General features: G+C 35.1%; 2 protein-coding genes across 3 annotated transcripts; one reads left to right on the top strand and one right to left on the bottom strand.

Moving 5' to 3' along the window:
- Nucleotides 1–32,093: 32,093 nt before the first annotated feature.
- LOC149794738 (UV-stimulated scaffold protein A-like) lies at nt 32,094–104,327 on the bottom strand. 2 transcript variants are annotated; one of them, XM_089964355.1, is made up of 14 exons: nt 104,260–104,327; nt 100,303–100,442; nt 94,183–94,358; nt 91,229–91,383; nt 85,569–85,689; nt 80,012–81,039; nt 74,072–74,213; nt 71,950–72,027; nt 65,710–65,908; nt 64,140–64,403; nt 58,659–58,839; nt 53,755–53,857; nt 51,238–51,445; nt 32,094–35,592 (listed from the first exon to the last, which is right to left on the bottom strand). In XM_089964355.1, the coding sequence occupies exons 2-14, from the start codon at nt 100,431–100,433 to the stop codon at nt 35,493–35,495; spliced, it is 2,886 nt and encodes a 961-aa protein (XP_089820481.1). In that variant the 5' UTR covers nt 100,434–100,442; nt 104,260–104,327; the 3' UTR covers nt 32,094–35,492. The 2 variants fall into 2 exon arrangements, with proteins under 2 accessions (XP_089820481.1, XP_089820482.1); XM_089964356.1 differs by having other exon boundaries at nt 100,303–100,438; nt 104,260–104,321.
- Nucleotides 104,328–116,180: 11,853 nt separating this feature from the next.
- Nucleotides 116,181–139,979, top strand: LOC149794737 (uncharacterized). The gene is made up of 7 exons (XM_089964354.1): nt 116,181–116,248; nt 120,227–120,396; nt 122,855–122,991; nt 127,960–128,137; nt 128,617–128,697; nt 135,912–136,034; nt 136,791–139,979. Exons 2-7 carry the CDS (start codon nt 120,244–120,246, stop codon nt 137,469–137,471), a joined length of 1,353 nt encoding a protein of 450 aa, XP_089820480.1. The 5' UTR covers nt 116,181–116,248; nt 120,227–120,243; the 3' UTR covers nt 137,472–139,979.
- The last annotated feature ends 4,200 nt before the right edge of the window (nt 139,980–144,179 follow it).

Below are 144,179 nucleotides of genomic sequence, written 5' to 3'. Positions count from 1 at the left end.
ATCTTACGCAATAAGTGTAAGGTATGCGGATTTGCATAATCTTAGGCAATAAGTGTAAAGTATGAGGATTATTGTACTCTTAGTCAATTAGTGTAAAGCGAGGGGATTAATACAAACTTAGGCTATACATTCGAAGTATGGAAATTATCATAATATTAGGCAATAAGTACAAGTATGAAGACTGGCATAACTTCAGGCAATATATATCAAGTATGGGGCTCGTATAATCTTAGGCAATAACTAAAAAGTATAGATTAGTATAACGTTAGGCAATAATTGTTATTATGGAAATTAGCATAAACTTAGGTTATACTGTAGTATACTAATGTTAGGCAATAATTGTTATTATGGAAATTAGCATCAACTTAGGTTATACGTGTGAAGTATTGGGGATTAGCTTTTCAATCTGAAGTTGAACTGTTTGCATCTTTATCAGCAACATTCGTGTATTCCACCGATCTTACACTCTTAGGCAAAAAATGTAGATTTTAAAAGGGCATCAAATCTACATCGTTCTACTTATAATGGTTGTATTTAAGTCGTGACTCGAGTTGTTGAGTTGTCATGAAACATTCATCCAACTAATATGATAGTTGCAAAAATTATGAATGAGTCACGTTTAACAACAGTTAAACCTTATGCAACGCTGATTCAATCACATTTGATAAAGAAAAAAAAAATATTCATATCTTTAATTTCCCTTTATGATTTTTATTTGTAGACATTTTCTGCACTTATATAACCAGAGCAGATGAATCTTTGATGAAGTAAATATGCAAGCATCTGCACGCAGCACCAGTACGAAACATATTACTTTAACTGGACGCTAAATTAACGGACTCCATAATGTAAAGTAATCTTGTTCAGTGATAGCACAAACGGCATTTGTCAAGATTCAAGAGTTTTGGGAGAATATCCTTCTGAATCAAGCACATATATTAGGTACGTATTATTACGACTCTATGGACTTAAACTATGCAATAGAAAAGAGCGAAAACCAACAAGTTTGGTAAAAAATTTTAAAAAATGCATTTGCCTAGAACACAAACTGAAAATTTAGAAAGAACTTACGGTATTGCGAATTAAATCCCAAATAGTCCAAAAAGTTATATCGCCAGTCCTAATGAATAAAGTTTTAATTAAATTCCACTGGTGTTCAAAATAAGAACCAGCACTCAATGCGTAAATGTTCATGTGGTCTTGAATGTACTAATGTATCAGTAGCCTCAAGTGTGATGATGCAGTAACAGTCTTCCCATCAATCACAATACTATAATCCAAGATGTCGTTGTCTGAATTCACTATAATTCCAAATTAGAGCACTTTTTGCATTTCCAGTAAATAATAATACGAATAAATAATTTCACTCAAATCAAATAATGAACACAACACAAAGACTAACTCCGCCTAAACCTGTTAAAGCAAGAATGAATAATTTTTCAAGTAAACAAGATTATTAAAAAAAAAAACTAAGACACAAAGGAAGAACCAGTATGTAGAACAAAAGTTAATTTCTAGAACAATCTAAGTTGTAAATAGGAAAGATCTGTAACTAATATCATATTAGTGAATGTATTCAACATCAGGCAGACCTGGTTTATCCATACTGAATATCAATGTCCTTGACTCAGACCCAAATAAACTTGTTTATCTTTATTGATAATCGTCTTAATATTTAACCCATACCTTTAGGGATATATTAACTATGTGTCATTTGTTTGCAAAATGACGGGCTGTAGCTAGGTACACAATTAACTTGACTTTGGACAAGATGAAGTCCAAAATACAATTATATGTACCATATAATCGTGGTGAAAAATAACAGCAATACAAATTAAACATACATGACACTAAATCAGGTTAAAGGTAACTATGTCAGTGGGTACATATACCAGATTAAATTAATTATATCTGTATATACTTATACCAGATTAAATTAATTATGTCAGCGGATATGTATACCATATTAAATTAATGCTGTCAGTTGGTAAATATACCAGATTAAGTTAATTCCGTCAGTGGGTACTTATGCAAGATTAAATCAATTATATCACTTGGTACGTATATCAGATTAAATTAATTCTGTCGTTGGGTACGTATACCAGATTAAATTAATTAAGAAAAGAGAACAGAGTAATAAAAGTTCGGAACATTACAATCTAACGATCTCATGTGAACATTATCTTTTAAACAGTCTTTGAATGTTAAAGGAAACACATAATAACTACGTAGCATTTACCTATTGTGTAGCTACAACACAAATATACGCACGCACATGCACTCACACACACATACAAACATACAAACAAACAAACATACATACATACATACATACATACATACATACATACATACATACATACATACATACATACATGCATGCATGCATGCATGCATGCATACATACATACATACGTACGTACGTACGTACGTACCTACATACATACATACATACATACATACATACATACATACATTATTTCTTATTTACATACGTAAATACGGTATCCAAATTAGAATCATGTATAAGTTAAAAACATTTTAAAATCAATCTCATAACAATTAGTGTGCAGGTTTCGAATTGCTTTGCCATACTTCTTCAGACAATATTTCTAAAATTGAACATAAAACTTTGAACGTTAACTTTTGTTCGTTAATTGTATATCATTCCAATTAAGTCTAATTCACTGGACTAATTGATGCTTCATACGACATCATTTTCCTTTTTAGAGATTAATAGTTTAATTTAGAATAAACGAAACTTCATTCATTGTCATTTGTCCTAGATGTGCTCAGATTCAATGATCTAGAAAAATTACAACCTGTGATGATTTCTAAAATTCTGTTCAGTTTTCCCATACTATGTATTGTAGTGTTGTTTGGTTACATACTGGTTTGTGCTCATGTTTTCACAATCTATCAAAGAAGCAGGGCCGTTGAGAGCGATCACAGGCCCTTGGGCAAGAAATACCCGGGCCTCTCCCTAGTTCCTGTTTAAACAAACGTTTTCTTTTATAAAACTAAAAAGTATTCTTAGGCCTGGACCCCCTTACGGGCCCGAGTCCTGAGGATATATCCCCGGTTGCCCCCACACACACACACACACACTTCTTGTCGGCCCTGCAAAGAAGTAACATTATTGAAGCCGTATCGATCATATAAGTAACCGTATCGATGCTGGTAACCATATCCATTCTAAAATGAATCACTGTAACAACTTTCATATATTTTGTATGTACTATACAAACTTTAAGTAATTTCCATTATTTTTGTTGTTTCCCTTTTATGATAAAGTATTATACTATTTTATTGATACCATGAAGTAGTAAACTATCTCATAATAAAAAGTAGTATACGGACTCATATTATAATGTAATGTACTCTCTTATAGTCATGTAGCAGTATGCAGTATGATGTGGTATGCTATCATATAGTATGATGTAGTATGATATCATATAGTATGATGTCGAATGCTATCATATATGATGCAGTATGCTATCATATAGTATGATTTAGTATGCTATCATATAGTATGATGTAGTATGCTATCATATAGTATGATGTCGTATGCTATCATATATGATGTAGTATGCTATCATATAGTATGATGTCGTATGCTTTCATATATGATGTAGTATGCTATCATATAGTATGATGTAGTATGCTATCATATAGTATGATGTCGTATGCTTTCATATAGTATGATGTCGTATGCTATCATATATGATGTAGTATGCTATCATATAGTATGATGTAGTATGCTATCATATAGTATGATGTAGTATGATATCATATAGTATGATGTCGTATGCTATCATATAGTATGATGTAGTATGCTATCATATAGTATGATGTCGTATGCTATCATATAGTATGATGTCGTATGCTATCATATAGTATGATGTAGTATGCTATCATATAGTATGATGTCGTATGCTATCATATATGATGCAGTATGCTATCATATAGTATGATGTCGTATGCTATCATATATGATGTAGTATGCTATCATATAGTATGATGTCGTATGCTATCATATATGATGTAGTATGCTATCATATAGTATGATGTAGTATGCTATCATATAGTATGATGTAGTATGATATCATATAGTATGATGTCGTATGCTATCATATAGTATGATGTAGTATGCTATCATATAGTATGATGTCGTATGCTATCATATAGTATGATGTCGTATGCTATCATATAGTATGATGTAGTATGCTATCATATAGTATGATGTCGTATGCTATCATATATGATGCAGTATGCTATCATATAGTATGATGTCGTATGCTATCATATATGATGTAGTATGATATCATATAGTATGATGTCGTATGCTATCATATATGATGCAGTATGCTATCATATAGTATGATGTAGTATGCTATCATATAGTATGATTTTGTATGCTATCATATATGATGTAGTATGCTATCATATAGTATGATGTCGTATGCTATCATATATGATGTAGTATGCTATCATATAGTATGATGTTGTATGCTATCATATAGTATGATGTCGTATGCTATCATATATGATGCAGTATGCTATCATATAGTATGATGTAGTATGCTATCATATAGTATGATGTAGTATGCTATCATATATGATGTAGTATGCTATCATATATGATGATGTCGTATGCTATCATATATGATGTAGTATGCTATCATATATGATGCAGTATGCTATCATATATGATGTAGTATGCTATCATATTGTATGATGTAGCATGAAATCATATAGTATGATGTAGTATGATATCATATAGTATGATGCAGTATGCTATCATATAGTATGATGTTGTATGCTATCATATAGTATGATGTCGTATGCTATCATATATGATGTAGTATGCTATCATATATGATGCAGTATGCTATCATATATGATGTAGTATGCTATCATATTGTATCATGTAGTATGAAATCATATAGTATGATGTAGTATGATATCATATAGTATGATGCAGTATGCTATCATATAGTATGATGTTGTATGCTATCATATAGTATGATGTCGTATGCTATCATATATGATGTAGTATGCTATCATATAGTATGATGTAGTATGCTATCATATAGTATGATGTAGTATGCTATCATATAGTATGATGTCGTATGCTATCATATATGATGTAGTATGCTATCATATAGTATGATATAGTATGCTATCATATAGTATGATGTCGTATGCTATCATATATGATGTAGTATGCTATCATATAGTATGATGTAGTATGCTATCATATAGTATGATGTAGTATGCTTTCATATAGTATGATGTCGTATGCTATCATATATGATGCAGTATGCTATCATATAGTATGATGTCGTATGCTATCATATATGATGTAGTATGCTATCATATAGTATGATGTAGTATGTTATCATATAGTATGATGTAGTATGTTATTATATAGCATGATGTAGTGTGTTATTATATAGTATGATGTCGTATGTTATCTTATAGCATGATGTAGTGTGTTTTCATATAGTATAATGTAGTATGATATTATATAGTATGATGTAGTATGCTATCATATAGTACGATGTCGAATGCTATCATATAGTATGATGTAGTACGCTATCATATGGCATGATGTAGTATGGTATCATATAGTATGATGTAGTACGCTATCATATGGCATGATGTAGTATGCTATCATATAGTATGACGTAGTCTGCTTACATATAATATGATGTAGTGTGCTTTCATATAGTATGATGTAGCATGTTTTCATATAGTATGATGCAATATGCTTTCATATGGAATTATGTCGTATGCTATTATATAGTATGATCTCGTATGCTATCATATGTTATGATGTATGATATCATATAGTGCGATATAGTATGCTATCATACAGTATAATGTAGTGTGCCATCATACAGTATGATGTAGTGTGCTTTCATATATGATACAGTATGTTTTCATATAGTATGATGTCATATGTTATCATATAGTATGATGCGGTATGTTATCATATAGTATGGTATCATATAGTATGATGTAATTTGCTTTCATTTATGATGTACTATGTTTTCATCTAGTATGATGTAGCGAGCTTTCATATAATATGATGCATTATAGTATCATATAGTATGATGTAGTATTTTATCATACAGTATGATGTACTATACTATAATATAGTACGATATAGCATGCTATCATATAGTATGATGTAGTATGCTATCATATAGCATGATGTAGTATACTTTCATATAGTATGATTATGATGTATGTTATCATACAGTATGATGTAGTATGTTATCATATAGTATGACTGAGTATGCTATATTATAGTATGGTGCTAGTATGCAATGGTATAGTATGATACAGTATGTTTTCATATCATATGATGCAGTATGTGTGTGTGTGATTTGGATTTTTTTACGTAGCATGAACAATTTTTCAGTCATATCGCTACGATGCCTGCAGTGTGGCAGTTTATAGTGATGCCTAGCACTGGGGCCTAGCACTGGGGCATCATGTCGCAGACATGAAGCATGATGTCCCACCCAGTCACATTATCCTGACACCAGGCAGACCAGTCCTAACACTAACTTCGTAATGCTAAGCGCCAAGCGAGGCAGCTATTTGTACCATTTTTGTACGTCTTTGGTATGACTCGGCCGGGGATCGAATCCACAACCTCCCGCATCCGAGACTGACGCTCCACCACTAGGCCACGGGAGCGGTCTATGATGTAGCATGCTATCATATAGTATGATTTAGTATGTTATGGTATATTATAATGCAGTATGCTATCATAAAGTATAATGTAGTATGCTATCAAACAGTATGATGTAATATGCTATCATATAACATGATATCAAACAGTATGATGTAGTATGATATCATATAGTATAATGTATGCTATGATCTAGTATGGTATAGCATGATATCATATAGTATAATGTAGTATGCTATCATATAGTATGATGTAGTATGATATCATATAGTATAATGTAGTATGTTATCAAAGAGTATGATGTAGTATGCTATCATATAACATGATATCAAACAGTATGATGTAGTATGATATCATATAGTATGATGTATGCTATGATCTAGTATGGTATAGCATGATATCATATAGTATGATGTAGTATGATATCATATAGTATGATGTATGCTATGATCTAGTATGGTATAGCATGATATCATATAGTATAATGTATGCTATGATCTAGTATGGTATAGCATGATATCATATAGTATACGTTGTAAGATGGCGGACAAGGTGGACGTAGTGTATTCAAGCTCTGGTGAATTATGGACGCCGTAAGATAAAAGAGAAGTGCTTTTCATCCAGTGTTGAAATTCTGCTGTGTGAACACTTTGACAACAGAATGGCATGTGTATAATGTGTATAATAGTTTTATATAAACTAAGCTCCAAGGAAATTCGATGAAATTCAATTTTCCTTTCATACTTCTTTTCGCGCCATTTTCATGTATCAGGCTATGAAATTGTGTCGTGTATTTTCTGGTGAATCTTATGTGGTGTTGGAAATATGTTGAGAGACATGTGTTGTTGGAGACATGTTGTGAAGATACATAAATTCCGCTTGTTGCTACTGTGGCATAAATAATATTTATTTTAATAAATAATCGCATTCTCATGATTTTGTGACTCAAGTACTCGATTCCGTGATCAGTGCATTTTGATTAACTTGCACACAGTTTTGTTTAACTTTGCTGTGCATAACTGATGTGAATTATATGTGAATAATATTTATATTCTGGACTAAATTTATATTTTATATTTTATATTTTGTGGATTTCAATTTCTTGGATTATTCTGAAAGATCTTCTTGGATCAATGGACACAGTGGGTGAGTGTGACACTCCATTTAATCATGAAACGTGTAAAAAAAAAATAGAATGCATATTTGTCTTGGTCGTCAACAATGTGCAAAGGGATGAAAAGCTGAGCATAGTATTCTAGTTTTCATGTGTAATATATGATGTTATAAATGGCAGAGATATCCTGATAGATGTATATATATACACTTAGTGCTCTTTAATGTTGTGTGTGACTGTTATTGCGAAAAAAGGAGTTGAAATTCGTACACGATCTGTGATTCGTACAGATTCTGATTTAATACTATATATGACGATATGCCATATACATGTCAGAGATTTGCCATCTACAGTCAGATTCTAGATAAGATCTAAATTCACATTGGGGCATTCGGATCATGATGTTGGAAACATGATGTGTGGGTATGTCAAATACATTAAGTTTCGTTGTTAAATACTTTATGTATTTTGTGAGATGCTTTTGTGAACTGTTGTTCACGTTAACTCATTCCAGTGTAAATGTGTACTCAGTCCTAGTGCCAGTAGTTATTTCCTTATATGTGTTATATATTTAGTTTTTTAGTGAGTTGTTGTTGTTGTCGTGGGGTTTAACGCCATTTTTCAGCACACGATAGGCTATGCATGGCGGCCAGTATTAATGGTGGAGGAAGAACCCGGGAAAACCCCGGGAAGAACCACCGACCCACGAGAAGCTACTGGCATGCTTTCTCACATATCCACATTTGCAGAATCCTGGACTCGAACCAACGCAGACAGAGGTGAGATGGCAGTGATCCGTAACGGAGAGCGCTTTAGACCACTCGGCCACTCGGGGCCCCCTTTAGTGAGTAGATAGTGAGTAGATAGTGAGCAAATCACATATGTACGAATTCAAAATATTATGGTAGCGGATGCGTTAGCTTTGGTACCGTTACCATGTGTTAATTCTGAGCTAAGTTCTGAGTTAGACCAAATATCATTCATCATTCGAACAATGAGAACAATTTCAGTTAAGTGATGCACGAGAGGTAACAGAACATACAACTGTTACATATCTGTCCTAGCAGAAGAGGGCTCACATTCGTTAGTGCAAGTGCGAGCGATATATAACAGGTATTAACCTATTTATCAATTGTATACGGACATCACTATAAACCGTTGAACATGAATGACAACCTAGAAATAGATGAGCGTTACAGTGGTGATGAAAGGTCCGGTTTAGAAGAAGACTTAATAGCAACCCAGACCGAAAAAAATATATACCTTCAAATTGATTCGAAATTTGGAACTCTGGACAGAGATGAATTTAAAAAGAAGATGTGTTTGGAATTGGATGTACAGAGTTTAAAAGATATAAGACTATCACTTCACGACCTGGCTAAATTGGAAAATGTCAATTACCCTGTGACTCGTATAGTTGAGAGAACAGTAAGATGTGATAGTGCTCCACTAGAGGAGAGATTAGCTGAGGATATATTTATTCTATACCATTTCTTAACAGGAGATAACAACTTATCTGAAGTGAAAAGCCTTGCGTCGAGACAGAAGCCGAGCACGGGCACGATTGATAACAGTACATGCGTGAGTCAAGCATCTAAAAGAAAAGGATCTAACAAACAGTCTCAGCGATTTGAACCAAAACCAGAACAGGTGATAACGTTATCAGATCACAATTCAGTATCTTCACTATCAAATGATACAAATGACAGTTCAATAACAACAGAGAATTTATACAAGATAATAGACCTAAAACATTTTATACAAAGCAGTATTCAACAAATGAAAGATGACATTAGAAATGAATTGAAAACTGAGTTTGACAAGATACGTAAAGAACTGCTCAGTAGAGATGTTAACTCGACTAGGTTACAATCAGAATTAGGAAGATGCAAAGAGGAAGAGAAGAAGCTAACACAAGACAACCTGGCCTTGAGAATCTCACTCAGGGAGAAGAATAACCAACTGGAAACTATAAATGCTCACCAGCTGTTTCTACACCAATTGCTCGGTGATAAAGTATATAACAAGGCTAAAGAAAATGTAACTTCAAAATGTGAGGCAGAAACTCAGACATTACTAGCTGATATAGTGCGTATGGGCAATCATTCAAATGAAACACAAACGGAAAAGAGGGCTAAAGCGATAAATGCTCTGGACTCTGATTATATTAAACGGCGGAAGCATTTATCGGATCAAACTGAATATACGGCCAAGTCAACTGACTCAAGGGAAGGAGTGACGTTGACACTGTCCACCATACTCAATACCTCCAACGAAGAACCTACATTAGTTAAAGATAACGGTGTACGTGATTATCACCAAGATCAGAAATACTCGGCACGAGTACACACAAGGAACAACGATAGGGAGAGAAGGTCACCACTAGCAAACAATCCGGGCACCTCATTGAAGGACACTGATAAAGTAAACAAACCGATTGAAGTTATCACAACCAACAGAAACTACAGACCACATAAACGAATGAGGGACTCTTATGAACGTCGAGTTCTAATGTCAAGAATACCAGTTGATAGAACAAGAGAGGAGATAAGAACCTGTATTAAAAAACACGCTAAAATTAAAGGGGTAGAAGTAATTGACTCTCAAATATTAAAGCATTGGCGAGTAAAAGGAGGAAAGGACACTTTTACTGTTTTAATCACGGTAGATAAGTTAGACTTTGAGAAAGTTTTAGAGGAAGGTTTTTGGCCAAATTTTGTATGGGCAAGAGAATGGTATGAGGATTATAGTGATAAGGACACCCAGCAGTACTGGCGTAAATAAATAAAGGAGTAGTAAGTAAAATACATATATTATGGTAAATTGCTATATAGTCTTTGCAATACTTGTGTTGAAAATCTATTTTTCGTTAAGTCAACTAATGTCTAGTCATACATTTCGTTTGTTGACGTGGAACGTAAAAGGAGTCATGTACGGGTCACCTTACTTGTATTCTTTGCTAAATGAGGTAGATGTTGCTGTACTTACTGAGCATTGGCTTCTCCCGGAGCAGCTCAATTTCCTAGATAATATACATCCAGATTTTAAATCATTCGCACGCTCTGACAAAAGACTAGCAGTAAATTTCGAAGAAAGGCTAAGGCATACGGGGTTCGGGGGAATAGCAATCCTTTATAGGAAATCACTCCGCGTTAATCCCTTGTCGAGCGCTAGCAGTGACAGAGTTTTAGGGATAGAGGTAAAATGTAATGATAGACTGAAATATTTTATATTCGGGGCACTTTTGCCATCAACTAATTTTCCTATTGCAAGTTACTCCAAAACAATAGAAGAACTAAAGGATCAGTTTGATATTTTCTGCAAAGAAGGCATTCCCGTACTTGCCGGAGACTTCAATGGTCAGCTAAGTTCACTGTTTAGCTCCAAAGCAAATTGTTTAACATCAAACGCTAGAGGCACTATTCTGGAAAAGTTTCTGAGCGATAGACATTTAATATCTGTTAATAGTCAATCAATTTGTGAAGGACCAGATTTTACTTTTTTCTCAACCGATGGCAAATCAAAATCTTTGATAGACCATATACTATTGCAAAAAAGTAAATTCGATTTAGTGGTTAAGGCAGAAATAATAGATGATCATCCTTTGAACATTTCAGATCATCTTCCTGTAAAAATAGAGTTGGTCACACCTTTAGTACATAAGGCAACAATGGCTGACGAGCATATCATTCATTCCATAAACTGGAAGAAAGCCTCAGCAGAACAAATAAATAGATATAAGGAAGCAACACGCAATGAATTGTTAGCGCAAATGCATAAAGCAGAACTAGCGACGAATGTCGATATTGAAATTATTATTCAAGACACAGTAAAGATTTTACATGAAGCAGCTTCTAGGTTTCTCCCCATAAAGAGGTTTTGCCCATACGCTAACCCCTATTGGAAACTATTAAACGTAAAAAAGTTTCACACGGAAATGCGGCTGAAACGCAGGGTATGGATTTCTAATGGTAGGCCAAGAGGCTGGGAATATATATCATATGCGAACTATAAGAAAGCGAAGAAATTGTTTGCAAAAGAATTATTGAAAGCTAAAGAAATATATGATAGAGAACAATTTAGTGAGCTTGAAAAGGCTGCAGAGCTCGATATTTCTACTTTCTATAAGTTTATACGGAATAAAAGAAATAAACGCGATTACATTCACGAAATCGAATCAAACGGAAAAATTGAACGCGATCACGACTCTGTTAGAGAGTTATGGGCAAATCATTTCTCCAGTTTATCACTGCCTGACAATACTTATCTGTACGATGAAAATCATTACCAGATGGTCTTAGATGAGGTCAGAAAACAAACTAAAGAAACCTATTCACACTTTGATGAACTTGTTGATAAAATCCCCACTAGAGACGAAATCAGTAGTGCAATTAGCTCTCTCAATAAAGATAAGGCATGTGGCCACGACGGTATTGTTGCTGAGCATTTACTGTTTGCGGACCCTCCAAGCAGTGTACAATTACTTGAAATTATATTCACAAAAGTGTACGAGGCCGAGAAGTACCCGTGCCACTTTAAACAAGGTTTGGTTATACCAGTATTCAAAGGAGGGGGAAAGAACAAATTAGATATGAATAATTACCGCGATATAACTATAATTCCAGTGCTTCAGAAAGTTCTAGAACAAATTATATATAGTAGACTACTTATATTTTCTAAGCAGATTTCTTTTCCAAATTCGTTGCAACAGGGTTTTAGAAATATTTGCGGTAGTATCACTGCAGCGTTCTGTATCAAAGAATCTATATGCTACTATTTGGATAAAAATACTCCTGTCTATGCTACATTTCTTGATAATGCTAAAGCCTTCAACACAGTTTGGCATAACGGGTTATTCTACAAGTTGTACAGACTTGGCATCAAAGGGAAGACCTGGCGCATCATGAAAGATTCGTTTGAGAGAGTAACAAGCTCTGTTTTATATGCGGGCAAGCTGTCCAAACGCTTCGATATTAGACAGGGTGTAGGACAGGGCCTTATCTTGTCTGCCTGGTTCTTTCTTGTAATGATAGATGATTTGATCACGGAACTAGATCACACTTTGCGAGGTCTAAATCTTGTTGATCTCCACCTGCCTTGTGTCTTATTAGCAGATGACACAACTGTAATGTCTAACTCGCATCATTCAATGCAACAGCTGCTTGATACAATTTCCGACTATGCGAAAAGGTGGAGATTAAGATATAATGCAGATAAAAGTTGCACCATCTTGTTTACTAACAAAAGAACGACTGGTATACCTTCTTTTATGCTCGACAAATCTCCAATTCCGGCAGTCAAAAGTAAGAAGTATGCCGGCATACCTCTAAAATACAACTTAAAACCAAACGACGCGATAAAGGAAGCATGTGATAAAGGCAAACACTTGTTAAACTCTTTATATTTTATTGGTATCAGAGATGGAGGAATGAACCCTCTAACAAGTCTGAAGATTTGGAAAAGAATTATTCTACCCTCGGTCCTATATGGATGTGAACTATGGTCAGGTATCACAAACTCAAATATAGAAGAACTTGAGTTATGCCAGAGATATGCAGCGCGACGTATGCAAGCTTTCGATAAATATTCACCTACGGAGGCAACGAGTAGTACCTTAGGACTCTGGTCAATGGAAGCATACATAGATAGGATGAAATTGCTCTTTTTCAACCGATTGTGTAAGGGCGATTGGACTTTTATCTGGAAAAAGATTTTCATTATGCGCCTATGTCAGTATCTGAACAACCCGCTAAAACAGACGGGATTTATACCTGATATTGACAAAATAACTAAGAAATATGGTATGGGAAGTGTTCTTTTAGACTATGCAGAAAGAGTACAAACTGAAGAAAAACTCATCTGGAATCGACATATTATTGATATTATCCAAAACCATGAAGAAACTACCTGGAGAGCAAATATGGAACTAAGGGATGATTTAATTCACTTCAGAAACATTCATTTGGACTTAAAACCAAGTAATATATGGTTTCTAGGGCGTAAATTTCCATCCATGTTATGGCCTCTCTCTGAAGTAATGAAACTATATATCATGCCTGTTGGTAAAGTTATGGTATGCAAACTCTGTGGAAAAGAGACTGACGACAGAGCGAAACATCTTATTTTAGGTTGCGAAATGCTGCTTGAGGAACGAAACGTTTTCTTTGAGAGAGTGATTGACTCTTTAGAAGTGAGAGACGGGGTTAACTTATTCAATCAAGAAGACGATATATTGTTGGAGACACTTCTTGGAAGCAGGGTTGACTGCATGTCGTCTATTGACGATGACGTATCAGATACGCTCATGTTGGTGACCGCAAACAGCATAACTTCATTCTACAATAAAATGTGTGCCCTGCTATCAACTAACATGCCCTAACATGATATTAAAAGTAAGTAGTAAATTAACATTAAATATAAACAATTAAAGGCCAAAGTCTTCTTGTCAAATCCGCAAATTTTGTTGTATGACAGCTGTTTGTGTGTGTGTTTATGTATTTGTTTATGTATTTGTTTATGTTTATTTCCAAGAGATTTCTATATGGTTTTCTGTATTTATATATCTCATTTTGTAAACACATTAGTTGACGATGTATATATCATGCTTGCGTTCTCGTCTATGATGTGTCTCATAATCCTATGATATGTATAATATGTATCTTAGCAACCTGATATAATCTTTGTTGTAGAGGTAACTAAGTCATTTAGACAGTCAGTTATAGATAAATGCATGCACGCACGCATACGCGCAAACAAGTATATATATGCATAAATACATGCGTCATATGAAGAAAAAAAACTACATATAGAATTACACTGTTAAAAGTTTTTCATTTCATTTTCGTTACTATCTCGAACTTAATGTTAAGCACATAACACTATAGACGTATTAACTTTTCGAAATATTATCATCATCAAGCAACTGTTAAAAGATTAGTGCCTTGCTCCGCCAAATGACTGCAGATTTGCATAATTGCAGGCAGTGAGATATTTCGCATTGTCAATACGGTAGCTGACACAGTATTACTATTGTATTTTTTGTCAATTTTCTGTTTTATTTTATGATCTTGTATTATCATGAATTTGTTTATTCTGATGTAATCTCTTTTTAAAGAGGAAATAAAGTCAGTCAGTCAGTCAGTCAGTCAGTCATTACTTCTTATTTACATACGTAAATACGGTATCCAAATTAGAATCATGTATAAGTTAAAAACATTTTAAAATCAATCTCATAACAATTAGTGTGCAGGTTTCGAATTGCTTTGCCATACTTCTTCAGACAATATTTCTAAAATTGAACATAAAACTTTGAACGTTAACTTTTGTTCGTTAATTGTATATCATTCCAATTAAGTCTAATTCACTGGACTAATTGATGCTTCATACGACATCATTTTCCTTTTTAGAGATTAATAGTTTAATTTAGAATAAACGAAACTTCATTCATTGTCATTTGTCCTAGATGTGCTCAGATTCAATGATCTAGAAAAATTACAACCTGTGATGATTTCTAAAATTCTGTTCAGTTTTCCCATACTATGTATTGTAGTGTTGTTTGGTTACATACTGGTTTGTGCTCATGTTTTCACAATCTATCAAAGAAGCAGGGCCGTTGAGAGCGATCACAGGCCCTTGGGCAAGAAATACCCGGGCCTCTCCCTAGTTCCTGTTTAAACAAACGTTTTCTTTTATAAAACTAAAAAGTATTCTTAGGCCTGGACCCCCTTACGGGCCCGAGTCCTGAGGATATATCCCCGGTTGCCCCCCCCCACACACACACACTTCTTGTCGGCCCTGCAAAGAAGTAACATTATTGAAGCCGTATCGATCATATAAGTAACCGTATCGATGCTGGTAACCATATCCATTCTAAAATGAATCACTGTAACAACTTTCATATATTTTGTATGTACTATACAAACTTTAAGTAATTTCCATTATTTTTGTTGTTTCCCTTTCATGATAAAGTATTATACTATTTTATTGATACCATGAAGTAGTAAACTATCTCATAATAAAAAGTAGTATACGGACTCATATTATAATGTAATGTACTCTCTTACAGTCATGTAGCAGTATGCAGTATGTTTTATATAGTATGATGTAGCATGCTATAATATAGTATGATGTAGTATGCTATCATATAGTATGATGTAGTATGCTTTCATATAGTATGATGTAGTATGATATCATATAGTATGATGTCGTATGCTATCATATAGTATGATGTAGTTTGCTATCATATATGATGTAGTATGCTATCATATATGATGCAGTATGCTATCATATATGATGTAGTATGCTATCATATAGTATGATGTAGTATGCTATCATATAGTATGATGTAGTATGCTATCATATAGTATGATGTAGTATGCTATCATATAGTATGATGTAGTATACTTTCATATAGTATGATGTCGTATGCTGTCATATATGATGTAGTATGCTATCATATAGTATGATGTAGTATGCTATCATATAGTATGATGTAGTATACTTTCATATAGTATGATGTCGTATGCTGTCATATATAATGTAGTATGCTATCATATAGTATGATGTAGTATGCTATCATATAGTATGATGTAGTATGCTATCATATAGTATGATGTAGTATACTTTCATATAGTATGATGTATACTATGATCTAGTATGGTATAGCATGATATCATATAGTATGATGTAGCATGCTATCATATAGTATGATGTAGTATGCTTTCATATAGTATGATGTCGTATGCTGTCATATATGATGTAGTATGCTATCATAGTATGATGTAGTATGCTATCATATAGTATGATGTATACTATGATCTAGTATGGTATAGCATGATATCATATAGTATGATGTAGCATGCTATCATATAGTATGATGTAGTATGCTTTCATATAGTATGATGTATACTATGATCTAGTATGGTATAGCATGATATCATATAGTATGATGTAGCATGCTATCATATAGTATGATGTAGTATGCTTTCATATAGTATGATGTCGTATGCTATCATATATGATGTAGTGTGCTATCATATAGTATGATGTAGCATGTTATTATATAGTATGATGTCGTATGCTCTCATATAGTATGATGTAGTATGCTATCATATGGCATGATGTAGTATGGTATCATATAGTATGATGTAGTATGTTATTATATAGCATGATGTAGTATGTTATTATATAGTATGATGTCGTATGTTATCTTATAGCATGATGTAGTGTGTTTTCATATAGTATAATGTAGTATGATATTATATAGTATGATGTAGTATGCTATCATATAGTACGATGTCGTATGCTATCATATGGCATGATGTAGTATGGTATCATATAGTACGATGTCGTATGCTATCATATGGCATGATGTAGTATGGTATCATATAGTATGATGTAGTACGCTATCATATGGCATGATGTAGTATGCTATCATATAGTATGACGTAGTCTGCTTACATATAATATGATGTAGTGTGCTTTCATATAGTATGATGTAGTATGTTTTCATATAGTATGATGCAATATGCTTTCATATGGAATTATGTCGTATGCTATTATATAGTATGATCTCGTATGCTATCATATGTTATGATGTATGATATCATATAGTACGATATAGTATGCTATCATACAGTATAATGTAGTGTGCCATCATACAGTATGATGTAGTGTGCTTTCATATATGATACAGTATGTTTTCATATAGTATGATGTCATATGTTATCATATAGTATGATGCGGTATGTTATCATATAGTATGGTATCATATAGTATGATGTAATTTGCTTTCATTTATGATGTACTATGTTTTCATCTAGTATGATGTAGCGAGCTTTCATATAATATGATGCATTATAGTATCATATAGTATGATGTAGTATTTTATCATACAGTATGATGTACTATACTATAATATAGTACGATATAGCATGCTATCATATAGTATGATGTAGTATGCTATCATATAGCATGATGTAGTATACTTTCATATAGTATGATTATGATGTATGTTATCATACAGTATGATGTAGTATGTTATCATATAGTATGACTGAGTATGCTATATTATAGTATGGTGCTAGTATGCAATGGTATAGTATGATACAGTATGTTTTCATATCATATGATGCAGTATGTGTGTGTGTGATTTGGATTTTTTTACGTAGCATGAACAATTTTTCAGTCATATCGCTACGATGCCTGCAGTGTGGCAGTTTATAGTGATGCCTAGCACTGGGGCCTAGCACTGGGGCATCATGTCGCAGACATGAAGCATGATGTCCCACCCAGTCACATTATCCTGACACCAGGCAGACCAGTCCTAACACTAACTTCGTAATGCTGAGCGCCAAGCGAGGCAGCTGTTTGTACCATTTTTATACGTCTTTGGTATGACTCGGCCGGGGATCGAATCCACAACCTCCCGCATCCGAGACTGACGCTCTAACCACTAGGCCACGGGAGCGGTCTATGATGTAGCATGCTATCATATAGTATGATTTAGTATGTTATGGTATATTATAATGCAGTATGCTATCATAAAGTATAATGTAGTATGCTATCAAACAGTATGATGTAATATGCTATCATATAACATGATATCAAACAGTATGATGTAGCATGATATCATATAGTATAATGTATGCTATGATCTAGTATGGTATAGCATGATATCATATAGTATAATGTAGTATGCTATCATATAGTATGATGTAGTATGCTATCAAACAGTATGATGTAGTATGATATCATATAGTATAATGCAGTATGCTATCATATAGTATGATGTAGTATGCTATCATATAGTATAATGTAGTATGTTATCAAAGAGTATGATGTAGTATGCTATCATATAACATGATATCAAACAGTATGATGCAGTATGATATCATATAGTATGATGTATGCTATGATCTAGTATGGTATAGCATGATATCATATAGTATGATGTACTATGATATCATATAGTATGATGTATGCTATGATCTAGTATGGTATAGCATGATATCATATAGTATAATGTAGTATGCTATCAAATAGTATGATGTAGTATGCTATCAACCAGTATGATGTTGTATGATATATAGTATGATGCAGTATGCTGTCATATAGTATGCTATTATATATATATATGATGTATGCTATGATACAGTATGATGTAGTATGCTATCATATAGTATGATGCAGTATTTCATAGTAGAAAATGGACTTGAACATGTACTCTTTAACTTGTTTCCAATTTACATTTTTATCGATGCGTTTGTTATTTGCCATGCTTAAAAGTAATATACTTTAAACCGATTTTTTTTTCCAGGACAATTCAACATGAACAGAGTTTCTGTTCTAATGGTCGTCTCGCTGCTTTTAACCATGACAAGTACTCTCACTCCGAAAAAATCGTTGTTAGAAGCTCTTCTTCTGAATCAGTTACAAATCAACAGGCTTCTGAATCAACTCTTGCAGAGTGACGCATCAACTTTTTTTTCTCTGAAGTTCCTTGATATGCCATTCAAAGAGCTGGGTACTATCGTAAATGATACTGGAATACTAATTTCTAATGAGCAACAGAAGGAAACTATATCGAATAAACTAAACAAAACACAAGGTGTAGCTGATTCGCCATCATCAGGATTGACTTCCACAGAAGAACCAGACAAAAAAATGCATGAAAGCAGGATGCTGACAAACTTATTTAATCCTGGAGACATGAATTTGCATGATATCAGAGATAAAAATATGTTCCAGCTTAAGTCGGCATTAGGAACATTCATCCCATATTAAAAGCAGCAATCCATTTTACAGAATTCAGTTATGAAACAATCTTATGGCGCGAGTAACATTTTGCATCCTTCTGAAATTGCGAACAAAACTCTGTTAAAAGTTCAGAATGCCGTCCTACCTCTTCCAAAACTACCCGGAGTTCCTTCAGTCACTACTGAAATGTTAAATTCAAATTGGTATGCTCCACATTTAGAAAATCTATTCCAGAATTTTACTGATGATCGTATGCATAAAACTTCTGGCTTCCATAGTAATACAACTGCTACAAATAGGGTTTATTTCAACACCCTAAACCCTTAGGAATACAAGAAATGGATTTATCTAATTCCAGCTCACCGCCGATCCATTTTTTCGAAACTCCCTTGACAAGGAAGTCCTCTATTTTCCAAAACAATCAGAGAGAACCAAAAATAAATGATAACTCAACAACTGTTATACAGGGTAGAGTTATATCTGTTTCCATTCCTTTAACGGATATCTACCATTTTACCAACTTGCAAGAAAACGGCAATAGTGACAGAGTGTTAAATTCACAATTGATTCTTCCGACCGAAAATAGACTGCATCAACATATAAGCAGTCCATCTAATATAGCTTGGAGTATTGGAGAGATTTTCACTTCCACGAAATATTCTCAATGGTCTACAGGAGTGCAAAAAAATAATTCCCAAGATAATCAGAAGCCACACAATTCGCAAAATAACAAGATCACTGAAAATGTAAATAACGAGCCCAGTGTAACTGTATTAGTTTCAAACAATTCTTCGGATCCGAAAGATAATAACAGCAGAATTACTAGTACAATTGCAGGAAACAGTAAACAATATGCAGACAAAAGCAACAGAAACAATTTTCAGGTAAACCATATGCGACAAACCAATAATCATTTAACGACGACAGTGCAAACTAATGAGAATGAGATACTTCAACAATATCCAATGGAAACGCAGGGAACTAACAAGAACACGAAAAATAAGGTTACTAAAATGCCTCCTGCTGAGGCTGAGGTCGAAGAACCTGAGGTGGAGAGTGTTTGATGATGTAATGGATCAATATTCTCATCATCTTTAAGGACAAATAATTCTGACATCTGCTGTTGTCGACTTCTTTGTTAATCCTTTTTAATTTGAGAAGATTCCTGCCACATATAGGTCTTAACATCATTTTTAATTCCGATTTTTTCAAATACACAATTCTCTAATGTTATTACATAGTATTTTTAAATTGTATCCATTTCTGTTTATAAATGCTGTCACTGAGTACACTGAATACGTAAAATGATCACATAATTATATATAAATTACATTGAAGTTGCATACTGTTTGACAGGAATACAAGAAATAAATTTCAAAATCGTGTTTGAAATGACATTGATGATTCATTTCTCTTCTATCTCATAACGTGCATAAATGTCAAATTTAACACCGTGTGAAAACAATTACATTTCCTTGAACTATATTTCATGTCAATTCAACAAATCTAACGCTACGTTAGGCTGTCAATTTAAAAAAAAAAATAATAATAAGGAAATTTTAACCCATTTATTTTTCCTCTGATATTTTTACATTTTCTGACTACAGTGATAGAAAATTTTGAAGGCCTTTGAACAAACTGAAGACCTCTAGTGATACCAGCTTCTCAGGGAGCAAATTTTGTTCAGCGTACCCATATTTGAATAGTACTTCACTAAGCTCCATCCCCAATGCCACAGACTTGGACAACGTCTATGCGATTTACTCACAGAATATGGTCTTGTTTGGTATTATAGTCACCCTCTCCGTGAGAAATCTCCTTCAAGGGTATATCCAGCTTTAGAGAAGCATGTGGATATACGCAGACTATCCAATCCGTGCGAATGGTGCAATAGTTTTATCTCAAAACCGAATAAGACTGGCTCAGATTATGTGAACTTCCGGATGTAAATCAGCTTCTTGCTTTGCGGTACACCAGCACGTGACTACTGAGGACAAAATTGAAAAGGGTCAAGCTCTCCATTAAAATTTACTACCTTCTAGAACTGTACTTCCTGGATGACCAAAACATGCTTTACCGGCGCACAAAAAGAGTCTGCTGAAGTCATAATATTGCACTGCTAGTTCAAAAAGACATCGAATCAGCTGATAATCTACTCTCCTAAAAAGATTTTCATGGCCCTTTCCTGTGACTTTAATGTCCCTTGGGTGTGAAGAAATAAAATTGTCATCTGCAGTCAAGTTTGGTAATATGCCAGTATTGACGGGGTGTAAAAAGAGGAACCTCACAAATCACAAATAAGTGATTGCATCATTCATTTTAAATTCTGACATTAATTTGAATTATCTCCTTCTTCGTTTGATGATGACATCATATGTACAGACATGCACATTAGATTTCATGCAAATATTTATTATTGTATGAATCTCCATGGTTTCCTTTTGCAGAGTGACGTTATTTTGTGCAGCAAAAAGCTATAATATTTTATTGAATTTATTATTATATACTTTTAAGTGACTTCATTAAGGTCTTAAATAGACAAACCTCATAGTTTTTGTTGCTATTATTTCATTGAAATGCAAAGTAATTTCAGTAATGTAAATTCGTTATATAGTTTGTTAGTGGTCGTATACGAGATTTATGGGGTTTGTGTGAAATTCGTATCGTGTAACTAATATTATCTCTAGCTACAACTTAAAATCTTGTAATTACGATTTAGTGTCTCGTAATTACGACATAAGTATTTAAAGTAAACATCATCAACACTTAAATTGGTGACTGGCGTCTTGCTTCTTCAGAATCAAATAATTTTTTACTACGTTAAACCCTTATGGGTTATAAAAGATTAACACTATAAACAAAAAGAAACGTTCTGGCTGCAATTGTATACAATGTCTCAATATATAGCGAGATAATTTAAATCACCCCAACCCATACAATAAAATATGCCCTTTGGAGTTACCAATACTGGGTATATATCACTACAAATGACATATTAGTTATCATGTGTGGTTTTCTCATTATATTTCACGCTAGCCATGTTACACCTATGGACGTTTTTAACACTACAATTCACGTTAAATGTCATAGAGATCTGTAAAGTTAAACCCGATGTAACATTACACTTTAGGTGGAGACTATAGGTGTCTTTCTTCTTCTCTGCACCTGTTTTATATGCACACTGTTTAGGATAATGGACTGACAAATATCCCCAAGAGGCAATTTTGATTTTTTTTAGTGATGACTTATAATTAACAGCTTACCAGTACAGAGACAATCAAGGAAAACATACTAAATGCAGACTAAATGGACTGAACCTTGTGTCCATCTATGGATCTCATTCACAGATTCACAAATCATAGACTCATCGAAAATCACAAGTCATATCATGCTGTGCGTTTAAAGTGATTTTGCCTGACTACTGTAATTTTGTCAGTCGACTCAAGAAACTGAAAGGAAAATGACCAAGATATCTGGAAGGACCTTGTCCAAAATCTTTAGGCAAGGCAGTTTTTTATACTTGGGATGAGGAGGCCAAGCACAGTGTTGTAGTTGTGGTGTGATAATCTGAACGGATAATAAGATTCAGCCAATCTTGAACATGCCAGATGGTCTATTGCTATCACTACCTTCATTTGGCGGATCCAGAATATGTTTATGGTTTGGAAGAGAGTATTCGTACTTTACCTTTGGAGTTGCAAGAACGCATTTACGAGAGTTCGCACAGATTCAAGTTAAACGCAAACGACACATGATTTCATCTTTGTTCTAATACTGATATCTGAACAGAACAAGAAAGCTGATACTTGGGAAAGACCACGACAAACACAAAACTCTACCCGGATCGAAGGCTCTCGATGCCACGACTTCCGCCATCAGTGTGCTCCCAAATTACATTTGTGTAAATGGACAGTTTAGAAGAGCGCATAAGTGGAAAAAGTAAAGGGATGGAATTTCAAAAGCAGTAGAAGTAACATAATCCATTCCAGCAAGGAAATTCAAGGCAATCTGAAGATACAGAAGAAGAATCCATTCCAGCAAGGAAATTCAAGGCAATCTGAAGATACAGAAGAAGAATCCATGCCAGCAAGGAAATTCAAGGCAACACAATCTGCAGATACAGAAGAAGAATCCATGCCAGCAAGGAAATTCAAGGCAAGACAATCTGAAGATACAGAAGAAGAATCCATGCCAATGAAGAAATTGAATAAGTCAGCAAAAAAGAAAACTATGTGTTTGTGTGTGTGTGTGTGTGTGTGTGTGTGTGTGTGTGTGTGTGTGTGTGTTTGGATTTTTAACGTAGCTTTGACAAATTTTCAGTCATATCGCTACCATGTCTGCAGAGTGGCAGTTTATAGTGACGTCTAATAAAGGCATTTGTTTGGGTTCTTTTTTGTTGTTGTTTAATTTGAACATTCTTTGAGTAGTATGTCTTCTCCGAGAGATCTGGGTGGACCGTGCGAATGATCTTGTTTAGGTTTTGAAAGAATTATTGACTCTGTCCGTCTTTCACTCTCAGGTCAGAAATGTACTAAGTCATTTGAAAAGCCCTTGCCATAAATTAACTTAGCTTCATGACCAGGTGAGTTGACAAGAACAAGAGGCCCAATTGCGCATGATATCGCTCATCTGGGTAGTTTGCATATATCACCTTTTGAACGTAAAACAAAATGCTGTCTATTACTGTTTACTATTTATCTTCTTTTCTATGCCATACACAGGATCACTTTATTGGCATCAAATGACAAATCATTTATACAACCAGCATTGTCCCCTGGATTTCTCCATGGATCTGGGTAATTGGACCTAAATTATAACTTAGAAACTGTTCCAAATCCCATCACTGAATTATATACACTTTAATTGGCATTACAAGTGCAGATAATATGTGCAGTCAGCATGGGTTCGTAGTTCTATCCATATCCATGTCATACTTTGTAAACTACTGATATCTGCATCCATGAAAGCTGCATTGGCTCAGTGGCAAAGGCATAAGACATGTGACCATAACATTCCAGGTTCAAGTTCCACAATCTGAAAGCCTGGATCAATTACTGAATGTTAAACTTTCCTATTTTTAGTATTGGTGGCCATATTTTGATGGTGGTTTGGCATTATATAAACAAAATCTACAGTCATCTACGTCAGGATAATTGCTGTCAAATGTTTGTTCAGCAGGTTTTAATAATTTTTTAAAGGTTTTTACATCCTTATTAATGGAAACCGTATTGGAAAGGTGGATCTGCATCATTTAAGAAATTTAAAAGGCTGTCATGCTATCAAATTTGGTCAAATTCTGTCGAGCAGATTTTGATAAGTCATTTCAGGTTTTTCTACTTTTAGTAATGGTGTACAGATTGATGCTTTATGTAAAATTTGGTCATATTTTGTTGACCGGTTTTTCAGAAGTAATTTAAAAGTTTTTTTGTTGTTAGTAACTATGGTAATATTTGACAATGGATCAGCATCATTGAACAGATTTGAAAGGGCCTCATGCTGGGATGCTTCCTGTCAAATTAAGTCAAATTCTATTGCTTTTTCAAAAAGTCCTTTAAAAGTTTTCTCTTTTTATTAATGGTTGCTATTATTTGATGGCAGATCTGAATCATTGAAAAATACATGAACGGCCTTTATTCCAGAATGTTTTTCATCAAATTTGGTCACAATCTGTTGAGCAGTTTTGAGGAGTCGTCTCAACGTGTTTCTGTTTTAAGTAATGGCAGCCATATTTGATGATTGAGCCAATATGAAAAAGAGTCAGGCAGGATGCTTTCCATTAAAAAGTTTCATATTCTGTTAAATGGTTTTTAGAAAATGCAATTGAAAGGTTTTCCTGCTCCCAGTAATTGTGATTCAGATCATTTGAACAAATTTTAAGGGCTTCATGACTGGATGTTTTTTTTCCAAACTTGGTCAATATCTATCAATTCTATTTTGTACACGTTGAAAATTGCAACTGTGAATGATGATGCATTATGCACGAGATGTCACATGATGGCTGAAGGACCATATCACAGACTATGCATGAGAGACAACACATAACGGCCAACGGACAATATCAGACTGTGCATCAGAGATGACAGATGATGGCCGAATAACAAAATCATAAGCTCATTTGGCCTTACAGCCAGATAAAATAATAAAACCCAAGATACCACGAGCACTGTGCTTATCAATATATTACATTACCCTCAACTCGCTCATATCAACCCTTCCCCCATGAAGGAGACGAGTCTTCAGTTTAAAAAAGTGCATTGCACTTCTGAATAGTGTCAGAAGAATGATTAGGTTGCATACATATATTGTGATGATGACCGTAATATGCTTTTAAAGATTCATAGTAATTCACTTGAAAGTGAACGAGTAGCTGCATTCCTAAAATTCTGTCATATACTACATCCAACTCTAAATTTAAAAAAGGCAATAACTCTTACACATTTGCACAACGATTTGTTCAGATCAGCTATAAGTCAAAGAGGGAAATGACTCTTACAAAAATCAGATTAGGACAATGATTTGTCCACATCAGCTGTAGGTCAAAGAGTGCAATAACTCGTAAAAATTACATTAGCACAACGATTTGTCCCCATTTGCACCTTGATGAACATAATATTACCAAATATAACAGCAATCAATAAAAACTGCAAGACAAGTTGCATTCACAAGATTCTGTCATACCACTGAATTAAGCTGCATGACAAATAGGGCAATAACACTAACATGTACTGCTGGAGGAGAGTAATTTGTCGATATACGCATCTTCAAGTGATGACCACAACATTACAAAGTTACATGAAAATCCACAGCAATTTATGACAATCTGCATTATTAAGATTCTGTCCTACTTTTACATCAGGCTCAAAGTCAAAAAGAGCAACAACTCAAAGAAAAGTGCAGAGTTGAATGATTTGTCATTATGCATATCTTCAGAGGATTATAACATTTAATAAATTTCATGGTGATCCATTTAAATCTGTAAAACTAGCTGCATCTACAAGATTCTGTTCCACACCACATCCAGCAGCAAGCCAAGATGGGCAATACCTGGAAGCCAAGATGGGCAATACCTGGAAGCCAAGATGGGCAATACCTGGAAGCCAAGTTGAGCAATACCTGGAAGCCAAGATGGGCAATACCTCTAAGCCAAGATGGGCAATTCCTGGAAGCCAAGATGGGCAATACCTCTAAGCCAAGATGGGCAACATCTGGAAGCTAAGGTGGGCAATACCTGGAAGCCAAGATGGGCAATACCCGGAAGCCAAGATGGGCAATACCTCTAAGCCAAGATGGGCAATTCTTGGAAGCCAAGATGGGCAATACCTGGAAGCCAAGATGGGCAATACCTGGAAGCCAAGATGGGCAATACCTGGAAGCCAAGATGGGCATTACCTCTAAGCCAAGATGGGCAATTCTTGGAAGCCAAGATGGGCAATACCTGGAAGCCAAGATGGGCAATACCTGGAAGCCAAGATGGGCATTACCTCTAAGCCAAGATGGGCAATTCTTGGAAGCCAAGATGGGCAATACCCGGAAGCCAAGATGGGCAATACCTCTAAGCCAAGATGGGCAATTCTTGGAAGCCAAGATGGGCAATACCTGGAAGCCAAGATGGGCAATACCTGGAAGCCAAGATGGGCAATACCTGGAAGCCAAGATGGGCATTACCTCTAAGCCAAGATGGGCAATTCTTGGAAGCCAAGATGGGCAATACCTGGAAGCCAAGATGGGCAATACCTGGAAGCCAAGATGGGCAATACCTGGAAGCCAAGTTGAGCAATACCTGGAAGCCAAGATGGGCAATACCTCTAAGCCAAGATGGGCAATTCCTGGAAGCCAAGATGGGCAATACCTGGACGCCAAGATGGGCAACATCTGGAAGCTAAGGTGGGCAATACCTGGAAGCCAAGATGGGCAATACCCGGAAGCCAAGATGGGCAATACCTCTAAGCCAAGATGGGCAATTCTTGGAAGCCAAGATGGGCAATACCTGGAAGCCAAGATGGGCAATACCTGGAAGCCAAGATGGGCAATACCTGGAAGCCAAGATGGGCATTACCTCTAAGCCAAGATGGGCAATTCTTGGAAGCCAAGATGGGCAATACCTGGAAGCCAAGATGGGCAATACCTGGAAGCCAAGATGGGCATTACCTCTAAGCCAAGATGGGCAATTCTTGGAAGCCAAGATGGGCAATACCCGGAAGCCAAGATGGGCAATACCTCTAAGCCAAGATGGGCAATTCTTGGAAGCCAAGATGGGCAATACCTGGAAGCCAAGATGGGCAATACCTGGAAGCCAAGATGGGCAATACCTGGAAGCCAAGATGGGCATTACCTCTAAGCCAAGATGGGCAATTCTTGGAAGCCAAGATGGGCAATACCTGGAAGCCAAGATGGGCAATACCTGGAAGCCAAGTTGAGCAATACCTGGAAGCCAAGATGGGCAATACCTCTAAGCCAAGATGGGCAATTCCTGGAAGCCAAGATGGGCAATACCTGGACGCCAAGATGGGCAACATCTGGAAGCTAAGGTGGGCAATACCTGGAAGCCAAGATGGGCAATACCCGGAAGCCAAGATGGGCAATACCTCTAAGCCAAGATGGGCAATTCTTGGAAGCCAAGATGGGCAATACCTCTAAGCCAAGATGGGCAATACCTGGAAGCCAAGATGGGCAATACCTGGAAGCCAAGATGGGCATTACCTCTAAGCCAAGATGGGCAATTCTTGGAAGCCAAGATGGGCAATACCTGGAAGCCAAGATGGGCAATACCTGGAAGCCAAGATGGGCATTACCTCTAAGCCAAGATGGGCAATTCTTGGAAGCCAAGATGGGCAATACCCGGAAGCCAAGATGGGCAATACCTCTAAGCCAAGATGGGCAATTCTTGGAAGCCAAGATGGGCAATACCTGGAAGCCAAGATGGGCAATACCTGGAAGCCAAGATGGGCAATACCTGGAAGCCAAGATGGGCATTACCTCTAAGCCAAGATGGGCAATTCTTGGAAGCCAAGATGGGCAATACCTGGAAGCCAAGATGGGCAATACCTGGAAGCCAAGATGGGCATTACCTCTAAGCCAAGATGGGCAATTCTTGGAAGCCAAGATGGGCAATACCCGGAAGCCAAGATGGGCAATACCTCTAAGCCAAGATGGGCAATTCTTGGAAGCCAAGATGGGCAATACCTGGAAGCCAAGATGGGCAATACCTGGAAGCCAAGATGGGCATTACCTCTAAGCCAAGATGGGCAATACCTGGAAGCCAAGGATCATAAGGACACTTCCAAAAATAATCGGCGATGGAGGTGGGGGTGGGGGTTGAAAGGTACTTTTAATATCACCCACTTGGAACAAAATATAACAATAATCACCCACCTGCCCCCATGGATGAAATATATATTTATATACGATCCACCAAATCTGAAATTTGATACACTCACAGTCTGTATATATCAGATATATATAAACAGGAATTCATATCTGATGTGTTCTGAACAGAATTTTATATTCTGAGTGACTGCATAAAGCAAACATATGACGGAGGAGTGTATGTGTGTGTGTGTGTGATTTGGATTTTCAACATAGTTTTAAAAAAAAATTCAGTCACATCGCTACGGTGTCTTCAGTGTGGCAGTTTACAGCAACGTCTAGCACTGGGACATCATGCTGCAGATATGTAGCATCATGTCCCACCCAGTCACATTATCCTGACACCAGGTCGACTAGTCCTAACACTAACCTCTTATTGCTGAGTGGCAAGCAAGGCAGCTGTTAGTACCATTTTTATAAGTCTTTGGTGTGACTTGGCCAGGGTTTGAACTCGCGACCTTCTGCATCCGAGGCAGACACTATGAACGAGGAAATTTTATACATGTCATAAGGGTGACAGAATTAACAAATCCTTGATTTTGTATCCTTATTTCAGATTCACAGTGACTTATATTGTCCCATTATTTGCCTTGGGTTTTCGTGTAGTAATGCATGAATTTTTAACAGGGATGCATAAAAGTTTTATCAGTAGATAAACAAAAGCTTGCTTGATGAAATCTATTTAAACAAAAGAAAAACAATATACTGATGCATATTAAGCCATCTTTTATTTTCAATCAATGAATGAACACATTCATATAAAAACATAAATGAATTTACTGCTTTAAAACATTTAAAATTATTTCATTAACTGTCTATCCAATAACATTATCACATTTCAACAAAACGCAATCTGATTATGCTAAATTCAGACCAGGAAAAATACGGTAAAATGCCCCAAGCAAAACTGGAATTAAAATAAACAGTGTACAGATGAACCAGACTTACACTGAACTCACCTTACACAGAAATATCTATTAAAACACTATTCAGAATGAACAATCAGAATTACACTGAACTCACCTTACACAGAAATATATAACACTATTCAGAATGAACCAGAATTACACTGAACTCACCTTACAAAGAAGTATCTATTAAAACACTATTCAGAATGAACAATCAGAATTACACTGAACTCACCTTACACAGAAATATATAACACTATTCAGAATGAACCAGAATTACACTGAACTCACCTTGCACAGAAATATCTATTATAACACTATTCAGAATGAACAACCAGAATTACACTGAACTCACCTTGCACAGAAATGTATATTGTAACACTATTCAGAATGAACAACCAGAATTACACTGAGCCCACCTTACACAGAAATGTATATTGTAACACTATTCAGAATGAACAACCAGAATTACACTGAACTCACCTTGAACAGAAGTATCTATTATAACACTATTAAGAATTTTCAACCAGAATTACACTGAACTCACCTTACACAGAAATGTATATTGTTACACTATTCAGAATGAACAACCAGAATTACACTGAGCCCACCTTGAACAGAAATATCTATTATAACACTATTCAGAATGAACAACCAGAATTACACTGAACTCACCTTGAACAGAAGTATCTATTATAACACTATTAAGAATTTTCAACCAGAATTGCACTGAACTCACCTTACACAGAAATATCTATTATAACACTATTCAGAATGAACACTAATACTTGGATTCTTGTTCCTTCATCTCACAGTCTCAGCTTTTGGAATCCACATTCACAGGGCACAAATTATGTGGCAATAATAACCTTGAATGAAATATTTTAAAGACCAAAGTCTGGTGTAAAACCAGACAGAATTTAACTATGACTGATTTATAACCATGTGAAGTTCAAAAATTCATGGAACCGAGAACATTCTAAAGCAAAACTGGACTCAACTTGTCACGTTAGCTGTTGTGACTATTAAATGCCAGACACTGTGACTTTTTTTGGTTGTAATTTACCCATCAACACTTCAATCACAATTACAGTAGAACCTTCAAAATTGTGTCAAGAGATTGTCATGCAAGAGATTATCATGCAAGAGATTATCATGCAAGGATTGTCTACCTTATAACATATTTATGCATGGGTATGTTGCACATTCACAAATAGAAATCTGAGCCATTTTCAAAACTATAAATATGTAAAACAAAAGGAAAATGTTGGGTTGCTATTTCTGAAATTTAATGAACTAACGATGTGACCTCATCTTGAAATTTAAGTGCTGTCTGTCATCTTTCATGATCATTTCCTATGTTTAAATATCACTTACATCTTACCAAAAATCCTTGTACCAACCCATATATATCCCTTAGGCCCAGACAGGCAGTCAATTCTGACAGTTGGATTTCAATTGTTCTTTTTGTTATTGCACTCTGCTATTTTGGTTATGAGAAGTCGTCTGCATGTATGCATCAGAAAGCAAAGTCACTCTGATAACTGGCCATGACACAGAATGAAACAGACCTCTCAACATGTGTATTAAATGAAAGAAAATAAATTGTGGTCACACATGTTGGTTTATTTTCATCACGTTTTTCATGTTGAAATAACAAAAATCACCATCAGGCATAAACTGACTATAATTATTGACCCCATGATGCATATTTTGTACATTGAAAAAAAAAAGACCCACCAGGTATAATATCTTAAATGTAGTGCCAACTGAAAATGCCATACCATCGTTTCTGAAATAGCCTAAATGATTTGTTAATATTTATATTTCCACCATACCATACCATCATTACTGGAATTGCCCCAAGTGATTTATTACTATGTACATCTTCATACCATACCATCATTACTAGAACTGCCCCAAGTGATTTATCACTATTTACATCTTCAGACAATAACCACAATAAGTACCAAGATTCACACTGATCCATTAAAATCTGAGACTACTGGCATTCAAACGATTCTGTGATATACACTCACCTACCAAACAAAAAAGGCGATAGCTAAATGCAGGGGAAAACTGATTTGTTGATATGGAACTTGTCAGATAAATGACAACAGAACTTGGCAAGTTTCACGGCAATCAATTAAAAAAAGGTGACACATCAAAAGAATTTTGTACAATTGAAAATTTAAAAGCTTTTTCAGAAAATGCTTCAGTGACAAAAAATAACAAAAATATATGCAAAACTCTATCTTTTATTGACTTTGGTTAAGAACATGAAAGGTCATTAACAATTATACATCAATAATTATGGCAAATAAACTGCATAATAAATATATTCACAAATTGTCATTTTACAAAAATGATTTATTGACTGAATTACTAACATATAAATAGTGAATAACTAATTTATAAATAAAGTTCTTCAAACCTTAAATATAAAGTAATCTAAAGCAATTTTCTTAATAATGGAAAACCAGGCATATGTCTTAGGCATGAACATCTGACGATTAGAACTGACAATTCATTCTCTTTCATTTACAATGCAAATAGATTTGCTAAATAGTACTGTTAGCTGCTATGAAAACAGACTTGCTAAATAGTACTGGATGCTACTATGCAAACAAGCATCCTAAATAATACTGGATGTAGCTATGCAAACAAACTTGCTAAATAATATTGGATGTTGCTATGCAAACAAACTTGCTAAATAATATTGGATGTTGCTATGCAAACAAACTTGCTAAATAATATTGGATGTTGCTATGCAAACAAACCTGCTAAATAATATTGGATATTGCTATGCACACAGACTTGATAAAAATTATTGGATGATGCTATGCAAACAGACTTGCTAAATAGTATTGGATGTTGCTATGCAAACAGATTTGCTAAATAATATTGGATGTTGCTATGAAAACAAACTTGGTTAAATAATATTGGATGTTGCTATGCAAACAAACCTGCTAAATAATATTGGATATTGCTATGCACACAGACTTGATAAATAGTATTGGATGCTGCTATGCAAACAGACTTGCAAAAATTGGATGTTGCTATGCAAACAGACTTGCTAAATAATATTGGATGTTGCTATGAAAACAAACTTGGTTAAATAATATTGGATGTTGCTATGCAAACAAACCTGCTAAATAATATTGGATATTGCTATGCACACAGACTTGATAAATAGTATTGGATGCTGCTATGCAAACAGACTTGCTAAATAGTATTGGATGTTGCTATGCAAACAGACTTGCTAAATAATATTGGATGTTGCTATGAAAACAAACTTGGCTAAATAATATTGGATGTTGCTATGCAAACAAACCTGCTAAATAATATTGTCTGTTGTTATGCAAACAGACTTGATAAATAGTATTGGATGCTGCTATGCAAACAGACTTGCTAAATAGTATTGGATGTTGCTATGCAAACAGACTTGCTAAATAACATTGGATGTTGCTATGAAAACAAACTTGCTAAATAATATTGGAAGTTGCTATGCAATCAGACTTGCTAAATAATATTGGATGTAGCATATACTTTTTTCATCAGTAAAAGGTTAATTGTTATCCAGCAGTGGAACTGTTAACATTTTGTACATATTTTAAATATATATATAAAAGATAGAAAAGCGCTTACTTTGTATGTTAAATAAATGATGTCTTTTCTCAGTAAATATTTTATTTATTTACAAAGTACCTTTATTTTACAACCATGGAAGGTAGTATTAGACCTTTAAAAGTATTTTAATTTTGAATGTAATAAACACTTTCATTTTGTTCCTTTTGCTTAAAGCAAAATTTATAATAGGATTCCCAAACACATTTAACTCTGGAACAATCTCATTTAAATGCAGCTACCAGACACAGATCTATGCTTTCAAAAATATTGGTAAAACCTAAGATTAAGCAGAAACACTGTTTCTGATTAGATATAACATCAGAAAAACACTGAATCTTTTCAAGACCGAATGAAAATTTTGATTTTGAGGTTTTTAAATTTTTTTAATAAAGGTTTTCAATTTTCGTCAATGTAACTACATGTACATATTTTTAATAGCTGCTTTAATTATAAACCTTCTTTCAAACTGATATTGTACATTTTTTTGAATTTGGTTTAAATGCACCTAATTGTGTTTCTTTTCACATTTTTATTGTAAATGTGTTTGAATTCAGTTTCAGTACATCTAAATGTGCTTCTATAAAAAAAAATATTTCTGTTTTACATTTTTATGATAATTGTTGATGTGCATGGATGGTCACAGTCTCTAAAAAAGTTTATGTTTTATGCATTTCAGTTTATCATCAAAAGTAAGGCCTTTGTATCTGGTTAACAAAAAAAATTTAAAAACAAAAAATTGTTTGTGAAAAGCTGACACAAAATCTTAAAAAAATTAAGGCCCTTGTGAATGGATGGCACAAAATTAAAAAAAGTAAAATTCTTTGTGACTGGTTGGAACAATATCTCGTAAAGTAAAACCCTTTGTGACTGCTCGACACAAAATCTCACCAATTAAAGCCCTTTGTGACTGGTTGACACAATATCTCAAAAAGTAACGCCCTTGTGACTGGTTGACACAAAATCTAAAAAAGTAAAGCCCTTTTGATTGGTCAACTTAAAATCTCAAAAAGTAAAGCCCTTTGTGACTGCTCGACACAAAATCACACAAATTAAAGCCCTTTGTGACTAGTTGATACAATACCTCAAAACGTTCAGTCCGCTGTGACTGGTTGACACAAAGAATCTCACAAAGTTCAGCCCTGTGAGTGGTTGACAAACAATCTCAAAAGTAAAGCCTTTATTGACTGGTTGACAAAAAATCTCAAAAAATAAAGTCATGTGTGACTGGTTAAGAAAATATCTCAACAAGTAAGGCAGTGCGTGAATGGCTAAAATAAAATCTAAAAAGTTAAGTCCTATGGGCCTGACTGGTTGACAAAAAATTTTAAGAACAAATACAAAGTTTTATGATTTCCAAAACTGGTTAGCTAGAGCACCTGCTGTGTCATACAAATTTCAAAATCTGATAGCAGCCTGTGCTAAGCTACTAGGAAAAGAACCTGGAAGCCCATTTAAAAAAAAGACAAAGAAGATATGGAACTGCTAGCTTTAAGACTGTCCATATACCATCTCATGTGACATTTACAGTTATTACCCACTATCAAGTATTTTGTAGGTGATGTATGTTTTCCCAGCACCGAAAATGAGAACATACATGTCAAGTGGTAGCCCATCATGGCTATCTGGCATAAATATATGGTAGCCAAGATCCAACATTCTGGTAGCATTTATGTACCCCCTATAAAAACACTTAAACAGTTTCATTTAAACATCTGGAAATGTACATGTGTCATAATTCAATACTATCATTCATACTTATCGTGTATGAAAAACAAATCATCTTTACATGAGAAAGCTAAAAAAGTAACACAATTTTCAACCAGAGCAAATATAAAATAATTTTCTTGTTTGAAAAATGAACTATCCATATGATTTGTTCATTCAACATCTTCATCAAATCTAAATGACATAAAGCTCTATGTTCCCAAAGTCACTGAATGATGGCCATACTTTTCCAATTGTACATACATTTACAATTTTGTTCTTTCAGTTTTCTTTTGATGAATAGTCATTATTTAGGATAAGCATAATGAAACTGATTCCCAAACTTGTCTCGTATTCTTTTGTAGGCAATTTGGTCCATGGCTGTACAAACACGCTTTAATGAAGATCTGAAGAGCAAAGAGAAATTATATTAAAATCATGGAAATAAACTCATTAAATATAGCTAAAATAAAATTAAATAGAAAGTTTCATTCAATAAACCCCTCAAAATTGTCCAGACTGTATACCAATATAACCTCATGATTTAAATATTTTTGGACTTTTTTCTTTAATTTACTTTTTTTTTCTCCAGAAAACTGAACCGACTCAACTCCAAATACCTAAAGAAACTAAATTTTTTTCTAGTAAAATATGTTTCATTGCAAATACTTACTCAACCATATCACCTAAGGAGAAACACTTCTACCTCACAAATTGAGCCTTCCCAGATAAAACTTTTAAGCTAAAAGAGCTAAACATTATCTACCTACCTTGGTGGCAGTCAGGCAGAGTGATCTCCTTATGATATGAGGATTAGCAGCAAAACCCATGATTATCTTGGTTACTACTGGAGTGTAAAGCACACTCTATATATGTATGTAGCTGTGGGGACGATGTATGTATACTGTTAAGAAACATATTTTACTAGAAAAAATTGGTTTCTTTTTTAAATACACTACCCCATTATAATACCTTTGGAGAATTGGTAAGAGGTGGAGGGAAGTATATTCCCTTGCCTCAGAGATGGCATCTCCAGTCACCTAAGGTATGGGAGACAGCTTCTGGGTAAACCAACCTTATAAAACTCCATATGCTGGGTAGCACCTTCAAATGGGAAAGTTTTCTCTCCTGCAAATCCAGCAGAAGTCATAAAGCCATGCCTTGTGAACTTGTTGAACGACCTGGAAATGCGACCTATTGTGACACTGCTAAGGTTCCACCAGATTGAGTTGAGCCCACTGGGATGAAGGATCCCTGAGGTAACAGATGGATAATGTGGACTTAGATCTCCATCCCACGGTAAGGATAATTTCAGTTAGAGAACATTTATAATGACTTTATTTAAAGAAGCTCATATGGTCAACTGACCAATCTTCCATAGGCCTTCTACAATGACATTTGTTGTTGTTGTTGTTGTAGGGTTTAACACCATTTTTCAGCACACGATAGGCTATACTTGGCAGCCAGTATTAATGGTGGAGGAAGAACCTGGGAAAAGCCCAGAAAGAACCACCGACCCACAAGAAGCTACTGGCATGCTTTCTCACATACCCACATTGGCCAAATCCAAGACTCAAACCCATGCAGACAGAGGTGAGATGGCAGTGATCTGTAACGGAGAGCGCTTTAGACCACTCAGGGCCCCACAATGACATTTGTGTATATATATATATATATATATATATATATATATATATATATATATATATATATATAAAATGTGCAATTTTTACAAGATGAGGTTTCTTTAAACAAAAATGCTGTTAACAACTCAACAATCAATCTACTGCTACAATAAAATATGTACAAGGCTTCAAGGATGACAGGATTCATTCAAATAGCAGTAACAAACGTGTAAAACATTATAGGCGAGTTCTTGATAACAATTTTGTAAAAAGTTGTAGCACTGAATTAAACAAAATCATACAAATGATCATTTCTGTATATGCTGACTAAGCTTTTTAAAAGCTTGGCATAAGTCAGTTGACTTCATAAAAGGCAGGATGGAATTCCATAATCTGGCTCCAGAAAAAGCAAACGCTTCTTATAAAACTCTGAATTTGGTTTAGGTAAATATAACTTGTTGTTTGAGATGAATATTAATTAGTTCATACATATGTACATTTTTAACAGATTAAAAATTGTGTGTTTGACTTGGATTTTTAGCATAGCTTTAACAATTTTTCAGTCATATCGCTATGATGTCTGCAGTGTGCCAGTTTATAGTGATGTCTAGCACTGGGGCATCATGCCACAGACATGTAGCATGATGTCTCACCCATTCACATTATCCTGACACCAGGCCGACCATTCCTAACACTAACCTCTTAATGCTGAGCGCCAAGTGAGACAAATGTCAGTACCAATTTTGTAAGTCTTTGGTATGACTCAGCCAGGGATCAAACCCACAACCTCCTGCATCCAAGGCTGATGCTCTAACCACTAGGCCACCGGAGCGGTCAATTAAAAATTACATTTAAGATAATCAGGAGCCAAACTATGTAAGTATTTATAAACTAGTAAACCCTTCTGAAATTGAGTTCTCTGCTGAAATGGAAGCCACTTTAGGGTTTTAAAAAGATTTGTTGATGGTGTATCTAAATCAGCATCAAGAATAGCTGTAGCTGCTCTTTCTTGAAATTTCAGTAATTTTTCCTGATTTTCTACATGACTATTACCTCAGACGGAACAACAACATTCTAGGTGTGGCATGATATATTCATTGTAGAATATCTTTCTCTGTTCTTGAGGGAGATACAATTTTATTCTGTTAAGAGATAAAGCAGTGAGTTAACTTTTTTAATGACCTTATCAACTTGTATTTTCCAGCAGAAGATATTGTCTATCATAATGCCAAGTAGTTTTTCATTTTCAGACTGTTGTTTATCCATTCCTTTTATCATTACTTTGAAATAATGTTTCTCAACTTTTACTCTTGCTCATCCATGCATGATCATGACTTTTGATTTGGCTGCATTTATCTTCATACCACTGTGTTCACTCCAGTTATTTTTTTATACCAAATCTTTACTTAATTTAGTGCTAATCTCATGGCCTGTTGATCCAATGTTATATAATGTTGTATCATCTGTGAACATGTTGGTGGTGGATAGCTCAATGTGATGTAAATCACTGATGTACAGCAGAAAGAGTAATGGTCCAAGAACTGATCCTTGCAGAACACCTGACTTGATAGTTTCTTTTGTGAAAGTTTATTTAAAATAGAAACTTGTTATTGTCTACCTTAAAGATAGGATCGAAACCAAGTTAAGCTTTCATGCTTAGCTTGATATACGCTGAGCTTTTCCAGCAGGATTTTGTGATTTACAAGGTCAAAAGCCTTTGAAAGGTCAAGAAACACTATGCCAACAAGGTTACCTTGATCTATTGCTGTTAACCAATCATCCAATATTCTATTTAGTGTAGTCTGGCATGAATGTCCTTCATGGAAGCCTGATTGTCATGAATGTAGCAAATTAAATGATCCCAGGTAGCTTCTAAATTCATTACAAACATGTCTTTCTAATATCTTTGAAAGTGATGATAAAACTGATAAAGGCCTATAGTTATTCAAATCAGAAAGATCTCCCTTTTATGTATTAGAGTTACTTTTGCCAATTGTAGCCTGTTTGGAAAATACCTGAGGAAATACTTAGATTGAAGATATAAGTAAGTGAAGGTGCAATCAACTGAGATGAGAGTTTTAAGAATTTAGCACTTACATTATCTAGACCTGTTGCTGTTGTGACATCAAATTGGCCTAATTCATTTAAAATGAATTCAAGACTTATTTTAGGGATTTTGAAGCACTCTTCTCTGCTAAATTTTGAAGAAATATGTTCATTTAATTCATCACTGGAGAATCTTTTAGAAGTTGTGAAATTCACAAGTTTTTTATTTACATTCACAAAGTAATCATTGAATGCATTTGCAATTTCAAGAGGTTCTTGCTTAATATCACCAATTTCATCACTAATACATGTAAATGACAGGTTATTGACAGATTTGTCTCTCAGGTCACTGAAGGTTTTCCAGAGTTTTCTAGGATTCTTTTTTGTAATACTATTGAAATTTCTATGGAATAGTAAGTTTTCTTTGCTTTTTGAATCATTGACTTGACTTTGTTTCTCCATAATCTGTAATTGTCAGTATCTTTTAATTTATGAAATCTAACCCTTGTCTTAACAGCACTCAGTATATCACCTGCAATCCAGTTTGGTTGATTTTATTACTTGACTCTCTTGAAATTAAAAGGAGCATGAGTGCCTAGGGTGTCAGTAAACATATCTATCCAGAAGTCAAGGGTATCTGATGGGTCATCAAAAGATTAAATTACTGACCAAGGGATATCTTTAATTTCTTTAAGGAATATTTGTGAATTGAATCTTCTCATTATTAAATACTTGATACATTTGTGATGATAAGTTTTACTTTTTTGACTTAACTTTCATGTACAACATATAGGATAATGATCACTTATGGAATATTGGGGAACTCCAGCTTCTAAATTATTGTCAGCATTGTTAGTATAGATGTGATCAATTAGTTTTTATGATACCTCTGTTATCCAAGTGGGTACATAATCTAGCTGTTGATAATTCAGGGAATTCATGGTTTTAATCCAGCTTTGATTGGTTTCATAAAGCAAACTGTAACTGAAGTCATCCACTAAACAGACTTTTTTGTTTTCTATATACAGAGTTTCAAGCTTATTTTGAAATACAGTATACCAAGTATTGTCAGTGTTCGGTGGTCTATATACACAGCTTAATACAAATGGTATCTGGACATTTTGTCTTATTTCTAGTCAAATTATTTCCATACCAATTTCCTCAAGATCATACTGATGTCTGAAAGAAATGCCATCCTTAATGTAAACAAGAAGTCCACTACCCCTTTGGAAAAGTTGGTCTTTTCTTGAAAACTAGTTAGGAATTTTAAGTTCATCATCATGAAAAAGTTCATGTAACAAGGTTTCACTTTAATCAATAAAATCAGTTATTGAATTATATCCTGAAAGAATTAATTTAACTTTCTTTTGTTTTGAAAAAAGATAATGGATGTTCAGATGGCAAATTTTGAGACCCTTTTGCTTGAGCCTCTGATTTTGAAAGAAGTCTAAGTTTTGATGGTTTTGAGATGAATGATATGGAGTATCTGAATCAATATTTTCTCTATCAGTATCATGAACCATGATATTCCTCTAAATTTTCTTTTATACATTGTCCTAAATCATGACTATCAACTATCAATGACTCTTGAAACATGAACACATAGAACAGTTATGACAGTAGCAGTCAACACATATGGTCACTTTCATTGATGGAGGCACTTAATGGGATTGTACCTGAGGTAATTCCATGGACATCATCACACAGTGGGGTATCTGTATGCACTTAATGGGATTGCACCAGAGGTAATTCCATGGACATCATCACTCAGTGGGGTATCTGTAGGCACTTAATGGGATTGTACCAGAGGTAATTCCATGGACATCATCACTCAGTGGGGTATCTGTAGGCACTTAATGGGATTGTACCAGAGGTAATTCAATGGACATCATCACTCAGTGGGGTATCTGTAGGCACTTAATGGGATTGCACCAGACGTAATTCAATGGACATCATCACTCAGTGGGGTATCTGTAGGCACTTAATGGGATTGCACCAGACGTAATTCAATGGACATCATCACTCAGTGGGGTATCTGTAGGCACTTAATGGGATTGCACCAGACGTAATTCAATGGACATCATCACTCAGTGGGGTATCTGTAGGCACTTAATGGGATTGCACCAGAGGTAATTCAATGGACATCATCACTCAGTGGGGTATCTGTAGGCACTTAATGGGATTGCACCAGACGTAATTCAATGGACATCATCACTCAGTGGGGTATCTGTAGGCACTTAATGGGATTGCACCAGAGGTAATTCAGTGGACATCATCACTCAGTGGGGTATCTGTAGGCACTTAATGGGATTGCACCAGAGGTAATTCAATGGACATCATCACTCAGTGGGGTATCTGCAGTTTGTTTTCTGTCATCACAGAGAGAATTACACTTTGTAGATCTTATAGGATGTTTTGAAGTTTCTGGAAAAATGCATTTGGTTGTTAAACTTTTGGTCCCATCTTTATTGCATTTTCCTAATACTCCATATTTAAGTGGAACATTTCACAGTATTTTGCCTTATGCCCATATTGTAGACAGTCATGACACTGTATTTTGCTTGTGTGTCTGCATGATTGCATATTGTAGACAGTCATGACACTGTACTTTGCTTGTCTGTCTGAATGATTGCACATTATGCCCTTGTTCAAAACAGCAGAAATATATCCTTGATTTCTGATGATGGTTAGAACAGTTTGCATGGTCCCAATTTTGTTTGTGATCTATATTTCTATGCCTTTTAGAGACATCATAATTCCCCTTTAGCATAGAGAAAATCTCATTTACTGCATTGAGAAAGTGGGATAGACCGTTCTTATTTAGATGCATTTTTGTCTTTTGCCATAAAGCGTTCCATAACTAATCCAGACTTGGTCATGAATCCATATTTAATGTCTATCATTTTGTGATTCCACTTCTGACAGATGTTTAATTAGAGAATTCAACTCATGAATGTCTGTGTCAATTCTTGGGCATGCACTGCATAAAAAAGGCCATGCAGTTAGGATTTTCTAGGTACATATGTACATGTTGTTTAGGATGTTATAAAAATTGGTTTCAATCTGGTCAGTATGAACATTGTTACTTACATCATTGCCATCAACACTGATTATAATGGTGTCATATTGAGAAGGTTTATTTTTCTCATGGCATCAAATATTTGACCAGTTTCTGCCCCAGGTAAACACTTAAGTTGAATCCAAAGTTTCAGACCTCTTTTATTTACCTACTTAATAATGGAGTTTCCAATTATGAGAACGTTTTTTCTGGAATTATCATGGTCTTTGATGATTTCTTCTCTGTCTTTGGTAGAATCTACTGTATTACGAAATCTAAAGCTGTTATGTCGGAGATATGAAAACCCATTATTGGTATCATGACATTGTGTGGTAGAGAGTTTTTCACTGTAGCTTGAGAGACTGTAGAGTTTTTCCCTCTATTCTGGGTGGGTTTGTAATTATTATTTTCCTTCTGGGCATTTCCTTTTATTTTCTTAAGCTGACTTATTTCACTGATGTGTTTTTGTGACTCTTCTTTGGGAGTACTGACAATTTCTGTTGTCATATTTATAATGTCTTCCAGCATTGCTGCTAAAATGTCAGGATGCATGCTGTTTGAGGCAGCATAGCCATATTTAAGCTGCATAATTTCTGACAGGAGTGAATCTTTGTCTTTCTTTGTTTTACTTTCTCTTTCATTTCTGTGTTGTCCTCTTCCAGAATAAGGCAACGGCTTAATGTCTTACTTAGGTCACCTATGATGGTTTTATTTGTTTTTTCAAGACTCATAAATTTAGTCTTGAAATATGATAGCTGTTCTTCAAGTTTTCTGTGCTTATTCCTTACTAACTCCTGTTTGGTTTTTAAAGATTCACATTCCTTTGACATTTTATTGACTTTTGCCATTATTTTTGCAAGTTCTTGTTGTAGCAATTTGTTTTCCCTCATTAGGTCTGTCATGTCTTTTTCACCCTGCAGTCCAGAAACTTTATATGACTGAGTATAAACCTTTGTCAAAGACTTAGGGAGCACTTCTTTATCACTGCTTTCTCCCGCTAGCTCAGCTGAAATTTCCTCACCAATGTGGTTTTCAGTTTCTGGTTCCCAAGGGAGGAAGACCTTAGGTGAATTTCACCAGAGTCAATTAGTGTAACAGCACTTATGTCTGTGTCTGAATTCCAAATGGGGAGAGCTGTTCATGACCCCCCACCCACCCCATTAAATGAACAGTACACCCACTAGAGGCATACAAAGACTGCTTTGGGGTGCTACTGGCATGCAAAATATTCTGATTGTTTCCATGATAACTTGTTTCAGAATAAATTTCTGCAGCATGGAGAAACTATAAAGAGTTACTGTAACTTTCAAGGACTACAGATTTTCTGGAGAATTCAGAATTTAGAGAGTACTTACAATTTCTGTTTTCAAGACCATATCTTTAAGTCAGCTTGTTCTGCCATTCTCATATAAGCTTTATATAACAAACAGTCATAGAATTTGTGTTGTACTTTTTAAACTGTATCAATATTTGACAATTGTTTTATGGGAGTAGTGTAAATTTCACTTTTTGGGAATCCTGAGAAGCTGCTGTCTTCTGGTGAGGTATCTTGAATCAAATACAATAGATTTATAGAGTCTTCCATGACAAAAATTTAAAAACAAAGTGTTATTTTTTTAGGATTTGTTATCATATTTCAGAGTTGGGCTGAATGTAATCAAACAAAAGAACAGAGATCTTCCATTCTGAATCCAGATGGTCATATCCTGATGTTAACACCGATGCATTTCTTCTATTTTGTGCCAGTGCAGTAAATATATCATCTGAGGTTTAGATATGGCCATTTCAGTTCAGCCTGGATAGCCATTTTGGATTACCTAAAATCCTTTGTTTTTAACAGATTTCCAAAATTCTCTTGAATAACTGATAATCTGCACATATAATTTCACTTACACTAACTCATTATTTTCATAAATCCACTGTATTAATTATGGCAATATATACTAGGTTATTCTACACCAATTATTACTCCAAATCCCTTGAAAGTTGAGCTCTACCTATAGTCAAAGATATAGTTCCTGGTGTTAAATTGTTTATAATAAAATTTAAAAAAAACCTATTAATTATTGAATCTGAGTATTAGAGACATAGAAGATATTATTACTCCTTTACTCCTTGAAATTTGGAATGAATACACCACCAATGATGAGTAAACCTGTTCTCTTGAATATCTATGGGACAAAGGAACCACAATCTACCATGTTGAATCTGGCTGCTGGCTGAGCAAATTTTCACATCAGAAAATAGTTCTTGCATTGTATTGAAACAGAAAAATAATGTAAAAGATTTGTGATAAGAAACATGATGTAGCCTTTTGGTCAAAGATATTTCATGGATGATGAACTAAACACACAGATATTCCTTGATTTAAATATTACTGCAATTACATTACATCCCAATCCTACATCACTATAATGTCTTCTGGTCATATGCAATGCTTCTGGCAACTGCTCTAACCTTGTGAGCCAAAATGCATAACTATTTTGTTTTTTTAGTAAGAGTTATTTTGTGATATGCAAAGTGAATAACCCACTTAATCCAGGATGAATGGGTCTGTGTGGTTATATCATCATATCCCTGTCCACTTAATCCAGGATGAATGGGTCTGTGTGGTTATATCATCATATCCCTGTTTGAGAGGTAAAAATAGGTGTCATCTTGTTCGACGCAATGGCTCAGTCATTTTAAGATACCACTTGAAGGCTCGTACTGGATCCTGTAGGTGGCCTTGAAAGGAAGTGTCCAGAATAGACACTGATGTCCATACAAAGGACTGGTTACTCATGGATGGAAGCTTGTTCTCAGTGAAAAACGAGGGAACCATCATAAGTGACACTGTCCTGTCGGAAGCGCACCTAACTCAGGTCCCCTAATATTGCACGTATTTCACTGATTCTGCCTGCTGCTGTTAATGTGAAAAGAATGCAGGTCTTGTATGAAAGGCAAGCCAAAGATACCCTTGAAAAAAAGTTCCAAAGGCATTTTCTTTAGCTAGGTTAGTATCAATGATAGGTTCCACCTGAGCACAGAGCCAATGTTTTTCACCATGTATAAACAAAGTTCAAGAGGAGGTAGGATAAGTCTTTGGTTTGTCCAATACCATCTCTATCATGATGACAAAAGGTGTCAGTGATCATGGAGCAGTAAGCTTTGACTGTGTCTGATGCTAACTTTTTCTCTTCAAGGAGCCAGAGGAGGAAGTTAGCTATTTCAGGTATATATGTCTGTAGTGGTTGAATGCCTTCTTGTGTGCACCACTGTATACAAATTTTCCATTTGCAGTCTTATGCTTAGATTGGAGGGCTTCAGCGATTCTCTTCATGACTGGTTGAGGGAACTGTTTATTTTTTAGGGCCTGTTTAATATGATGCAGATGTGTCAGTTCAGTACGTCTGGTTTTGAGGTCAAACAGCTGCCATCATGGTTGTTTGTGGGAATTTCTCTATTTACATGGAATTTGAGATTTTATATTGAGGTTACTGGTCCATGACTTTTCCCAACTGATTGGTGCAATGAGGACGAGGTGACACTACGATTTGCTTGCTTTGAATCACCTTTGTGATCATAGGTTTTGGAAGATAGTAACATGCATCTTAGCTATTCTAATCTATGGATAGCATCTACTGCCCAGGATAATGGATCTGTGACTGGTGATACAAAGGTTGGGAGCTTGATATTCCACCTTGTCACAAACAGGTCCTCCAATAGTCAGTCCATCAGATGCATATCTGAATAAACCAAGGGATGGAGAAACCATTCGCTCTATATAACTGACTGTTCTGGGACAAAGAACCTGCTATTACTTTTAGACATCCAGGTACATGTTGGATGTGGATTTTTGTTGTTGACACCACGTTAGAAAGACCCATTTCAGTAAGCGGAGTTCTGGGGACTTGGTTCCTCCTGGTCATTTGAGATAAAGCACTACTGTAGAGCTGTTGAATGTGATGAGGACTCCCTTTCCAGTTAAAAATTCCTGCCACCAGTGAAAGGCTTTCAAAATGGCCTTTATCTCAAGGATACTGATATGTAAATGCTGGTCCTGGGGAGACCACACACCACTGGCCTCCCAAAAAGGCAGTATTAGGTGTTCTCTCCAGCCTTTTGTACAGACTGTGATCCCTGGCAGTTGTACTTGCAGAGGTATACCTGCTTTGAGTTAACTTTGTTTGCTCCAAGTCTGCAGATGGTACCTTATATCTGTGCAAATGGGCAGCAGTTGGTCCCGTGGGCAAACTTTTGGCCTCCATTTGGATAAAAGAATCATTTCTAACCATGCATATAAAGGTGACCTGTGGATGACAGGGTCTGCTACCATGTTGAGCACGCCTAGAAGGCAAAGAGATTCATGTGTGGAGAGAGATTCCCTTGAGAGTAATGAAGCCACCATGAAGCCACCATGATCCTGATTTCAATGCTCATTCCTGAGGGAGACATACTCTGTTTTCCTGTGCATTGAGTTCCATACCTAAATGAACAAATTGCTCAGATGGTACTAGTTTGGATTTGTCCCTGTTGACAAGAAAACACAGACTAAGCAGTGTGACAAGGGTTATCATATATTGTTCCAATATATACCGCACCTGATGTTTTTGCAGATATTGTCCAGATAACTTGATGCAACTGCCTTGGAGATGGTCAAGACATAAGCCATAACACATTTCATCAGATGAGTGAAGTCCCAGGGAATGCTGGTAAGTCCAAATGGAAGCATTCAGAATTCATAAACAATGTTGGTGTAGGCAAAATGCAAAAATATTCTGGAAGCCTTATGAATAGGGACAGGAAGATATGTGTCTTTCAGTCCACACTAATTGCAAAGTCTCCCTCTTGAATGACATTCAATATACACCAGGAAGTGCTCTGAAAGTGACATCGAGACCAATAATTGTCATGGCAAATCTTGTCCCAGTTGGCAGCAAAGAACTGAAGCCTTCCTAATACCCAAATCTGTGGGAAGGGCAAGGCAGAGATATAATTTTTTGAGTGGTGGAGGAGGCCGTGTAGAGAAAGATCACTACTTCTCTTTTGTTCACGACAACCATGGTTTTCGCCTAGAGGAACTATAATTATAGGTCAACTTGTCAGTGGTTTACGTTCGAGTCATGTCGCTTGGTTTCTTTTGTTGGTTTCACAAAATGTCCAAGTATAAGTGTTGTGCTTGAAGGGCAGGAAAATTCATCTCTTTTATGGCTTGTTTGTGTACTTTGTCGATCTGGCCAATAATAGTAGATTACAGGATAATAGTTGTGATAGTACATGGCCTTATCTTGATCCTTAATGAAGGGGGAGGTGGAGAGCAGTGCATCTCATTCAGCCAATTGTAAATTTGCAGCTGCTGTGATGGCACTGGCTAAATTGTGTTGCTGAGCTCTGTTCAAGACTGGGCCCTTTTGGAGACCAACTCCCATTCATATATCATGGAATCCAGAGTAAGAGATGAGCTCTGTTCAAGACCTGGGACCTTTTGGAGACCATCTCCCATTCATATATCATGGAATCCAGAGTAAGCAATGAGCTCTGTTCAAGACCTAGGCCCTTTTGGAGACCAACTCCCATTCATATATCATGAAATCCAGAGTAAGCAATGAGCTCTGTTCAAGACCTGGGGCCTTTTGGAGACCAACTCCCATACATATACATTTATCATGGAATCCAGAGTAAGAGATGAGCTCTGTTCCACCTGTTGGAAGAAAGCCATTGATACTAAGTCCAACATAGAGTCCACAGCTATCACAATGCAGATCAGTTGTTGAGTGCCACTGAAAGGTGTTCAATCCATATGAACAGAGCCTGGCTTTGTCATGTCCCAGTCAACTGCTGGGGTTTTTGAATGAAAAACCAGCATATGGCAAAAGTAGAACTGCCAACAAAAAGTGAGATGGAAGGTGTTTCGTGAGAAAACAAAATGGGTGAAGCTGATGTAAACTGTTCAAAATGTCTGCGATTCTGCCAGACTGGGTAAGAAATTTTAAGGTGGATACTTCCTTCCTGGACAAAGTCAGTATAGAGCTATGCCTTATAGCATGACCCGGACACAAAGTCAGTACAGTGCTATGCCTTATAGCTTGACCTGGACACAAAGTCAGTACAGAGCTATGCCTTATAGCTTGACATGGACACAAAATCAGTATAGAGCTACGCCTTATAGCTTGACATGGACACAAAGTCAGTACAGTGCTATGCCTTATAGCTTGACATGGACACAAAGTCAGTACAGTGCTATGCCTTATAGCTTGACATGGACACAAAGTCAGTGCAGTGCTGTGCCTTATAGCTTGACATGGACACAAAGTCAGTGCAGTGCTGTGCCTTATAGCTTGACATGGACACAAAGTCAGTACAGAGCTATGCCTTATAGCATGGCCTGGACTAAGCAGACAAATTTGACCACAACAATTCACCAAACTACCTGTGAGAGATCAAGGATGACCCATACAGGTAAAAGCAATTAAGTGTGGCATCCAGACACTAAATGTATGAGCAGAGAAAACTCACCTGTATGTTGCTAGTCATTGTGGAATTATACATATATTAAGGTGCTTGGCCAAGATCATATGTCCTGAAAGTGTTACATATATGCCAAAAACTGAATATATGTAAACATTTTTAGTCACTGGTTTGCATACCTTTGAGCTTAAATTTAATGAATATTTATAAAACTGACCTCAGAGATTCATATTCTGACTTGAACATGATGAGAAAAACAAGACATCGAAAAAGTTGCACATATTACTTGGTTTCCTCTTTTTGCACAAATTACAAGTGGATATAGACACAAACAAGCATATAATACAAAACATCTCATTTCAAAGCATTTTTAAATGAAGCTTTCTGTGAAACTTGACATAAAGGAATAATATGACCTATAACGAACATATATAATTGGACACGGTAATTTGTGGAACATACACAAGATTAACGTTTTCCTAATTAAAATTCTGAAAACATTTTACTATTTAATCTGATCAAAGCTATTTGCCAGTATTCAGTGGTCAGGTATACACATGTGATTTTTTTAAAAATATGTTAATTAACCAATGTTTCATTTAAAAACTACATTTGTAATGCATATAACTTGGACACAAAATCCCAACTAAGACGGCAAAAGATCTATAAATATTACAAAATATTTTTTTTAAAAACATTGCGTGCGATGTTGGAAAATCCATAACTTCATAACAAATGTAAACAGAAGCAAAATAAATAAATCGGTGGAGAGAAGAATAAAATGTATTATGTCAAACAGTTCTGCATACAACATGAGATAACACAGACATAATGAATTTTTGTGTCTTAGAGATAGTCAAAGCAGCATAGTACTTGCTGCACATGGACAAATTTTACTGCATTAAGTACAAGTACAAAAGCCATTACTAAATCTTACGTTAAATGCAGCTCTCATAATGCACAAACAGTAATATTTTTGTTTGTCCTGACATGCGGCTGCCATGTTAACCACCATTTTTACAGATTCAACCAAGCCTATATAAATCTACAGTGAAAGAACATCCCTTCTTCAGAAACACAAGTTCTAACATTAAAATTAATACAACCAATGGTCTAACTTAACTATGTTACCTTTGACTCAGACGAAACTTCTGCTTCCTGAGCAAAACTGGTGCTCCTCTGATTGTAGTCACATTTGGTTCCACATATAACAACTTTGGAACTCCATGGACACAAACAATGTGCAAGTGCTTGTAGCCAATATCTGTGCAAGTTTTAATGACGTAAGGCAGTTTTATGTGCTTCAGTCGGGATGTTCAGAGAACTATTTGAGTGCCACAATAAAAGATGCCCATGTGAACCAATGGATTCAGCTTAGGACATTGCAGACACGAAATTCAATACACTGAAATTATGACTTGTAGTTTCAAAATATGAACCTTTATTAAATGCTGTATCTATGTAATAAAAAGTTTTTAGCATGTTATATTATATGTGGGCTATTATTTTCTTCTTGGTGTCTTTGTTTTAATTATACATGACAATAAGTAGTACCCAGCTTGGTGTCTTTGTTTTAATTATACATGGCAATAAATAGTACCCAGTTTGGTGTCTTTGTTTTAATTATACATGACAATAAGTAATACCCAGTTTGGTGTCTTTGTTTTAATTATACATGGCAATAAATAGTACCCAGTTTGGTGTCTTTGTTTTAATTATACATGACAATAAATAGTATCCAGTTTGGTGTCTTTGTTTTAATTACACATGACAATAAATAGCACCCAGCTTGGTGTATCTGTTTTAATTATACATGACAATAAATAGTACCCAGTTTGGTGGACAAGATAAGTGACTAATATTTCCGGGTCTTACAGTTTGCAAAGTTTTAAAGGTATGTTTTTCTGGCTTTTGATAATACGTTATTTTGTCTTTAATAACTTCATAATAATGTATTTTGTTGCTCTTAACTTTGATAAAATTACATACAGCTGCTTCAAGGAATGTGATGATGATGATGTAACAAAATGGCAGTATACAAAAAGCCCAAATATTTTAATTATTTTGCTCTCATTAATGGATGCAAAAATTGGTATTTGAATTATTACTGCATTTATATATCTACATTTGGCTGGTCTAAGATAAACTTTTATCATAATGTTTTCACTCTAAAGTCAGTCAGTGGCAGAAGTACCCATCATTTCGGCCAAGCACTAAAAGTGTTTGTCTGCTGAATCGAAATTCTTCTAAAATAAAGGACCACCTGTCAATAATGTGGATATTCAGCGAAAATCAGGAGCTCTGACTATTTTGTTGCAACTTGCAGCCATAAAGTTGTTCTCCACCCAAGCCAGTTAATAATAATAATAATAATAATAATAATTCTTATTCTTATTCTTATTATAGGCTTACTATATACTACCTGCATATACTACTTGCATATTTATTGCCAAAGTCAACATTACCAGTTAAAGATGGGGTGATATGGAATGATCTGCCAGAGTCATTAGCCAATCAAATTCAAGAATTTTATTAAAATAGAGATGCAATACAGTGCACACTAATCCATGTTGTTGTTGTTGTTGTTGTTGTTGTTGTAGGGTTTAACACCATTTTTCAGCACACGATAGGCTATACATGGCGGCCAGTATTAATGGTGGAGGAAGAACCCGGAAAAACACTGGAAAGAACCACCGACCCACGAGAAGCTACTGGCAAGCTTTATCACATACCCACATTAGCCGAATCCGAGACTCGAACTAATCTATGTATAGTTCACCCAAAACTATTATCATAAATATATACTTGTAATCATGTTCATACTGCAGATTTAAAACTCTAATAATTTTTAATCAAAGAGTGAAACAACTTACTTGTTCAACACTTTAGCTTCCAGCCTGCTTCTAGCAGTGTTTTTAATGGCTGATATATCTGTCAGATCAGGGTATTTTTTCTCCTTGCTCTTCCCTTTGCCCTTCCCTTTCCCTTTGCCCTTTCCTTTGCCTTTTGACCCCAAATCCACTCCTGTGGCAGCCTCAATGTCTGCTAGGAGCTCTGGATCCTGCCAATCAGGAACTGTTTCTAGAACAAATTAAACAAATTCTGAGGAATGTTATTCTTTCCTTTAGTAATGCTTTCATTCATATTTAACAGTCCTATGGACCTTTAGTAATGCTTTCCCTCATATTTAACAGTCCCTCAGACCTTTAGTAACGCTTTCCCTAGTAATGCTTTCCCTCATATTTAACAGTCCCATGGATCTTTAGTAATGCTTTCCCTAGTAATGCTTTCCCTCATATTTAACAGTCCCATGGACCTTTAGTAATGCTTTCCCTAATAATGCTTTCCCTCATATTTAACAGTCCCATGGGCCTTTGGTAATGCTTTCCCTCATATTTAACAGTCCCATGGACCTTTGGTAATGCTTTCCCTAGTAATGCTTTCCCTCATATTTAACAGTCCCATGTACCTTTAGTAATGTTTTCCCTTATATTTAACAGCCCCATGGAAATTTAGTAATGCTTTCATTCATATTTAACAGTCCCATGGACCTTTAGTAATGTTTTCCCTCATATTTAACAGTCCCATGGACCTTTAGTAATGCTTTCCCTAATAATGTTTTCCCTCATATTTAACAGTCCTATGTACCTTTAGTAATGTTTTCCCTTATATTTAACAGCCCCATGGAAATTTAGTAATGCTTTCATTCATATTTAACAGTCCCATGGACCTTTAGTAATGTTTTCTCTCATATTTAACAGTCCCATGGGCCTTTAGTAATGCTTTCCCTCATATTTAACAGTCCCATGGACCTTTAGTAATGCTTTCCCTAATAATGTTTTCCCTCATATTTAACAGTCCCATGGACCTTTAGTAATGCTTTCCCTAGCAATGCTTTCCCTCATATTTAACAGTCCCATGGACCTTTAGTAATGCTTTCCCTAGTAATGCTTTCCCTCATATTTAAAAGTCCCATGGACCTTTAGTAATGCTTTCCCTGGTAATGCTTTCCCTCATTTAACAGTCCCATGGACCTTTAGTAATGCTTTCCCTAGTAATGCTTTCCCTCATATTTAACAGTCCCATGGACCTTTAGTAATGCTTTCCCTAATAATGCTTTCCCTCATATTTAACAGTCCCATGGGCCTTTAGTAATGCTTTCCCTCATATTTAATAGTCCTATGTACCTTTAGTAATGTTTTCCCTTATATTTAACAGCCCCATGGAAATTTAGTAATGCTTTCACCCAACACATGACCGGGGCCACTAAATTTTAAGTTTGCAGGATTTTCGTGACTTTTAGCTTTTCTTTTATTCCACCTCCTTTATTTGATTCAAAAGACATAATTTATGTAATAATACAAAGGAGGCCAGCTTTTAATTCAGTGCAACAACCGGAAGTCAGTTATCAAAACACGGTCGGCACTTAATTAGGTCCTCAGAGAAATGCTCGTGGACATAGCTGTTATGGTAGATTGACGCATTTTACATTTAATTACAAGAGGACACATTCAATTTATGACGATTACACTTAAAAGGAACTAAAAGATAGAACTAGAACACAAATTTCAAAAGATTGTTTTTAAATTTAATTTGTATTTATTTACTAAAGTACTGCCTCCACTCTGTGTAAGTGACATTTTCATTGATCGAAATTTCCTTACATATTGTTAATTGTGGTGTACTAGAAATGTCGTCTGGAAAATAAATGTAAAAAATTGCAAGACCTATTTTTAAATTTGATATTTCATAGTGCTGATTACAATTTCCAGGTCCTACCTACCATTTTCGACAATAAAATGAGTGATACATCAAAGTTTCAGTTACCAATTTTGATTGCAATTTTCTTCAAGTTCAACAAATAGGGATACATTTTTGGGGTATTTTCTAGTTTAAAAAATGGGATCCACGCCTGACCCTGCTTTATAAGCGGGTTTGGGAGTTATCAGGGTGCAAGTTATCGAGTGAGTGGTGTAACCGACAATATACTAGCTAGTAATAATTATTATTAAAATATTATCCATGTGAAACTTATTCAAGTTCTAATGTCTAGTTTCAATATAGTGTGAAGAAAATACATATAATGGCAAAAACATTTTTCTTCGCAATCGCGTCGAAACAAATAAAATTTATGTCAATTAAAAAAATCTATTGGACAGGGTTAGAAACCACTCCACTGGTCAAATTTTGTAGAACTACTGGTCTGATGTCCTGATTCTGTCACATGTACTTATAGTGGACTGGGAATGGTTCAATTTAGGCAGTTAATCATTTAGAGTGGTCTTGACAGCTAAATTGTCCTTGTAAATACAATGCCTCTAGATTTAATTATCAGCACTGCACCTCAGCTTTGAAAACCATTAACATGTAAAACTACACTGTAAAATTACCATCTTGTTTTGTTGCCTCTTCTTTTACAAGTTTCTCAATACCTTGGGGATCACATGGTTGACCCAAATCATTTCTGGCAATAATTTTCCCATGAAAAGGACACTGTCAAAAAAAGAACACTTTTAAGTCAACAATTCATAAGAAAATTTTATAGATTCCTTGCTCTATCAGATAAAACAAACATATATATAAATAAATATAGGTTATTGGCAACAGACCCTGAAACAGGTAATTTTATCAATCAGCATTTCATCTGCATTTCATTTGCATTCCATTTGTACTACAGCTATCATCTGGTAATAACGGTCTCAGAAACACATTCTAATTTTATGTTTATCTCTTCCATTCATTGTTTCCTTTTGTTTTCCTTCATTTAGACTGCACTGACCAAGTTGTGATTTTGATAGTATGAAATGGAGAGAACTATTAGTACTGTCTTATTAAAATAGTGCTTGGAATAAAATAGAAATTAATAAAACTCAAAAGACAGAACTGAATTTATGATGAATAAAATATAACTGCAACTACTATAGATGTTAAAATAAAGTTGTAAATATTGTCAGCATATTTTCTTTTTTTATTCAAAAAATAAAAATGATGCAGATAACAATAATGGTGAAAATGACATCACATTAATTGAAGTTAGAACAAAAGTTTAAGGTTTTCAAGTTATGAAAAATTGTCAGTATAAAGAATCTGATACAGTAGTCCCCCTCTTGAACGGCCCCCCGACCAGTGGCCACCTGCTCCTTACGGACAGAATCCGTTGGCACCGACAAGTTTGTGTTCAAAAGTACCCCTCATGAAAGGCCACCCAGGCTAATGCGATCAGTGGCCAGCATATTAGTGCAATAATATAAAATGTACCCCTCACAAGTGGCCACATTTTATTTTAATATGTATCCAGAACCAGTATTTTATTCATAACATGTGTTAAGTAATCCGATTTCTGTTTCCCATGTCAGGTTTTCATTACTGAAAGAAGTGTTGACTAAAGTACATGAACCACTAAGGTTAATATTATATCATTTACGCCTCATGAGAAGCCACATTTATTCCATAAAGCCGAGAAAGACTCAAATTTTAATCCATACAAAAGGGTAAGTACACATAATCCAATTAGCCTTACTGCTGTGTTATCATGAGATGTCAGGTTTAGTCACTCTGATAATTGTTAAGATTACAATTATTGAATAGTAGTAACAGCTGAGAAGTGGCAGTATCAATGTACAATACACAAGTCAGCAGGAAAATGGTTTGATAACCTTTATGGCTTCCCTGAGAAAGATGTTGAGCTTGTTCACTTTGATAATTTGTGGCTATTACTACTGACAATAATTGTCAAGATTACAAATCTTAATGGCTGCAAGGTCCAATATGCATGATGTTAATAGTACATAATGAAGCCATTTTGGCTTCTCTCACTTAGTGTAAACAAATGTATAAAAACAATAGGGTACCAGACTATGACTAACGAATCACCTGACAAAATCGCTTCCTTTAAAAACACATGGCAATTTGTTTAAATGCATAAAAAAAATTCTTATCAGTCTTGTAGTTGGCAACTTGAATAACTTACTGCAAAAAGATCAACATGTCATTGAGGAAAAGAAAAATTCTCAGTATAGAAGAGAAAGTGAAAGTAATTCAACTGACCGTAGGGGGTGGGGGTGGTAAGGATTCTTGCAGAAAACTGTGATGTCGGAAAGACTCAGATAAATAATATCATGAAAGATAAGGAAACAATTCTGCAAAAGTGGGAAGGCAGAATGGATGGAGAAAGGAAAATTGTTTGAGCCAGGAGATGTTTGCATCCTGATTTGAATGACAAGGTTTTTGAATGGTTTTGCACTGTGTGTGCTAAGATAATTCCACATACCGGTCGAATGATACAAGAATAAGCAACTATAATGTCAAATTGAAATGGGATATGGAGACTTTACTGCAAGTGATGGACGGTTGCACAGATTTAAAGTCTGACACAATAATAAGTGTTCTGTCCTTAGTGGAGAATCAGCTGATGATAATAATGAAGTTGTTGAAGATTGGAACAAAAGACTAAGCGATATATGCAGGGGATATGACAGCAAGGATATTTTTTATTGTGATGAGACTGGTTTGTTATTTAGACTGTTACCAACAAAGTGACAGATGATGTGATCTGTAACATAATTATAAAGAAAGTTTTAAAACTATATCAATGGTTATTCATAACATTCTTTTGAAAATTATAAATCAGTTTGTTTTACATTTATTTCACAACATGCATATGATTTTTAAATGAAAATGTTAAATGTTTTAGAATTAAATGTACTTGTGACTTTCTTCATATGTATTTACTATTTGCATTTGTCATCCCCGTCTAGAAAGGCCACCCTCATTATAAGGTAACTTCCCTGCTGCAATTGGGGTGGCCTTATAAGAGGGGGACTACTATACAGGATTATCATGCTAAAGAGATTCTGACCATGGACATTTTTTGACAATCCAGTTATGAAATACTTTTATGTTTGGTTTCATTTTCATTCATCATTAATTGCTCTGAGTTTTGCAGTTGTTTTCTTCATTTCCACATTTTGCATTCTTCATTCTGTCTGCATTCATTCTGCATTTCATTACATCAATTCTGTATTTTATTTGCATTTATTTTCTATTTCATTATGTTTATTCAATTTCCATTTGCCTTCTGCTTTCATTTCAGCAGTAGAACTATTTCAGGGTCTTTACGATCTAATACTTTTTGTTATAAAACAATCTTTGGCATAACGGGGACAAATCTCATCACAGCACACTGCACCAGCCGAACTCTGAATCTGCATAGGATGCTTGCGATGGGAATAGAAACATGGTGGAGTTTGTGATATTGGTATGTATAGCTTTAAGGAACTGATATGAAGTATATAGGGACATTGATGACTGATAATCAAAAAGTAGGATTCTGATAATTGCTTTGATCAAAAGTGCAGCCAATACTCTATGCATGCACAGTAGGAAGTGGGTATGAGGTATATGTGCATAAGTGCAGCCAATACTACATGCATGCACAGTAGGAAGTGGGTAAGAGGTATATGGGCATAATAATTGCAGCCAACACTCCAAGCATGCACAGTAGTAAGTGGTAAGTGGTATATGGGCATAATAATTGCAGCCAATACTCTATGCATGCACAGTAGGAAGTGGGCATGAGGTATATGGGCATAATAATTGCAGCCAACACTCCAAGCATGCACAGTAGTAAGTGGTAAGAGGTATATGGGCATAATAATTGCAGCCAATACTCTATGCATGCACAGTAGGAAGTGGGTATGAGGTATATGGGCATAATAAGTGCAGCCAATACTACATGCAAGCTCAGTAGGAAGTGGGTATGAGGTATATTGGCATAATAATTGCAGCCAAAACTACATGCATGCACAGTAGGAAGTGGGTATGAGGTATATGGGCATAATAAGTGAATACATTAATGTAGTGACACAAATTTTGGGGGGTTGGGGGCAAAAAGCAAAGCTACAAATTTGTTAAATTTGTATTCAGTAGTTAGCAATGGCCCAGCAAACAAAACTATGAATCACACTGAGCAATGGCCCTGCAAGTGAGACTGTGAATCACACTGTGCAATGGCCCTGCAAGTGAGACTGTGAATCACACTGAGCAATGACCCTGCAAGTGAGACTGTGAATCACACTGTGGAATGGCCCTGCAAGTGAGACTGTGAATCACACTGACCAATGGCCCTGTAAGTGAGACTGTGAAGAGACTGTGAATCACACTGAGTAATGACCCTGCAAGTGAGACTGTGAATCACACTGAGCAATGGCCTTGCAAGTGAGACTGTGAATCACACTGAGCAATGACCCTGCAAGTGAGACTGTGAATCACAATGAGCAATGGCCATGCAAGTTGAGACTGTGAATCACACAGAGCAATGGCCCTGCAAGTGAGACTGTGAATCACAATGAGCAATGGCCATGCAAGTTGAGACTGTGAATCACACAGAGCAATGGCCCTGCAAGTGAGACTGTGAATCACACTGAGCAATGACCCTGCAAGTGAGACTGTGAATCACACTGAGCAATGACCCTGCAAGTGAGACTGTGAATCACACTGTGGAATGGCCCTGCAAGTGAGACTGTGAATCACACTGACCAATGGCCCTGTAAGTGAGACTGTGAAGAGACTGTGAATCACACTGAGTAATGACCCTGCAAGTGAGACTGTGAATCACACTGAGCAATGGCCTTGCAAGTTGAGACTGTGAATCACACTGAGCAATGGCCTTGCAAGTGAGACTGTGAATCACACTGAGTAATGGCCCTCCAAGTGAGACTGTGAATCACACTGAGTAATGGCCCTCCAAGTGAGACTGTGAATCACACTGAGCAATGACCCTGCTGACAGAAAAGTGAAATTATACAAGAAATACTCCAGATAATCAGCCTTAATGGATGATGGGGAGTTTCACAAAATATTAACAAAGAATATACATCTCTACAGGCATATAAAGTTCACTCTCTGAATGCAAACAATACAGACTCAGTGTTTGATCACATCTCTCTCTCTCTCCCCAGTCATCTGAATAGCTTCATGCAACAACATACCTAATATCTGTTATAATTTTAGTAGTATCAGTATCACTGGAAGTGACATTAATGTCTGAGCAAAGACCTACATTATATGGGACCCAATGAAGGGCCAAAGAAGGATACACTGTTTAGTTTTTAAACTACATTTTTCAATTCAATTATAAACAGATCAAATTTTGAATTTATTACCCGTTAATATACAAATAGGCTGAAATTAGCTCCTTTGGGAATGTACATCATTAGACTCAAACATTGATATCCAAAAGACAATGTTGTTTAGAAAATAAAATATTAAAATATTACATATTTCTTCACTATACCTTAACTCTGTCCATTCTTTCACACAATTTGCCATTTGGTAGGGGTGCTCGACATTTCCATTTAACAGGTTCAAATTTTCCAGCATAGGTATATGTCCTCCTTGTAAGGGCAGCAAGATCCTCAGAGGCCACCGCTTCATTGACCTCACCAGGGGTCCAGAAGCGATGTAAAGAGTCAAATCTAGAAGGAAAAAAGTTGAAACGTGTTTATGAAACATGGAAGAATGTCAGTAGCTAAAAACTGAACTCAATGCCAAACTTAACCAGATGAATGTCACTAACTAAAAATTGAACTCAATGCCAAACTAAACCAGATCAATGCTAGTAGCTAAAAACTGAACTCAATGCCAAACTTAACCAGATGAACATCACTAACTAAAAATTGAACTCAATGCCAAACTTAACCAGATCAATGTCAGTAGCTAAAAAATGAACTCAATGCCAAACTTAACCAGATGAACGTCAGTAGCTAAAAACTGAACTCAATGCCAAACTTAACCAGATGAACGTCAGTAGCTAAAAACTGAACTCAATGCCAAACCTAACCAGATGAACGTCAGTAGCTAAAAAATGAACTCAATGCCAAACTTAACCAGATGAATGTCAGTAGCTAAAAAATTGAACTCAATGCCAAACTTAACCAGATGAACATCAGTAGCTAAAAAATGAATTCAGTGCCAAACTTAACCAGATGAACGTCAGTAGCTAAAAACTGAACTCAGTGCCAAACTTAACCAGATAAATGTCACTAACTAAAAACTGAACTCAATGCCAAACTTAACCAGATGAATGTCAGCAGCTAAAAACTGAACTCAATGCCAAACTTAACCAGATGAACGTCAGTAGCTAAAAAATTGAACTCAATACCAAACTTAACCAGATGAATGTCACTAACTAAAAACTGAACTCAATGCCAAACTTAACCAGATGAACATCAGTAGCTAAAAAATGAATTCAATGCCAAACTTAACCAGATGAACGTCAGTAGCTAAAAACTGAACTCAGTGCCAAACTTAACCAGATGAATGTCACTAACTAAAAACTGAACTCAATGCCAAACTTAACCAGATGAATGTCAGCAGCTAAAAACTGAACTCAATGCCAAACTTAACCAGATGAATGTCAGCAGCTAAAAAATTGAACTCAATACCAAACTTAACCAGATGAATGTCACTAACTAAAAACTGAACTCAATGCCAAACTTAACCAGATGAATGAACACTATATGCTCTACCATTGCTCAAGCAGAGCATAATAAAAACAAATAAAACTTAGTTCTTTGTTTAAAGCAGGTAGACACATACTTACTAATCATCTTGTCCTACAGTTTTTAACAACAGTATCTATCACCCAGCATTCAGATATGTTAGTAGAGTAAAACCTATTCTTAGAGACCACATCTTCTGCCAACAGAAAGTGGGTATGAGGTATATGGGTATTTGATCTGTTTATAATTGAACTGAAAATGTAGTTTAAAAACTAAACAGTGTAACCTTCTTTGGCCCTTCATTGGGTCCCATATATTGTAGGTCTTTGCTCAGACATTAATGTCACTTCCTGTAACCTGGCCACATCAATAAACTTGGTCACCTCTACAGACTGGCCTGCTCTGCAGACTGACCATCTCTGGTAACTAACCTCATCTGCAGATTAACCTCCTTTGTAACCTAGCCTTCTTTGCTGACTGGCCTCCTCTGCAACTGGGTCTCATCTGCTGGCTAGCCTCCTTTGCAGTCTGGTCTCCTCTGCTGATTGGCCTCCTCTGTAAAATGGCTTTGTTTGCCAGCTGGTCAATATTTTGGACCCAATAAGGTCATTCTAATACAGTAAAGATCGTTTATATAATGTTTCACAGGGGACTGGATTTTTGCAATGTTATAACTGAGAAATGTTATTTACAAACTCAAACTTTGTTTTACAGGAATGCTATATGTTCATATTCACAATGATGTCAACTTGACGACGTTGGACATAGATGTAGTAAATAAGTTTTACCACTCACTGAAACTCTCAATATGCACCGGAAAGAATTTGTCAATATATGTGTATCAGCTTCGTAGAAATTGTTAATAGTCAGATAATTTTTTTAATTAATCTGAATGACATGCAGTCAGTCATAAAGAACATCACATGTGTCACTCTTAACTTTTAGGTACAGGATAATGTATGCTATGCAATCAAGAACCTTGATGATTTGGTTACAACAGCTGGTTCTATGTCACTAACATCCTTGTCACTTCCAGCAGTAGAAAAATCATCACTAATTTCACAAATATTATCTTTAGCTGTTGGTATCAGAGATGTGACAATATCACTATGGGAATGTACATATTATGAGAAATCAACATCATCTCTACCAGACCCATAGCGAATCATGTGCAGCAGCAAATGTAAAACTATACCATCCTTGTTATACTGGATATGACATCTGTTTGCTCACTAAGGCAAATGTAAAACTATACCATCCTTGTTATTACTGGATATGACATTTGTTTGCTCACTAAGGCAAATGGAAAACTATACCATCCTTGTTATTACTGGATATGACATTTGTTTGCTCACTAAGGCAAATGGAAAACTATACCATCCTTGTTATTACTGGATATGACATTGGTTTGCGCACTAAGGCAAATGGAAAACTATACCAACCTTGTTATTACTGGATATGACATTGGTTTGCACACTAAGGCAAATGGAAAACTATACCATCCTTGTCATTACTGGATATGACATTTGTTTGCTCACTAAGGCAAATGGAAAACTATACCATCCTTGTCATTACTGGATATGACATTTGTTTGCTCACTAAGGCAAATGGAAAACTATACCATCCTTGTTATTACTGGATATGACATTTGTTTGCTCACTAAGGCAAATGGAAAACTATACCAACCTTGTTATTACTGGATATGACATTTGTTTGCTCACTAAGGCAAATGGAAAACTATACCATCCTTGTTATTACTGGATATGACATTTGTTTGCTCACTAAGGCAAATGGAAAACTAAACCAACCTTGTTATTACTGGATATGACATTTGTTTGCTCACTAAGGCAAATGGAAAACTATACCATCCTTGTTATTACTGGATATGACATTTGTTTGCGCACTAAGGCAAATGGAAAACTATACCATCCTTGTTATTACTGGATATGACATTTGTTTGTGCACTAAGGCAAATGGAAAACTATACCATCCTTGTCATTACTGGATATGACATTTGCTTGCTCACTAAGGCAAATGGAAAACTATACCATCCTTGTTATTACTGGATATGACATTTGTTTGCGCACTAAGGCAAATGGAAAACTATACCATCCTTGTTATTACTGGATATGACATTTGTTTGCGCACTAAGGCAAATGGAAAACTATACCATCCTTGTTATTACTGGATATGACATTTGTTTGTGCAGTAAGGCAAATGGAAAACTATACCATCCTTGTTATTACTGGATATGACATTTGTTTGCTCACTAAGGCAAATGGAAAACTATACCATCCTTGTTATTACTGGATATGACATTTGTTTGCTCACTAAGGCAAATGGAAAACTATACCATCCTTGTTATTACTGGATATGACATTTGTTTGCGCACTAAGGCAAATGGAAAACTATACCATCCTTGTTATTACTGGATATGACATTTGTTTGCGCACTAAGGCAAATGGAAAACTATACCATCCTTGTTATTACTGGATATGACATTTGTTTGTGCACTAAGGCAAATGGAAAACTATACCATCCTTGTTATTACTGGATATGACATTTGTTTGCTCACTAAGGCAAATGGAAAACTATACCATCCTTGTTATTACTGGATATGACATTTGTTTGCTCACTAAGGCAAATGGAAAACTATACCATTCTTGTTATTACTGGATATGACATTTGTTTGCTCACTAAGGCAAATGGAAAACTATACCATCCTTGTTATTACTGGATATGACATTTGTTTGCGCACTAATCCCTGTGATAAACAGTTTGTAGCATAGCCCATAAAACATCACACTGTGCACAACTCAGAATATACTCACTGTGGACATTACATTTATTTCACACTCAAGACTCATAAAATTTACCAGGATTAGAGCATACAATATTTTTAAAATAAAGATGACTCCTATGAACAAAAGAAAGATTTACTAAACTGTACTCAATTAAAGCCTTAATTGCACTGAACCAGTAACCCATGATATGATTTTAAATTACAGATTGTGAATGAGTTGTGATTATCATTATCTTGAACCTTTTTTACACCTGTTAATTTAGCAATTTTGAATGAGGTGTGATTATCATGCCATTGTTAACTGCCACTTTGGTTATGCCTTCATCATGCAAACAATCAGCATTGTTTACCTGGCTTCTGGTTGTCAAAGCTTTGCCAAATTAGTCTACTTCTTTATCCACATATCAGTTTTCATAAGTGTAGAAAAAATAGGTAGAGCTGAGTTACTCTCCTTGAGATGTGTCCACATTCCAATTTTCATGTGTAGGTGAAAAAGGTCTATGATATTAACAAGCAAACTGCATTAAATACAAAATTCACCAAGGTGTAAAAATTGAATTAACCTAGTTTGCTGTGGATGAGAAACTTTTGTCTAGATGTATTCACAATCAGACCTTGAAATGGGTAATTGTAGTAAAGCTCTATTTTCTTTGCATTTAATCTGCGCTTCATTTGAAATTCAATTCTTTTTCAATAGCAGTTTAGAAAAGCATTCTGATTTTACATTTATTGCTTCTATTAATTTTTTACTTTCATTTTCATCCATTTGGAACCCATTTCCCTGAGTTCTGATTTCTGTTTTTTATAGAATAAAAAGAAAAGACATATTGCTTTTGCATCATGTCTAATTAAATGCGTATTGTAAAAGAAATGCAAACAATTCAGCATTTATTACAGCAAGAAAAATATAACCACCTAAAATTAAAAAAAAGTTGTAGAGTATTTGTAAGCAAATTATTTTTTATTTGGTTTTATTCCAAAAAGTACTGTGTAGATTACAACATTAGTAATGATATCACATCAAGAACATTACCAAAGCTTGTAAATAGTGAAGGTAGTCAAGTCCAAAATACTGAGGCTGTAACAAACAAACAGCTGAAAATACAAAGGTCAGTCAAGCATGAAAAAAAGGTCACAGTGACCAAAATGTGGAATGGTGCATCTATTCTCCTTTAGATGCACATAATTAATAATACTTTTTGTGAGTGTAGCAGAAATATGGTCCAAAACACTTAGGCTGTAATGAATGCATAATGAACAAAGGACTGAACGTACAAAGGAATGCATGACCCAGCAAAACACTGTGTCCCCATTAAACTTCATTGGTGAGAGGCTAAATTTCCCAATCATATCATAGTAATTTGAGAGATAACACAGATTTCATTCTGTATCAGCCGATATTTTTCAATAATGTATGTGGATTTACAAAATCAACTTGTACCTATTTGCTTAAGTAAAAACAAAAACTTACTTGACAACAAGAGGTGCCTCAATTTTGTCTGGATTTTCCCAGTACTCGAGGTCCACACCAAACTTAACATTAGGTGCCTCTTCCAAAAGCTTCTTCTTTCTGGACTCAAGCAAGACTGAGGCCTGGGACCCAGATCTAGAAGGCAATTCCTTCTGATCTACCGAGGTAGTGATGCTGGCATCAGAAGATGAAGGATTGGGTTTGGTCTGCATGCCTAAGGTTGAGGTAGAATTCTCACTGGACAACATTTCAAAGGTGACTGTGCTATGAAAAACAAAAAAAACAAAACATTCCAAATAATTTACTAAAATGCATCTTGTGGAATTAACCAAAATTCACCTGAAGAAAGATTTCATGACATGGCATTACTTAAAATACTAACTGTAACTTTAATATTACCAATAACTGTATATTTTTATGAGAAAAACCAAAGAAACAAACAAACAGACATTACTCCTATGCATCTGTATTAAGTCTCAAACTAGTCATTGTTTTTGTTAACTCAGCTGTGAATAGGTATAAGCTTTGAATGGGACATCAATATGCATTTGTTGGACATCCCTGATCTGCCATAAAAAGTGGAATAAGCCCAAAACATTCATTAGTTCAGAAAGAATTGAATCTCCTGCAAGGACTGGCTAGATTATGACATTTTTATCTTTATTTTAAAAGACTTCAGAGAATAAATCTGACTTTAAATTGACAATATATACTTAAATTATAATTAGTATGAATAAATACAGTTTTTAATAACCCTTCTTTCATACAACCATAATCTGTACCATTTACAATATCTTGTTTTCTGATGGTAACATACTGATGTCACATACTGGAACCTAAAGTTTCAATATTAAGTATCTGCATCCAGCAATATGGAAATGTAATGTCTAAATTTGATGGCATACTCATAAATGGAGGTCATAGCTTGGATACTCATAAATGTAGGTCATAGGTTAGATACTCATAAATGTAGGTCATAGTTAGGTTGGATACTCATAAATGTAGGTCATAGCTTGACTGGATTCTCAAAAATGTACGCCATAGTTTGACTGGATACTCATAAATGTAGGCCTTATATTTTTTAATTTATCCAGGTGAATAATCTCATTATTTTACAAATAATCATTAGGCAAAACTTTTCAGGATCAGAAAATCTGAATCATATTTGGTCAAATTTTAGTGTCAATAAGAATTTTTATTTTAGAAAAGATGTGCAAAATTGGCAAGGTCAAATTATTACTGCCAAGAGCAAGATGTTAAGGTCTGACTCTTTTCCAAAATCAGAATCCTAATTCTCTGTAAAAATAACAAGGTCCATTGGGCAAGTGTGGAAAAGGATAATGATAATGAGAGAGACAGACAGACACACAGACAGACAGACAGAAAGATTACATTAGGTCATAACAGTTTCTAAACCTTAAACATTTTCCACCCAACAACTTCAATGACAATGAAGATGCCTCTGTTGTTTTCTGACTTGTGTGAGGCTTTCTAAAGTTTGTTCAAAGACAGTCACAAATGAAATTTTATCTTTTCTTAATGAAGCAGAGTCAATGTATCTGAGATTTACCTGGTTGGTGCACTGGAAGATGTTCCTATGATCTTCTTAATGTTGGCTTTGTATGAGGTGGGGTCCATCTCATCTTCCTCCTCCACCCTATTCTTCAGATTCCAGTCTGACTTAGTCATCTTGCCCTTAAATGCAGGGATAGAGTGGGACTTGGACTTAGGTTTTGATTTTGTTTGCTCAGGCTTCAGTGGCTCCAAACCTTGAAATGAAATAAGTATTTTTTAATGACTTTCTGTGACAATTATGATGCTCTACTAACTGTTACATAATAATGACTGACTGATAATCTTGAATAATGAAGAATTCAAATACTGAAATAGTACAATAGGTTGATCAGAAAATAATTCTGTGACAGAATCAAAACCATGCTTTTGATTAGAATGACTAAACAACCATACATCAAGAACATATTTACTGCATAAAAAAGTAAATAGTTTAAAATGCCCAATGAAGAAAACAATAAACAATATCTTTCAAATAAAAATACAGCAAGAATCAAATGGTATTGTTGTTGTTGTTGTTGTAGGGTTTAATGCCATTTTCGGCAATGTGATAGGCTATACATGGCGGCCAGTATTAATTGTGGAGGAAGAACCCAGGAAAACCCAGGAAAGAACCACTGACCCATAAGAAGCTACTGGCAAGCTTTCTCACATACCCTCATAGGCCGAACCTGAGACTTGAACCTACACAGACAGAGGTGAGATGACAGTGATCTGTAATGGTGAGCACTTTAGATGACTTGGCCAATTGAGGCATCATCAATTGGTGTATATGACACAAAACACAATATGAATCACTTTTAACTTTCATTATCACAATTTTCATGGGTTGCTTAAAATGATGAAAAGGTTCAGAGTGTTCTCTAGTAACAAGTGGAGGTAGTTACTGCCGACTTAAAGGATTCAGTGCCAATCAATCTATCCAAGAAGAGACCACTCTAGCCTGACTTCCTATCTGGCAAGCATGTTTCTTGTTGTTACCTTCATTGATAAAACAAGCCAAAAATGGTGAATTTTTGTTTAGCTTGGAAGTGTTTGATTTCTAAGGTAAGTAATGGTCACACAATGTATTATGATCATGTAATGTATCTGAAGAATATATATGTATTTTTAAATGATTTTTACTGTATGTGACAAATGTATTTTGTAGTGACATAGATAAATGCACCCCTTATAACAACATTGTTCAAGAAAGACATAAAAGCTTAATTCATTGTAAGTGGGTACCCTATACTAAATGATGTTGCAAGCATATGGGGTTATCTTGTGTACAAAACCACACAAAGCAGGATATTCAGTGATGTACAGTGCAAAGTGTACAGATCATATTTCACTTGTGCTGGTGGAGAGTGATTTGGAGTGCAGTTTAGTGAGTCATAAATGTGCAATATCATGTTGCTAGCTGTAACTTCTCACCAATGAAACCTCCATTCAACTCAACTCAAAAGTGGATTATACCCAGTTAGTTTCTGGATTACTTTTAGATTCCTAAAGGACTTGCTGCATGTGGTAATGTCATGGGTCATACACCAATTAAGTAAATTAACCAACTGCACAGTGTTGATCAGGCCTGATTCCACCTGTAAATTCTGGTGACTGGAGATTTCAATGTGTAGTTGGGTGTACATCATTGGATAAAACAGATATTGATGGAAAACGGGCAATATACTTGAACATCAATTTACACATGGTTTTTATCCTCCAAGAACTCTTTCTTTTGTAATTGTTTTAAGTTTTTTGTCATCAGCCATATTTGATGGCAAAATCAGCTTCATCCATATAAAATTAACAGGCCTGCAAACCAGGATGCTTCTTTTTCAAATTTGCCCAAAATCTGTTTAGCATTTTTAAGAAGTCATTTTGAGGTTTTTCTTGTTTTAGTAATAGCACACACACTGGATGGTAGATAAAAACATTTGTATAACAGTGAAAGTCCTGCATGCCAGAATGCTGTCAAATTTGGTCAATTCTGTTGAGAAGGTTGAGTAGTGTTTGAGAAGAAATTGTTCAAAGATGTTTTCGAATTGTAATAACCATTGTTTCAGCCAGAATTGAAAAATATACAGGTAATGAGGACACAATTGTGCAATTTAGACAGCAACCATGGTCACTTTGCACATATATAATGAATTATGTAAGCTTTCAGCACCTTCATTAACCTTTTGGGGATGGGGTGCTAGTAACTCATTAAACCTTTTGTAATGGAAACGGCAGCATCAGTCAAACTAAGAGAAAGTTTAACACCCATGCATGCTCTCTTTACAATGCAAATGAGGGTAAACAGTGAGACCATCCAAATGCTTTTCTGGTCAAGTACACTTTACAAAGTGTGAAAAGATTAGAAAGAAATTTAATATTACTCAAGGAGAAAAGGATTATTTTAACAATCTTTTTAGAGAGGCATCATAAAATGAAAAACAAGAAGTGCACTGGTTAAAAATGGCTGGGTGAGGTGACCCACTAAATAAAGCTAGATGGAACACTGGTAACAGTTACTATATTTAATGATCAATCAGCATCATTTACCAGCTGTACATTAATTCTGAACATTACTTTCAGCATTTTATTGTCTGGGTCATGCTGAAGAAATGAGAGCTAGGCATCTTTCCCAAGAACACACAGGCAACCAATCTCAACCGGCCTGGGTAGGTGTCAAACCCAACACCCTTGAATTATAAGTTTGACGTTCTACCAAATCACCTGCAGCTCCCTTAATTTTAATAATGGCAGCCACATCTCATCATGGATTGGAATTGCTTGAATAAAACTAAAAGGTCCTCATGCCAATTTTGAGAAATTCTGCTCAGTAGCTCTGGAGTAGAAGTTGCTTAAAGGTTTCTCCATTTGTGCACCAGCTCCCCTATTTCTTGATGGATTGGCTTCATTTGTGAAAATCTTCAAGTCCTTTATACCAGAATGCTGTCAAATTTGATCAAACTCTTATTATCAGTTTTGGAGAAATTTTATAATGGTTTGTAGTAATATTAGTAATGGCAACTATATCTGACTGTGGATCAGAATGATTTGCACAGAATTGATAGGCCATCATGCCAGAATGCTTCTTGTGAACTGAACCAAAACTTGTCTGGTGGTTTTTGATAAGTTAAAAACCTTAAGTACCGATGGATGTATGATGAAGGATGAATACAGCTGCAGCTCATGGAGATGTCAGATTTATGGACTCCCACAGGGGTCTGTTCTTTTGCCAAGTCTGTTCAATATTTATATCAATGACTTGCCTAAAACAAAGTTGCACATATTTATGAATGTAGATGATATTGTTCTCAGGAGCCAAAGTTGCTCATTTACTGAGCATGAGAAGGTACTGAACAAGGATCTGGAGGAAATTATGGACTTCTTCAAGAAATGGCACCTACAGCCGAGCACAACAAAGACAGCCTCCAGCATCTTCCACTGTAACAATGCAAAAAAGAACTGTGAGCTTTGTATCCTTCTCAATGGGTGGCACATAAAATATAACCTGATACCAACATACCTTGGTGTGACTTAAGACAGATCACTGACATTCTACAACCACCTGAAGAAAACTGCAGCAAAACTTAGCACTTGAAACAACCTACTTCACAAACTAGCTGGCTCAACCTGGAGTGCTATTGTTCAGACATTCAAGACATCAGCACTGGCTGTCTGTTATTCGACAGACAAGTATCGCACTCCTGTCTGGGCTTGATCGTTCCATACCAAATTAATTTACGTCCAGATCAACACAACAGTTGCAAATAATCTCTGGAACACTACGTCCTACTCATTTACCATGGCTGCTGGTACTCAGTGACATTTCTCCTCCACATCTCCATCACCTGGAAGCACTACAAAATTGCTGGCTAAGGTCTATGCCAGTAAGAAACTTCCACTGTACGTGGACACCACTTCACATCCAGCAGTCCGCTTGGCTCTGAGACATCCAATCTGGTTAGTTCCATTGCTGGCGGATATGACAGCTGTTTCAGCATGAAGTGATGAGTGGTCTTCAACAGATGTTGTAAACCACTCCCTCATAGCTGAGCCATTTGTCTGCCCTCCTGGCTTTAACCTTCCACAACATCTGTGGACCACGCTAAACCATTTCTGGACAGGACAGGGGCATTGTGCAATCAACCATGTATGATGGGGCCAGGCCACTGACTCTTCCTGCAGCTGTAGAGCTCTGCAGACCATATCACACATTGTGAACAACTGTCCACTGGCAAAGTTCCCTGGTGAACTGCAGGCTCTGCACTTTACTGATGATGATGCTGTTAACTGGCTGAGCACTCCATCTCTCTAGTGGTATGAAACTTCTGATCAACCAGTGAGATGCTGAATTATCTAATCAACAAGGATTTTTTAAACTATGAGTAACAGTCTCGATTAACAGTCTGGTTTATGTGGCACAACAAACATGAAGATTGTTTAGTGCTGGAGCAAATGGAGTAAAATGCCTCACTCTGTGTCACTACACAGTAGGCAACCCATGTGAAATGCCTTACCCTGGGTCATAACAAAGTAGGCAACCCATATGAAGTGCCTTGCCCTGGGTCACTACACAGTAGGCAACCCATGTAAAGTACCTTGCCCTGGGTCACTACACAGTAAGCAACCCATGTAAAGTGCCTCACTCTGTGTCACTGCACAGTAGGCAACCCATGTGAAATGCTTTACAATGGGTCACAACACAGTAAGCAACTCAAGTAAAGTACCTTGATCTGGGTCAATACACAATAGGCAACCCATGCAAAGTACCTTGCCATGGGTCATGACACAGCAGGCATCCCATGTAAAGTGCCTTGCCCTGGGTCACAACACAGTAAGCAACTCAAGTAAAGTACCTTGCCCTGGGTCATGACGCAGCATGCAACTGATGTAAAGTACCTTGACCTGGGTTAATACACAATAGGCAACCCATGTAAAGTACCTTGACCTGGGTCATGACACAGCATGCAACCCATGTAAAGTACCTTGACCTGGGTCATGACACAGCATGCAACCCATGTAAAGTACCTTGACCTGGGTCACCACATAGTAGGCAACCCAGGCTAATCTGAATTAATTTGAACCTTTTCAGTATCAAATCCCTGCACACTAATTAATGAGTCATAGCTCCTATCTCGATCAATACCTGAATACATTTAGTTAATTGCAATAAGTATAAATCAAGTTTTGTCAAAATATTAATGTTTTAGAAGATCTTAATATAAACATGTTCGAAATAACTTTTAAAAATTTCTTATTAAACTTGAAACTGACTACATGTTAAAACTCCAACATCTGAGTTGTGCAGTAAATGAGGTGCTACAGATATAAATGATTTATTTGTGTACTGTGATAATATATCAAGTGTAATGCATACTACTGAATATAGAAAGGGTGTTATAAATTAACACAACTGCCATACTGAATATAGGGAGGGTATTATAAATTAACACAACTGCCATACTAAATATAGAGAGGGTGTTATAAATTAACACAACTACCAAATTCTGAATATAGGGAGGGTATTATAAATTAATACAATTGCCATACTGAATATAGGGAGGGTATTATAAATTAACATAACTAGCAAATTCTGAATATAGGGAGGGTATTATAAATTAACACAACTGCCATACTGAATATAGGGAGGGTATTATAAATTAACACAACTGCCATACTGAATATAGGGAGGGTATTATAAATTAACACAACTGCCATACTGAATATAGAGAGGGTGTTATAAATTAACACAACTGCCATACCGAATATAGGGAGGGTATTATAAATTAACACAACTGCCATACTGAATATAGGGAGGGTATTATAAATTAACACAATTGCCATACTGAATATAAACAGGGTGTTATAAATTAACACAACTACCAAATTCTGAATATAGGGAGGGTGTTATAAATTAATACAATTGCCATTCTGAATATAGTGAGGGTGTTATAAATTAACACAATTGCCATACTGAATATAGGGAGGGTATTATAAATTAACACAACTGCCATACTGAATATAGAGAGGGTATTCTAAATTAACACAACTACCATACTGAATATAGAGAGGGTGTTATAAATTAACACAACTACCAAATTCTGAATATAGGGAGGGTGTTATAAATTAATACAATTGCCATACTGAATATAGGGAGGGTGTTATAAATTAATACAATTGTCATACTGAATATAGAGAGGGTGTTATAAATTAACACAACTGCCATACTGAATATAGAGAGGATATTCTAAATTAACATAATTACCATATTCTGCACGCAGATGTGATGGGATTACTGGTTCATATCCTTCTTTCTCTTGCACTTCTTCAAACTCATCTTCATCTGTTAAAAAGAGCAAATATTTTCAGCATCATATGATGTGGTATACCATATAGATGAGACTTCATTTTGTTCAGCTTGCCATTTATTTAGCTAGAAAGTTAAAAACTTTAATGTTGAGCTTAATGAAGATAACTTAAAAACTGACCTTCATCTAGTGTGTGGATGGATAGACATAGACAAACAAACACACAGCCACCAAAATAATGACTACGTTGGGCGTCCACTACGACAGATCTGACACCAAATTATGTTACATTATAAAATAATTCAACATTCCTGATGAAGAAATTCAATATTGAATTCACTTAACATTATCTGCAAATGAAAATACCAAAAAATACCATTCAAGTCACAACATATTTATCTCAATGATTTTATTAACATTGAAAACATTCTAAAACAAACTGATACCATTACATATTTATTTGTAACAAACTGTCATCTTTTTATAATACAGGGTGTGTACACTAAACAAGGTTCAATGGAACAGTGTCTCACCTGCTGAATCACTAAGTGTCAGGACTCGGGACAAATGTTCTCAAGCACTCTTGTCCCTATGATGAGTGAGTTGCAGCAGTTACTCATCTTACTCAACATAATACACTTCTCTATGTGAGTTGCAGCAGTTACTCATCTTACTCAACACAATACACTTCTCCATGTGAGTTGCAGCAGTTACTCATCTTACTCAACACAATACACTTCTCCATATGAGTTGCAATGGTTACTTGTCTTGCTCAACACAATACACTTATCCATGTGAGTTGCAGTGGTTACTTGTCTTGCTCAACATAATACACTTCTCCACGTGAGTTGCAGCAGTTACTCATCTTACTCAACACAATACACTTCTCCATATGAGTTGCAATGGTTACTTGTCTTACTCAACCCAATGCACTTCTCCATTTGAGTTGCAATGGTTACTTGTCTTGCTCAACACAATACACTTATCCATGTGAGTTGCATTGCTTACTTGTCTTACTCATCCCAATACACTTCTCCATATGAGTTGCAATGGTTACTTGTCTTACTCAACCCAATACACTTCTCCATTTGAGTTACAATGGTTACTTGTCTTACTCAAGACAATACACTTATCCATGTGAGTTGCAGTGGTTACTTGTCTTGCTCAAAACAGTACACTTCTCCATGTGAGTTGCAATGGTTACTTGTCTTGCTCAACACAATATACTTCTCCATGTGAGTTGCAATGGTTACTCATTTTACTCAACACAATACACTTACACATGTGAGACACAACAGTTACCTTGCTCAACACATTACACTTCTCCATGCAAGTTGCAAGAATTACTCATCTTACTAAGGATTAAGGAAAAATGTTTTCAAGCACTCTTGTCCCTATGATGAGTGAGCTGCAGCAGTTACTCATTTTACTGAATGCAATACACTTATACGTTGCAACAGTTACTCATTTTACTCAACAAAATGCACTTCTCCATATATACATATATATATATATATATATATATATATATATATATATATATATATATATATATATATATATATACACACACACATACAGAGAGAGAGAGAGAAAGACAGACAGAGAGAGAGAGAGAGAGAGTTTTAAATCTGCTTTAATAAAAATAACATGTCTCAAAATTAGTGGTTGTCTACTAATCCGATCTTAGCAAAGTTCTCATTTTAACTATTAGTTTCATACATAATTTGAATGACTGGTAATTTTATCACTGTCGCCAGTCAGGATTCTGTGGGAGGACTATTCAAAATTCAACAGGACAAGTAAATTTCTCAGTGTTCTGGACTAACAACAAGAAGGCAAAAGTGATCAATAACTGATAAACGCTAGCTGTTAAATGATGCTGGATCAGCATCTGCTGAACCCAGGCAGTAACAAAGTTTTACTTGACCCAGTGAATTTCAACTAAATAGGACAAGTAGTTTTCCTTATCCTTGGGTGTTTTACCTGCTAAATCACCATATTTTACACAAAATCTTTACATTGTTGAATACGAAGACTGTCTCTTAGTCTGTTAATACAAGGGAGATAAATACAAACCTGTGTCACTACTCTCAATGTTGCCTCTATCGGCAGGGACCAGGTCTAGCTCCAGACATTTTCTCTTACAGTTTTCCAGCTTAGTCTTCAAATCAATGGCTTTCTTCACATCTCTGTCTTCACCTCCTGCTTTGGTAATCTCCTATAATACATGGTTTAAATTAAAATCTCCAGTGAAGTATACTGACCTTGTTTTAATTTATAAAACCCAATAAAAATGCATAAGTCATTGCCTGTGTACTAACTCCCATAGATCTCAGGCAATATGGTTCATTTGCTTAGAAATATAGCTTTATATATCTTTATTTATTAGCGACAGCTCATGCTTGCAGTATTAATGACATGGTTGTTTTGATAATCTGGGCATGGTCATTTAGGGAATACACTAGAACCTGTCTTGAAAGACCACCTCTTTTGCCAAAAAAGTATGGTCTCTCAAGACAGGTGGTCTCTCATAACAGGTTACAATGCTATATAATCAATAAATTTGTGCACTGAGAATGTGGTCTCTCAAGACAGGTGGTCTCACATAGCAATGGTCTTTCAAGACAGGTTTTACTGTATTAGCTGGTTCTGTTCACAAACTAGCACCCCAATTTTCCAAATCAAACTGATTTACCTTTAGTCTAAAGAATAGTGTTTTTGTTGGTTTTAGAGGCACTTTTAACACAATATATCTCTGTAACTTGCACAGGAAATGGGAGCTAAATGCCTTTCCTGACTGACACAGTGAGACAGCCAACCTGGGTTGGCCAGAGTGGGTATCTAGCCAGTGGCCCTTGAACTGAGTCCAATGCTCTGCCAAATAAACTACTGCAACTCCTCAAAAAGAATATTGAGTAAAGAATAATCAGACATGATCTATTCCTTCCTCTTGTCAATTTACACTTAAACAGAATGATACTGCTGCCATATCTGCTGCTGTTCAAAGTAACTTTTGGGTCCCTGTGTGACTGAGTGGTCTAAGTGCCCACTTTTACTAATTATTGTCATCTCCCCTCTGTCAGCATGGGTTTGAGTCTTGGGCTCTTCCTGTGTATGTATGTGAGAAAGCTTGCCGGTTATACTGGCCACTATGTATAGCCTATCACGTGCTGAAAAATGGCATTAAGCCCACAACATCAAAACATCTTATTCAGTTTTATGTTGATAGTCAGCAATGTCCATTTCTAGAGAACTCAACAGCAGCATCTCAGCATGATGTTGAAGCAACCATGGATGAAAATAAATTTCACTTCAATGTTCTCTTGAGGGGAGTTTTTCAAATTATTAAGAAAACATTCAGTAGAAAAATCAACAATTACTTTTCTGGCATTCTATGATATCACATGATCTTTCATAAAAACTCAACAGTAAAATGCCTTAGCTTCCCACTCACTTCTGGCTGAACAAGCGTAAAATGATTAATCTTCCCTCCCCTTCTTGTAAAACTAATTTAAAATGTCTGATCTAACTCTGAACCCAACCCCCACTTAAAGGGTAAAAAATGTATTTTCATCTATGTATATACATATATACATATATATATATCATATATACAAAGGGAAGTAGCTCTTACAGGTCAACTCCCCTTGTTCCCACCAGGCTGCCAAACATATCCCAGATGTCACCAGTTTAAGCATTAGTGAAACCTATGATAGGATGCTCACATTTGCAGGGAAGGCTGGGAGGGACTCAAAATAATGTGATCAAGTATGTATTTTCTGAGAAACAGAATTTATACAAAAATGTCTTTTTTCCATCAAATACATTACTCAGTCAAACTAACATTATGAGAATAGGTAAGAGGATGAGAAAAAGTTTGAGCATTGAACCTCTTCTCACATCACCCTGTATGAGCACAATGACTGCTCTAATGAAAGAATGAACTCTCCCAAAATGAGTTCAGTCAACCAAATATTATGTGTTTATACACTTGTGAGGGTGATCATTATGAGACCCTGTACATGTCTATCGCCTTATATTGAGAATTACCCAGGTGAATCTAGAAAAAGTTGCAAGATCATGCCATTATGAACACGGCATAGTAACTATACGGGGCACTACCAGTTGCCCAATAAGATTCAGTTCTCTCCTTTGCAAAGTTTTGTCATGCAAATAGAAACTATGAAAGTATACTGAGTACGCCAGTCAATTAACACTACTGTGTCTCGAATTGACCAGGCTCATGGAAATCACTTATATTTTGTAATCCAAAGCCTTCATCAGTTGTACCTGATCCCGAGTTCAACGTATGCCAATCTAATAACTCCATTTAACCAAGTGCCCAGTGCTTGTGGGGTATGTCTTGCTTTCCTGCCTTATCTGATAGGAAAAGCCTTATGCAGATATCACAAACATTCACCATGTGCCTCTGATAGCATCTCCATACTGGATCTTGCATCTTCAAGTTTCTCAGTGGATAGATTGAGCAGAGAAAGAGGATAGCTCTTTGCTGCTTGTCTAATGATAACCTGTCTTTAGAAATGAAACCAGGTTGTGTTATTAGTATGACTGCACCATTTGAACAAAACTGCATGAAGTTTGGATCCACAGAAAGCATATGCAATTTACTCACCCCGCAAGCTGTCACTAGTACTATCAAGAAGCAAGTCTTGTATGATAACTGTTTCAATGAGGTGTAAGGCAGGGGCTCAAACTTTAAGAGTTGAGCCATGTCAAGAAGTCAGTTAGAAGACAAGTCAGAATGGTCCTTGGTGTCAGAATGGTCCTTGATGTCAGACTGGTCCTTGGTGCAACCAATATTGTCACTTGTATGATTATCTGAATGTGTCTGAAATCACATAACTGTTTCCAATGATTATGATTGGGACTAGATTCTTGTCTTCAATGAGGAAAAGAAAGAAGTTAAACAGATGGGGAATGGAGGCTGAGTAGTGTGATGTCATTAACATGGCACAAGTTGCTGAAAAGCTTCCACTTCTCTTCACATGTCATCCATCCTGAACTTTGAGGCAGTAACAAATTGATTGAATCAACTTGAGTCAATAAAAGATCTCAGTTGTTCATTTTTTTTTTATTGGTTTTCACAAACCAGAAAATGTCCAGAATGAAACCACTGCCCACTTTACAAGCAAAAGTTATGTCTCCTTCTATATAACATCTGCCTTCATGGGATCATTTGTGATTACTGTCATGATGGGAGATGACAAAATCGGAGACAGCTGGATGAATGTTTTCTGGAGCCCCTCCAAAATAACTTGCTGGCTTGAAGGATGGCAAATTATTAATTGTGGCAGCAAGCTTCTCTCCAGAGAAACCTTGCTTTCTCTTCCTCCATCCTGGCCTACCAGCAGAAATTAGGGGCATATGGCTGCTATTAACTTGCCTAGTCAAGAAAAGGTTAATGCTGTTGTTTGAAATTACCTGTGATCTTTCTGTCAATGATCATCCCTTCTCTAGTATGCCAACTGACAGAGTTTTTAAGATTCTTATGAGAAAGTAAAAAGATGGACTGAATTATTTGTATGTAAAAAGTCCACATTTGCAGGTCCTCTTAAACTGTTTCCAAAGCACTCCTCTTTGGGATGAGTGAAATGCAATTGATATTCATCCCTGTCATCACCTTACTCAACACAGTACACTTACCAATACAATATTCATGCTCCTACTAATCAATATTAGCACCCAATGCAAGTCTTCCTAAACAGTACTAGTATCCAACACAAGTCTTATAAAAAAAATACTAGCACTCAATGTTATTGTACTAAACAATACTGGCTCCCAATGCAAGTCTTACTAAACAATACTGGCTCCCAATGCAAGTCACACTAAACAATACTTGTTCCCAATGCAAGTCTTACTAAACAATACTGACACCCAACCAAAGTCTTACTAAACAATACTGGCTCCCAATGCAAGTCTAACTAAACAATATTGACACCCAACCAAAGTCTTACTAAACAATACTGGCTCCCAGTGCAAGTCACACTAAACAATACTGGCTCCCAATGCAAGTCTTAGTGCTTAGAGTATCCACCTCGGATGCGGGAGGTCATGGGTTCAATCCCAGGCCGAGTCATACCAAAGACTTACAAAAATGGTATTAACAGCTGCCTTCCTTGGTGCTCAGCATTAAGAGGTTAGTGTTAGGACTGGTCGGACTGGTGTCAGGATAATGTGACTGGGTGGGACATCATGCTACATGTCTGCGGCATGATGCCCCAGTGCTAGACATCACCATAAACTGTCATACTGCAGACATCGTAGTGATATGACTGAAAAATTGTTAAAGCTATGTTAAAAATATCCAAATCACACACATATACTAATCAATACTGATTCTCAATACAAGTCTTACTAATCATACTGATTCCCAATACAAGTCTTACTAATCAATACTGATTCCCAATGCAAGTCTTACTAATCATACTGATTCCCAATACAAGTCTTATTAATCAATACTGATTCCCAATGCAAGTCTTACTAAACAATACTGGCTCCCAATGCAAGTCTTACTAAACAATACTGGCTCCTATTGCAAGTCTTACAAATCAATACTGGCACCAATGCAAGCTTGATACTAGAAGAGTTTTAATCCTGCTGTCTTCTCTATGAACATAACACTTTCCTGATTTGAACCCATTTTAGAATCAAGTCCATGTGTATAAAAAGCAAAGTCTGATTCCTTTGTGACATGTTCTGGACCAAAAACAAGTGGGCAAAATAGGTAAAAATAATCAATAATTGATGTATGCCAGCTATTAAGTAATACTGGGTATCAAAGCTTGTTACGGGTAGAAAATGCACATTGATATTTTCCAGGTGTGAATTCGCATCTGCTCTGCCCAGGGATGAGTAAGAAGTAACATTTTCCTCACTAGTCAATTTTAACGTGGTCAGGACATGAGGATGTTTGTTTTTCCTGAGCAAATCTTACGTCTGGCTGGTGTTTTAACATCTACTTTCAAATTTATCCAACCATGGACTGTATCTACATACATGCATTATCAAGGCCACCCAAAGCATCGGATTCTGCATTGAAAATTACTCTAATAGTCAGCAGATTTCTGCTTTTTTTAGCACGATCTGAAAATAAAATTCCCCACAAAGGTGAGTAGGAGGTCTCAAAGTTTACAAAATATGACAAAGTTTAACACTGTGTTCCCAGTGTGAACTATGAATTAATAAGCAAAGATTTATCATAATGTATTTTCATTAACTTTACTTATCAAATGGGGAAATGAGGAAGATAAGCTTTAATTTACCTAGATCACACATTGCAGACAATGTCTTGTTACAGTATAACATTAGACTGGTCTTTTTAACTTGTACATAAAATATGAGTGGACTAAACAGTAACCAGTCTACCTGAACAATCCGATTGCCTGAGCACAAAGACTGACTGCAAATATGCAAGCACCCAAATGATCTATACAGCAACTGAATCTCAACTAAGTGAATAGTTCCACAATCTCCAAAATATCTGGCAAAAACTCAATAAATTAAACTCATGATCATTTCAATTACAGCTCAATTACATATTATTTTGATGATTAAGTGGTAACTAAAATTTCACAGGTTTTCCAACTACAATGAATATTTGCAAAATTAAAGGGCTTTTCCTGGTCAGCAGTAAACCCATTCTTTCTACCAACTTTTCCCAATTTCCCAGTAGCATGGGAACCCCTGTAATGGGTTCTTTAGAGGCACTGATCAAAGTTGCATACAAAAGTTTAAACTGCTAACTTCTGGAATACAGGTGGGCCATTTATGAGAGACAAGGGGAGTTTATCTGTAGGAGTTACTTCCCTTTGTCAACAGGACATGTCAAAAGAGATTTATTTGTTGTTCAGGGAGGGCTAGATTCAGAGGTAGCAGAGGGTAATATCCTAAGGTTAATTTGATCAGGTAATGTATCTGATGGTCAAATAAATGAATACACAATCCCTTTCTTCAAACTACATCATATTAGTTTCCCTGATGAAAAGTTCTACTTGCCTGAATCCACCTCTTGATGTTTGGTAGGAATTTGGTGGAGATCAGTCGGTACTGATCCTGAAGTGTCTGGATGATGAATTGGTTGTCAGCATTCTTCTTAACACTCACCCCTGCAGGTTCCACTTGTATGGAAATTTGATACTTGCTAGAACCAAGTCCATGCTCCTTTACCATGCTGCCTCTTTCTCTGTATTCAGTCCTGAGAGGATTCCTCCCAACATCTACATACTCCGAGTCATCATCAGAACTGTCCAACTCATTGTCATCTTCATCACCACTGCCACTATGAACACTTTTATCCATCTTGTCTTCCTCTTTAGTAGATGACTCAGAACCCTGCACATCTGGTTCAACCTCATCCTTTTTGTTAGTATCGTCACTGTTTGTACAAGAAACTGATAAACCTACCTCACAAACTTTACCTGTCCTAATTAATTCCTTTATATCACTATTTTGACTATTTGCTATAATACTCTGTGAAAAATCTGGACTAATTTCAAATTGATCGAATTTCTTATTTTGATAATCTGTTCTTTCCTCTTGTAAAATAAAAGCACTATCTTCTTTTTCTTTTCTATCTGATTGTGACCTATTTATGTCTACTTCAGTGAAAGAATTTTCTTGTTCACCATCTAAAAGTACACCATGACTTTCATGTACACTATTTAACTTACTATGTGTATCATTTAAATGTTTAGAGAATACAGCTTTTTCAGATTTCTCAGAGTTAGTTGCAGGCACAGCTTTACTTTCTTGACCTGAGCCAGAATTAATCCGCTGATTGGACGACAAGCCATTTCCTGTGTTAAAACTAGAAGCACCACATCTAGCATCTGCTGACTGTTCCAACTCTGAGTTGACAGAAGTCGAGCTTTTCTCCTTGGCTGAAGATACTTGTGCTTTCCTGTTGGAAGAATCTAAATCTCGAAGGCAAATATTGGAGATGAAAAATTCATCAGGTGAAGGTAGAAGCAACTGGAAGCAATTTTCTGCCTCCAGCAAACACAAGTTGATATCCTGAATGGAATCTGCAATGAATATTTTCAATATTTCATTTTAGCTTTGATGGCTTTTGAAATTGATATCTTAATGAGATGTCAGAAGACAGCATAACTCACATGTACAATAATTCAACCAGTAACATTTGATGAAATTCAAATTGCTCCAGTCTCTATAAAAATCCAAGTTTGCTATATAATTATTTTTCAACTGCTTCATAATAAAGGTTTCATATTATAAAACTGAGAGTAAAGCTTGCATGGTGTGGCACAATTAACAAAGTATTTTGTACTGAAATTTCAGCATATAGCAGAGCAGGTAATATATGGAGTAATATAAACAAAGAAGTCTCTATTAAATTGGAAATGTACTTTATTATGCACAATATATTGATGAAAAAAAATCTAAAAAATAAACAGCAGAGAGAAGTCAATGAAGCAAGGACATCTGTTTGGAATGATGGCATCATACACAACACAAAATATTTATAGAAAGGTACACAACTCCACCAGTAAGATTGATTAAGAAACTGGCCAAAAGGAATAGCTAAAGCTAAGTCATGAGTGCATGAAATGAAGGTAACAATGACCTACTTTTGATAGATGATCTAGTGAAAAATAAAATGGATCTGCAAACAAAGTCACATGACTGTACACTTGAAGTTGTGAGACACACACTGACCATATACCCACGGTAAAAAAAAGTCATTAAAAGCATGAAAAGCAAAGAAATATGGTCCTATGACTCAAAAGCCTTACAACAAAATCCGATCAAATTTGACAGAGAACATCCTCACATAAAGACTTATCATGTTTATTCACATAATGCAGTGGCAGTTGCTGTCAAAAGAAATACCCTGATATGAACTTTTCTCAAAAACAGCTATTCTGAATTTAACTGATTTCACAGTCTGTTCTAGCATCAAGGCCAGCCATGTTTTGTACAAAAGATGCCAATCCACCTTGATTTCTGATGTGTATACAAGTCTGTACTAATGTACAAAAGATGCCAATCCACCCTGATTTCTGCTGTGTATACAAGTCTGTACTAATGATTCTCTTGTTCATGATCACACTAGTGCTATTGACACTGATTAAACCATGCCATATGCACACTGATAAACAGTTAATAATACAATCTGATTTTATTGTTAGGTTTATGAGCAGTAAAACCTTATTTTATTCATCTTTAATGGATATTTCTTCCCTTTCTGTTGATCCAAGCAGCCATAATGCCATGATCATGCATCTCATAAAATCAACCTTTCCAATGTAACAGGCGTCAATGCACCTCTGTTTCATGGGCAATACATGTAATTTTGCAGGGCCTCCAAACCACATTCTGTGCCACTATTCCCTTAAGAGGTTCTCCTTAATTACAGATGCCTTAAGAGATCTTTACTAATTGGACTTCCTGCAGCAATTCAACAGTTAGATATGCCCCAGACATTTACTGCTGCCAAAGGTGAATGGCACTGTTCAGCTGGTTATTGATCCAGCTCTCAATCTTTTCTGGCATCATGGTTTGTAATGAAGAAAAAACAAAACAGAAGGGATGTCAACACCTTTCACAAGGGAGTTTTGCATTCAAGGAGTTGGTACACCAGTTCAGGGAACTTCACTTTGGTTTGAACATCAGTCTTGGTATCTTCACATGCATCATGGACCAAGATGTCACTTCACTTTGGTTTGAACATCAGTCTTGGTATCTTCACATGCATCATGGACCAAGATGTCACTTCACTTTGGTTTGAACATCAGTCTTGGTATCTTCACATGCATCATGGACCAAGATGTCACTTCACTTTGGTTTAAACATCAGTCTTGGTATCTTCACATGCATCATGGACCAAGATGTCACTTCACTTTGGTTTGAACATCAGTCTTGGTATCTTCACATGCATCATGGACCAAGATGTCACTTCACTTTGGTTTGAACATCAGTCTTGGTATCTTCACATGCATCATGGACCAAGATGTCACTTCACTTTGGTTTGAACATCAGTCTTGGTATCTTCACATGCATCATGGACCAAGATGTCACTTCACTTTGGTTTGAACATCAGTCTTGGTATCTTCACATGCATCATGGACCAAGATGTCACTTCACTTTGGTTTGAACATCAGTCTTGGTATCTTCACATGCATCATGGACCAAGATGTCACTTCACTTTGGTTTGAACATCAGTCTTGGTATCTTCACATGCATCATGGACCGAGATGTCACTTCACTTTGGTTTGAACATCAGTCTTGGTATCTTCACATGCATCATGGACCAAGATGTCACTTCACTTTGGTTTGAACATCAGTCTTGGTATCTTCACATGCATCATGGACCAAGATGTCACTTCACTTTGAACATCAGTCTTGGTATCTTCACATGCATCATGGACCGAGATGTCACTTCACTTTGGTTTGAACATCAGTCTTGGTATCTTCACATGCATCATGGACCAAGATGTCACTTCACTTTGGTTTGAACATCAGTCTTGGTATCTTCACATGCATCATGGGCCAAGTTGTCACTTCACTTTGGTTTGAACATCGGTCTTGGTATCTTCACATGCATCATGGACCAAGATGTCACTTCACTTTGGTTTGAACATCAGTCTTGGTATCTTCACATGCATCATGGGCCAAGTTGTCACTTCACTTTGGTTTGAACATCAGTCTTGGTATCTTCACATGCATCATGGGTCAAGTTGTCACTTCACTTTGGTTTGAACATCAGTCTTGGTATCTTCACATGCATCATGGGTCAAGTTGTCACTTCACTTTGGTTTGAACATCAGTCTTGGTATCTTCACATGCATCATGGACCAAGATGTCACTTCACTTTGGTTTGAACATCAGTCTTGGTATCTTCACATGCATCATGGGCCAAGTTGTCACTTCACTTTGGTTTGAACATCAGTCTTGGTATCTTCACATGCATCATGGACCAAGTTGTCTTGCTTTTCAGAGCCACCTGTACATCAGTGGTTACCATCAACCTCCATGTTAGTGTTTACCAACGACCTCCGTGTAAATGATTACCAAATACCTCCACATCACCTAGCTGACATTCTTTGAAGACAACTGGTAAATTATAATAATGACCAAGCATGCAGATCTTGTTTCCTGTCAAATCCACTTCATTCCTTGTCAACTGGGAAAAATCAATTGTGGTACCCTCTTTAGTATAGAGTTCAAAATGCATGTAAACAGGGTCACATTTCACAAGCACATGCCTTGAAATCATCTCAACATCTTCAATCCTCTTACTGAGGTCTTATCTCAACTATTGGGAACATCCAGTGGCGTATGGCAGGTGTTCCCTTGTAGGTCCACCCTATGAGAATCTTAAGTGTATCAACCAGTCCAAAAACAAAGTAAGAAAATTATAGACGTGATTTCATGCCATGCCCTTCATTGAAGGGGAGATCACTCAAAATATGTGGTGGGGAGACTGCATGTGCAAGGCAGTGGGTCATACTACTATGTTATTATGACCAGGAAACATCTGAAAAAGAAATTCCTAGCAAGATCACTGTGAAATAGTTTTGTTTTTCTAAAAGGTCACATAGGGGCTTGAAAATACTGCAATTTACTCCAAAAGGTCACAAAGGGGCATTTCAATGCATCGTTTTAGTCAAAAATGTAAAAGAGGAGCTTGGGAATGCAGCATTTTAGCAAAAACAAAAGAATAATTACTTGGACACTTGCATAGGCTAATAAATGGTAAATACATGTACAACAGCAAATATGTGAAATGACTGATCAGAAAGATTATGTTCTGTAGGAATGATGGAGGAATTATCATAATATGAATCAGCAAAAATTCTGATGAAATGTTTAACAGCTCAAGCATATTAATGTTGTGAAAATAAAATGAATTATCAGTGTGAAGACATGAATCTAACCTGCTGAAATTAAGGGCTTTTCCAATAAAGTGCAAACCTGTGACACAGGGAAATCATTTTAATGTGGAGTAGTCACCTATAGATGCCATTTAGAATCTGAATCATTTTCATGTGAACTCATGAGTAATCAGAATTCCATGGCATTTATTTTTTTAATGCCTTTTAAGGATACAGTGTATGTTTAAATGGAACAGCCGCAACTGACAATAAGCAAATCTGCTGAAATGTAACTGTCAGCAAGCCAATCTGCCAAAATATAACTTCAAAACTCAAAACAAACCTCAAATCTCTTTAAAAAGAAAATGTGCAAATCTCATCAATGGCATAGTTCCCATGGGAATATAAGGACAAAATCTTATATTTAAAATCATTAGGTATTTTACCTTCCATTTCCATATACATGTATTTTACTTTCCATTTCCAAATACATGTATTTTACCTTCCATTTTCATATACATGTATATTACCTTCCATTTCCATATTGAAGTATTTTACCTTCTATTTCCATATAGATGTATTTTACCTTCCATTTCCATATACATGTATATTACCTTCCATTTCCAAATACATGTATATTACTTCCATTTCCATATACATGTATTTTACCTTCCATTTCCATATACAAGTATTTTACCTTCCATATATATGTATTTTACCTTCCATTTCTTTCAATGCAATAAGCATTTTTCTTTTCAGATTTTCCTGCCATTTTCTTTCTTTTTCCTCTTCTCTTTTTCTTTCAGCTACACTTCGAGCCATGATGTCATCAAAGTCAACCTGGAACAAATATTAAAGCATGGCCTGAATCAGCAAAGCCCTAAAAAACAAAACACAAAAAAAAAAATTACAAATTACAGCATTCCCTCATTATAGCATTAATTGGAGGAAAATGAGTGCTATATGATATATGTGAAGTAACCCTATGTTGAGATATGCTACAAGCACAACTGTACATAAAACCATAGATAACAGGGCATTAAATGATGCAAAGCCACATCAAGTTAGGTTCTCATCAGCCAAGAAAGTGAAAATAGAGGGGAAGCTCCGGTGGCCTAGTGGTTAGAGCATCCAGCTTGGATGCAGGAGTTCGTGGGTTTGATCTGTGGCAGAGTCATACCAAAGATTTACAAAAATGGGACTAACAGCTGCCTCACTTGGCGCTCAGCATTATGAGGTTAGTGTTAGGACTGGATGGCCTGGTGTCAGGATAATGTGACTAGGTGGAACATCATGCTACATGTCTGGCTAGACATCGCTATAAACTGTCACACTACAGACATCGTAGCGATATGACTAAAAAAATGTTAAAGCTACGTTAAAAATCCAAATCACACACACAGAGAGGGGAAGCAATGACAAACCTAAATTAAGCCAATTAATGGGTCTATATCCAAGTTATATAAAGGACAGCATTATATAAAGGACAATGTTATGCCAAGGACAGTGTTATATAAAGGACAGTGTTACATGAAGGATAGCATTATACTGAGGTCAGTGTTATATAAAAAATAGTGTTATATCAAGGACAGTGTTATATAAAGGATAGCATTATATAAAGGGTAGTGTCATACATACGGCAGTGTTATAAAGAGAGACTTTTTAACAGTGAGGAGCAATTATGTTTATATATTCTGATACAATCTGATCCACACAATGCAAGATATTTTTAACAAGTTTTAAATAAACAACATGATTTAATCAGTAATTTGAATATACGCACTGTACTCAACTGCACACTCTCACTCTTCAAATATAAATGTTTTAAATGACTGGCACTGAATTATGGTTGAAATTTTAAATGAACAAAGGTCTATTCCATTTAAAAGTAACACTTAGGCAGAAGGCATGTTTAATTCAGAACTAAAACCAAACTACATGATTTATACCTTGATGCCCAATATAAATGAGTATTTCTGAATAAGAACATCAACCTTATAAATAAGTTTGGCTCACCTTCCTATCCCAGTACATCCTATTAAATAGGACAGCCCTAAGTCATTTTGACTCACCTTCCTACCTTGGTACATTCTATAAATGGAACAGTTCTAAACCATTTTGGCTTACCTTCCTACCCTGGTATATCCTATTTAATGTGACAATTCTGTATCAATTTAGTGCTGCTGTAGGGATATACCATACTGCCAATTTTGTTCCCTCTAAATTTTTTAAATATCCATATTACTTCTTACAGTTTACAGAGTACTTTATCTTCTGAAAAATTAAGCATTTCTTTTATTAAGAAATTATCTGAAATATTTTATTACTTATTTTTACTTTTAAGTATTCAACTGAAAAATATGATACAATGTATTAAAAAAAAGAAGTCAAGTCATTGCAGTGAAAGCAATTAGAAAGTCTGGGATGGCAGCATACAATAAAAATTCTAAATTCAGCATTCTCACTAGATTTCAAAGGTTGGAGTCCAGGACTAACAACCTGAAAAACCTGGAGTTCCATAAGAAAAACACGAGTCCCTTGAAGGGACTGATGTTCTACTGTGCAAACAGAATTTCCAGGAATGAAGATAAATGATGAGTGTAAAAAGTTCTTTTGATTCAGCAACAATATTTTCAAAATCAGCAAACGTGACAATCTTGTTGGATGTAAAATTAGCACAATTTCATTTTTGACAAACTAGAAAACATTATGATAGTTTTGGTGTAAACCCTGTGTTAATATGACCATTCATTCAGGAGAATTAGTTACAAAATATTTAATATGTTCATTATGGCAGCCATATCTGAAGTAAAATCAGCACCACTTTCATTCAGGACCAACTAGTTATCATAATTAGTATCTCAGTGAAAACCCAAAAAGGTGTAGTGATAAGATTTTCATGATGGCCACTGTGGTGGCCATACTGGATACCATGCTGGCACAATTTTCATTTAAGACAAACTAGACAGCATACAAGGTGAAAACCCCATGATGATATGATTTTCCATTCTGGATTAAAGGCAATAAGAAGTATTCAAGATGGTTGCTATAGTGGCTGGATGTGAGAACATTATTTTCACTTACAACCAATCAAACATCAAGACCATCGAAGCGAAGCAGCAGTAAAATTTCTGCTGTGGTGGCCAAACTGACTTTGAGAAGAAAAATTTTCATTTAGGACCAACCAGAAATTATAAGAAGTCATTTGGTGAGAAACCTTTGTTTCTATGACTTTTCATTCAGGAGAAGTAACAATCCAATGATGGTTTCCCCTGATTTTTTGATTCTACAATCAAATTAAATTTTATAGCAACCTTATAAAATCATTTTTAACAATAACTGTCTCTAATATAAAATACAACACTTTTTTTATAGTTGATTAAAAATAAGTTGACTGTGAACTCCAAAGACCATCAGAACATCAACCTTGTGCCTGTTATTTCTAATTGTTATAAGTATCTCTTAATTTTAATCAGATTAAAAATGAAACATTATTTATAACAATGATAAAATCTATCAAGTTTTTAATAATTATATTCATTAAAATAATCTGACTTCCCACTTTCAGAACACACATGATATGTTATTACAGAATGAAAATTAACCTCATGAATAATAAAACAAGAGTACTGCAAATGGTACAAAATACTCCCATCTTGTGACCTTTACCCTATTAATGACCTTGATTTTTGAGCCAGGAACTTGACTACTGTACAATGATAAGAGAATCTATGTTGAGGTTTGCACTGAGACAATGAAATCCCAGTCACAGGGTTACATTATTTGTTTCCCCACGAGGTATAGCCTTGTGGGGATATAAATAATGTAACCCCATGACTGGGATTTCATTGTCTGGGTACACACACTGACATGGATTATTTTTCCAATCAAATTTTTCCAATTAAACTAAAAATAACCCTGCATTTTTGCAAGTTAGTTAACAGATTATTCATCCGGTACTATTATTGCTTCTCACTCTATATAAAGATCATCAGGTTTTGTACTCTTTATGAAGCGTCTCAAGCCATGTGCTATTGTTGTTCAAAATACAGCACTGTGCATTTATACAGACATGTTAATGACGGCAATGGAGTGACCTGTCAACCCTAAGTAAACAAATGAATGAGAAAATACAAACCTAAAACCATTTGATGTTATTACTGTATTATCACATTTAATTGATGGGAGTAATAGTTTGTTTCATACAGCATCGCAAGTTTTATTCTATCCGTAGCTCAGTACATTTTCAGGTCGGCTGTATTTAGCAGCATTAAATGCAGTCAACAGCATCTAATTCATTTCACACGCAGTATTTAAAACAAAATAGCTACTTTGAGGTACATTTAATGGTGCTGACCTGAAAATTTGCTGAGTTAGGCATTCAGATAGGATAAAATTCACCATGCTGTGTGGAACAAACTATAGTTTCTAGCAAAATACCAAATAGCTCGTTTCTGTGTGTGTCTGTCTCTCTCAAAATGTTTTAGATGATGTGTTCTCAAAGTTGGAGGGACCTTAAGCTGCTATATGAGTTTTTTGTGTTATATATATCTGTTGTTGTTCTTGTTTTTGTTTGATTTTTAAACAACTATGTCAGGCAAAGCAGAATACAACCAGAATTTCGTCTTTTTAAAAGTAGTTTCTAGGGTGAGGAGACCATGACTGAGATGAACTGATTGAGATAACCAGCAAAACAGCTGGATTTCTCTGCTGCATGGATGAAAAAGTGTGGACTTGGTTAAAGTTTGATCAAAATACCTGTCAATTACTAAAATAAAAGTCCATTTACACATAACTGCCTGTCTGATTGGGTTTCAGTATAATATGAGTAATAATCAACATATATCAATTCAGCTAATAATTCATTTTATTTTGGGGTAAAAATGTCTAGTAAAGACCATAAGAATTTTCAAATCCTATGTAGTTAGGTAAGTTGGCTATGAATTTGTCCTGTCTTGTTGAAAATACTGAGACAGAAAAATTATGTATGCAGGCTATTACTGCGACAGAAAAATTATATATGCAGGCTATTAATGAGACAGAAAAATTATAATTCACGCTATTACTGAGACACAAAAGTTATATATGCAGGCTATTACTGAGACACAAAAATTAAATATGCAGGCTATTACTGAGACACAAAAATTATAAAGCACGCTATTACTGAGACAGAAAAATTATATATGCAGGCTATTACTGAGACAGAAAAATTATATATGCAGGCTTTTACTGAGACAGAAAAATTATATATGCAGGCTATTACTGAGACACAAAAATTATAAAGCATGCTATTACTGAGACAAAAATTATATATGCAGGCTATTACTGAGACACAAAAATTATATATGCAGGCTATTACTGAGACACAAAAATTATATATGCAGGCTATTACTGAGACAGAAAAATTATAAAGCACGCTATTACTGAGACACAAAAATTATATATGCAGGCTATTACTGAGACAGAAAAATTATAAAGCACGCTATTACTGAGACAAAAAATTATGTGTGCAGGCTATTACTGAGACACAAAAATTAAATATGCAGGCTATTACTGAGACACAAAAATTAAATATGCAGGCTATTCAAGAATTAAAGGGATTAGAAGGCACTTAATCAAATAATGGGAGTAATTTTGACTCTTTAATTCATTTTGCATTGATCAGTCCAATTAAAATATGATGGGTGATGAGGCCTTTAAATAGGTGGCTTTTAAAACACTACGACCATTTTATTACTTCCAGAACAGACCTAACTCAATAAAATAATGACACATCTTCATATTTTAATTTTAGATGACTCCAAGAATTACAAGGCTGACCTATTTCTTTTTTATGATTCATACTTTGGTATATTATGCGCTGATTCATGGATGAAATCACAATTCTTGATGTATAGTTACAAGTCCTGATATAGGTACACCAAATCTGCATTTCATTCACATTTGCATGTCACGTATTATCTCTTTGTTTTTCTCTTATTTTATTTAATTAAAATAAAGATTATACAAAATACATTCACCAGTTACAAACGTATCGATCTTGTGTTATTTTTTTGGGGTCTGCCTCAAAATAAAAATGTCATGGCTCGTAGCAGATGGAAATTTGTCAGTGTTAAGAATCTTATACTGGATTATGCTACCAAAGAGCTTTTGACTGGAAATTTAGTCGCAGCTTGTACAAATCTGATTTTCAAATCAATTTATCGTATGCAATTGCAATTTTGTTCTGTTAACACTTATCATTCACCATGCTGCATTACACATTTTGCATTTACACTTCCCTACATTTTTATTGCATCCATTCTGCATCCCATTTTATTTCAATGGTAAGAGTACCTGTTTCAGGTCTTTACACCTGTGTCTACTTCATATCTCTAACCTTTTTACAGTTCTTGAGGAAGTTGTAACCCAGACCTAACTTCCTGTAGGCATCCCCAAACTTGGTGTACCACTGCTGTATGGACTTGTATGCAGAAGACTTCAGGGTTTTGGCTGCACTCTTTGGGGGTGGCAATGGCAGCTCAGGATCTGTCTCTAGTGGGAAAAAATTATCCATATTATTATCACAGTAAAACTTAGCCAAATTGGCCACTGTTGGACCACAATGTTTGGCTACTCCATAGAAACTGCATGGCCAATGAGATCTAATTAAAACTAGATAATGCATCGAATGGATGCAAAATATACAACCATTCTGCACAGGATGTCCAGTTACAGAGGGACCAGTTTGCATGAGCTTTACTGCATTAAGTTACAACAGATGATAATAAAACAGCAATCTAAAGTATATGCTTTTGTGAACAGGTGACGCTGTTCAAATTCATGTAGATGCATCGACCTGAAATCAATTAATATTAGTGTATGATGTATGTATTAACAACTGGTCTTGTACCATTGTAAATTTTCTGAATTTACCTCCATACATTACATATATTTTTCTAATGTAAGATTATATAGCAATAACTTAATAAGAAACAAATAAAAATGTAAAAATCAAAATAAAATGAAACTCTGATAATAATCTTATCTGTTGCCAGATGGGTCAAACTGCCCATTAATCTTGTCAGTTGCTAGATGGGTCAAACTGCCCATTAATCTTGCATGTTGCTAGATGGGTCAAACTGCCCATTAATCTTGTCAGTTGCTAGATGGGTCAAACTGCCCATTAATCTTGTCAGTTGCCAGATGGGTCAAACTGCTCATTAATCTTGTCAGTTGCCAGATGGGTCAAACTGCCCATTAATCTTGTCAGTTGCTAGATGGGTCAAACTGCCCATTAATCTTGTCAGTTGCTAGATGGGTCAAACTGCCCATTAATCTTGTCTGTTGCTAGATGGGTCAAACTGCCCATTAATCTTGTCTGTTGCCAGATGAGTCAAACTGCCCATTAATCTTGTCTGTTGCTAGATGGGTCAAACTGCCCATTAATCTTGTCAGTTGCTAGATGGGTCAAACTGCCCATTAATCTTGTCTGTTGCTAGATGGGTCAAACTGCCCATTAATCTTGTCAGTTGCTAGATGGGTCAAACTGCCCATTAATCTTGTCTGTTGCTAGATGGGTCAAACTGCCCATTAATCTTGTCTGTTGCTAGATGGGTCAAACTGCCCATTAATCTTGTCAGTTGCCAGATGGGTCAAACTGCTCATTAATCTTGTCAGTTGCTAGATGGGTCAAACTGCCCATTAATCTTGTCTGTTGCTAGATGGGTCAAACTGCCCATTAATCTTGTCAGTTGCTAGATGGGTCAAACTGCCCATTAATCTTGTCTGTTGCTAGATGGGTCAAACTGCCCATTAATCTTGTCAGTTGCTAGATAGGTCAACTGTAATATGGTGTTTCTAGGCAGGTTCTTTGTTCAGAAGGCCTGGTTTAATTGCTTATGTTAATGAAACATAAAAAACAGGGCAGAATACCCTTAGCACATTCACAAAAATTTGTAGTATTATTGTGGGCGACGTCCATTCTAGTTCGACAATGAAAGCACATGCAGTGTGCTTTCCATGACAATAAGCTGTGGTGGCGCAACATCTTCCTGTCAACTCTACTGCAACCCTGATACCTTAAACACCTCTCAGCACCAATGTTACCTGTACATCCTAAATTCCTATCAGTGCGAACATTACCCCTACATCTTAAATTCCTGTTAGCACCATGTTACCTTACACCTTAAAATAATTAATGTAAGTGCCAATGTTATACCTACATTTTAAATTCCTGTTAGTGCCAATGTTACCCCATACACCTTAAATTCCTATTAGCACCATGTTACCCCTACACCTTAAAAAAATCATGTAAGTACCTATGATACACCTACATCTTAAATTCCTGTCAGTGATAAATATTACCCCATCCACCTGAAATTCTGCCAGTGCCAATGTTACTGATACACCTTAAATTCCATCAATTTCTGTCAGTGCCAATTTACCCCAACACCTTAAAATTTTGTTAGCACCACTGTTACCCTACAACAAAAATGAGCCAATGCCACCTTAAATTTCTGTCTGCACCACTATAACCCTACACCTTATATTCCTCAATGCCACTGTTACCACTGCACCCTCTTTGCCCCACCACATCTTAACCCACCATAACACTTATATTTTAAGATCAATGTGACCTTTTTGTTCAAATAGCAATGTATACACTATGTAAACACTATTTCCTTTAACACAAATTAAGTTCTTTAATGAATATAACCTGTAAAATAGATATCTTCCAGTTTCTGATTCAAACTCCTTACTTACGCTCCTCTTCTGACAATTGTATACTCATTCCCACTATGAAAACAAAGTCATATGGACAGCATTCTTTTGCATACCAGGGCCCAGCAATGTGTAATGAATTGCCCACTGAACTTAGACACAAAGACACAGTGATCCCATTCAAGAGTGCTCTCAAAAACTCACTTATTTCGACTGCAAGAACAAACTTAAAGACCTAATAATGTTTCCTACCTTAAATATTTTCAGCATGTTTTTTATGTTTTCTAATTTCATGGTGTTTGTTTTTGTAATCATATCATTATATATGTTTTTTATCTTATAGGTGTTGTCTAATGTTGTAAAGCGCTTAGAGCTTCTAAAGATTAGGTGCTATACAAAGTCCTCATCATTATTATTATTATTATTCATATTATATGCTTCCTAGTCTACATTTCAAAATTTCTGGGAAGAAATTTAATATGTATTACATAAGTTATAAAGTATGCATGAACACAATAAGCTACTATGTGACCTGAAATACAATGCATTACTGTAATGAAATGCCAGACAAGTTGCATACAGCCACTATATATGTGCAACACCTAGAAATGGCTTGGTGTTTTGACATACCAACAACAAGATCTAGAAAATCCTGAAAGTCATTAACAAGCAATTCCCGGAATTGATGTGACCTGTTGAAGAGCTCGTCCATCATCTGGAAAGCAGAAAGTCGGATCTCAGCATGTTCTTTCTTCAGCTGTGTCCGCACCAGGTGGTATGCATGCTTCACATACATGTCTGAAATTCTGAGAAATAAATGAATGACTAGCTTGGTTAGCATATGCATCTAGAATTTAAAGACAGTAGATGGTGGTAGATATATAATTACATCTTGAATATTTTGTTTGTTCCATAATAAAAATGTTATTATTACTTCATAGTATATGTGTCTCAAACAACTACAAGTATTAAATTTTTTTAATTGTATTCAGTTTTTGTTGTTGTTTTTATTTCAGTTATGACTGACTATATTAAGCAGCCTCTCTCCAGTCCTCAGATTTAATGGAAAAAAAACACTTGTATTACTGACCCAGTTTAAATATCTGTCAGACTATTCTCATGTGATATTGAATGTTGTTGTTGTTGTTGTTCTAGGGTTTAACGCCATTTTTCAGCACAAGATAGGCTATAGATGGCAGCCAGTATAACTGGTGGAGGAAGAACCCTGGAAAACCCAGGGAAGAACCACCAACCCACGAGAAGCTACTGGCAGGCTTTCCCACATACCCACACTAGCCGAGCCTTGGTCTCGAACCCACGCAGACAGAGGTGAGATGGCAGTGATCCGTAATGGTGAGCACTTTAAACCACTCGGGGCCCCGATATTGAATGATTATGTACACAAACTAATCATTCCACTGTACACATTGTAATTTGTAAACTTGCCATTAGTTTTATCTGGAATCTTTATTTAAAAAGTACCATATTTACTGTATATATTGGGACATGATAAAATAAATATTTTTTTCCCTATCCCAGAACTCATGGTAAACTCATGAGCATTAAAGAATAAAATATATCTGCAGATTGTGTATATATAGTATAGGCATCCATTATGTAGTGTGTATCACTTGTCAGATAGCACAAAACACATTGTTCTTTGACGTGATTATAGAGTATAGAGAAACAAATTGTGTTTGGTTGTACTCAAAGGCTTGAATATGTTATCCGACTGAAAACTGGATCCAACAAAATCGCAAACAATAGGGAAATAATCAACCGATTGCTTGAAGGCGTCTGCCATTTATGACACTGTGTTAGGTGCAACATAACCAACACTGTATAATATCCAGGTCAACTATGACAGTATCTCAGAAAAAAATCATTATTTGAAAGTACATTAACTTGAGTGCAAATGATCTTTTCTCCAGCATGGGTTACAAAAAGTATTATTAAAGCAAGTTATTGCTGTGTATACTATTTACCAACAGACATCAATGCCTATTTGTATTATGACTACAGATGCCAAGCAAATAAATGCCTGAGTGGTGAATAAACACAAATGGCAGTGAGCAAGAAACCCATTGTCTGAACTTACCAACAGGATATCAAAGACAATGGTTATTTTTATTACAAAGCAAGCCAACCTCAAAGCTAACTTTGGATCTTTTAAGCTGATTTTTTTAAAAAGATATCATTGCAAAGTTCATTTTATCACAAAGCAAGCCAACATAGAAGATGACTATAGATTCTGTTAAGTGTGCCGGTTTTTAACAAAAAAAATTAAATACGAAGTCAACCGACATAGGGAAGCTAACTTTGGTCCCTTTTCACCCGTATTCACCAGAATTATAAAATTAAATTGAAAAATGGAGCCATTTTTAAAGTGACACAATACAGTACTTTGTGCATGGACATCTATGACCCAGTGTCTCCAAGAAAATTTGGAGAAAATAAAATCATTTCATGTATTCATGAAGGCCAGAAGAGAAAATGATTTTGCTGACAACATGATCATTAATATGGACAAAATTCAATTGTACACTGATCTCATTCCTGGATGGACTGTCAATACCATGGGGGTTAAAAGTGTTAGAATTAGCAGGACTGGTACAGATTTAAAAAATCTGACTTTAGTCATTGCAGTTTCCACTTCAGGAGATGTGTTGTTTCCAATGACAATTTTTCACGGCATAAGAAAGCTAAAAAATATTCATGCACTGAAGAAGGGTTGGGTTGATGAGATGATGCTAGAGTGAATTAAAGAGTTTTACCTCAAGTACACAGTTTTATATTTTTTTTAAATAAAATTTCAGTTGGAGTGCATTTTCCGGCATGTAATTTTCGAAAGATTTATAAAGTGTCCCACAATATACAACTCAAAAAATCAATGTGTCCAAGAATATACAGTGCACAAAAAATTACATTCAAAATTATTTTTTTTTGGTGTCACAACATATATGGTAAATATGGTACATAAATGTCCACAGAGATAGCTTCGATTTGCTTTAAAGTATTTCACATTTAATTTCTACTTGCTTTAAGACAATTTGAGAAGAAAAAGATCAATGTAAATCTTAATTGCATAATAATAAATATTATGACAGTGCAACTCTCAAATAAAGGTCCCCTCTGGCAAAAAAGTACCCTTAGAGAAAGAATTTTCTTATCTTACTCCTCTGCAAGAGATATCTGACTGGAACACTGTAGACAATATTAAGTAAACTAATAAAAATAAGCATTCTCACATCATTCAGTTGTCAATATAAATGTATCATGACAATAACTTTAACTGTGATGTAGCTGAAAAAATTAGTCTGCAAGTGTATCCAGGTCAAAATAGAAACTTAATGCCTCTTTTGTGTCACATTTTGCCAATTAAATCAAACTGTGTCTGCTACATCCAAAAAACAACTTCTTCCCTCTTCCCAACATCACATTTTTTTAATATAGACAAGATCACATAATCTAAAACATTTCTACTTCCACTAATAAATAGGCATTGATCTTAGTGTTTATACGTCTGGCTTATTCTAAACAATGAAACATGTAAGAAAAGCATATCATAAGCTTTATCTGTTTGTAAAGTGACCTATAGTTGTATCCTTGTAACATTTTTATTGGATATAAATGGCCCTGTACACTGTATCATTTAATATAGGGATATTTTGTAATAATGAATGTTATGTTTGACGGAGATAAAAGGGTAACATAATTTTAAAACAGTGAGAAAGGTCTATCTGTTAAGGAAAGACAATCTAAACAAAGACATAAAACTATTATCAAATTGGAGAGTATAGCATCTACCTTAAAAAAAGCTAAACATACAGAACCATTTCCAGTCTTACATTTAGTATTGCATGTACTTATACTGCTTCACAAAATATAAACAGATGAAATATTTCATACTAACACATCAAAGACAGGGTTCTCAACAGATTTCAAAACTGAAGAATCATTTGACCCTTGACAGCAAAATCTCAAGAGTCAAAATGAACATCTCTTGAGTCAAAACTGAAATTTCAAGAGTCATTTGTGTTCCAGTCAGTAGCCGGGATTGTTTATTAGTCATAGAGCCAACTGATGCTAAAGATTTCTTACAACTTTAGATTTATTCTCCTTTTCAGAATTGTTACTACATCTTTCATTAGAGTCTGAGGGTCAGAATGATCGTCACCGGCAGATGAGAGTTGAGACTTAGAAGAAAAGAAAAGATACTTCTTTGAGCCATTGTAATTAGTTTCTACGAACCAGTGTGTGACAATTCGATGGAAACTGAAGAGGTGCAAAACTCGTAACTCACTGCAAATACTTTCTTATAAAGAATCCACAAGCATTTTCAGTTTCCTTCACAATATCACTAACTGATGACCACTGATGACATTCACTGTAATTATTAAGTTTAATACTTAACAGGCTCTAAATAGATTTTTGGTCAAGATTTCCCCTTAAATCACATTACTTTGTGAAGAATGGAGAGTGTCTCCTCTGTATCATTAGAATGTGGCAATGACAACACAGCCATGCTCAACCTGCAAGGAAGTTCAAACTTGAATTTTCCAGTGCTTTGTTTTTTAGGCTGTTGACTGCTCTCCAGTATTCCTCCAAATTAAGTTCATCCTTGGGAGAAAGTTTCTGGACTGTGCACAAAATTTAAAATCAAGAGTTTTATATTTATTAGCCAGTGTTTTTTTTAGCACTGGGATAAAGCTTCTGTTTCAGCATTCTGATCTGAACTGAACTAAATCATAGATCAACTGCCCTTAAATATTCCTATAAAGACATCTTTGTCAATGCAATAACAATTTGATATTTACAAAAATAAAAAACCTACACATGTATTTCTGCCAAGATTATTTTTGGTCATTCTCTCCTTTTTATCTTACCTCTGCCAGTGGTCAGCTGATTTTTAATACAAGACTTGAAAGCCATGACTACCTTTGATTCTTTATTACTTATAACACCCTCATAAAAATTCTGCATTTGTCCAGTTTAAAACAATAAGGTAATCAATTAACAGTTTTTTGTGTACATGTTAGCCTTCGTAATTTGATTACTCAGCCATGCATCATTGCATTAGTATAAGATTTCTGGTTCCCAGTAGACTGGTTCCCAGTGGTTTTTGCAACATGGGGAAATAGCGCACAAATAAACTAAATTTTTTGTCTTAAAAAAAATCTTATTTTTTTTAAAGCAGTAGCAAAGATTTCAACTGTAAAATATTATGTAAGGTAGGTGGCCTTTAAAGCCGTTTTTTGTCCTACTGCTGGTAGAATCAAATGTATGTTGATCGGTAATCAAACAAATGTGATATTTTATCAGAGGTTAATCCAATCAGGTCATAACTGATTTCCTCTTACTCGATCATGAATATCAAAGATAATCTCAAAATAATCTAACCTTGATTCAGTTATGCCCACGTAATCATGACATCAGTGACCTATCAGCTCTGACAAGTTCATACTGAGTTTACATAATAGTGATGAATAAAGTGTAAGCAGTAGTCTAGCAAATTTGGATCACAGGTGCATAGTCCATTTGTCATGGACAACATGCACTCAGTAGGAAATTATGACACAGACAACTCAACAGCTCAAGACTGATGTTCTGGCACAAATCAACATGCACAATAAAAATGCACAAATAGGAATTAGTCAGAATGGTTCAAATTTAAATTCTAAGCATCAGAAAACAGAAGTTACACATCTACTGAGAACCCTGACAGAAGTCTCCAATTCCAAAGTGCTAAACAATATTGGATGTGTTTGTTTCAAATATTAGTGCACCTGTATAGTAACAACCACAATTTGAAAAAAGTTTATGATCAAAAGTGCCAATGTCTTGAGAAAATTAAATGAAATCCAAATCAGTTTGGGGCCCCGAGTGGCCGAGTGGTCTAAAGCGTTCTCCGTTACGGATCACTGCCATCTCACCTCTGTCTGCACCGGTTCGAGTCTCAGATTCAGCCAATGTAGGTATGTGAGAAAGCATGCCAGTAGCTTCTTGTGGGTCAGTGGTTCTTTCTGGGGTTTTCCCGGGTTCTTCCTCCACCATTAATACTGGCCGCCATATATAGCCTATCGTGTGCTGAAAAATGGCGTTAAACCCCACAACAACAACAACAACAACCAAATCAGTTTAAATGAAATTTCTTGCCAGAGTGGACTTAAGACAGGTCCAGACTGGAACACAAAAATATTCATCCAGGCACCAGTCTGCAATTTCTTAAACCACAAATGTCATGTTTTGAAAATGGAAAATTTTAAAAAATTCATGAAAATGCCATGCACTATATATTTCATTTACCATAAAGACAAGTTATGCCTGGGTAACTTGCATGCATAAGCATAAATATACAGAAAGCCATAATACAAGTTTAAAATTATGATAAATATAAGTGCTATAATACAATTTTAGTGTTACCATGTGTGCAATAATAAAGTTTTTGTTCTTACCTTTATATTTGAAGCATATTTCAATAACTGTTACTTTAGTTTTTATAAAAATTTGTATTGTTCTGCTTTCTTGGTTTTCTTTATACCAGTAATTAAGCAATAGTCAATAAACAAAATAATTACTTTAAATCAAATAATGCATGAGACATTGAAGAAACAAATGTGGACAAAAGAGTTCAGTCGATTTGGTTGCTGTGAAGAAAAAAAAACAAGTGAATTTTTTTAAAAATTAAATTGGGAGAATTCAGAGGTATTTATCTTCAAAATCAGGCCTAACCATGGTAAAGCAGTCTACCTGCAGATATTTTTAAACTGTTTCATCTTTTCTGCATTAAGAACTGGTTTTCCTGAAGTAGTGAGTTGTTCAACAAGCTCCTCCATCTTCTGGCAAATGGAATGGTCAATACACTCTGCCGGGGTCCCCATGGGTACTGACTTGCATGTAAGTAAAGAGAGCAGTAGGCATTAATTAAAATGAAATCTGTTGCATATATCTTCATAATAGTTTTCATAATCTACTTGCTGGAAGTCACAAACTTCAGAAATATTTCATTTTAAATTTTAACAGAAGAAAAACAAAAATTAAAAAATATCATATAGTTAGTGATGACTTCTTTCTTCAAAAAAACTTTATGGTGATGTAAATACATTAATTATTCCACAAATTAGTATAAATTATCTGAGTCTGCCAACGGCTGTTACAGTTACTTATTTTACATCTTTTCTATAATATAATGCAGTATTGAGGTCTCCATAGGATCTTGAAAATAAGTATCGAGGACCATGTTCCAGGACCAGAAACTGAAGGTCCTGGAAGCATAAACTCTCACTACAAAGTACTACTGTAACAAAGGGAGCATCCTGGGATTCAATCATACTGAAATGATCAGACAGAAAAAACTGATTGTGCTATTTTCTCTATCCTATCATGTAAGATGTCAGCCCTGATATTTATGTTGTTCGTGTCAACATTGTAGGACTACTCTTTACTTAGTCCTATAAAGTTCAGACATGATTTTGTTATTTCACCAAAAAAGATGAAAATTATAAAGGTGGGTTTGGGGGCACTCCACCAATGGGATCCCATGGGGCAGTGCCCACAATCCAGGTGGCCAGGGGGCCTGGCCAAAAATGCAGTTTACAATCATAAATAAACTGCTCCTGGTGCAATTTATGATCATAATATATAACAAAATAATCATTTGAAAAACTAACAAATTTACCAAAAATATTCAACTTGACTTGAATAATTTCGCAATATTTATTGTCACATGAATTTGTTCTACAATACTTTTAGTGCTAAAGTTATTTCATGTGCATGTCAGTGTTCCCATAATAATTAAATCACAATAATTTCTAAATTTTTGCAGGAAATATATTATACTTCTCTCTTTTCATAATAAATCTGTAAAATAAACACCCAAGTACATCAACTATACACAAAAAATCCCATACATTCACTTGTCTTTTTCTCCAATGGACACAACCTGTTGATATCCCAGTCGAGCTCATCTTGCTACTTTGGCAAAGATTTCTTAAGCCTTCCTTTTTCACAGACTTTTTAGGCTCAATGTACAATTGTTTCTTTTCCTTCTCAATGAGAGCCTTTTTCCTTTCAAACTGGTGCTTGCATTGGTGACATGCAGTGCGCATATTCTGAAAGAGAGCTACATCTGTGTGTGTGAGTGTAATTTTTCAGTCATATCGCTACGATGTCTGCAGTGTGGCAGTTTATAGTGATGTTTTGCACTGGAGCATCATGCCGCAGACATGTAGCATGATGTCCCACCCAGTCACATTATCCTGACACCAGGCCAACCATTCCTAACACTAACCTCTTAATGCTGAGCGCCAAGCAAGACAGCTGTTAGTACCATGTTTGTAAGTCTTTGGTATGACTCGGCCGGATTTTGAACCCACGACCTCCCACATTCAAGGCAGATGGTCTAACCACTAGGCCACCAGAACAGTTGAGCTACATCTGTTCTCTCATGCTTGAAATCTTTCTTCTTATAGTAATTAATTGCACTTTTTCCAGATACCTTCTGAGCTTCAATTTTGTCCGTATGCAGCTTCTTTTGTAGCTGTTGCTGTCATTTTGCTGTTCCAAGCTCTTCCAACCACGATTACTGTAGAGCTGAGGTCACAAAATGCCAGTCCTCTAGCGTTCAGTTTTCTCATAAACTGACTAACTGTATTTCTGTCGACTTTTTGGTCCAGCCATTCCCATTTCCATACGTTTTTTAAACCTTTATCTAAACTTCTCGTGTCATGGTCTCTCTCACCAACTTGGGATGCCACTTTTTGCAAGCATGCTTCTTCTTTCCATTGCCATCAGTTTCCATTACACAAAGATTCATTCGATGAATTTAAACTTTTGACCAATCAGAATACTCTTTATGAGAGTCACGGGCTAACTAATATACGGAACGAATATGTTACAAGGGTCATTGTGGAATGGGACTGAACAGACCGTTTTTTAAAAACTGGATCGGAGATGATTAAAACAATGGACTATATCAAGAAACATTGGATTCAAGTCATGAGAAAAGTGGAATTCTGCTTTAAAATGGAGAAAAATCATGTCTGAAAGTTAGACGTCTACCCTGATATTTATGTTGTTCACGTCACCATTGCAGGACTACTGTTTTCTTAGTCCTACAAAGCTAGATGTCTACCCTAACATTTATGTTTGGGTCAACAATGCAGGACTACCATTTTTTTAGTCCTAGAAAGTTAGACATCTACCCTGATATTTATATTGTTTGGGTTGACATTGCAGGACTACTTTTCTCTTAGTCCTACAAAGTTAGACGTCTACCTTGATATTTATGTTGTTTGGGTCGATCCAATAATAAATAGCCTGGAACGCTGTATTATCACGATACCTAATGTTCTTATCGGTACATATTAAAACTTTTGCTATTGCTGCTCACTGATAATTCATAAAGTTTCAATGACTTTCCCTCATTCTACTCCTATAAAAACTCTTTGTCAATTGAAGCGTGTAAATGTAAATAAAAAGGCATATCATGGCTGACCCAGATTAACATACCATGGGGGAAACAATGCTATGTTATCACGGTATTTGCCTAACTTGGGCATGGTAGCACACGTGTTAATATAAACATAAACTGCAAATTACCTATGAGAAAGAATGTCCACGCTTGTACTGGCAAAATATTTTCACAATAAACAAAAGAATCCAATTATCAAATCAAACACACAAATGTAATTTGAATGGAAATCCATGAATCACAACATTACAAATTAAAAGCAATTATTATTTAACTTTATATGAATTCTAAATGCAGTGTGGGTGAATAAATATAAATATATATTATTATTATTGAAATATTACTGATTTCAAGAAAGTTTAACTGTTCTTTTATTTTTTTTTATGTATGAGAAGTATGATCATAAGCAACATTTTGTCAATTTTAGTCCATATTGGCTACTATGGAATGAAATTGCAACCATAACCTTGTAAGGGCACGTATGTCCCCATTGGTATATGACCTATAATCATCAAACAATACACTGAATATATTTCGTAATCAAAGTCAATGCAGCTATAGCAAGTTCGACTGGAGTTTTGTATATGATGATCAACGTAATCGCATTATCTTTACCAAAAAGTGACGTTCATTCTCTATTAATGTAAACTCGTAACAAAAAGTTGACATTTTAAAAGAAAGTGTGCTATAAAATAATTACGCCCTTACTGGCTACAGCTTTACAGCTGTAAACAAACGCTAGACATCGCGTGTCAAAAATTAATCGGAAAATCCAGTTTGCCGCTATAATATAGAGCCCACGATAATACAGCGTTGAAGCATATCAGAGTATAGACCAGCAAGTTGTTCTCCACCTTTTGTCAAGCAAACAAAAATGGTGGAGAACAACTTGCTGGTCTAATCAGAGTAGACATCTTACATTGTAGGACTAGTTTTTATGGTGTTAGCTATAAGTCACGACTGATATGTTCTTGTATTTTTCATCTTTTTATTAGTTGTAGATTCTCAAAAAGAAGATTGATAATTTTCAAGGTTACATGTAAAAATCTGACATCGGGTGTGGAATCAGAAATTCTGCTGACAGAGTTGTGCAATCGCCCCAACGTTACTCCACATCTTTGTAATCTATTTAAGAGCAGGTACACGAGTCAAAGACTTTATTCATCGACGTTAGACTAGTATACAGACACTCCAGACTAACTAAAGGTTTGATTACGAAAAATACCAACACATACAAGTTTGAAGACTTAATCCGTGTGTTAAGGAGCGATGTCGCAAATATTTCGTTTTTATTAATCGGAAACCTTCGGTTTGAGAAATTCAGACATTGGGAAACACGTTTACGGAGACCAAAGCCATGAGCCGTGGCGAGAAAATGTTAACAAATATACTTACTTCATTTTCAATGAACACATATAAAAAAAATACTTAAACATATCGACTTGACATGAAAAAGCTCATCGTATACCTAATAGAGATGTCAGAAAAACTCCACAGTTCATGCTACAATATGCTGACATTGTGACATGTCATAAAATACAGATCTTAATACAAGATAATATCATTTTTTCTCTCAGAATCAGCATTTGTTAATAAAACCTGCTCACTTAAACATCTGTAAATTAAGGAGCATACATGCATGAATTTTTTCGTGGTGTAATCAATGTACATTTCATAAAACAATTCATATGATAACCAATATACATATCCCATACAAAAATCAATTTATAATACAGCATATGGTTATAGGATGAAACAAAAAAGATTCATGCATACTTCTTAATTTATATATGTTTAAACCTTCAGACAGTGTCAGTACAGGTTTGTGATTGATTTATTGGCTTTCATGTACAAAAAATGCATGCCATAATAAGGTATTATTTTTCGAGAACAGACAAACCTTTTCCAGCCTAAATAGAACCAACATGTTACAGTCAGACGGAGTTATGTAAGATTGAAAGTGAATGTTTGGCTTGTTTTGTTTTTATTTCATTTTTTGGGTCTGTCTGTCCCATATGTATCAGATTTGTTTTAGTGAGTGCCTTCTTTACATTTACATCAGCCTGTTATTCCCATGTTTAGAAATGACAATATAATAGAAAATTGGTTTTGTGAAATTTAAATTTAACTATTTTTTTAGCTCAAAAGTACACTGGCTTTAGTGACTAAGTAATACTGCCCTCAATGATCACTGGAAATCTAGTCTTACTTTACAAAGTTGTTAACTCATTAAAAAATTATTTTGAAACAAATTGATGTTCACATGATTTTCATTAACTCTCCCTTTGTCTCTCTATGGTTCATGTACCCACCCACCAACCTACAGAAACACATCTCACCCACACTCTGACAGACAGACAAATGCACACTTCTTTTAGATCCTACCCTGAGTAGTAGTATGTGGGAGTGGGGACATTATAGACGGAGGTAGAGGTTTTACTTTATACTTGAGATTTTAGGGCTGTATGGGGAGATAAAGAAGTTAGTTTTGTTGATAAGGAATTTAAATTCTATTTTGTACCCCTTCTTTTAAATATTACCATATCAGTGTCAGAAGATGAGGGAGTGATGGTCATTGCAAACTGAGGTTGGTGATAGTCACTGCAAACTGAGGTTGGAATCTTATAGGAGGTTAACTTTCTTTTAAGGAAACATATGAGGATGGTAAGAGACCCTTATTAGTAAAAAGAAACTTTGTGCTAAATATTAAATAAACTTATTGCTGGATAGTAGTTAATGAGCATTGGTTGCATATAATTGGTTGGTGAATAATAATTGGGTTTTGGATAGTTGATAATTGGTTGTAGTAGATAACTAGGCTCTGGAGTCAATAACTGGTTGGTGGATAGTAGATACCCCAGCTATAGGTAGTAGATAACTCAGTGTTGATACTGGATAACTGGTTGGTGAATAGTTGATAGCTTGGTGTTGATAGTAGATAATGTTTTAGTGGATAATATATAAATGGATGGTGCATTGTGGACAACTGAACGGTAGATACATGGGGATTGATATGTAATGATTATAAGGATAGCTGTTATTTTTTAAAGGAGAGTAGGTAGAGATGGGGATTTTATAGAATTGGGTAGAGGTTTTAACTTTTTAAAGAGGATCATATAATGGTAAGAAGGGGTTCAAAAAAGTTAGTTTGGTTATGAAGCAAAACAAAGTAGGTCTTTTCGTTCAGAGTACAGACAAACTCCCATTTTCCTGATCAGCAAACTCTTAGATTTCCCTCTGAATTAGAGCAAATGCATTATAAACAGACAGACTCCTCATTTGAAACATGTGTATTACTACTGTTTTTCATTTAGAGTTCAGACAAGCTCCCATTTTTCTGGTCAAAGGACTTGAGATTACACTTTCCTCCAAATTAGAACAACAACATGTTACAAATAGACCAGTTCGGTGCTAGAGTGAGTTTCTACCTAAACAGAACCAACATACCAACTCATCATGCGAAATGTATGAAGTAATATGGAATTCCCATTAAAAGCAGACCATTGCCTCATGCTACACTTATATGAAACATGCCTTTCAAAATGGCTGCCTCATGTTAATTTCTTCTTATGAAAGTTAATTCTGACCTTGTTTAATACCCCTCACCCCCCCAAGGTTTGGCTCAAGTGGTATGCTCTACTACTGACAGCGCCATGCCATGCTGGTTTTATCCATGTACTCTGAGACAAACTGAATGAATTCCATTTCTCTTCTGATTTCTAATGACATGGCATCATCATACCAAAACATCACACAAGTGATAATGACTATATTCAAATATATATTCAGGTCATCATTCATCAGACTGTGTATATATTTTTGTATATACTGTTGTAACATTTGTAATATGTCAGGATTCAAGGCAAAATAAAATGGAATAGATAGACAACACAAGCCTTTTTCATTTACTAGATCTTTCCCGTGCATTGTTATGTCAATAAATGATACACTTACCAAAAAAGTTGCTATTTAGATTATAATAGTATAAAACAAAGCAAATGAGTATTTAAGACAGTTTATTATATTGTTTCCAGACTTTTCATATTTCCTCACACAAAATTTAGTGTTAAAAATTGCAGAATATAATACTTGCAAACGAGCAGAATGATAAGTGCAACAGAGGTGGGATAAAGCAGTTTGAAATGACGACAATGGTATCAATGTTAAATAGCAGGTGAAAAAATCCTTGACACACAGTAAACTATGAATCAGATAATTCTAATTCAAATAATTCTAATTCCAAAACTAATCTTACACAGAGAAATAAGATACTTGTTACCATAATGTTCATCTAACGTACCGAAGTGGCCGTGATTTAATGAGTCAAATGAAGGTTCGGAACCAAGCCTGGGTTTGTATTTTAGAGTCCAATGGTAAATATTTTAGAGGCTCAGTCTGGAACTAGATAAAATCAGGTCACAATTAATAGATCCGGTTCAGCACCCGAATGTAGGTCTAGTCTATTTTTAGAATATTTTTTCCTCTTTCATTTTGGTGGTGATAGAAGAGTTAGATTTATACGTTTTTGGTAGGGATTAAAGGTAATTGTTTATTCTTGAGAATCTGAGCTCAGGATGTGGTTGTCCATGTGTATTTTGGCGACAGTGCACAGTGAGTAATAAGGTCTTGGTGATGATCCAGAAGTGAAATCTGTGTTTTGTTTACATGCTGCTCTGTTTACAGTCCAGCCTCACAAAAAATGCAGGTGAACCTTTGACAAGAACTTCACCGTGAAGTCATCTTTGAAGGTATTTTAGATTAACATATGATTTGTATTGATTGTCACACAGTGGAAAGGTCAGTACTGAGAAAAAAATATAGAGAATATATAGTGAAATTAATCGTGTTCTATGTCCAGATATCAATTGTGTGCCGCATCGGTCGGTATCACGGTACCAATCCGTTGTTTTCCAGTTTAGCGCCATCTGGCGGATAGCAGGTGCTGGGTAATCCAATCTGGATGCACATGGGGTCATGCGAAACTATGTATTAGTATCGATTATGAGAAATGGTCGCTCTCGATGCTATTTTAACGGTGGGTGGAATAAAATTAAACTTTATTATATTTCGTGTATTTTGTGTATTAAAACTATGTATAAGCTATTTTATTTTCTATAACTGATAAAGCGTCCGTTTAGAAAACAACCAGGCCCTATCTAGAAGAAGCTCATCAGTCATCGTTTTATTTGAAAAAAGAAAACGGGGAAGTTAAGCTTAGTGAAAACCATGATTATTTCTATCAGATACAGGGGCAACTGAACATTTGCGGAATTTAATGTTTTGACTTAATTGTGTTTGTGCCTCCAAATGACATGGTAATCACTGTAAAATTTGACAGACTATTTTAATTTTTCAATACTGTGATGTTGCCAAAACATTCAACCCTATGGTTCAACAAAATGTTGCCACCCTTTTTAAGTTAAATTCATGTGTTGATATACACCAGTCAAAATTCCTAAGTATCCACCCTTTTAAGTTAATATTCATCTGTTGGTAAACACTAGTCAGATTTCCTAAGTACCCACCATTTTTAAGTTAATGTTCATGTTTTGCTTATACACTAGTCAGAATTCCTAAGTACCCACCCTTTTAAGTTAATATTCATGTGTTGGTATACACTAGTCAAAATTCCTAAGTACCCACCTAAGAATAGGTAAATAATATTCTCGCTGTTTATAATCCTTTAGATCTAAATTTAGTTTATATTAAGAAATATAAGATTATTCACTATCTTCAGACAAGTTAAAGTGAAAACAAAATGTCCCGTATATTATAACCTATGATCAAGCATGTTAATATTTTAGTTAAATGTTGAATACATTGTGAAATTTTAGTTCATTGTTCATTCTGTTGAATTTGAATATCGTGATTCAATTTAATAATGTTGAATAAAATGTGAAATTTAATTTTCTTTTTCAATTTGTTTAAATTGAATAGTGCGATTAAATGCATGCACATATGATGGTGCTGCTGACATTCTACTGTTTGTTTTGGAAAGGTATGGGTTTGTCCGTCCGTCTGTCTTTTCGTTAAAAACATCATTGTTCGTCTAGAGTATATGTGGTTGGTATAAAAGTCAAAACTGACGCTAATAAATGAACTTTAACTACCTCTATAAAAATCATTCATGGGATTACAACTTTGTCGTTCTTTCTGAACAAGTCAGATTCAAGCTGAAATAACAGCCGTCTTTTCATTTTATAAGCAAGTTTAGGAAAATAGTGACATCATATCACATATCAAGAACTATTTTGACTCCAGAATTTTGTTTTTGATTTGAGCATAGAAACATTAAGTTGAGCATAAGATGTTTTATAATCTCAAAACACAGTAATATTTGTCTGCTGATTAAGTCAATGTAAATTGTAAATATTTATATTTCAAGAAAACAAAGTGAATGATAAAACAATAACTTTAATAACAGCCACGCGATTTAATAAAAACCTGTTATTTTCATCTGTGATACTACTGGCGTACTATGTTACATTACCCGCCACTAAAATTAAACAACAGCATCGACGCCAATGGTTATAATAAACAATGATTAATTTTGATTTTATTTAATTAACAACATTCATATATACATAATTATTTAAAAAGCGTACTTCAACAGTTTTTTTCTAATTTTCAAGTTGATTTATCAACTGATTATTTGTTCGTTTAATGGCTCTAGAAAATGACCCCATAAGCCGCCATAATTGGTTTATATATACCTGCTATCCGCTAGAGGGCGCTAAACTGGAAAGTCACGGATTATTTTTCCGTAGACCTCAATACTAATGTTTGGTGATATATATATACTTTATATCCTACCTCAACATGCATGTCACACACTGTCATAAAGAACAATGTTAGATTGCCAGTTTGACGAAGACAGAACCAGGTACTTCATTGCATTTTAAAAGAGATAACTCGGCTGGAACTAAACAGGGATACCAGTTACCAAGCTACAACAGATGCGTTTTCAGAGATGTGCATCGTATTTTTTTCAAATAAAAAAAGATTCAAAATATGATCTAGATATGAGTTAACATAATCTCAAATGTTGCCAAGAGACAACCTTTTAGAAGCCGAACAGAAACTATAACTCCTTCATAATGACCAATCACAGCTAGTTTTGTTATTTATTTCTGATTACAATATTGCCTACACCTTATAGGTATAACGGTATCAATTGTATAACCCCATGTGGGCTTGGCTTAACAGTGTGTCTGAAAACAAGTTCAAAATGACTAAATCCAAGGGATGCTTGAGCTGTCCAATGGACTATTAAACTGACTCCCTAACAGCAAACAACAGTAAGTGAATACCTTATTCCTAATCCTTTCTGCTATCAAAGCAATACGACCGTATCATATTATTTAAAGTCTGATGAAATCTTTCCAACATCCCCTGGCTTCCGGGGTGATACGCAGAGGACTTGAACTGTTGAATACCTAATTCATGCATAACTTGCATGAAGATTCCTGACTTGAAATTAGAACTGTTATCAGATTGTACGGACTTAGGAAGGCCAAAAAAAGTGTATAAAAATGTTAATATCGCTTTGCTTATAGTTCTAGTCTTAATATTCCGTAAAGGATTGTCTTTGGAAATCTTGTCGATGCACATATTATTGTCAACAAGTATTGGTTGCCAAGTATTGACGTGGTCTTAGATAAGACACCTACGCAGTCTACCATTATTCTACTAAAAGGTTCGCATGCAGGAACTGGTTGTAAATGAGCTTTGGGTATCTTCACTCTTAATTTAAGGCCAATAAAAATGATGTAAGATCTTGTGATAGTTTTAGTGACTCCTAAATGGCCAGCCAAATGAGTTTCGTGGGCTAAATTAAGAATTTCCTGTCTGCATGATTTACATATCACAATTTGACAGCTTATAGATCACTCATCGTCAGCGAATACCTCAGGTGGTCTCCATTGTCTCATAATGACCCCATTAAAAAAAGGAATAAGTTGGTACATCTGCAGAGCCAGCTGCGCTAATAGCCCTTTGAAACAAATAAGAGATCTCAGGATCTTTTTCCTGTTCGAAAAGCAATCATTGTCGTTTGTCACCCTGATTAGAAATAAAAGAATGAGTAGTTTAAAGAGGACCACAATGACCAATACCTTCTGATTGAGCAGTAACAAAGTAAAAGTGACCGCATCAAAATCCTAACCAAACATAATTCAGCCAAAGGAATATTTACATGATCAACTTCATTCTCAATAGCTCGTTTTGCCATAGCTCTAGTAACTGCACAAGCAGAGTATAAATCAGGCATTTCATTTTCAAGAGGGTGAACCTTTTAATCGGAACAAAGCTTGTCAGTTACAATTGAATTAACCACAACGTTATCTCCAGCTAAGTTATTGCCTAAACTACATCTGATGTTAAATTAACATTGTGGAGAGGAATCTGAAAAACACCGCACTCTACTCACTGAACAAGAATACTTTCAGAAGAAGAAGACTTCTCAGACAAAGGCAAAGTACCTGATATAATAAAAGACTCTGTGAAACTTCCGTGTCTCCTAATATTTTAATAGGAATAGGATTGTTCAAATCACCAATAAGTGATATAGAACCTTTCAACATGAATGGTTCATAATTCTCCCTAATAGAATCAGACTGAGATTTGTTTGACCCCACAAATACATGACCTGGATCTATGTGAAACAAGAGACTTTGGAACGGCTCGGTCTTTATTCTGTTGCTTATTTTCTTAACTTAAAGCATTGAAATATAACGTTCCCTGTTTTCTTGCAATAAGTGCACGTAGGAATAGATACTGATTTCTGATCAGTGTTATTAGACGTTGGATTCTTCTTCATGGTATCAGAATGAAATTTGTACGTACTCTCTTGAGACTGATTTGGTTCTTTCTAATCGTCTACTGAGAGGAAATCTTAATGACAAACGAAACTTTGTGAGCCAAGGAATATTCGTCAGCAACTTTTTCTAAAATATCTATCTTGTGCTCATGAATATAACACTATGGACACAGTTCTTGAACTCTTAGATTAATACGAATTGTCTAGGTGTATCGTAATAACCAGCACTTGTCCAGTGCTCTCTTGACCATTTTAAATTGTCGGCTATTTTATCAAAATGCGAACACTATTAATATACATCTTCTTTAAAAGGAGGTACTAATATAATATTTTTATAACATCACTTTCTTCCTTTCTCTTTGTATTTGCAATCTCATTTACATCTCACTTTCTTCTTTTTGAATATCTCTCTCCTTTTTAATTTTTAATGCATTTGCAGCTCTCTTCTTTTGAAATGGATTGTGTGGCGTGCGCAAGAGAGACAGAACTCTAAAACTCCTTTCCTTGGTAGTTTTGTCATAACTTCATTTTTGACTGAGTATAGTGCATATTAGTTTTTGCAACTTCACAAGCATTTGACAACTTATATTTAAAATTAGAAAAATAATCGAGAATATTAATTTCTGTATCTTCATTTTCATGAAGTTTCTCTTTTAACAACTTCAGTGGTAATTGGACAGTACGCACGAAAGCTAGCTCAAAGGCATTGAATCCTAAAGGTTCTTGAACTGATTCCCTAACAGCAAACAACAATAAATGAACATCTTCGTCCCGATCTTTACTGGTATCAAAACAATATGACCAAATCATATTTTTCAAAGTTTGATAAAATATTTCTAAAGGCCCTTGGCTTTCAGGGTGATGGACAGAAGACTGAATTGCTGGATGCCTAATTTGCTGCAAAATTCCAGACATAAAACATTGACCCCTGGTCAGATTGGACAGATTTTGGGAAAGCTAAGTTGAGTAAACAAAATTATCAAAGCTTGTATTATGGTTTTTTGTTTTAATATTCCTCAAAGAAATTGACTCTGGAAATCTTGTAGACGCACACATTTTGCTCAACAAGTATATTGGTTGCCTAACATGTTCTTAGGTAATAGACAGACTGAGCCTATCATTGTTCTGCTAAATGGTTCGTCAGATACAGGAATATGTTGCAGTAGAGCCCTAGGCATCTTCAAATTTGGGTTTCCTACCATTTGACAAGTCTGATAAGATCTGCAGTATTTACAAGAATCATTTTTAATTTTTGGTCAAGCCATAGCTCTAGTAACTGCACAAGCTGGGCATACATCAGAGATCTCTCTTTCAGTCGGAACCACTCCCTGATTCAAGCAAAGCAAGAAAGTTACAAGTGAATTAACCACAACTTTTTATCTCCAGCTAGGGCATTGCCTAGCAATAAATGAATACCTTCAATGGGTAAAGATAGACTTTTCCGTCCGTTACGCGCCCTGGGACTAAATCTGGTGACAAATTTATACAATGAGGAGCAACATTAACAAAGCCGCACTCTATTGAATAAGAACACTGTCATTAGAAGAATATTTCACAGGAAAAGACGAAGTACCTGATAAGAAAAAACTCTGAGAAGCCCTTCAAATTTTAATAGGGATATGATTGTCAGAATCACTAATTAGTGATATAGAACCGTTCGACATGAGTGGTTTATAATTTTCCAAAACAAAATCAGACTGAGGCGTGTTTGACCCAACAAATCTTTTGTTTTCAATACATGACCGTGACCTAGACCTTTTAGTAATAAGAACAGTAGGAATAGGTCTGTCTTGATTCTGTTGCTTCTTTTTCAATTTGTAACAATCAGAAATAACATGCCTTTTCTACTTTGAATTGGTGCACGTAGAAATAGATAAGAACTTCTGATCAATCTTATGAGAAACTTGATTCCTAAAAGTTGTGCCAGATTAAGATTTAGAAGTGCTTATATTAGACTGAAATAGTGGAGGGAGGGGGTTACCAGAAGATTGCTGAGTGGAAGACCTACTGACAAAAGAAACTTTTGAACTAATAAACGCTCGTGAGCTGTACACGCAGCATTTTCAAAAGTTTCAACCTTATGCTCATCAAGGCAAATCTTAACGTCACTATGGACGCAAATTCTTTAACTCTTCAACTAATACGAGTTGTCTGAGGTTGTCGTAATCTTGACCAACTTTCTTGGCTAAGCAACACCTATAAAATAACTAAGCTTTGTCTCTTGCAAATTCGACAAGGGTTTGTCCAATTTCTTTTTTTTTATAGTTCCTAAACTTTTGTCGATAAGCCTCAGATACCAATTCATGAGCCTTCAAGATGCATTCCTTAACAGATCATGATCAGCACTTTGCTGTACTGACAAGGAAGTGTAGATGTCGCGAGCTTTGCCAAACGTGCACTTTCAATAACAGAGCCCAAAGCTCTGTTGGCCATTTCAAATTTTCAATATTTTCTTTTTCAAATTAGCTAACTATTTACCTACTTCCACTTTTTTTTTAGAAGAGGTACTAACCTAATATTTTTGGTATCATCAAAACTTGAATCTGGATGTAATGTGGGGATGTGCTTTTCATGTGCCGGGTCTAATTCGTTTAATCTAAATTTAAATTTCGTTTCTTCCTTTTCTTTTTCCTCTCTGCGTTTCTTTCTTTATTCTTTCTACAACTGTATTTCATCTATAATTCCTCTTTATCTAGTTGCATTTGTCTTCCTTGAAGCTCACCTCAATTTCATTCTTGTATTTTAATTTCAATTCAATGACTTGTAAATTAGAACCATATTGACACTGACTTTATCCAAAACACACTTTTCTATCAAATATGGTTGGGTTTTTTCTTGCTTCGTTAAAGACGTCTTTGCCTCAGAAAGATCATACTTTCTGGCAAGATGAAGCCATTTATCCATTTTTCAAGGAGTTTAACCGTTACTCGATAGGATTACAAATAAAGTTCACCAATTTAGCAAAATATAAAAGCTTGTTGATTCCACAATAGATTTCTAAAATGTGAAATAATACCTGCGACTGTAAGTAGCAAAAAAGTGTGAGAAGCAACAAGATTTGTAAAATTCAACAAGTAAGTTACTTCACAAGGAAATATAGTGAAAATGTAACAAAAAAAATTTACGGTATTACGACTTAAATCCCAAATAATCATAGAATTACAGACACGCGTCCTAATGATTAATGTTCCGTTTAAACTTGAGTGGAAGTCCAACATTAAAGCCCACGCTGGAAGGGTTGATGGACCTGCGGTCGTCCGTGTAGTGATGACGTGTCAACAGTCTTTGTTGGATCACATTGATACAATTCATGAATATATCTTTATTTGAAGTTTCACTATAAATTTAAGTTTCCACGAATTTTATTTTTGACGAGCGCTTTGTACTTCCAGTGAATAAATAATTCGAATAAATAAAAGTCCAGCCCAAAGGAACTAATTTGTCACAACAATAATACAACTGATTCTGTTCAGATCTTAGAGCTCGAATAAATATTTTTTCCAGTAACAACATTATATAACCCTCTACTTGACCTGGGGTCAGAATTAACATTTTCTAAAAGCAAAAACTACTACCAAAAAAACTTCAATCAAAATAAAAACGTAGTTATAATTGGAAGGTCTGTTACGAAAGTTATAATATAGAACGTGAAATACATCTTGTATGCAATATCATGAAATAATTTTTTTTAACCTAACAAATAAACAATGCAGATTAATTATACATAACAATATATATATATATATATATATATATATATATATATATATATATATATATATATATATATATATATATATATATATATATATATATATATATATGTGTGTGTGTGTGTGTGTGTGTGTGTGTGTTTCTTTGCGTATGTGTGTGTGTGTGTCTGTGTGTGTATAAGAGAGAGAGAATATAGATGATTGTTGTTGGTATTAGTTCGTACATATCCAAGTTCAATGATGATAAGATATGATCACAAGGTAGATATAGATTGATGAATATTCAACTCAGGTAGCATATTGATTAAATACTCTCCCATTCACATACCTATATATATTATGGGTTCGAGCTGTTTATCTGTGTTTTCGATAGATTCACACTTTTACCCTCTCACCTATTGAAAGTCGATCTGGCTGAATAATTAGATCAATTATTAGCCGATTGTTGACTATAATGAAAAGATTTCTATCGGCCCTTTAATGTGTTTTCAATCATTGATAATTCACTGCAGGTTGTTTGATTTCAATGCATTCAGCCTGTTGCTTATTAAAATTTCTTCATGTGGAACATCTAGTATACATGAATATCAACTAATATTTTTTGCGCTTAAACTGCATTTGAGTCCTCATAACCAAAACGACGTTAAACTGTCAAAAATGACCGCAAAGGATTACATATCCAGAGTACCATAGGTATGTGATGTGTTTGACTTACTTGATTGTTATATATGTGTGTGTATGTGTGAATTACTCGATTTATATATATATATATATATATATATATATATATATATATATATATATATATATATATATATATATATATATATATATATATATATATGTATGTATGTATGTATGTGTGTGTTTGACTTACTTGATTGTTGGGTTCTACTCTGTGTGTGTGTGTGTGTGTGTGTGTGTTTGACTTACTTGATTGTTGGGTTCTACTAACAAGCACACAAATAATTGGAGTACGCTAGTTAACAGGAACTTGTATGTATTTAATGTGTGTATGTCTAGTTCTTTTAAGTCATAATGAATATACGAAGAGATAGACAGATGGATAAATGGAGAGATTGACGGATAGTGTAAATGCGATGTAAAAGTTGATATAATGTAAGAGTGTAATGTAGCAATGACGCAGCTAAGCAGCATTACATACTAAAATCTTGAACTAACTTGCATAAAGCAAACTGGATTGTCAGTATTTCAAGAGAAGTTAACATTAAAAATGCATCTCTCTCCCTCTCTCTCCCTCTCTCTCTCTCTCTCTCTCTCACACACACACACACACACACACACACACACTGGCAGACACCCTGATAGGTAGATAGTGCTACGATTCTAGGGTCTTAAACTACGTAACAAAAAAGAGCATGAGCCAAGAAGTTTTTGTATAATTCAAAAATATAATTTATTTCCCTAAATTATAAAATGAAATAATTAAAATTATCTTCCAGTACGGTGAATGAATTCCTAAACGCAAAAAAATTATGTCAATTCCAATAGTTCTGAGTAATATAAATACGTTCGTAAGGTATAGGCCGCACACAAAAGATCGCCGGAGGCTTCTGTCCTGTTCCGTCCCTTCAAGCTGTAAAATAATACATGCCCCTTACAATATATATATATATATATATATATATATATATATATATATATATATATATATATATATATATATACATACACAGGGCCGGCGCCAGACGATCTGGAGCCCTAGGCAAGGTTAGATTCTGGCCCCCCCCCCCGGAAAATATAAATTTCAAAATTTATAAACAGTAATTACGTCCTGAAAGTTTCGTATACGCGCGATTTTCACTCACTCATTTTTGCTTGTTTCGGTCAGCCTGGTGTTTCGGTCAGACTGAATCTACCCGATTATTTGTCCCTGTATGAAATAAACCAGGATAAAAAATGACCCTCAATAAAACTGAAATTTATTTATTTATTTATCAAAAACTGTTGTTGATTTGGAGAAATGCGCCCCCTGAAATTAGCGCCCTAGGCGGCTGCCTAGTTTGCCTATATGGTAGCTCCGGCCCTATATATATATATATATATATATATATATATATATATATATATATATATATATATATATATATATATATATAAAAGTGTACCCGTGTACGTGATTCCTGAAATTTTGACGTCTAGGACGGAACAGCTAATTCTGTGGCTGTACGAAACAGAACGTATTGTTAGCAAAATATCTTAACATGTTGTAATTTGTAATACTATGATTCCGAATTTTGATCACTATAAACTTTATCTTAACATTTGAAACATTATTTGATGAATTATTGTGGTCATTTCCTTTTGAAAGCATTTTCTACGATTGTTTCAAGCAGCGTCATCAGTGGAATATCCGGGGCAATTAACTTATCTAATCTATAATCATTTTAAAACTAAATTGCAGTTACCTCCCTTGACATAGAGTATAGGTTTGAATATCCAGTTGATCTATACTTTGTAAATAATTGTAGTAAGATAATACAATTTGTTGATATTATTAGTAATATTAACTACATTAAGTAAAGGAACATATGCCATAATCATGGACAGAATGAAATCGCCCCAAGCCATATTACCTGAAAATATATGACCACACTCCCGCCTTTCAAATAACCCCTCAGATATCATTGCCCTCACCACCAAACGAAACAACTGTATGCAGATGTGAATAAAAAACGTAGAATTCACTGTGCAGTAAACTGATACAATAACTATCTGTGCGTTGCTTAGACGTAGTTTGCTCTGTCTCGTTATAAAGATTTTTTGTTCGGCTGTTACTGCCCAATTCTGAGTGTTATGCACACGTTTTATGAGCTTAAACGAAGGTCGTCTGCCACCAATCGCAGACGTTTTCAAAGGCTTACCTCCATTCAAAGTGCAAAATATGATTTACATGGTCAGCCTAAACACCAACCTTCACTATAACACAGACTGAGTTTCTCTCTATATTAAACGTTTTTCAGCGACTTTAGCCGACTTCTGGGAAAACCCAGAGAAGAACCATCGACCCACGGGACGCTAATAGCAACCTTTCTCACCTACCCACGTTGGCAAAGGGGAGATTCGGACCCACGCAGTCAGTTATTATGGCATGTATATGAGTAATGGGCTGTACTACAATTGCTTTGACACTAAATAACCCGTTCATCTTGTTTTCCCATAAATGCACCAAACCAGACGTTAATTTAAAGTCGTATGGTCCAAATTGTGCTGTGACCAAAATGTGTATCTAAACATTAAACATATCTTTTGCACTCAGCTCTCAAGGAGCTAGGGTAGTTGACAAAACTAAACAAATATGGTCATATAGAGAGACGCTAATGCTAGATTAGAAAGAAATCTGTATAGAAGCAATGGAGGGCATTAGGGTTTGCATCATAAATGGGTGGATGCAATCCTTTGAAAACTCCTATCATCTTTTCTGTTAGCATCCATTATAAGTTTTGCTAGATCAGTTGCATGCATAACGCTGTGCTTCAGAATAGGGCCAAAATGACAGTATAGTGAAAGTATTCCAAGACAGAACTAAGTCGGTCTAACTCTTAGGTCTGCTACTAACGAACGAAATTCTTACAAAGTAATAACTGAATTTGCTAGCAGGGACCTTACAGATATGAATTACATTCTTTCTGCGGACTAAATACAAAGAAGAACAGTTTTCGTAATTTTAGACGATGTGCCTCAGAAACGGTACACGAGGGTCTTCCCGGGTAACGCATCATGTGAGACTGTGTTGTTGCCAATGTACTTCCGTTGTTTTAGAAATTGAAAAACCAAAATGGTTTTCATTCCATAATCGATTGTTAAAACAAATCAGTGAAGAAAATCGCCATGACATATGTCTCAATAATTCTTTCTTGTAATTAGAAGTAAAGGGTGTAGTTTTTTTTCGGTCTAAGCTGCTTGTTTAGTTTAGTTTAAAAACGTATGTATATTATGGACCCATACCTTTGCGTTGCTTCCGTAATTTTCAAAATTGTAAAATTTGTAATTCTCTACCATGCACTGCGTAGTACAGTATTTAAATGTAGACATCATCTGTTCGACAATATTTTGCCTCAGTGGGATATAGAGAATGATAATCCTTATATTTGGAAATATAGAAAGATAATCCTCCTATTGGGAAAAAATTTGCTTGCATGCATTCATACTGAAAATTAGGGCTGAGTATGCACAGTACTGCATATTTATTAAATTGACCACCTGTAGTGGTAGCAGTGTGGAAGGTGTTATTAGTGATGAAACGTATTTTAAACCTTAAAATGGTATTGAAAGTTTATATTTTAATGGGAACGGGTTGAGACATTCAGCTTTAGAGTACTTTGTGACTGACTCTTATGTAAACTGTTGAAGTATAAATAACTTCCTACCAGAAACATTAGCAAAGATCTTCAGTATAAATTAAACCGTTCATTCGATTCAGATTTCAGCGTATTCATTAATACCCGTAGTAACCAATTATATGCAATTCAAACTACTCTTAAAAACACACAAGAACCCATTTTAAGCTGTATAGATTGTGGAGTGATATGTTTTATTCGTTTGTTAGCGACTGTCGAACAGATGCAAATCATTTCTCGTGAATCCAAGTTTAAAAAGGCCTGAAGTGAACACCATTGTTCTTTTCTTTTTCTTTCTGAACAATTCTAGAGGAAGGAGAACCAATTATGTCGAGCTCAAAACGGACAACCCCTGTAGGGAGCAAGCTGGACCTGTTATTTCGGGCCCTAGAAGGAACCCAGACAGGAGTCGATCCTGATCTACTAGCAGCTGCCAAAGGGGAATATCGACAACTCCAAGACACCGCAACACCATTGAAAGTTAATATTATCGCAGAATAAGTAATGACAATGGAAATGCGTTGTCAATTTAACAGGATTCGATCCAAGTTCTACTTTATCTGTTGTGCAAACTACATAAATAATAATAGAGAATTTCATTTTCTCACTTGAGAGTCTACATATGTAAATAAAAAAGCATATAAAAATATTCATAAAAGAGGCTTCAAGTAATCAGCCTTAAAATTAAAAAACTTCGGTCAAGACACCATTATCCCACAATCAATCACTTTCTGACAGACCATTAGTGTCATGCGGGAGAAGAAAATCTACATTGCTGAAACCTGTATGCGTTTTATCAAATATATTTTTATGCTTTATCCTTTGATAGCATGTTTCATTTAATGTTGGTTGCATTTGCCGTACCATGACGTGCCGATCCTCCAGTCGAGCGTGAAAACTTACTTGAAGGGTGTGTGTGTGTGTGTGTGTGCATGTGTGCGTGTGTGTGATTTGGATTTTTTTAACGTAACTTTAACAATTTTTAAGTCATATCGCTACGATGTCTGCAATGTGGCAGTTTATAGTGATGTCTAGCACTGGGTCATCATGCCGCAGACTGGAAGGGAGTGACTGGAAGAAATATATGTATAATTTAGACTTATTCGTTTATGTTTTAGTCAAAATAATAAATCGAATATATATATATACTATAGTATCATCAATTTTCGCGGGGGACCAATTTTCGTGGATTTCGTTGTTGCCCCGAACTACGAATTTAAATCCGCAGCGAAAAATGAACCACGTAGGATGATGCCCCCCACCCCCCCCCCCACCCCCGTTTTCTTACAGTGTTTCATTCCTAGAGATTAACACAGCTACCAGTATTTGATACATCAAGGTCGATACTGTAATCTGGTAATTAAAAATTAGCTTTTGCATTTAATTTTTTTTAACTATTTGAAACAAAAATTAAAAATCATTTTATATTGTTTCAATGCACACGTTCGATAAGGTATCTGATAGCTTTAAGTTTACACTCGCTGCCATTAATGGGTATGCGAGGTAAGTAGGAATGGAGAGAAAATAGAGAAAAAGCATAAGGTATTCAAACAATAGTAATCCTGAAAATGAATGAAAAACTAATACAAAATAACTGTGTATGAAAATTAAATTTAATACTTATTAAAATCGATCCTTCATTCGAGTACAACTGTTGTTGAAACGTTTAAATCCTTCTGAAAGCACATTTTATTTTATCCATGCATTTTTAATCCAAACGAACAACAATCCTGTAAAATACTATAACTATTTCTTGAAACATTATTATTAATTAAACACTATGTATATACACTAATTACAGCAGAGTATTAAAGCTCACACTTCGCAGATTTTGGGACAAAGCCACTGTATCAACATCGTGTCAATCAAGTCTCATAGTACTCACACATGCTTTTCGGATAAATACTCCTCAAATTGCTGAGTTAAACAAGTCCAGCTTTCTCAAATCCACTGATAATTAAGTCCGATCTTTCACTCATTGTCGCGTGAGCTGCAATTATCCATTCAACGTGAATCGGCTTGATTAATTAGGTGTACAAATACTGTGCTCTGATCATCACCAGTAACATCTTCTTTTTCCGTAATGGCGTCCATGACCTGTTTAGCATACCATTTGTGGAAGTGTGACTTTAATTCGTCTTTGTACTCTTTATTTACTGTCAAGTCTAGTGGTTGAAGTCGGTCTGTACAAGAGGCAGTCACAAACATTAGCTGTTTGGTAAGCAAGCGCCTGCGCCGTGTTCGCAGCTTCTGACGGGTTACGATGTCCAGGAACCGGGGAGGGGGATGGGGTCTAAGTTGAATTATACCATTCTTAAGCCAATGTGTTTACGCCATGATCGTCAGAAAGTACTGATGGTGAAACTTGATGGACAGTGGTATATTCATTCATATGTACTTTAATAAACGACTGGCCTAGTGTTGATGGTTTCCTTTGATGTTGAGCACTCAAACGAAAACATGGCGAAAGTGATTAATCTTGACAGATGTTTTATTTGTGCTCATAGAGTGTTGTTGGCTGCGTCGGCTTCGACTGATGTTATTCAGGGTGTCAGTATTGAACGTGCAAGGTCTTTGATTTGTGCTCATACAAGTGGCAGTATTGTTTTAAACATTTAAGTGACCGCCGTTTGCATCAGCATAGTTTTATTCTTTTGTATTCTTTATTTTGGATATTTGTAGAGGACAAACCATGAAATTAAATACCTACTAATAAGCAAAGTTTGACAGGTAAAACCACGAATTTAAGTACCTACGAAAATTCCTTTTTTTAATACAAAACCACGAAAATTGAGCCCAACGAAAATAAATGATACTACAGTATATATATATATATATATATATATATATATATATATATGAATATATGTATATTAATTTTTAATGTTTTGCTGTTTTGTTTAGAATTTTTTTAAACATTTTGGGCATGTTTTTTAAGGGTGGCTCAGCAAAATCTTCGCCGGACTACAGTAAACTGCAGTCTGATTATGCCAACATCCAGACAGAGCTCAGGACAAAGGAGGCTGAAATAGCCAGTCTTAAACACCAGCTCAGCCACCGTCAGGAACGGAGCCAGTATGTCCAGTGACATCTATCTATCTATCTATCTATCTATCTATCTGTCTGTCTGTCTGTCTGTCTGTCTTTCTTTCTTTCTTTCTTTGTTCCGTATTCCTAACTGCAGAGAAATGCAAACTGCCGTAATTAGCTAATGTGGCTTGCAAATTGCATGAATCTTTTGACCGAAATGAAGATATATTTATTTAAAAAAACATCCACTTAATTTTTTGTTGATTGTTTTCAGCATCCTCTGAAACAGTATATATTTTGACAGTTAAAGCACCGTCAATAATTTTTTGTTGTGTATCATTGCCATTTCGTATAGAGATAGGAGAAAACTAAAATAAATTTTTTTAAAAATTTCTAGAGGACATTATTATTTTTGCATATAGAAATTCCGTACGGTTGCCGGAGGTGGTGATACGGCAGCATTAAAAAGTTAATATTTACTAGTGCACTTTCACAGTGAGATGTAAGCGTGTTATCATTTTGTATAAGGGTTACTAGATTACTCGCGAAATCCCGAAAGCAGTGTCATTTTAGCAGGACGAACATAAGCGTGCTCATAATTTCCATACTTTATACTCGTGTTCCTGATTTCTGCAAATACAACTTTGGCGAACATATGCACAATAAACGATAAGTATTTTCTGAATTCATTCAACCATTGACATATTTTCATGATTTCTGCTCATTAAACTACCGACACATGTTCATAAATTCATCTAGCCGAACCGGTGGCGAATGATCAAGATTTATGGTCGCTTAACCGTTGATACATGTTTCTGATTTAAGCTTATTGAATCGTTGACGCATGTTCATGATTTCTGCCCCGAGTACACGGAAGCAGTGATGTATTATTACACAGGCTTGTCCAGTAAAATGAATTCAACTTTCTCTATAAGTCATAGGAAACAGAAACACTCACGCATTAGTATCATGCCTCAAATCTCTGTGTCGGTTGGGTTGCACTGAGCAAAAATGTGTTGAATAAAGGGCATTTAACATAAAGAACTTCTTTTATCTGGTAATAATATATGCACAGCTCCAGTAAATTCTGACACTTTTAAAGACAGTAACAGTTGTAGTTTATTCGATATACATTTTAGACGGTGACAGTTTATGGCAGTGTATAATTCAGCAAGATTTTCAGCAGCTTGTTGCCTGATGCTGCTAACGATGTATTGTAAATAACATTTAATATGATTTGTTTTGAGTTTTGTTGTTGTTTTGATCATTTATAAATGAACCAGGTCTAAAACCACTGAGAAATGTAATAGCTGATGCTAGGTAATGTTAGAAATCGGTTTGTTTGCACAGATGATGTATGTCCTGTCCTTACATTTTTGACTTTGTTTTGTACAGTACGGCAAATCATATAAAAATAAAGAACAGAAATTTGGTCTTAGACAGTGTCAAAAAATATATTCATCCATTTTTTAGCTGTCACATTTTGTTTCACTTCTTTCTCTGTTTTTTTTTTTAATTTACATTCAGAGATCCTACGCAGTCTCTTCATTCTGCTTTCCGATTTTGCTTCTGTTTAAAGAAAGCAAGATTTATATTTATGTGTAACTAACATTCTACACTGTCCCACTGACGGTACTTTGTAAATAGATACATTCTTGATTAATGCAGTCTTAGTACTTTAAAGTTCTCGTTTTCATTCAAATAATTACCCGCTGTTCTAGTTTTCATTAGAACAGTTAATCACTGTTCAAATTGTCATTAGAAGAGTTAATCGCTGTTCTAATTTTTATTAGAAGAGTTAAGTATTGTTCTAGATTTCCTTAAAATAAATACTCACTGTTCTAACTTTCATTAGAAATGATGCTCACTGTTCTAACTGCCATTAGAAGTGATACACACTATTCTGACTGTCATTAGAAGTGATGCTCACTGTTCTGATTTTCATTAGAAGAGTTAATCTTTGTTCTAGATTTCAATACATTAGTTAATCATTGCTGAAGTTTTCATTAAACTAGTCAGTCATTGTTCTTTCGAATCTTCCTAATCCATTATCCATGGACAATGGCTTATTATAAGTACTTGTTAGTCTTGTATTCAAGCAATAAAACAAACATTGAATGGTGTACCAGTATATGTTTGTTTACTCTCGCGTAAATTAGCTAGCGAGAAGTCTCATAAATTGTTTAAACGACATCCCTTATAAAACGAACCAAGGCAGTATATGACTACTGTTTTCCTTCCTTTTTGTTTTATAACTGTTGGAGGTTTCTATTCATGTTAGTTTTGTCTGTAAAAAATTTTGTTTGTTAACAAGAAACTTACCAGTTTTTCTTTATTAAAGATTCATGACAAAGTTTGCTCTGTGTCGAAATCCAGGAGGTGAATATTTACCTTTGCTAACAATTTCTTTACATCCATCTAGCTTCATCAAAACACAATCTAATTGTATATCAACCATTTCTACCTGATGCGGACGAAAAATAATGCCTTCCCTATTTAAACCCTAATCGCCTTTGATTGCCATTGCAATTTTATGAATATATGATTCAGGACCATGTAAAAGTATTTGCTTCATAATTGTTGTAGCGCATATTTTCAACTTAAACAAGTGAAAATATGTCCGGATCCCAAATAATGTAAAACCCATTACGTTGTCACAAAATCTCTGTAACACGTTATGTGCTGTATCCATCTGAAAACACTCTGCAATTTATATTGCATTTTTCTGTTAATAGGTTATTGCGTCTGGTATTTTTCAACAATAGCAATAAACCGTAGCATGCTAATGTTCAGAATTAACCTAGTTTAATGTTTTATATTTTAATAGGGAATAGCTCTACCTCCATTTTTGATCTCGCATTTATTTCAAGGTACTTATTATCTACTTTTTAAAAGTTAATTTTCGTTTGTTACATATATAATGTATGTATGTTTGTGTATGTGTGTGTTAAGATATATCAACGTCGTATACCTTGATAATAGGTTTGTGTGGTGGAGCGAAAGAAAATTTGCGGCAAACATATCAACAAACCAACCGCTCACATTAGGTTACCTCCCTTTCGAAGTATAATTCCACTACCACAACTATGTACATTTGGTGGTAAAATGACCCACGTGGCCTGTGAAAACTGCATCACACTGAGTTCATATGGCATTTTCAGATATTTTTTCCTTACAATGGATTTGGTGGAGGATGTGAAGATTTACCAAATATGTAGGAGGAAATGTCAGGAATTCAGTACTTGCAGAGACGGAGCACAGGGCTGATGACGTTACAAGAAACAACGAGGCAGACTTCACAACCAGTAACGTCACAATGAGGAGTATGTGAACCCCCTATACAGTTTGTTAGGCCATAGTTTGTTCCTGAGTGGGTTCAATCTGTGACAGTAGAGGAAAGATAGGACACAGTCAACCTACTCGTGTAATAATGCGCAAAGAGAATGCACAGATGTGTAGATGGTCATAGGGTCGAAACATGAAGAGCGTGATAAAACAAAGAAGAAAATGGCCACAACCTGTATAATATGACAAGTGCACGGACAAACACATCTGAGGTCATTTGCAATAACCTCACCTCTTTCTGACAACTTCGACTAGCAGAAAATGAATCAAAGGAAATCGTCGTTTCCTTCCGAAATTGAAAAACTTCAGCGGACGAAAATCGTGCTATATTTTAAAAGAATAGATCCATATACAAATATTGGTGTTCAAAATATCCCTCGAAGACGTTGTAATCATCAATGAAATGCTGTCACTTTTAATTTTCAATGTTACTCCTTTAACGTTTAAAATTTAAAGAAAAAAATAATTTGCTTCAGTAAAATTCAATAGCATACAAATATTGCTTTCATTGCTACCAACGATGACACGTAGTCGACTCATTTTCACATCAGATAAGTGCTTTGCTTTAATAGATGACCTCAGTAGGTACTGCTTTTATAATGAATTATGAAACGAGTTGGATAATTTCCAGTTTTTAAATCATTGTCATTTATGATTCTGTTATCGCATGGTTTTTATTCTCACTCAGACGATGCACTTTTCGATTCTTGCTCGTGAAAAATAGTACCAGACGCGAGTTGAATCAATTATGTACAATTCGATAACCAGTAACATTAAAATAATTTTTTTATATAAACATTTCATTTAAAAACCAACAGTCCTTCCAAATCAATAGAATATCTAAAGCAGACATCATTTTTTAGTTTCAGTACTAGTTTTAAGTGGAAATTCTTGTGTGATATTTATTTCGCTCAGGTCAAATCGGCCGGAGCAGTGGACTAATCATATTATATTATATTATATTACATTACATTATATTATATTATATTATATTATATTATATTATATTATATTATATATGAGACTGTTTACAATGTTTACACCGACATACACATCAGATGCAGAATTGCGTACGGAAGAAACGTTCTTGAATATTCTTGTGGAGGTATGGTTACTGAATGCAAAAATGTTACTAAAAATATACTCAAAGCTGTTGCTGTACGATTCAAGATTTATTGTTTTTGCGACAGGATATTTGCATTACTGATTTTTAATGTTGCTGTGGTTGCATAACATTATCTCAGTCGGAGACGGAAGTGCAATCATTGACATTTTTTTATAAGAAGGTGCGACCAAAAACGTTCGGTGGGGTCCTAACGAGACGGGCACTCCCACACTACTATTGTTATCTTGACTTCTTTATATTCTCATAACACATCAATTTATTATGACAGCTTGCTTTCCACGCAGCTCGGGTGTCTTGCACGAACACTTGTTTTCCCGTATGATCAAAACGTCTGTATAGCTCAGTGAGCAAAACCTATGTTCATTCTTGGCAATATGTTCGCCCAAGCTGTTAATTTGACGGGTTTTTAGTGACAAGTTGATTGTCTGGTGGAGAAGTGTTTTAAAATATATTAGCATGAGATGATAATTAAAGGTAAAGTTCGATGAAAATTAGATAGTCTTGACTATTAAATATATGTCCATACTTTTGTGATGTATTAGGCAAGGCTCCAGCCCACATTCAGAGAACTCACACCTCAGTGAAACACGCACACCAGCCAAAGTGAAAGAACGTTACGCAGAACTGTACGACACAGAGTGGACAGACGCTTTCGAATATTTGAAAGACAACAGCTGGTCTGAGGTGGATGCAGTCATCACCTTGCAGAGGATTTTAAGGGTAAATGTTATGTATTTCATCAGTTGATAAAATGTCTAGTATTATTGGCCTTTCATTCCTGCAGCGCAAGAATTGCTTAACCTGAGACTGTATATAAACTCAAGATTTCCAGGTGTCTTTAAAACATACGATTTCTATGTTGTTAATCAATAAGTAGCAACTGGCTAACATACGTTTCCTAAAAAAAATTACTAAATGAGCTCTTTTGTATGATATGTATTAATGCTGTGTCACTGGGAAATATTCCTTGAGTAATGTAACATTTATCAATAATAATAATAGTACCGTTTCACTTTGTAATGAGTCGGAAGAAGATGATAACATATGCATTAGAAATCTCACGGATCTTGATATTTTATACAAACGCTTATATTTATATTTATTGTCAGACTGTCATACTAAATGTAAATTGTGCAAGTATTTCTAATATCTTATGTTATATTTATTCATAAATTAAAACGTATTTTGTTCTTGTGCAGGCTAGTCAGAAATTTTGTGAAGATGTGGAGGCAGAACAACTTCTGAATATTCAAGGCGAAGCTTTATGTCCGCTGTCATCCGTAAGTAATTCCGAGAAATATTTCAGGCAATTGGAACATCGTTGTCTCTTTCCTGTCCGAGACGAATAACTTTGATTATCTGAAAGAAACAGTGAAGTAATTGTAGTGATATTTCAACTACGTCTGAAACACCTGCACTTGAAATTTGTCATGTTATTCTGCAACTTTATAGTGAAAACATAAAATGTATAAATCCTTCGGTTTCAGTAGCACCATGAAAACTTGGAATGTTATTCTTAAATATAGTGATTTTCTAGAACGTAACCGCTGTGGTAACAATGGCGCATTAGAGACTGAGAATTAAAACATGCACTGATAAAATATCTAACGGAAAAAGGAAATTACATCAAAACACATCACAATTAGGCAGCAAACTGGTGCACATGAAAAATATGGTAAGGCGACTATAACGTAGACCATATCCTATCATGGTAATAAAGGACATCACCGAAGAAATAACAAGAGGTAACATTCAAACATATGCCGATCATTGCATCCAAAAAAAATGCTGAAAAAACAAATACACTATTACAGACTGCAAGTAGGTCTTCTAACATTTGAACAAAATAAAATCACATACATGTTGATCTAATAATGGGAATATTGAAACATTTTACATCAAATCTTCAAAAACAAATACAACAAAATTAATCAAAACTAATCACAATTAGGTAATTTACGAATTTTTTACACTACCTGGATGAAGTAAAAACCATAAAACCTTTAACAGTATATATATAAAGATTTTGGATATTCCATTTTTGCAAAACTCTCATTTATAAGTAATCAAAATTAAACTACTGGAACAAAAACGCACAATCGTCCTCAGATGTAATGTAATATGTTACAAATGAAACAGCAAAAGGATTGATAGAGGAATCGAAACCAAACAAATGCAACATTTGAGAGATTCAAATAATGTGTTAAACGAGACGAAATTAATCTAGTATAACAATGGAGGAAATTAACATTTTAGAGAAAAAAATCGAAACGGATTTTTATCCAAATATGGCAGAACAATAAATAGAGGCACATTGTGTTTGACCAACAAAAGCCAATTCCATATACAAGTCATGCGTGAAAATTGTTTAAAGCACTACTGGCTTGATTTTAAAATAAGGAACTTAATATTTTAAATCAAACCAACCAGTAAGGCTTATTATCGTGCAACTCATTTAATGCATTAAAATGGGTTAATGCACCTTAACCTAGTTAACACATCAAAAATGAAAATAATTAGATCAAAATTTCCTAGACTGAAAACATTCAATCTTCCAGATATATACCATTAAACATTTCTGAGAACTACACCTTAAAAGTTGACAGCAACTATTGTATGAAAAGATAGAGATAACGGTGTGACAAGACATGTTATCAAAATCACTACGGTGGGCAATATGGATAGCACCAGCTGGTTGTATAATCTCCATTTAATAGACATACCAGATTTATTCAAATCAGTTTGGAACTTTAATGTTTATTTTCCGATACGAAAACTGCTGAATGCAAAGTACCATTATCTTTAAATGGGGCACTAAAAGTACCAATAACATTATGATGAAACAGTTCAATTTGATCTGTGACAGTCGTACAATTCAAGAACAACCTAACAGGAAATACCTCAATGGAAAACCGCACTTGGTAGATAATGTTCCAGGAAGAGATTAAACTATACACTGAGGTTCTACCGAGCCTTCTTATGCTGTTGAATTATCCGCTTACAAATGTCATTACAGTTTTGGATCAAATACTTTTCAATATTGGATAATATTGTCTGCTGATGAAAAAGAATAGGCAGTAGGTAGGTAGGACATGCTTCTTTCTGCAATACAGCAATGATCTCACGAAAGAAGGCATTGTACCTTTAAATCAACACATTAAGTCATATTAAATTACATTTTAAGTGCACAAGTACAAAACAGAGCATATGTAACACGTTATATTTAAACGGTATCGAACACAGTCAAAATGCTAATGGAGCCAATAATTTAAGACAGCAAACTTACGATAATGTCATGGTAAAAATCGTAAATACATAATAGATTCAGAAATAAAATTGGACCAAGTTTTTGAAAATATGCAGTATCACTGGATACAACAACAGATAAGACCCTACCAGATAAGCAATATGGGACAGTACTAACATACATTGTTGAGGACAGAAAAAGGACACAAGGGGATAACAATTATGTACAGATCGCCATAATTCTACTATGAGGTCTGTTTATTCTAATTCTAGATCTTGGATTTTCAAAGGAGACACGACAATTTACAACTGTCAGAACCAATATTGAACATGAAATAAACAATCAATCGGGACCAATTAAATAAATTAGCCAGCACTCCTTAGCAGCCAACATATCGAATGCAAACTGTTGACTATACTGTTCAGGCCGTTTTTAATTTAATCAAGAAATTATTCATTTTGAGTATAACAAAAAATGAGGATATTGAGGAGGAGCTACAGTGGGAACCAAAGCACCTCTAGCCAGATTTGTTGTTTGTTGATATAGCCGCAGCTTTTGTTACACCATTTTCTTTGAATACAAAATATAATCTTTCGGCCGATAACCATTTATCCCTCATTTAGGAATTGAATTTTCCAATATTTTCTCTAAACTAGATATCTAACTACGTTCGTTTTTGTAATCTCACTTTCCAACTCCACTTTCAGTATTGATTTTTGTTTTAGGTCCGGTTGAAGTCTATATCAATTTTCAGTGATTCTATTGAAGATTGACAGCTTTCACAACATTAATATAGCCTCTTGCTACTATATATTTTTTGCAATGAATACAATTTTCACTGCAAATGGAAGTTTTCGCCTTTCAGTTGTCAGCAGTAATCATCATATTATAGTCGCTGCTTTTGAGATCTGCTGATCAAATGGTTCATTTTTGTCCATTGTTGGAATCAAGATATTCACAGAGACACATACTGGTTGTCTCATCTGGAGGTAACTGTTGCTTGTAATGGATGCTAAAGTTGTGTTCATACAATCTGGGAAACACCCGACCTTCAAGTACAGAATTTACAAATTATTGTCTTTTTATACCAGCATTTTCTTTTTATTTTCTTCACTTATTCACAAAACCAGAGGCTTAATCACTTTTTAACAATGAGCTCGGTTTTAAAACCTACCTTCCACATGTCTTAGTAGCTCTCAGATATACTTATCCGCACCATCCTCTAGATATTGTATAAATGTAGCGGTCTCTACATCTGAACGCAGTTTTAAATTTGTTAATAAATCATGACTAAATTTTGTAATTCAAAGATGTTGCAAAGTCTTGAATTATTTTATGAGCATTTCATTCTAAATTGTTAAGAAGTTGTATTGCCCGTTCATACTTTAGCTCCATCTAAATCTTAATAGATCACATTATTCGATATATGTAGGTCCCCTACCCATAATACAATACTAATTAAATACAACGTGTTATATTATATGGTGTTCATAACTTCTGTGTGATTTTCCAAATACACATACCTAATAAAATGTCTACAAAGCTGCTTGGTAAGATAGTGTGAAGCTATTGCATCAGATAAAAATCTTTAGTCAATGGTCGTATTAAATATCGCAACTTGAGAAGAAAAGCCAGATTGAGGTAAATAAAAATATTTTTTATAACTGATATCTTGTTATTATTCATGAGGAATAGATATTTGTAAGAAATGGATAAAAGAAATACTACGCTTCTTGTATTACTTTTCCAAAGATTGTCATGAATTGGACAAATACAAACGAAATGGGAATTGTCCCTTACAAAATAACATTATTTTTTCAGAGAAAATCAGAATGCCTATGATTTCTACCGTGATTACCTATCTCTACATTTAACTAAGATCTAAACTGATTTACTAAATAAATATGATACGTGAAATATATTTTTCGAAATTAATCTAGTTTTATATATAGTATAATACATACATTTATGTGAATTCTTTACATCGCTTTGACAGTCTTGGAACGCAGGCTCCATAATTCTTTGAGAATAAAGTGAGAAAATTTGTTTTCCGTATCACACATTTTGATTTAACCAGATATACCCCAAACTGAAAGGAAATAACAATCTCTTTTGCGTTTGGTTTCATAAATAAAACTGATACAGATAGCAAGTTGAAGACTTCTTACAACCATCAACTAAAGACTGCCAGATGCAAAGTGATTTTTCCCCACGTCTTAACACTATTGCATTGTTAGTAGATTAGGAAATCTAAATACTGTTTGAGAAACTTATACTGCAGAGTTTCAATATATATACCAAATTCATATTTACAAATTTCTGACATATAACAAAGATATGGTTGTATCAAACTTTTTTAAATGTCATATACACTAAAACAACCTAATCGTTTATGATAATTCAATATATATATTGTTATCTTCTTTGCCTGAACTGCTGGTTTCTGCTTTTGTTTTGTCCAAAATATTTTGATGAGAAAATACATTAATACATTTGTTATAACGCACACTTTCAATAATTCTTTCTGTGAAGCCACAAACTTGATTAAAATACTCTCTTTCTGAAAAAAAATTGCTTTAGTTTCCCTAGGTTGACAATCATATCGGGATTTTAGCAAAAACGCCCTTCAATAACATATTATTTGAAGCCGAACTGTATCAAAAAAGGTAGCAACATCGAATGTATTGCAAGCATATAATCAATATCTTCCCACGTTAATAACCATCTACTGCATTCAGATTCAGACATGCAATCAAATTTAATAATAAAACTAGTAAACAAGTTCATACATAGTCTTACCTTAATGTCCTTTCCAAATAAGTAGTCAAACCTTATATTTAGATCTCTTAATCTATTTACAAGTTTGTCATTCATATCCTTATTTATGAATGGCAACCATAATTTTTCATTGTTCACATTATCAAAAGCCTTTAAACATGTAAAAAAAATACGATAATATTTGACTTTCGTTTGGAAATATATCTTTCAAAACTTTTCAGTACTCGACCAGGCCAGCACGGCCGACTACCTGCTAGAAATACATGGAGGATTACCAGACAAAATTGCTAACAGAAACATCAAACAATCATTTACATTATAGACAATATAGTTTTATGTGACAGAACATCTCCCTTTGAATAAATTACTGATTTTTAATTGGATTATGCGTAAACAACCAACGTGTCTCTTATTCATTAGAGCTGTAAAAATGAGCTGAAAATGGACTTTGCAGTTTCTGGATGAGAACAATCTTAATAATTGGATTGAAAATCAAATCACCTGGATGTACAACAAAAAACTGAACATTTATTCCTCTGAAATGTAGTCAACAGCTTTGGTCCAGTAGGACCAGATATTTCTTTGTTCTGATGAGACAATCCTTGCTGCAGAGCAATAACAGGCCGATTAAAAAAATGTATAAGTTATGTTTTCCTTCAAAACACATGACATCTATATCCAGCACAATAAATGGTTACAACAGCAGCTATAATTGGAAGAAAACAAAAGCTAAAGGTTTAACATTTACGGGAAGCAATTAATTTTACAAGCTATTTGACTCTGATGGACATAATGAAGAATGCTTCCGATACGACAATGTACTTGAAGTGTATCAAAGAAAAACGGAATAATTTAATAAATTTAGCGCCCTTGCTTACTTGAAAACTTGAAAGGACAAAATTAGGCAATTCATTACTTAATCAGCCATTATGATATATATATATATATATATATATATATATATATATATATATATATATATATATATATATATATATATATATGCATCTACTTATCATGAGAAAGTTCAGAACAGGAGCAGATCGTGCAAACTACTAGTGCCAAAACTGCACAGTCTGTGTTGCGTGGAATGGAAGTTAAGGTTCGACTTTTCTGTCAGGTACTAATAGAACAGTATCTACTCTATCCTTCAGGATTTTAGACTTTGCATAACAAATACATGAATGGTATTGTTTTTTTTAAGCTGTATAAGGAAACGTTGACATAGATGCAAACATTTTTACCTGACCTCTCCTTATTTACATGATAGGATGAAATAACGTATTGATATTGTGCCAGAAAGTAATACCGTTTGTGCAAAGTTGTACAACTCAGCAATAGAAAATAAAATCTCAACGATTATAAAAGAACTACCATCATCTCGCCCGTGCTATCAAGCTACAACTGTTAGCGTTACTAGCTATTAACATAAACAACCACGAGAAGTAGTTTTTGCTCTCCTGAGTTTCTCCTCATTGATTGCCTATCCATATTTTTTGTAGTGTAGTATGCTCAGTAAAACGTACATGTATTGCTACCAGGATTATTTCAGTATAAAGTAGTAATGTTGTCAAGCAATAGTTAATAAACACAGTCCTGGTATTAATTTCTCAGTGATCTTTTCTGCATTTTTCTCGCATAGAAATTTACCACTCTCAGCAAATGAAAAGTCTAACTGTAATTATTGCGTTATAACTTTTAATATTAATAAGATGTTTTGTTTCACGTTGGCGTTCGGGAAAGTGTTATAAAACAAAGCAGCTAATGTGTTTCTGAATGCATTATTAATTAATTTGATGCTAGAGACTGCATGACTTTGAAACACAGACTAAACATTTTAGATTTATACTGATTTTTCCTTAGGCCTTATATTTTAATACGTTTGTCCTCCACTCCACATATTACAATGCGATCAAGAAATTGGCGGTTTTTTTTTCTTTTTGTATTTTAAAAGAGTTTAAGTGGTTCAGCTCTGGAATATAACTATGACCTTGGGGAATATTTGTTTTCTAAACGTATAAGCGATCATTAAATGTTCTCGTTTCGTTTTGCTTGATTTTAAATTCCTTTTATTATTATTTTGTTTTAAAATAAGTGCTCTATGAATGTCACCTTCCTAACTACTAATAAGGATTCATAATCTTGTCCAGAAGCTAATCTAGGTCTTATTTATATGGGTTTAATTAACACTTAAAGTGTATTCCATATACGGCTATTGAGTAACAGATCCTGCGGAGACATGGATTTCAAATTATCCTCGTTCCGTGTGAATTTTTATTCGCTCCTCGAAACTCAGTTTTTTTGTGTGTGTGTGTGTGTGAGTGTGTGTGTGTGAGGAGAGAGAGAGAGAGAGAGAAGGTATTATTATACCGTACATCTTAAAAGATCTTAAAAGTATGGATTACAAAGCGTATAGTTAAACGATGATGATGTTAGAATTTGATGCCGATTTTGTTTGTTAACTTACAGTGGACAGATGATACGTCAATCATGCACCGTATGAAGACCCCAATGATTTCCAAACAAGTCACCATTCTGGCCAAGCAGTACCGACGTTCAACAGCTGAGGAATGTCTCCCCGCCCTTCAGCAGGTACAAGTCTGCTGTTCTTGTATACATGATTTGTATCTAAACACAACAGTGTGGTATTATCCTGGTCCAGATTTTAATTTGATGCTTGGCTTACTGGAATGCAAACTTTCAACGAGTTGACTATTATTTTATTTGACATAATTCTGATAGTTTAGTAAATCAGTTGCTACGATGATATATAATATTTATTAGAATAGTTCGCTTAATAATGTTTTGATTTCGAATGATATATTCTGAAACATTGTCCGTGCGTGCTCATTGGTTTCTGTGTTTGTGTTTCTTTCTGTGTGTGTGTGTGTGTGTGTGTGCGCGCGCGCGCGCATGTGTGTGTGTGATTCCGACTCTCACAATAAAATTGGTGATTGCATCAGTGTCTTAACTGTACGGATTAAACCATCTCATACAAGTTTACGGCGGCTTGGAGTAGCAAGGAGTTCTCAATTCTGCGACTTTTAAAATAACAAGACACCTGCATACTTTGGTATTAATGGGTACGAATTTTCTTTAACAGAAACCATTATAAATAGCATCAGCTTTCCCGTCATTTTGTTCATGCCAGTTTCCAGTAATTTCCGATCCAGCAAACTGATTGGGATATAGTTGTATACAATATCACTTTTATTCAGTTAAGCGTTTTATGTCATCATTTTCAAAGTGTCGTGAAAACCTATTTCCTACGACTGGTACCTTCTAAATTCGCAATCCCGAATGAGAATTTGCTCTTCAAAAATGAGACTTCTTTGCTTTTATTGACAGGCATTCGTGACCCATGTTCTACCTACATTCGTTGACATAGAAAAATACAACTCCAAGTCCTTGTTCTACTTTTCTCGTGGGTGCGTGGAGGTGTGTTGGTTCATGTGTATGCAGGAGCCTCCAATGGTCTTCGTTGGTAAGGTGGAACAGAACTCGCCCTTGGACACCAAGTACTTCCGCTGTTACAGCCGACCTGGGGACAAAGTTGACTACCTCGTCTGGCCCGCTCTTCTTCTACATGAGCGCGGACCTGTTATCGTAAAGGGTGTTGTTCAGCCAGTCGCGGGCAATACCCTCACCAAGATCAAGAAAGTAATTTCTGGGACCTCATCCCCTCTTAGGACCCCCAGACCAGCCGTGAACAATGATACAGATGCTGCGCATAATCCTGAGAATTGGGTCAACTTAGATTCAGACGACGAAATGGATGATGAACCTACAACTGAAAAAGCGTTGCCGAGGAAATACTACACGCGTAATGCTGGTGATACTGAAGTGAAACCATCCTCTCCTTATATCAATCCAAACGGCAGAACTCCACCGATTGTGGTTGCTGAAGGGTACTCGATGGACGACGAGACGCTGAATGGTTCGCCAAATGGATCGAGAAGAGAGAGCATTCCAATGAGTGCCAGGAATCTCACAAAATTTTGGAGGAAAGATGAAGAGGACGATTACTAAGTAACCCTTACAACTATATAACTCGTTGAGATTTTACTTTCATTGGCTACCCAGAGATATATATTTTGTTCACATATTTCAACCAAGCGCTTCATTTTTCCAGTAACTACCGATATGTCGCTAGAATGGAACAAATCTTGAGGTTTTGTAATTGTCTTTTCAAAGAAAAATGCAAAGTAATTACGATGCAATGGTTGAAATGGTTTTCCGCTGACAGTCATTTGGGAGCGTTTGCAACGTGAAAAAAGATTTATAAAATTAACTGCAGGGTCACTGCTGTTCTGTATTAATGTATATTTAATCAAATAAGAATGATGACAAAGGAGTCAATATGAATGATATTTTTTACATATGCAAAATTCTAAAATTGTCAAACGATGATGTGATTATGTCGCAGACCGTTCAAGCCACTGCGTGAGTATAATACTACTTTTCGGAACTTGCTGCGCAGTCAGACGATAAACACAAGTGAATGTGAATATAATGTGCACTGCTATACGCCATTTTCTGGCGTAATGAAAATGATCTTTTGATAGATGGCGTCAGCATGTTGTCACAATATTAATACCACTTACTGTGTGGATTGAAGTTGTTTGAATGCGATAATATGTACGCAACAGGTTGCTATTTCTAATACACAGGAGGACAATGAGCCATCATGCGAAATGTTCAAATTTCTGAAAAAGTGGAGATTCAAGTATTCTCATCTTTTGAAGAAATTATATTTATTTTTTGGGATATATCATTATTGTTCGTGTTTTCTTAGGCATAAGCATTATGTGGCGTTCATTGATGTGGTTTGAAATGTTCATAAATAGTAGGATTCGCATATGTCAGCGTTCGGCACGTGCAGATAACATTTATAGAAAATACTGGTGATGTCATAACATTTACACGACGAATGGATAACATCAAAGACAATCTTGGGGATGAACGTAGGTACATACTGCTATCCTTCAATTCAGTTAATAAACTAACATTGGAGAGCAATAGAACCTCGAAATTTACTTCCTAATTCCGATCGGTGTGATATATTTGATTCATGTAACTAAATGCCGCAATTTAAATGTCATCGGCCTTAGACATCGCATCCAAAGAAAACCCTCTGGTGTAAATAATGGCCATTTTGAACTGACCTCAAGGCCGTGGTTGTTATTACGTGATAATAACCTCAATGGCGTCATAATGACTGGATGATGCGTCATCACTAACAGCAACATAAGTAACGGTTAAGTGATGGAAACTCGATAGTTATATTTTTTCATTACAAAGTTGTATGAATAACATTAAAAATTAAAGTGCATGCATGAATGTGAACTCAAATTAAATAACAAAACATCTCCAGCAAAAGACTATCCGTGTAATTAAAAATTATGTCCAGATAACCTACTTTTATTTGGTTTATGCTCCGTATTTCGAAATGTATATAAAAACGAACTAGTTTCGTGAACTTTTATGGAATGACTACACTGAAGTGTAAATTCATGTTTATATCGATATTGTTTCGTAGTTTCATTGGTTTTATTACATACACATTAATCTTACATGGCTGATCTGGCATTTCTGTGATTCCGTACCGCATATTCCGAATCACACACCTAACATTTCCGTATCGCACACGCAACTGGAACTACTTTTACAACTGCAAATATTTAAAATATAGTCCACTTATAAACGGGAATGATTTATTGCTGTACATTTTAAATTATTCGAAAATGTCACGTTTGTAATTTTAGGAACTGGGTGAAAACGACCTTCTTTGCCGCTTGTGATAGTACTGTAAGTAGACAGGAGCAGTTTATGTGCATTTCACGGTATCTGGGCCGATAGATTAGAGTTAGTTGAGCTTTACAATAAAAGTTATGACAGGATTTTTTTTCATTGAGTTCTCAAATGAAGCTGGTGTGCATAATGACATCAAATGAGAGAGAGAGAGAGAGAGACAGAGACGGAGACAGAGAGAAGTACTTTGCCACTGAAATCTTGTATTGAACGTTTTAAAAATCCAGGCAAAGTGAGAAAGACTCAGGGAGTCAGATCAAGATTCAAGTATAGTTAGAAATGTCTCACGTTTGGAGACAACTTTACCCCATGTGCAATCCCCAAGAGACATTCCACAATGTAAATCATCTAAAATACCAAACTTAGCTAAATTCCATTTCTCCTTCAGAGTTTCAAAAATATCGTCCACGGAATTATGTTTTTTTAAGGAGCAAGTTTAAGTGAAGGGACTTAAACTTGGTCTATTAAAATTACTGTGGGATCGAATTTGCTGAGTACCGGTAAATCTGAGGATAAAACTGGCAAATATTTCCAACATAAAGACATACGTATCACAGACAGCAGCAGCTATTTTGATTGCAAATTTAGAAGTGTTACATCCTGTTACAATGTTGTTGAGACTTTTTCATTACTAGGGCACGTAGAGAGAACTGTATGTTAACATTTTAAATTCTTGCGACTATTTAAGATGAAAATTAAAGAAAATAAAACAAAACAATATTACAATACTGTTTCTAATTTTCTTCTTAAAATATGTCTAAATGAATATTAAAACTCTAGTCGCATGTTCAAAAACGACCGAACCTTCAATTTTTGAAATATATGAATAACTGATCACTTTAACTTCAATGCATCACTAATTTCATGCATCAAATTAAACCATAAAATGATGAGTTTGAAAATACTGTAAATTAATGAGCTTTCTATATAAAATTGAATGTATTTAATTAATGTTTGTGAAATTTTCCCTGCAGTTTGATTGGAAGTAGCTTGTCTATCATACAAGAGGAGTGTAAGAAAAAGGAATATTATCGGTCCAAAACCTATATTCCATTTGAGAAGTAAGAAAAAAAATCCACTTGCTTGTGTTTGCCGATTAAATCCATTCATATGTCCCATACAGTATTTTATAAAATTCAAAAGATTCATATATGGAATACTGACAGACGGATGACGCAACTGTACAGTATATAACAAGGCCTTTTGCCCCGGTTACGTATATGATGGTTTAAATAACACATTTCATTAAACACCAAATGACTAATTCATTTTCTAAGTATACATTAAAAAATTGAAGAATGTGTGATTAAAAAGGGATATTTAATAATATAATACCACATAAGTGTTATGTTCCGAGTGGAGGGGTGGGGGATGACTCGTTCCTACGCTGTATCAAAATCGTTCTTCCCGCCTACTCGGAACATGATACATATCTAGTTTAGTCTTTTTAACGGCCTTTTTAGCCTTTTCTTGGCTATATAATGCCGAGGAAATGGGAGATAAGTGTCTTTCCCCTGGGCACACCGAGGCCGTCAACCCTAGGCTGGCCTGGTCGGATATTAAACCCGCGATCCATGGATTACGAGTTTGACGCTCTGCGAACTGTACCGCGGATCCCTGTGACAGTTTAACATGAATGGTCGATAACAGTGATATAATTTCTGAAGAGAGTTTTATTTCCAAGGTAAGAAGCAAATACATTGGAGATCAATTTTGTATTTACAAGAAGAAAAGAAGTTTTCACGATTGTAGAAACCCAGTTTTATTTGAAAAGTAATCGAAGATTCTAGTGTGTATATCCGGTTTGATCTGTATAAAAAATGCCTAAATAAAACTTTTATATACAGTAAAATGTTTTTAAAAAGTTAAGGCCGATCATGGTGAAACTCAGTGGCGTTACTAGGGTTGGTGTCACCTAGTGCGGATACTCATGGTGTCACACCCCACCCCACCCCCCCATGAACGTCCTTCCTGCACAAAAAAACAAAAATCTTATGGACAGTCACTTTGGTGTCACCCCCTCTGATGGTGCCACCCGGTGCGGTCTGCACCCTCGCCCCCCCCCCAATGCATGTACAAGCGTAAGCAATAGAAAAAGAAAAAGAAATTCAATTAAAAAAATAACAAATTCAAATGCAACTAGACAAGGAAGAACGAGAGAAACAGAGGGAATATCAATTTAGAATAAAAGAAATGAACTGGCAAGTGGAAAGCACATTCACATTTAAAATCCAAATTTAAGCTTTGATATTGCAAAGAATATAGATTAGTGCTCCCTTTCAGAGAAAAAGAAGTAGACATATATTTTCCTTATTTTTAAAACGTTGCTGAAAATTTGAAGTGGCCAAGGGAGCATTGGACTCAATTATTACAATATGTATTCACTGGTAAAGCTAGTGATATTTTCCGTTCACTCTCAGTTCAACAAAGTGGTGACTATCATACGGTTAAAGAATGTATATTAAAGGGTTATGAGTTAGTCCCTGAAGCCTTGCTTGGAATAGAAAGTCGATCCATTCGAAAGAGAATTCCCTGATGTATTAACAGAATGTGAAGTTACCAGAACTATGGCAAAGAAAGCTCTTGAGAATTGTGTTGATAAGGAAAGTATTCCTTTAGCTGACACACTTACTGGTCAGGCTTTTAATGAGGTCACTCTCACTTTTTGTTTGGATCAGTCAGAAGGTGTTGATCACTGTGATCCTTTTTTAACGACTCATTCTCTTTATGCTAATCAGGGTGATAAACGATAATCACTTGTCATCGAAAAGGAAAAATATCCTGAGCTCTCCTGTTTGTTTCAAAGACTATTAGTGAAACTGAAGCTAATGAAGTTCATGTCTGTTATTTCATTAAAGATGGCATTCTTGTGAGAAAACGGAGACCTCCCGAGGTACCTGCTGATGATAAATAATGAACTATCAAACTGTAGTTCGAAGACCTTACAGACAGGAAAAACTTAGTCTGGCCCATGAAACTCCATTGGCTGGTCATTTAGGGATCAATAAAACTTATCAGAAGATCTTAACTCACTTCTATTGGCCAGAAATCAAAAGTGATGCTGGTAAATACTGTAGATCTTGTCATACCTGTCAAATGGCAGAAACGCCAAATCAGAAAATTCCCAAGGCTCATCTACAACCTATTCCTGCCTTTGAAGAACCATTTAGTAGATCTAAGAAATTAAATAAGCACCAAAGAAATTATTCCACAATCGAGAAGGAATGCTTAGCTTTGATATTGGCATTACAACATTTTGAAATTTACATTAGATCAGCTCCTTCTTCGATTATTGTGTTTAGTGAACACAACCCCCTTACTTTCAACGACAAGATAAAAAATAAAAATCAAAGACTTGTAAGGTGGAGTTTGTTGTTACAGGAATATAATCTTGACATCAATCACATCAAGAGAAAATATAATTTAATAGCAGACGCACTTTCCCGTGTATAACAATGTATTATTTCATGTACACTGTATAATTCATAAGAGGTCTCATTGTGTTTTTTTTTAAATTTATGGTAAAAAGAAAGTTTTATCATATAAATATATATTTTTCTTTATGGGGGAAGTGTTACGTATATTTGATTTAATTTATGTTTGATTTAAGTTGTGTTCGATTTGATTTGATTGTTTGTGGATTATGGAGTATTTTTATTTTCTTAACATGTCATTGTAATGTAATTTTGTTTACTAGGAATTTTATATTTTCCGGAAATTTAGTTTGACTTGAGTTTTTCCTTAGATACCTAATAATATAAACACTTGTTTTTCTATTTTCGACATAGTTCCTGACCTTGGTTGAGGGTTAAGTAAACAACTTTTTTCTAGGAGTAAAATGATTGGTTCTTATCAAGGACATACATTAGCTATGTGACTTTTACATGTAAACATGATCACTTCATCCTCTATTTCGCAGTTAGGCATTTTCGAAATTGCGATATACTTAGTATTAATAGTGATGTTTAGTGAGAGAGATCGTATAGTACGGGGCTTTTAAACACTTTATGTCTAGTTCTTTTCTTCTGTTGTGACCAGCACTGAAGTATTGAAGATTTTGAGTTTTTGAGTTATATGTTAATTTATTTTCAGATTACTTTAACTCTAAAATATTAATTCGTTTCTCTGGAAATATTATTGTATTCATACAGAATTCTTGAACAATGACATTTTTTTGAAAATATTATTTGGATTTCCAAAACCGGAGGATTAATTATTATGTTTCTGTAAGGAACTGTAGACGTCAACACAGTACAGGCTACAACATACGTCATCGCCTTCCATCTTGAATTCTTCATCGGACTCGGACTTAGAGTCGTTAGAACATTCAATATTATGACTTCAAAAATTGTATTCGTGCATTATTCTTGTATTATTTTTTTATTTGATTCTGAAAACCGTGAGTTCTCATATTTTTTCCTTAATTTTTACAGTGTTTTTCCAGGGAAATAAATTATTTGTTATATTTTCAAAGCTTGCTGTTTTCACTCTTTCTAGTGTTACTGTTTATTTTAGCCTAAACACGTAACATTAACATACAAACAAAAGTTCGTGTACAACAAATTCATATTTCAGTTCTTGGTAGAGACATGTACCTTTTAAATATTACAAGTTCGTGCTGCAACCATTCACCTTTGGAAAGAAAAAATACTATTCATTGACAACATATGTACATTTCACAAAAATAAATACTTGCTTTTTCTTCTAAAGTGCAATCAACGTCTATTTAACAAAAATAAAATCCCCAAACAAAACAAGCATAAATTTCATGTTTTTCTTTCTTTGTCATTTTTCCTTCCGTAACACAATGTTTTTGGTCTGGTCAGCTGCCTCTTGTGTCCGAAAGTCGTAATCCAAGACTTTTCCAGTCAATAGTGTCACCAAAATGGGTTCATTTCTAGTGCCAAGATGATTGCATCAATCAAA

This window comes from Sinohyriopsis cumingii, chromosome 7 (assembly GCF_028554795.1).
Source record: "Sinohyriopsis cumingii isolate HCF-2022 chromosome 7, ASM2855479v2, whole genome shotgun sequence".
Lineage (NCBI taxonomy): Eukaryota > Metazoa > Mollusca > Bivalvia > Unionida > Unionidae > Sinohyriopsis > Sinohyriopsis cumingii.
This window is presented reverse-complemented; position numbering and strand designations above follow the sequence as displayed.

Excerpts from the sequence above, each read along its gene's own strand:
- LOC149794738 (XM_089964355.1), bottom strand. The coding sequence starts at position 100,433 with ATGGGGACCCCGGCAGAGTGTATTGACCATTCCATTTGCCAGAAGATG. Across the intron at positions 94,359-100,302 it reads CAGTTTAAAAATATCTGCAG|AATTTCAGACATGTATGTGA; the intron begins GTAGACTGCTTT and ends TTTATTTCTCAG. Across the intron at positions 58,840-64,139 it reads GAGGCACCTCTTGTTGTCAA|ATTTGACTCTTTACATCGCT; the intron begins GTAAGTTTTTGT and ends TTTTCCTTCTAG.
- LOC149794737 (XM_089964354.1), top strand. The coding sequence starts at position 120,244 with ATGTCGAGCTCAAAACGGACAACCCCTGTAGGGAGCAAGCTGGACCTG. Across the intron at positions 120,397-122,854 it reads ACACCGCAACACCATTGAAA|GGTGGCTCAGCAAAATCTTC; the intron begins GTTAATATTATC and ends ATGTTTTTTAAG. Across the intron at positions 122,992-127,959 it reads CACCGTCAGGAACGGAGCCA|GCAAGGCTCCAGCCCACATT; the intron begins GTATGTCCAGTG and ends GTGATGTATTAG.